This window comes from Dipodomys merriami, unplaced genomic scaffold, assembly GCF_024711535.1.
Source record: "Dipodomys merriami isolate MVZ:Mamm:240054 unplaced genomic scaffold, mDipMer1.0.p SCAF_491, whole genome shotgun sequence".
In the NCBI taxonomy this organism is placed as follows: Eukaryota; Metazoa; Chordata; class Mammalia; order Rodentia; family Heteromyidae; genus Dipodomys; species Dipodomys merriami.
Window position 1 is genome coordinate 227,009 of NW_027206059.1, and position 125,492 is coordinate 352,500.

Here is a 125,492-nt window from a genome sequence, read left to right on the forward strand (position 1 = left end):
CACTTTGGAAAGCAGTATGGAGGTTCCTCAAAAGACTTCACATAGATCTCCCCTATGATCCAGCAATCCCACTTTTGGGCATTTACCCAAATGTTTACAAACAAGACCACACTAAAGCTACCAGCACAACTATGTTTATTGCAGCATTATTTACCATAGCTAAGATATGGAACCAACCCAGATGCCCCTCAGTAGATGAATGGATCAAGAAAATGTGGTATATATACACAATGGAATTCTATGCCTCCATCAGAAAGAATGACATTTCCCCATTTGTTAGGAAATGGAAAGGTTTGGAAAAAATTATATTAAGTGAAGTAAGCCAGGCCCAAAGAAGCATAGGTCCCATGGTTTCCCTTATTTGCAATATCTAGTATAGGTATGAGTCAAGCGGAAAAGGCCAGATAATGTGATGTTAGGAAAATGAAACCTTAAATATGTATTTTAATGTTTTCGTTTCTTTCATGCATGTGTTTCTAATGCATTTATAAGATTATTTCTTTGTTGCTTTGTATGTCCCTCCCCCACAGTGTAACCCCCGCTTTCACTATATTTGATGTTAGTATAACATGTGGAGGAGATGGGGACAAACAAGTCGTTTAAGGATTCAGGTGGACCTGTTGCAACAATGAGAAGTACAAAATGTCATGTCAAAACCAGCTTTACAATTTCGGTGTGGGGGGGGAGGGGGGTATAATTGGGTGGGGGGAGGGGGGTAAAATTGGGTGGGGGGAGGGGGGAGGCGGGGAAGGGAAGTGAAGGGTAAACAAAGGAGGAGGCTGCAATGCTTGGTAAGAAATGTATGCATTATCCTGCCCATGTAATTGTTGCCCCTCTGTACAGTATGTTCTCAAATAAAATAAAATACAATTAAAAAAAAAAAAAAAACTATAACCTTCATGTTAAAAAAAAAAAAAAAAAAAGTTCTTAGGATGTGTCAAGGGTGGAGGTGACATCAGGTCACTTTTTCTCTCGGTACCTGATGGACTAGGAAACGGTCCCCTCCCCCACAGTGAGCCACATGTGAGCGATGTGAGTGAGCCACAGGGCCACAGCTGAGAGGTGTTTAGGGTCCCACCGCCGGAATTCAATCTTCCTCCACCCTCACCGCATGACTGTGCGCTTGTGACACGAATTTTCCTATTTCTTACTTGGAAAATTGAGGCCGTATCCATCAGGATTGTTGGGGTGACTGAAATGAGAGGATTCAGCAAAGATCCTTGCATAATACCCGGCAAGTAACGGGCCCTCAGCAAACGCTCAGTGATCAGTAGCCCTGATCACAGACACAACACACTTTTCTGCTACCAAGGGTTTCCTTGAGGATGTATCTTTAGAATGTGTCAATGGGAAAGTAGACTGCTTTTAAAATAATCTTGCGTTGCGAACATTTTAGGAAGAACACTTCTATATCGCTTTCTGGCTTATATAAATTGGGACTTACTTGCTAAAAAAGAGAGATACTATTTCTGTTGCGTGCTGTCCTCAAAACATCTCAAGGAACATTCCTCCACCGCTTTTGACCAAAGGCACATTTTAGACCTAAAATCAACGGTTTCCAAAACTCTTGCCAAGGGTCCCCAAAAGGGGGTATTTCTAATTTTAAAATGAGCAGTGCAGTTGATAAGCTCTATGTTTCCCAACCTGCACACGATTGATAAACTTTTCTTGCTTGCTGATCAAGCTTGGTGTGAAGGAAGTGCAGAAACTAAAAATACTTTTTTGTTTGGACTCCAGGTACTGGGAGCAAAGAGGAACGCCAGCTTTCATATGTGATCCTGTAATTCCAGAGTAAACTGCTGGTTTGTCCTTAGTTTATCTTGAATCTAAGGATTTTGTTACTACAGCAGGACAGAATGACTCTTCAGTGGTGAAATTTTAATTCAATGCACTGGACACTGTACTGGACACTGAATTTTGTCATCTATATGCCCCCCCCCAAAATAAATTTATCTTAATTTTTGGTGTTACTGGGAACTGATCTCAGGAACTTGCTTTAAGAAGGTGCCCTAGCATTTAAGCCATACTTCCAGTCCCCCCTTTGTTTTTGGATGGTCATGGGGCCTGAACTCTGGGCTTGGGCGCTGTCCCTCAGCTCTTCATCTCAAGGCTAGCGCTCTACCACTTTAAGCCACAGTGCCACTTCCGGCCTTTTCTGATTATGTGGTGCTGAGGAATGAAACCCAGGGCCTCATGCATGCGAGGCAAGCACTCTACCACTGAGCCACCTTCCCACCTCCAGTCCTTCTTTAAATTGTTATTTTAGAAATAGGATCTTGCTTTTTTTTTGCGAGCCAGACTGGCTGCAATTCTTACTTGTGCTTTGCTCTGTCACAGGGAATGACAGGTGTTGCCTCTGAACTCGGCCATGTGCTTCTTTCCCTGAGACACAACAGGTGTGTACCATCTCACTGAACCATCAGTCAAGATGGAGGTTTCATGAACTTTTACACCTGGTCTGACATCAATCTCCACCTCTTATTACCACCTCCCAAGTAGCTAGCATTACAGACTTCATCTACTGCACCAGCAGAAATTTGTTTGAAGGTCATATCAGACTTCACTTGCCTTCAATATAAAACTAAGCTGCGGTTTTATATGTTAACTAAGTAAAGGAGACGTGATAAATGGGAGTCATTTAGCTTCCATTCCTGTCCTCCAGTGGGCTGCCCGGATGAGAGCCTCCTTAGAGCCACTCTGGCCACTTCAGTCCCTCACCTTCTCACACCACGGGTCCCCAGCCACCCATTATAGCTCTCCCAATCTGTTGCACTTGAACAGACAAACTTACAGACCCTCACCTGAAGTTGACCCTGCACACAAAGACTTAGCATCCCAGAAGCATGCATTTTAAATTTCAGGGAACAAACCCTTCTACTTTATTGCAAATTTCCCACTTGCACCTAAGAGACCAGGATCTTAGGCCCAGGAGCCCAAGCTAGATCCAGGGAGGGGCAGTGACCAAATTCAAGACCCTCTTGTGCGTTTGTGTGGGAAAGCCTAAAGGCAGTGGCGCCATCATTCGATAGAAGAGTTGGACATTGGTCTTTGTGCGCTTCTGGGACTTACAGCTCTGCCCAGGAACAGGAGCCCATCTCTGCCCCCAGAACCCTAGGTAGTGGAAAATAATAAAACTCCCCAGGCAGATTCGCGTCTGCATTATTCTCCAGGAGATGGAGATGGCTCTCTAGGCCGGCTCAAGCACAGCGGAGGGAGATACTGAGAGAGAAGCCAGCCCGGGTGGGGCAAGGGTGCCGAGATGGCAGCTACAGCAAAGAAACGGCGGAGACCCCCTCGCCGGGAACCTCCCTCCCCTCCGTGCTGCGTGGGCCGGGCAGCCTGGCTGCAGCCACAGCTCCCGTCTGCCCCTTGCTTTCCTGGCTATCCTCACCTCCTCTCACCAGCCGGGTCTGAGCCCCTTGAACCCAAGGGTCTAACACCAAATCACACTTTCTGAGGACCGGCTGGCACTCAGCGTCCCCTCAGCTGGTGGGGCTCCCCCAAAGATTCCCAGATCAGGGGCTCACTACGTGCAGCTGTGGCTAAGATTTCAGGTTGTGGTGGCCTTTTGTAGTGGTGTGACATCTGTGACAGTAACCACGGGCCGTCCACAATAACATCAGGCAGACGTTCCGGATACAGGTGACACCTACAGACGTTCCGGATACAGGTGACACCTAAGGAGTCACAAGCCTTCCAAACTTCCTCCCCACCAGGTCAGGGCTCCCAGTCAGGATCATCAGCTATGCTTCTCATCAATTACCCCTTCCCCAGCCACCCCAGCACCCCAACTCCACAGGAGCAGAGGAGAAAGGAAGCCTTCTCTCATGAGTTCACTTGGGACATTTTCATTCAGCAGCTGGGTGTGTTTCACTTGCTCCTTCTTCCAGCCTTGGAGGGAGGCTGATCCCAGAGGAAGCCAGTAACAAGTTCCCAGGAAGGAAATCCAGGGGTGCTTTTATTCTCCAGGCCACAGATTTGCAGATACACCTCCTCATTAGCTGTCTGTCATGCAAAGAACACTAATTATTCAAGCTATGTTTATAGCACTGTGTGTTTCCACGGGCATGTCTGTTTTACACGTGCACGCTCTACCCACACGTTTGTAAGAACGCCGCTCCCACATACAAGAATCAAACCGTGTGTGGTGTTAGTGTCCTGAGTAGAACATGCGCGCCCACACAGAAAGCAGGGAGAGCATGATTCTCAAGGCAAGACGGGAAACGGGAATTTGCTCGTGCGAGACATGGTTTTCGGACTCACAGGGAGGTGTATTCAGGTCCCTCCCTTGCTGTCTCTGCCGTCCATCTACTCTACTCCAGGGGCATTACCACAGCCGAAGGGAAGCAAATGCCCCAGATTGAGTGGGGAAGAGACAAATCCTAAGGAGCTGGAGTCCAGCCTTGCCAATGAGCCAGGGAGGACCAAGTCCCTGAGCGTGGATGGACTTTGCCACAGACATTTGCACCCATCAGCTGAGATGGGCCAACGAGATAGAATCTGCCTAGTCTCCCCAGGTAGAGCGTGGGCATCCCCACCTTCGCGTTCCCAGCAGTCACGTGCTGCACACGTTCTACAGTACCACGGTGTCTACAGCACTTGCTGCTGGTTATTTGTCCCGCAGAGTCGCCTGGTTTCCAAGGAGACTGCCACTGTCCTTGGTCCTAAGACCTTTCCAGGACTGACGGCAGCTGGTGCTTCCAACCCCCATTGTAGAAGGTGGCGGCGGGGACCTGTCTGGCTAGCCGTTGCAAGCGGCCTGACCTCTCTACATTCTTGTCTTCTCCCTGCCTTACTCCGAGACCTCCCTTGGTCTCCAGGTCCAGGTCCAGGAGCTTTCCTCCAGTCTAAGGAGACTCTTTTCCTTCCTAATAACTTCGTTTCTTCGAAGAACAAAACAAAGCATAAACAGAGGCGTATGTTTCTTCTCTCTCAGCAAGCCTTCTAAATTTTACCACAGGCCCAGGCTTCTGGAAACAAACCCCAGGAATTGGTGGAGGCCATACATTCTCTCTGTCCTACCTCCCTGACTCCCCTGACACAGTGAAACAGAAGACACTCATGTCTGAGTGAAAGAAACGGATAATGTGGAAAAAGAAAATAGTGACTCAGAATACTTTTCACTAAGTAATTCCCAGTCCTACTTTCCAAATTATCCTAGAAAAATATTGAGGAATGATATGAAAAAAAAATCCTTCAAAACTTCCACAATCAAGTAAGTGCCAGTGAAATTGAAAATATAAAGAATGAAGCTGGTGAACCTTGACGATTTGAAGAGCTGCAAAGAATATTGTTACTATTCAGACTAACAAAGAAAAGTAGGAAACTTTCCTGAACCTAGCAGGTCACCGACAAATAGCTAAAGCCGAGAGAAAGAAGGCCCGCAGGGAGAACCAGGATTCAAGCCTGTGCTTACCTAGGACCCATGCTGCCAGATGCCACAAAAGCTGGCAAGAAGATGAAGCTGGAAATGTTTAGAGAATCACTAAAGGCCAAGCGTGGGCCGGTGCGAGGGTGGAGCCCCAGGGGCTGTGGAGACAGGAGGGTTCCTGCCCTTTCCAGATTTTCCCTCCCAGAACCTCAGGCATACAAGGAAAGTTAGGGAAAACCCAAGACAGCTTGCTTCACAGTGTTAGCTGGGGAAAGGGAACAGCAGCAAACCTCCCCTGACTGGTCTCCGCTCCCTCCAGACTTCTCTGCAGAGGGCAGAGGATCAAGACGTACCCTGACACCGGATCACAAACAGACAGGTAGACATACCGATGGTGAAGGCCATTCCAATAATGTGTGAGACCACACTGGAAACCGGAGGGAAGACCAGCCTGTCACGATGCTGCCAGGACTTGGCTGAATGAAATCCTCTACCTAGGACTTACAGAGAGCAGAACTTTAGAGTGACGGATGAGGAACTGGAGGTGTGCCTCAAGTGGTAGAGAGCCAGCCTTGAGCAAAAAATCCAAGCAAGAATAAGTCTTGGGCAAGTCCTGAGTCTATGACCCAGTATCGGCACACATACTGGAGGAAAGGAAGGAAGGAAGGAAGGAAGGAAGGAAGGAAGGAAGGAAAGTAGGAAGGAAGGAAGGAAGGAAGGAAGGAAGGAGGGAAGGAAAGAAAGAAGGAAAGATTAAGAATGATGAATCAGATGGATACTGATGGCTCCTACCTGTAATCCTAGCTACTCAGGACACTGAGATCTGAGGATCATGGTTCAAAGCCAGCCCTGGCAGGAAAAGTCTGTGAGACTCTTATCTCCAATTAACTACCAAAAAGAAGTAGAGCTGTGACTCAGGTGGTAGTGTACCAGCCTTGAGCAGAAGAGTCAAGCAAGAATGTGAGGACCTGAGTTCATGCTCCATTACTAGAGGAAAGAAAGGAAAGAAAAGAAGGAAGGAAGAGAGAGAGAGAGAGAGAGAGAGGGGGGGGAAGGAGGGCGGGAGGGAGGGAGGGAGGGAAAGAGAGGGGGGAGGGAGAGGGAGAGGGGGAACAGGTCAATTGCTGCCAGGCTTGAGGGAAGAGGACATTCTAGAGGGGGCAGTCATCTGTCAGATGACAGGATGCTCTGAATGTCACTAGCCTAGCACTATGCATTTGCCAAACCGCATAGAACAAAGACTCGATGAACATAAGGGAAAATATCAACTGGGATACCATGGCCATTTCAATAGGAATCCAGAAAAATCTGTTTGTTTAACAACAACTTTAAGGGAGAGTATCCATGAATTAAAACAAACAAACGAGAAAGAAGGACACAGCAGCACAGGCAGTGCTATGCCTTCAAACACGCTCAGGCAAGAGCCAGTTCTTCGGTTTTTTCCACTGAGGTGAAAGCTGGGCTCTGAAACACAAGGCCCGTGTTTGTCGCCCTCTGTAGGCCCCAGGACGACAGTGCAGGGTTTCTCAAACCAGAGAAAGGTAGGACCCCCACCTCTTTTTCAACAGAAAATGCACAGATGTCACGGTTTCATTTTATAAAATATCCTTAGACACGGAAATATAGTTCATGCTTACTATTCATCGATAGCGAGCAACCATAACAAAACTAAATTAGACACAAAGTAAGCAGTAATCCCAATGAAGCTCCATGCCCGTCAATTAGCAAAACTCTGCCCTGGCTCTCAATAGTACTGCTTCTGATGCCTGTCGTCTGGTCTTTAGAGGTGAGCAGGTGTGATTAGTGCTAGCCTTAATGTTGTCATCTTTATTCTCTCTTCGGTCAACCACACAAAACTCACTTATTTTTGTACTGGTCCTGGGGTTTGAACTCAGAGCTTGAACACTGTCCCTGAGCTTGACAGTGCTCTACCACATGAGCCACAGCTCCACTTCTGGCCTTTTTGGCACTTAATTAGAGGTAAGAGTCACAAGGAGTTCCCGGCTTGGGCTGTCTTTGAACCACGATCCTTGGATTTCAGAGTAATGAGGATTACAGGCGTGAGCCACCGGCGCCTGGCACAGATCTCATTTTCGTAGTGCGCTCTGCTGTCATACATGACAGCAGGGCTTCTCTTTCACTTTGACACCTGTCCTAACTGCTACCAAACGGGGTTAGAATCCTTCTCTTTCCATCTGCACACAGCCTGTGGTAAGGAGGTAGCACCCAACACCAGCCACAGGCAGGATTTCATGCCTGGCATCGCTCTATGGACCTATTTTGAACTACTTGGAACTCTAAATCTGTCTCAACACCTAAGGGAGGAAACGTGACTTATTAGAGAGAAGTTCACCCAGCAATTCAAATGTGAATTTTTTTTTAATACATTGCTTGGCAACTAATTTTGCCAAACAATTAATAGTCAAATGCTGGAGTAATCCTACACTTTGTAACTTTACTTATGAAAATAAAACATGCCTTTGAGTTATTAGGGTGGGGTAATTGGGCTTGCTTGCGTCTTACAGATGACAAGGTGGGGTCTGGATGAGAGTGGAATGGGAGAAAGATGCTGAGAGGTGTTTATTTCCCTCGCAGGGCTGTGCTGCTGCTGGTTGGACAGACAAGATCTCCAAAGGCCTCTGCTGCTTTGGTTTCTGGGAGGGGCTTCCCTGGGGCAGTGACACAGGCTGGATTGTGGCTGGTGAACTCTCCAGCTCTGCAGACCTGGAGCCACGCCGCCGCTCTCTGCTTTCAATTCTTCAGGGGAGAATACAGGTGAAGGAATGCAGGACATGTGGTATTCTGATATGCCGACTTCTGTAACTGAGGACAACTGGGAATCAACCTGGCAGGCGTTTTCACTGCTCTCTCCTCACGTGCCTAAAGATTCATTCTCCAAAAGGAAGTCAAGACTCTTCCGTGGGAATCTTCTCAGCCAAGGCAGAACCACTAGAGTCACAAAAGGAGACAGGAATGAGGCCGACTGCCACCTATTAGTCTGAGCTCTGTTCCATGCAATTTTTGTTTCCAGAGGGACTTTTACTTCCCAGCCAGGGTAAGCTTTGTCCCCATGCATTTCCTGCCCTCATCGTCTTGACTTGTCAGCCATACTAGCCTCCTGAAATAGGGAGTTAGGGTCTGGTCCGTGCCATGTTGGCCACATGGTGGATGGTAGGGTCTGCCATCTTGTCTTCGTGGTGGGGGAAGGTGAAGCCCCCACCTCCCAGGTGATGGGCGGGCCTGGATCCCTGGAGGCAGGGGTGGGCACTTGGCTGATAGGTTACTAAAACATCAGTCAATCCAGTGCCTGTGACTGGGAGCTTCCTGTGACCCTGCCCCCTGATCTGACCCTATTCAGGCCTCGACCAGCCAGCCGCCATTACACCATCCACATGTTCCGTGTTTATGTCCTGTCTCCTGTCTCCTGTGTCCCACTTCAGCTCTCCATTGAAGCTGAATCGATTTGTTGCTATTGTTTTTGTTCCTTCTTTCCTCTCTAGCCTTCATGGCTCAGTTTCCTAACGTGTGAAGTGTATTTGCTGACTGCTGGTCTTTGAGACAGGGAGTCTCTGGCCTTATAATAAACACTCCAAGATCTCTCAAAATGTGGCTTCTCCTTACAACACTCCCACCCCAAGAGCCACAAGTTGCTTAATCCCTTTCTGTCGCCCAGGTGCTCTGCCGACTTCCCGCATCGACGAGTCTTCTGTCCAGCCTTGATTTCTGTGTGGAGCTTTGTACGTATGCATGGATCCATCTCTCAATTGAATCTGTAGCTCAACCAGAGGATGGAGAAGGGGGAAGGAAGCCACTTTTCATTTCCCAATACAGGTTACATATGCTGAAGGAAAATGTTAGCATGTAGGAGGATACGATCGACAGTGTTCATTCTTAGCACACGTTTCCCTTGGATTCAAGTCACCCATTTCCTATGTCTGCCTTCAGAGCAACTGGCATAGGTGTTCTTGGGTCTCAGAGACCTCACAGAGTCCTCTGTGCACCGACAGCTCTGAGCACACAGCTTCTAGTCCCTGTGTTTTTAACTGAAGAAAGGAAAAAGAACTGGAAAATTGTGGGATGGAGAGCCAAGTGATGAAGGCGCTGAGCAGAGGGATGAAAGTGTGTCATTTTCCCTCTGGAATGGAAGATTGGGGTGCCTCGTGTCCCTTAGATCAACCTCTGTTCCAACATGCAGTGCATTTAACAAATTATTCCTCCCAGTCCTTCTGGGCAGACTACAGGCAGCAATTCTGAAACTACAGGTTGTTTGCTGGGAAATAGACCTGAGTGCTAAAAAGTGAAGCCATTTAAAAAAAAAAAAAAAAACATCTTACGCCAAGGTGCTGGGAGTGTTTTTGATCTGGGTGCCGGTGTCTACCGTGGATCTTTAATCTCATCATTTGCACATTTTACCTTATGTGTGTTATTACTCAGTCCAAAATTTCAAAAGTCCTTCCCCCATCAGCAGGGACTTCTGATACATGTTTACAAGTTCACTTCTGTCACCTGACAGTCCCTTCCCATCAACCCCCAAACCCTGCTCCAAGGCCACCCCCAATTCACTTAGCCTCTGGCCACAGGCATTTCCCGGTACAAGCTTGTAATGGGCAAAGCCCTCCAGATTTCGAAATGGGGGAGTTTTTAAAAGAGCTCCCCAAATTAATGTTCAGATAATCTATCCACCAGAGGGAGCTAGAGAGTCAGAATAACTAGGCCAGGCTGGCCTTAGCCAGCCTCCCACCAAGATACAGGAGGACCAGGTCTGACTCACACCAACAAGAACCCGTTTCATGGCTCCAAGGGCAGACGGTGAGCTCTCCCTGCAATCAGGTGGGGTTCGGGCTTTATGGCTCTTTCTTTCTTTTAGGCGGTACCCAGGTTGAAACTCAGGATGCCTGACAGGCAGGGGCTGTACAGCAGAGCAGCCCTTTGGCAACTGATGATATTTGAGATAAGAGTTCTGCTTCTGCCTGTAGGCTGGGATGACCGGCACTCACCACCACGCCCAGTTTTTCCTGTTGACTGTGAGTCTTGGGTGTTTTTCTGTCAGGCTGGCTTGGAACCTTGATCCTCCTCATTTTAGTCTCCCATATGCCCAGGATTATAGATATGAGCCACCAGCCTTTGGACTTTGCATTTCTTAATCATAAAGCAGACATAACTTTAATGATTAGGGGCAACCAACTTTGGAAGGTGTTAGCATAAATAAAGGTCTAGGATGGAAACGGACATGGCAGATTTTCAAGAACTTAGAAATGAATAGGCAGGGCACTGCTGACATACAGAAAAGACAGAGAAAGACCCACCTGCGGGCCTGGGGTGCGGCTTGGTCAGCAGAGCACGGGGGTGGATATCAGATCCCACGTCCTCGCTCAGGCAGCTCTGCCAGGGCGACGTCTGTGCCCACAACTCACATCACTCTCCTCTCTCTCCTCTCTCATGTCCTGCCCCGCAGCAGGGTGACACCCAGACACTTCAGAGGGCTGGCAAGCCTCCCCTCTGTCCCTCAGCTGCTTGTTTCTGGGCCTCGCTGCAGCCAGGCACACTCTTCAGGCAGGCCAAACCAGCTCCCACCTCCAGGGCTGTGTGCCCGCGACCTCTCTGTGGATCCTCTTCCTTAAGATGATGCTCTCACCCTCTCCAGGGTCCGCCATCTGCCAGGCCTCCTTCCCATGATGGGTCAAATAACCTCCACACCTCACCCCTCTCTGTCTGCCAGGCCCAAGGTTGATTTTCTTCATGCGACGTCTCTCCTTGCCATGCAGGTGTGTTGAGGTACTCGGCCCGAGCTTTGTGATGGAATGCATTTTGTTTCATTCACGGAAGGTGTTTGTGAATTAGGTATGTGGTGAATCTAGGCAATTTTATATGCTCACTCTAAGTTTCATACAATGTGTAAGTCAGCATGTGCTAAACTTGGCCTTAAAGTTTTCTGTGTTGCCCAAGCAGGAAGTGTGTAGAGAAATCCAGTGTTTCCTCTTGAAGCTCGTGGAAGGATCATTGGCCTGGATGGATAGCGACGAAATGGCCCCTCTCTGCTTGCATCCACTACCTGAACAAAAAAGAAAACCACGAAGCAACATTGTCGAACCCTGGCTGTGGTGTTGAATCACAAAACATCTTATTTACTACATTTTTGCTTTACTGATTGCTATGAAGTTCTGTTAAACTAGATTTGCATTCATGCCACAAGCCCCTCTACATGAATATTCTTTTTCATATTTATTTAAGCAGGTTTTTTTTGTACCTTGCCCTCTTAGCTTTTCTTTTCTGATCAAAGCTAATGCTTTGTCACTTCCAACTTTTTGCTGATTAATTTGGAGATAAAGAATCTCACAGGGTTGAGCTACTATCTTCAGATCTCAGCCTCCTGAGGAGCTAGGATTATAGGCATGAGCTACCAGCGCCCAGCTTCAGTTATTTATGTATTATTTGTTTGTTTCTGTTGAAGAATCTAATACCTCAGGAGGAATTCACTATCAATGAAGCCAGAATTATGTTCCCACTTATCACCCTACTGCTAAAGCTAACTGTTTATGTACAGACTCCTGCCTTGATGTGGGCTATTAGCATATTAAAGTATATTTACTGAAACCAGATCCACGATTTGAAAGACATATAATTTAAATATCCATGAAAATTCAAACATGAATTCTTTGAAAACAGTGTAATTGAGGGGGGGAAAGTTAAAATGACACTCTTAGCTAAATTGTTTTTTCCCTAATTTGCACTCATTGTGAAGAGCTCTTAACATGAGATTAAGACAAATTTCTTGAACTTCTTGAAAATTTCGAAGTGTGCCCCACAGTCTTGCAAACTGAAGGCACAGTTGTGTGTGACACACTGCTAGGAGTTATTTGTCTTGCAGAATAGAGACTCAACAGCCATTTCCCCCACCGCGGTGGCCATTTTAACTCTGATTCTATGAGTTTGACTCTTTTAGGCCTTTGTATAAGTGAAGCCTTGCCGTGTTTGCTGTACAAGCGATGGAATATTATTCAGCCTTTCAAAAGAAGGTTAACTGCCTCTGTAATAGGGGCAGTTGACTCTTAACTCTAGACAGACAGCAGACTAGTCTTATGTTGAATCTGAGATTGCAGATACATTATGAGTTACCATAGTTATAAACAGTTCATTCATACCAGTGTGTGTGCGTGTGCGTGTGTGCGCACACACACGCACACGCACACGCACACGCACACATACACACACACACACACACACACACACACACACACACACACACACACACACACACAGTGGAGAGGAAAACACACCGGAGCTAAACTTTTCCTCTTTGGGTTTCTTTTTTCTTTTTTTAAAAAGTTGAAGTTTATAATATCCTTATATAATATGTGTCCTTACTACAGTTCAACTGCAGCTTCTCCCATGTTTCAGACTGTGTTCAAACCCTCAATGTCTCATCCCCTAAGGAATCGATCCTGGTTTGCCTTTCCCTTCCGATCCTGGTTTGCCTTTCCCATCCGTCAGCAACTGCCAGTTTGCTTTTTACCTCTGCAGATTCACCCGTTCTGAACACGCAGTAGAGAAGGGATTTGTTCAATTTTTATTTAGTATGTTCAACGTGTTTTGGGGGTTCATCTAAGTTGTAGTTGTGTTAATACTCTGTTCCTGTGCATTTCTGAATACTACCCCTTGAGTCTGTCACCGTTTCTGTCTCCATTCATCTACTGCTGGGCATGTAAAACTGTTTCTTATTTTTGGATACTACATGTTGTGCTCAGATAAATGCTGTGTGTATGTTTCTGCGGGGACATGATTTCGTTTTCTTGGGTGTACCCCTAAGAGTAGAATTGCTGGTTCCTACGCTAACTCTGTTTAACTTTTGCAGGAAGTGTCAAACTTTCTCCTGGTGACTACTTCATTCACACCTCTTTCACGTCCTACAATCGCCTCACATCTCCAAATCCTCACCAACACTTATTTTTACTTTTTGGGGGGAGGGGCTGTTGGGCTTGAACTCTGGGTCTGGGCGCTGTCCCTCAGCTCTTCAATTAAGGGCCTGTGCTCTACCACTTGAGCCACAGTGCCACTTCTGGTTTTCTGAGTGGTTTATTGGAGATAAGAGTCTCATAGACTTTCGTGCCTGAGCTGGCTTTGAACCGAGATCCTCAGATCTCAGCCTTCTGAGTAGCTAGGATGACAGGCGTGAGCCACCAGTACCCAGGTCTTTGGTTTTTAATTGAAACCACCCTAGTAGATATGAAGTGGCCTCTCATTATGGTTTTGCTATTTTTGTTTTCTCTTTCTTTACTGGGCAGTAGTAGCATTTGGATTCAGGGCCTATAGTCACTAGGATGCTAGCCTCATTGTACCCTGCCTAGATATTGGCCAAGAAGGCCTCTTGTGTGTTTGTCCAGATGGCCTAGGACCAACTTCGTCTCAGCCTCCTAAGTAGCTAGAATTACAGGCATCAGCCTCTAGCACCTAGCTTAGATTGACATTGTTTTCCAGCTGGTTTCCTGGGCGTTTTATCTCAGTGGTGAACACAAATACCTTCCCACCAGTCTCTAAGTCTCCAGGACCTTTGTCTTTACAGGTTTATTAATGCCAATAAACAAAATCTCTTACACTGAACTCCTTTTAAGTGCCCCGCTTCTGTAGGCCGGGTATGCAGTATTTGCAGAATGTAATTGAAAATAAGGGGAATTTTATTCTAGTGAATTTAATTTTTAACACACAGGCATTCCAACAGCTCACATCCATTTTGCTTGATAGAACAACAATGCACTGGGGTGGATAAGATAATCTCATTTATCAAAGCACTTACTGCAGAATGTAGCATGTAGTAACCCAACTTTAATATCTGTTTAAAAGGTTTCCTCTTTGCTGGAACCATCCGTCTTGTTTGCTTCTCAGGAAACAGGGTCAAGAAATGCTGCGGTTGTCCTGCTCGATCGCCCTGGTTAAATGATTAGGTGAGCTCTTGGCAGGTGCTTGGGGATCCTGCCCAGCCAGCCCCTTCCTGCTCTCCACCTGCCCAGGTCGTACCCCCTCCAGGGAGTGAGATGTGACAGTTCTGAAACTGTGTGGGGTTTGCATGTATACCACAGAGGACTAGAGGAGTCGAGGAGGAGGAAGTGAGGCCAGCGTCCTTCCCTGTGGGCCCAACTGCAGACACAGAAGGGAGATTCAGTTCTTGTACTGGATTGCTGTAGGGAGGGGGTTGGTACAGGATTGTGAGTGGGTACAGGTGAGCTGGGTGTATAGCAGCTCTAGTTTCTTCACATGTGTTTGCTCCTCTGTGATTATCATTGCAGTCAGCATTAATCAGATTCACCTTCGGTGCCAGGCATCCTGAATCGAATCCTTGAAAATGGATGTATTCTCAAATCACACAGAAGGGAGGCAACTTGTCCCCCACGTCCTGCTAGGTCCTTGATCAAATCCTTGAGCGTTTGTCCTTGGGCAGCTGATATGAGATATGCTCATCATATAAGTCAACTTCTCCTCCACCACCTCATTCTAATGCTTTTTGGGGGAGCAGTTTCCTGAAGCAATTCAGACCACAGAAACTGGCATCATCGGATTGAAGCTGAGGGTTGTGGGGGGTCCAAGGCTGAGCAGCAGGCCAGGGAAGCCTCAGGTAAAGGCCTGTAACTCTTTAACTAGGATCTCCTCACTTCCGGTTGTGACTAAGCCTCTCAGGTATGACCTGGGCAGGTAGAGAGAAGGAAGGGGCTGGCTGGGCTGGGCAGATGGAGAGCAGGAAGGGGCTGGCTGGGCAGGATCCCCGCGCACCTGCCAAGAGCTCAGTTAACCATTTAACCAGGGCGATCGGGCAGGACAACTGCAGCGTTTCTTGACCCTGTTTCCTGAGAAGCGAACAAGATGGACGGTTCCAGCAAAGAGGAGGAAGAGGAGGAGGAGGAGAGCACATTCACCACCATTTCCCTAGCAGATGATACAGGTAAAGAAGAAAAGGATATGTTCTCAATGTTTGTTTGTTTTTTAATTGAGCATTGGTATCTTTATTACAATAGTAGACATAGTCATCATAGAAAGTTTGAAAAATAGAGATACAGAAGCAGTTTTTAATTAAGAGCTGTTTTTCTTCCTCTTTTTACATTAAGTGATAATTTTTAAGATTCCCATGGGGTTTGTTACATAGGCTTTTTAAATTTGATCAACAAACAAAAAGTTTAAATGTTCGTTTCCTGTAAGTTCAGGAAATACAGCCTCAAAGTTATTGCTAATCCTATGATTTTATTGCCTTACTTTATTCAATTATAGTCCAATTATTTTCTACTTTATCAAAACATACTGTCATTTGTGAAAAATGATGTAGTATATTCTACAAGGAACTTGAAGAATTCTTTCTGACAATAAGGACAAAGTTTACCAAATTTAACAAAGGAAGAGTGAAACTGGTTTTTCTTTTCTAAGATTCAAATGGGAGGAATAAGTGTACTTCATTCAATATTTCAGAGCAAATAGTGCTGAATTGTGTGATATTAAAAAGAAGTACTTCAAATCTAAAGCCCCCAAATCTTGGTGTGTGTGTGTGTGTGTGTGTGTGTGTGTGTGTGTGTGTGTGTGTGTGTGTGTGTGTGTGTGTGTGTGTGTGTGTGTGTGTGTGGTTTTCTGCCCAATTTCCTTCAGTACAATAATAGCAAGAAGCCAGCAAGACTGCAACTAAGCCACAGGGGTTGGTGATTTTGATTAACAGCGAGCAGAGCATGAATATTTAACAACAAGCGCTCTTTCCTGCAGCCATGGTTCTCTCCTTTCTAAATGCTCGGATTCCAAAACGTGGCTTTCTAACGTGCAGCCAGACACTTCCCAGGATCCACCAGCTGGAGCTCCGAGCCTCCCGCCCTGCATCCGCATGCCGGGGTCTCTGGGAAGGAAAGAGAGGGCATTTTAGCTTTCCTAAGGGGAGGAAGGGCACAGGTCTGGGGACTGCTGAGCAGGTGGAATGTTGCTGTCTGTACGGTGCTGTTCTCACCAGGGTGTTTTAGAAAATGACAGAGCTGCTGAAGGCTGTGAAGAAAGCAAAGACAGAGGGACACGTGCTTCTTAGCTAATGGAAGTCAGCGTCGCAAACCTCCTGAGCCACAGAGCCCACACACCGTGGGTGCAGGCGGCGCCACTCCCGTGTGTTTGTTTGCTCAGGACACAGCTCAGCTCACAGTTCTTCTGCACTGTAATATGGGCAGAGGTAATGAAAAACCGTTGGAGGTGTTGAGCCTGTTTTGTTTTCTTTTGTCAGTGGTGGGGCTTGAACTCTGGGCCTGGGCGCTGTCTCAGTTCTTCAGCCCAAGGCTAGCTCTCTACCACTTGAACCACAGCACCACTTCTGTTTTTCTGAGTGGTTGATCAGAGATAACAGTCTCATGGACTTTTGTGCCCAGGCTGGCTTTGAACCGAGATCCTCAGATCTCAGCCTCCTGGGTAACTAGGATTACAGGTGTGAGCCACTGGCACTGGCCTGAGCCCTTTTAAAATCATTCTTATCTACCCTTAACCACACCCTTAGATTTAAAACTTCATACACTTGCTGTCTTTTGTGATGAGAACACTTGAGATCTACCCTGTTAGTAATTCTAAGTATACAATACACTGTAGTCACCACTACAATAGATGTCTTGCATTCATTCTTCCTCACTGAAATTCTACATCCTTTCCACAACATCTCCCCCAATCTTCCACTTTCCAACTGCTGGTCACCCCCATTTTATTCTCTGTTACAAAGAGTTTGACTTTTTTTCTAGATTCTATCCATAACTGCTGTCTAGCCTCTCTTATCCAACATGATCAACCACTGATTCTTGTGGACTTGATGCTGAAAATGTCACCCAAACCTGCTTTGCTCCCTCCCTACCATGAACCCCAGCACCAACCTCTCAGCCATCTCAATTCCTATCTTCCCACTGTCCTCACCTTGACCACAACCCTCCCCCGCTCTGCAGTGAGCAATCAGAACCCACCACATCTTGCTGGGTGAAGTCTGACCCTGAGCTGGGCTCCCTGGCCCAGGCCCTTGCCTGGACTTCAATGCCATTTCCTGACCTACAGTGTGGACCCAGTGGGAGACACTTCATGCTCCGTATACCATTTATGCCTCTGCTTTTGGCTGCTTCCCCCTTGGCCTGGAATAATATCACAGGCCTTGGTTCTTGACTGGCCAGGTCTGGCTCCCGTAACCCCCCACCTCGAGCTACCCCATAACCTTTCACTAGGGTCATCCCTTAACACCGCACTCCTCTCCTCCAGAAAACCTTTCTTTCATCTCCCAGACTATTAGGAATCAACTCAGGAAGGAAAGATGAAATCTATCCATTCTATTCCACAGCACCAGTGTGCGTGTGTGTGTGTGTGCGTGCACATGAGTGTGCAAGTGTATGAATGTATTGTGCAAGTGCATGCATGAGTGCGTGAATGTGTGAGTGTGAGTGTGTGTGAAGACAGATTCTACCCAACAGACTTAACTTCTAGAAGACGGAGGCTGGTTTAGGCACTCAGCCTGTCTCAGTGCCTGTCACTAGAACAGCATCTGAAACACTGCCATGGATTCTCAACACTTTTGTTATCGTTTTTTTTTTTTTTTAATTTTTGATGCCCGTACTGTGCCTTGAATTCAGTGCCTGATGCTTTCACTTGGCTTTTTGTGCTCAGAGCTGGTTTTCTACCAGCTGGTTAATTGGGTTGCTTTGCTCTGTCTCAGCATCCTTAGTAGCTGTGTCTGTGTGTGCCCTGCAAAAGGGCCAGCACGGCCAACCCCACTGACTCCGCTCCTGGAATCCACCTTCCTACATTGCTTCTACCTTGTGTGAGCTTCTGTGCCACCTCCACGTGAGGGTCAATTTAGTTCTGTTTCCAGAAGGCATTTATTGAGCGGCTACTTGTGTAGGTGACGTGTTGGCAGGATCTGCCCGCTGGGACACTTGGCACAGGCAGAGTGGCAAGAAGGGCTCATGGCAGGAAATGCCCGCATTCACATGTGTTACACTCACACTGTATCTCACCTCCCTGAGCCTCGGTGTGCCCCGTCGCATGATGATCACAAGAAGAGGCCTCAGAACCCCTTTGAAGTCTGCGTTGGTGAGGGAGGTGTCCTGAGCTGCACACAGGGAGCATGTGGTGTATTCATTTCCTCCGCTCCCTATTCAAGGAGCTCAGAGGAAGGGTGCGCATCCATCTGTTCCCATGGTAACGACGGGGTCCTGTGGACATTGTCCTCCAAGCCACGACCGTGTCCTGTGGACACTGTCCCCCAGGCCAGGGCGGTGGCGGTGCATGTGAGCCAGCTCTCGGCTGAAGAGCATGACTTTTTTCTGCTCTGCACAGCAGAGCCCCGCTGGCCCCTTGGCCGGCCCTCTGTGCCCTCCCATCCACAGCCTGCCTACTGCTCTCCTTTGTGACCCAGCCTGCGTCCTGACCCTGCTTTGGAAAGTCGCTCTTCACCCACAGTCAGAACCGGGCCTGGCTGCTTTCGGTGTTAGCCAATTAGCCCCCATTGTCAGGTTGTCATGTTTCCTGGACAAGTGGCACAATTGCTGTGTGCTTTTATTCCGTGCTGCGCTCCAGCGCTGTGCAGAAACTGTAATGGTGCCCTCTCACGCCTGAGGCGGCAGGCTGGGTCTGGAAGCGTCCCAAGGGCCATCTGCCACGCCGTGGCCTGGCAGGGCAGGCCCCGCCTTGGTCAGCAGGCCCAGGCTCCTTTCCATCTCATCTACCCATAGCGTCCACGCTAGATGAGGAAGGGAACGGATGTGTGCTGCGGTGAGAGGGGGCTGAGCCCTGCAGGAGTCTTGTCCTGGACAAGAGTGAACGGAATGGTTCACAGGTGGCACCTGACTTCTCCATGTCGGCCGTGGCCTGGTGGTAACCCTGCCGGGGGAGGCAGCGGGGCCGCTGGATGTGCCATGGAATTGCCTGTGTCCAGTGAAACAGACCAGGCCCGTCTCTGTTCGTGCTCCATCTCCTTGTAATGAATTTGGCCGGGAAGATTCATTTCAGAGATCATTCAGCCGGATGCCAGTGGCTCCCACTTGTTATCCCAGCTACTCAGGAGGCTGAGATTGATCTGGGGAATCGAGGTTCAAAGCCAGCCCAGGCCGAAAATGTGAGCCTTTTATCCCTAATGAAGTAGCAAAAACAAAGCCAGAAGTGGAGGTGTGGTTCAAGTAGTAGTACACCAACAGCCTTGAGCACCGCAAGTTAAAAGAGTGCCGGATCAGATCCTGAGTTCAGGCTACAGTACAGGCACCGAGGAAGCCAGCCTGGGAAGACAAAGTGGAGAGACTCTTATTTCCAATGAACCAGAAAAAAGCTGGATGTGGAGGTGTGACTAAAGGTGGTAAAGCACCAACCTTGAGTAAAAAAGGCAAGTGAGAGAGTGAAACCCTAAGTTCAAGCCCCTTGTACCAGCACATAGTATATAAACATGTATACACACACCCATGTATCCACATGCATGCGTATATATGCATACGTGTACATGCATATGCATGCGTGCACCTATGCATATATGTATGTGTACACACATATATCTGTATGTGTAAATGTGTATGTGTCATTCAAAGGCTATTCAAGATCATTCTCTAGTATGGTGGGAAATGAAGTCTTCAGTGGAATCAAACAAATATTTTATACCAGCAATGGGAGAATTTTCAACAGATCTTAAATTGGCATTTGGGATCCATGTGTGTATAGATAGCACTGGCACTGCGGAACATCTGTCCCTGGAAGCTGCGGAGAATCGGCACAGCAGTACGGGGAATACCGGCCTTGGCCCAGCAAAACGCCTTAGACTTTGGGGAGGAGGAGGTGGGTGTGTATGGGGGGGGGGGTGAGTAGCTTCGCAAAGCTCCTGAGGCTCCAGTGCTGGGTGTCGAATATATTGCTAGAAACGTCAAGTGTTCTTTCTAAAGAAACACTTAACACTTCTTTCAGGAGAAATCCAGTTAGCTGAAATCAATCATATAGGAAAGAAAAGAAACTAGTTTGAATAAACAAGCTTGGGAAATTGGAGTGCTAGGGCACTCTAAAGGTTTTCTTAATCTAGGCAAAGCTCTAATTTTCTCATCACAGGAAAAGTATTAATATTGTGACTCTTCCTGAAACAGACAAATACATCCGTCAGTTGTCAGCAATGGCTTTTATTTTTTCGATAGACTAACAACATGAAATAGAACCCGTAAACGTTAGAATTCATCTTAATTTTATACAAAATCTTTATAGTTGTGTTTAGAATTAGTTTCCCAGCTGGCACCCCCAACATTCCAGGTGAGCTGAGTGATTTACCTGCGCTCCTGAGCTCGGGAAATGCTGTGTTCTCTTGAGTCTGGTTCCCACTGAGAAGGAAGCGAAGTGGCTGGACTTTCGTTCCACAAAGGCTGGGTTGGCTCTTGGAGCCCAGTTCCTCTCCTTCCTGTCTGCCTTGCTCAGAATTTGAGTTTCAGAGAATGATCTCCATAGAGACCCTTAAGCTAGTGTGGGGGTATAGAGAGGAGTGAACCAACCCTCCAACATAGGACAGACTGAATGAAGAAGCTCCTGCTGGGAGCTCCAGCTCTAGAAATGAATTGTAAATGATGCCTGAGGCACACACGGCTATCCTAGAGTTAATATGCGTGTCATCTCAGAACCAAGGTTAGCAGAAAAGTTGTTTCAAGAAGCCAGGCTTTGCTTTCTGAGACGGATTCTGTAGTCATTTTGAATTCTCCACTCTGAGTGCATACAGGGCCCAGGGGCCTCTGTGAATGGTCGGTGGGGACAGCCCGCCTTCCTGTGGCCTTTGTCACAGGGCCTGCCTCCCTGCCACCAGTCTTCTGAGGTTGCTCTTTTCAGCTCTTGCTGACTTTTCTTCCATTTAACTGTTGTTCCCTGTTTACACACACACACACACACACACACACACACACACACACACACACACACACACACACACACCAGCTTAATGACTTTGGCTCAGAGCATTTGCCATGTGCATGTGTGCCTCTCCATTGCTGTGTGAGAAAGCTTGTATGTTAAAATCGCTTCTTTTCCCACCCCTCCTCCGAATCTGTGCTAACCTTTTCCTAGAGGACAAAGGGCTCTCCTATTATTTGTTCTTAATATTTTGCTTTCATTTTCATTCTTGCTTATTACAAGGGTAGTGGATTTTCTTAAGGTCTATTTAGCAAGCTCCATTTGTAAAAAAAAAAATATTTAGATTTAAAAAAATGTTTCTTTATAGAATTGTGAAATTCTAAATGACTTCAGTTTCCTGGTGTTGAAATCATCTGTAACTTTCACCGTGGATTTCTGTCCCTTCTGCTTGCAGCCCCTTAGTGGAGTGTAAGCATGAGATTTCCATAAAGGAAGTGATACGGATGCATATTCCGAGTGCCTCTTCAGTGCGCAGGGAAATGTTGATCCCGAAACACTATATTTCTCAGCCCATGCATCTCTATGAAATACTCTGCAATTGCCTGGCATGCATTCCCCAAAGAAAGCACATATTTCAAGGAATCTCTCAAAGAACTTTTTTTGCAGCATATTTTTGCTAGCACAAATATTAACTCCTTTATTGGTCCGTTTAGTAAAGTGAAACATCCTTTTTTATTTTTATTTATTTATTTTGGTCTGACTATGGGCCTGAACTCTGGGCCTGGGCGCTGTCCCTCAGCTCTTCAGCTCAAGGCTAGCGCTCTACCACTTGAGCCACAGCGCCACTTCCGGCTTTTTTCTTTTTGCTTATGAGGAATCGAACCATGCCTTGCATGCAAGGCAAGCGCTCTACCACTGAGCCACCTTCCCAGCCCCAACATCCTTTTTTTAATAAGGTGTAGCCATTGATTGTGAGGGTAATTACAGAAGTCCATAGCTAACTTGCCTGGCAGGCTCCAATGGTAACATGTTTCAGGGTTTTTAGATGTGGTTTTGAGAGAGGCAGAAAAAACTACAGGTGTTGCAGGCAGATGACTTGTCCCACGTCATTCTAGGTCTTCAGTGACCACTAAGAATCCATTGGTTTCTTTGGAAACACTATATAGCTGTTTGGATACTTGTTACCATGCTGTGTGTGCGTGTGTGCACACTGTGGCTGAGGCTTGAACTCAGGGCCTGGGTGCTGACCTTTAACTTTTTAGTTCAAGGCTGGCATGCTACCACTTGGTCAAACCTCTATGACCAGCTTTTTGGTAGTTAGAGATAAGAGTCTCATGAGACTTTTCCGCCCTGACTGGCTTTGAACTGTGATCCTCAGATTTCAGCTTCCTGAGTAGCTAGGATTGCAGATGCATGCCACCACTGCCCAGTTACCAGCCTTTAAAAAAAAGAAAAAGAAAAGAAAACATCATAACAAGTCCAACTAAGAGAGCTGTTTTAAGTATGGCCATACTAATTATTTAGCCTTTGATGACTGATGATCATACAGCATTTGCAAAGAACATGGAGCGTGCTAGGCTGTGGGTAAGACCCAATCTTACACCTGCTGTCCCATCAAATCCCCACCAGTAACATGGTAGAGCATGATTATTCCCATTCCTCAGATTGAAAACAGGCTCAGAATGGCTTAGTGACTTTTTCAAAGCAGATGTTGGATTTTAGCCCAGGTCTTGGTGACTTCAAAGCCTTTATCAGTGACAAAGCATCAGCTAAAAACCACTAGGTAGATAGCACCGCCACTTTATTCTGACTAGGCAGAAGCAATAAGGTGCCTGCATTGCAGGTATTGAATAATGAAGTATGGTCCTGTGGCTACATTATGGGGTCAGTGCTTCAAAAATGTAATCACAGAACCAGAGGGCGCGAAGAGCCCCAGAGATGCTAAAGCAATCTAGGACGTGCTCAGACAGGACAAGTCGAATCAAAAATGGTGTCTATGCTGAGATTGCAAGCATGTAAAAGTAATTTATGTATATGGACTGGGAGGGAAGAAAATCTGGGGAAAATGTGTATTAGTGTGAGGAGAGCCTAGGTGGTTAGATTTCCATGGTGTTGTATTTGTGCAATTTTAAAAATACAATCAGCTGTAGAAATTTTTCTAAAATAATGCATATGGAAGGAAGGTATTAAAATCCTAATGGGGATGTTGATTTTGAGAAGATTACCAGCCCTTCAGTCATGCATGTCCATCAGTACACAACATCTGCATTTTTTAGTGAAAAGTTGTTGTAAGGAATATAAAATATAGAAAGTGAGAAATTTAGCCACAGTTCATGGAAGGCAGATGGTTGAGGAAAGGTGCAGTAACTGTAAAAGCTTCTTTGTGATTTTTAAAATTTATATATAATTACTGTATAAAACAATCTCAAACTAAACAAACAGTGAAACTACCTTCAAAAGTATTCTCCTAAAAAAAAAAGTATTCTCCTTTATACTGAATAATTGAATAGCATTCTTCGGTTTTCTATGCTCAGGGACTTTCTCCTCCCTGACCACCATCTATTTAACAAATCTTACCTAATGCTCAAAGTTCTTTCCAGCTTCATCCGTTGTCTTGGAAGTATGCCTTACTGCTGAAATCCTTGGCTGAGAGTCAGACCTAGCATTTGGTGGTCATGTCATTTTAGTCTTCTGTTGGGAACAAAGCCCATAATCTTTACTTGACTTTCGTAAGTCAAGTATGTTGGTACTTTTGAAGATTATAGTTATTACTTTGTTAAGTGTTCTTGTCCTTGCATTTGTCTAGTGTCTCCTTGTGATCCAGGAGTTTGGTGAGAAACTGCCTGACACTGTGTTCTCTGTGTCCTAGCAGATGCTATACAACTTCTGTTTATCCTTAAACAACGTTGATCCCTTGATTATCAATGCATAGTTTACTCATTTAGTAGCTAGTAAGGATTTTTGTTGGGGGTGAGGGGAGAAATTTTGAGACTATAATATCCCATTTCATGTCAAACAGTTGGCCTACTTATTTATATCAGCATGGACACATGCGTTTCCAAGTTATTGTGTATATTATATTACTTGGTGTATTTTTGGAGATAAGGAAGAGCTACATGGTATCTTCAGATCTTTGAGATATAATTTTAATTTCTAATATACATTTGTGATACTACAACATTTTAATCAAGTGTGCACAGATTCTATTCCTGCTGCCTTGAATTATTCAAATTCTCACTTAATTCATATGTTTTCTCCAGCTAAATCAGCCTCCAAAGTTGATCTCCATCAGAGATAAGGCACAGTGATGGGTCAAGGAAGGTTGAATACTCCTTTATTTAATCATCTATGTAACAGTGAGTTAATTTGTGCCTGCTTTGTACCAGGCTCGGAGGCCAGGCTGTAAATTCAGGGCGACTGGGGTCACATTGTAAATCCAGGGTGTCTGAGTCTCAGGCTGGCTACTCCTTTGATGAGTGATTGGAAAGTGGCTGAGGGCTGTCCATGTTTCTCTTCTCATGTGATCAGGAGATAGGATGTTCATCATCCAACACAATTTCATGGGAGTGTTGGTGATTTTGTTGTTGTTCTCATAAATACCTGACAAAAACAATGTGAGGAGTAAGGTTGGATCTGGAATGGTTTCAAACTCTCTCCATGGGTCTTAGGGTGGTGGCCTATTAGAAATGTCACAGCAGGTAGGGTGCAGCAGAGCAAAGATGCTCACCCTTGCCTGTTGGCTGGAAGCTGAGCTGCAGCTATCAAAGCGCCCACACGAGGCCTCTTTAGGACGCGACCTCTTCACGGGGGCTAGGTACCTCAGAACAGGTGTTCTAGACCACTGGGTGCACATTGTGCAGCCTTTTACAATCAGCTTGGAGGTCCTGTGATTCTTGGAAAATGCGAATCTCCTAAACAGACATGCACGAAGATCATCTGCTAAGTAGAAAACATTACTAAGTAAAGGATAAAGTAAATCCGGAATCAATTTATGTACATGAAGTAAAAGTTAATTTTTTTTGGTTTATGCAACTTTATTAAAGAAAAATAAATCAATTGCTACCAGAGCCAGTCGTTGATCAAGCTCTTATTCATCAATAGCCTGCATTATTATTATTTTATTATTATTATTCCGACTTTTGAAAGATTAAAAGTTGATTTCGAAGCAATTTGGCCACTAGAGGTCACCACTATACCATGTCAAAGAGGACAAATCTGATCATGGCTCTCACAAGTCCTTATCTACTGCCCCCTGTGGCATTCGCAGTGTCTTTTCCTTTACAAGTATCTCAGAGGCTTCAGAGACAGAGATGACACTGAGGTGCCACCAGCTGTCACTCCAGAGTTGTTGCACGTGTGCCTGGTATGCTATGCACACGTGCACACCTGGAAAAGCACTTCCTTTTGGCCTCTCACTGGCGGCACCGGGAACAGTGATAATTTGAGGAAGATCATAGGAGCTAGAGACGAGACAATGGTGAAAATCTAGTGTCACACCACAAGCACTCATGTTGGGCTTTTATGACATAAAGCTGAGAAACTGCACGGAATCTTAACCAGTCTTCTGGATTTCTTGCACTGGCCTTAATAACGGGCCTTCAAGACAGACTTTCTGCCCGCAAGGATTTTAAGACAGCAAGATAGGATTTTTCTGTTCAGTTCTAACTGTTGCTTATACCAAACCAGGCAAATCTCCCTATTTTCTTAGCTGGCCTCCCCTCCAGATGGTCAGATGCCACCACCATCCCACTGGTGTGGAGCATCAGCTGTGTTCTTCATAATATATTTTCTATTAGAATAGAATATGCAACTGCTTTTTTGTTTGTTTATTTGGGTACAGGCACGAAGGCTTGAACTCAGGGCACTGTCCTTTCATTTTTTTGCTCAAGGCTGGTGCTCTACCACTTGTGTCACTTCTGGCTTTTGGGTCTCATGGACTTTTCTGCTCTGACTGTCTTCCTTTCTGACTCCCATTCAGCCTCCTAACTAGAGAGGCTGACAGGTGTGAGCGGCCAGGGCCTGACTTTGCAACGGCTTTAAATTTTTTTAAAAAATTCTTATTATAAAGGCGATGTACAGATGCAACTACATTTGCAATCTCATCTGGAGCTGTTCAAGGGAAGCTTAAATAAACACAAAGGCAGCACTTTTAGTAATGAGATGAATCACTGCGAATTGCAGATTAATGAGCTCCAAGTATGAGAACACACCTGGTTACACTTGAAAGTTGTCAAAACATCTTCCTTTAACATATTTCACCTTAAAACATTCACAGTGTGTTTCGAACCCTCTTGATTACTTAAGACAAGAGAGAGAGACCTTGTCAGACAGCACAGAGCGCTTCCTTACAGAAGCCATGGTCACACAAAGACTTCAATCCAGAAGTCTCCCATGTCTAGAAAGAAAAAAAATTATTTTGATATTCTGATTTAAATGAATTCTAGCACCAATGTTTGTGGATTCCTGTTGACTGGGGCAGAGGTTCCGTTTGGGAAGAAGAGACAATGTTTCCGGAGGTTGACTGTGCCACCATGTGACTCCACTGAATATGACTGAGCTTCAATTTTATGTCAGGTGTATTTTACAACTAAAATGTACAAAATTATTTTAGCAGCACAAGGTCTCCGGTGCTCTGCGGTGCCGCCATCAAACGTTATTCTTTTCAGATCAGTCCTGTGCCAGGGAAGAACTCGTGGACGTTGAGACTCAAGTATGTCACAATCGTGAGGCACTTTTAATCCTTCCTGTCTCAAGGCTAGTCTCATCATTCTTGCTACTTTTTTGTGTGCATTCCGATGACAGTGATGTTGGAGTTCTAGTAAATTCCCTCAAACCGTAGATTGCAGCCCCAGCCAAATGTGCAGTGCGCACACACCAGGTGGAGATTTACATTTTAGTGTGCGGGCTTTTAAGGGAATTCAGGCCAAGAGCAGGAGGCAGACCGAGCTGGCCCCAGGTATGAGAGGCCAGCGGGCGGGCCGGGCCGGGCCGGGCGGGGGGGGGGGGGGGGGGGGAAGGCCGGGCCTGGCCGGGCGGGGGGGGGGGGAGGGGGGAGGGGCGGGCCGGGCCGGGCGGGGGGGGGGGGGAGGCCGGGCCTGGCCGGGCGGGGGGGGGGGGGAGGCCGGGCCTGGCCGGGCGGGGGGGGGGGGGGGGAAGGCCGGGCCGGGCCTGGCCGGGCGGGGGGGGGGGGTGTGTGCGGATCCCCGCGGACCCCCGCGGGCCCCGGGCAGGAAGCACGCTTCCTCTCCGGCTTCACCGTGGGCTGTGTGTGGAACCAGCACCGTTAGGGTTTCCCTCCGTTCTGAAGAGTCGGGGAGCGGCGCCATCACGGTGACAGCCGGGGGCTGCGGGTCCCGAGGTCTGCTCTGAGCACTGAGGACCCACGGGAGCGTAGCTTTGGCCTTCTCTGTCCCGAGAGGCCCACCCCCGAGCTGACCACCCGCAGTCCGGACCGCGACCGGCCTCCAGGGGAGGAGACAGCCACTGGCAGGGGAGGGACCAGCTCTCCCTCGGGCAGCCCGCTTCCGTGCTGTTATTGGCTGCTTTTGCAGGACCCGCCCATAAAACTCTCAATCCTGATTGGGCGCCAGTGTCCTTTTGTTAAGGCAAAGGTGAATCCCAGCGCCCCGGAGGAGGGGCTGGCGGGGAAATGGGTCGCCTGAGGCGGGCGGTAGCTAATCAGTGCGCAGGCGTGAATCCTAGACTCTGGATGGGTGGCTCCTGGGGCGGGGCGGGCCGGGCGGATGGGGCGGGGCTCCTCCCTGCGCATGCCTGGTAGGTGAGGAGGGCGGAGCTGCCGGTGTCAGTCGGTGCTGGAGTCCCCGGCCGGAGGCGTGATCTCGGGATCCCGCCCCTCCGGCGCCTCTGAGGTAGGGGAGGGTGTTGGGGAGGGTGGTCGGGGGCTGGGAGGCCTGGCTGGGGTGACAGGGTAGGTGGCCTGGGTCCCGCCGAGAGCCTGGGGGGGACGCGGGTGTTGGGGCCCGGAGGGGCGGCCTGAGGCCTGGCGGTGGGTGGTCGGCCGCGGCCCGGTCCCCGCGGTTCTCCTTCCCTCCTCGGCCTCCGGGGAGGCGGCATCCCGGGACCTCCCGGCGTCGCCCCGCCGCCGGACCCTGGGGGCCGTCCGGGCGGGAGGGGGCCTGGAGCCTGGATGGCCATGGCTGCCCCTCCGGAACCCGGATGCAGGGAGGGGCGCGCAGGTGGGGCGGGGGCCGCCGCGGAGGGTGGGGGGCCGGGACGGCTGACTGGAGGGGGGGTCAGCTCCCCTCGGGGGTCCTGGGGACCAGTTGTGGGGTGCAGGGGTTGGGGTCCGGAGCCCGGCGGGCGGGCGGCCGGGCGCCGGGACTGTGATGTAACAGTGTGGCGGGCTCGGCCTCCCTCCGGCCGGAGCCGCCTCCCGCGCGCAAGCCGGCCTCCCCGCCTGCCCGCCGGCCTCCCCGCCTGCCCGCCGGCCTCCCCGCCTGCCCGGCCTCCCCGCCTGCCCGCCGGCCTCCCCACCTGCCCGGCCTCCCCGCCTGCCCGCCTGCCCGGCCTCCCCGCCTGCCCGCCGGCCTCCCCGCCTGCCCGGCCTCCCCGCCTGCCCGCCGGCCTCCCCACCTGCCCCGCCTGCCCGCCTGCCCGGCCTCCCCGCCTGCCCGCCGGCCTCCCCGCCTGCCCGCCGGCCTCCCCGCCTGCCCGCCGGCCTCCCCGCCTGCCCGGCCTCCCCGCCTGCCCGCCTGCCCGGCCTCCCCGCCTGCCCGCCGGCCTCCCCGCCTGCCCGCCGGCCTCCCCGCCTGCCCGCCGGCCTCCCCGCCTGCCCGCCTGCCCGCCGGCCTCCCCGCCTGCCCGCCGGCCTCCCCGCCTGCCCGCCGGCCTCCCCGCCTGCCCGCCTGCCCGCCGGCCTCCCCGCCTGCCCGCCGGCCTCCCCGCCTGCCCGCCGGCCTCGCGGGGTCTGCCGCACTCCACGCGGGCCTGGGGCGGGTCGATGCAGCCCGCCTCCTGGTAGAACTACAGAGAGCCCGGGGAGGGGGGGGCGAGGGGGGGGCAAATGTAGGCCAGACCCTGGAGGGAAGCGGGGCCGGAGCGGCCGACCCGGCCCGGAGTGAGCTTGGCGGGGTGCGGGAGAGGGATGCCCAGAGGTGCGTGGGGAGGGAGGGGGTGGCGGGAGACGGGGGGGGGGGGGGGTCTCCTGTGACTTGAGTCAGCCCTTCTCCTCTTGGGCCCTGGTTCTTATCTGTAAAAATGAGGCCTCTGCACCCAGGTGGCGTTTCTAACATTCTTTTTGTGGTTCAAATTGAAACCAAAATATACGGAGCACTAAGCCTATACACAGGTACCCCGCATGGCTAATCCGTTCAGTTCTCCACCAGGCGCACGGCCCTCCGAGCCCCGAGCCCCGTTAGACAGCCGAGAATCCTCATCTTGTATGTAAGCAGCAGAGCTGGGATTTGAACCCAGGTCACCCGTGTCGCTTTGAACCCAGCCACTGAGCTAAGAGAAGCGTCAGTACAAAACAAAGTAGAGGTGTAGTTGATAGTGCAGATATGGAAAAGGTAATTTAAATGGGTCTTGTCCTAGCGTTTGTCACATTTCCGGGTCCTTTTTTCTCTTCATACGGTGTAAAATGATCAAAAATAATTACAGATTTTCTTCCATTATTCAAGGCTAGGTACATATTACTGTGAGCTTGGGGGGAAAAAAGGAAGTTCTGATCTAAAGGATCCTTGGGTCATGTCCATTTCAGAGGTAGGACTGGATAAACAGAGCAACCTTCGCACCTCAAAGTTAATTGGACTGTTCCCACACTTGAGATGCTTTGGTCTGGATTCTCTTGTCAGATTTCATGTAGGCATGGGAGCAGAGGGAATTTACATGAACATGTAAGGGCACATTTGACTTGGAACTGATGTCATAGTGGCTAGAGGCAAAAAGATCCCTTGTTACAGACTCAACCTTGTACCAAGTGCACATACAGCACAGTGCAAATGGAGGCATTGCTCAGTTTAACAGTTGTCCTATTTGGAAAGAAAGTCAATTCATGTTGAACATACTTTCACTCCATACTCCACCTCTGACTCGATACTCCACCTTTGTTCTGTTACCATAAGTTCATTTCTCTGAAACTATGAAAGACTCTGAATATATACAGGAGTAGCATCTTAAGTTTGTTTAATCAGATAACAATCGAAGAAAATTGCTGCTTGTGGAGAGGCAGCAGCAATGCTTTGGGCCAGCCACAGCTCTGCATAGGACCACCTTGTACAGGTGGGCAGGGCTGCCCTGGTGGCCCCTTGGAAGCAGGCATTAGCGGGTTGCAGTCTGTTCTGCACTGCTCCATGATCGTGCAGGTTGATAGACTTGTTTTCTTTGCTGGACTTGCTTGAGCCAGGTCAGTCCTTGAACTGGTGTGAGTGGTATGAGGATTGGGGACAGCCGTTCTCTTCCTCAGTGTACAGTAAAGTGTCGCCCTCACCAGGAACAAAATAGCGGTAAGGTAATGCGTATGGTAACTAGGTAAATGTATTTGACATTGTATTCAACAAGAATATATCTTTTTGTATCAGTTTTTTAAAAAACTGAATGGAAAGGAGTGATTTTTGAAGCTTGACCTTCAAACAGTGCAATAAGTTTACAGATCTTTTTTTGGTGTGTACTGATACATACTTTTGTGCATGTGTGTATGTATGTGTAGGTCCTGGGGCTTGAATTTAGGGCCTGGGCACTGTCCCTGAGCTCATTAATTTTTGCTCAAGACTAGCACTCTACCACTTGAGCCACACCTCCACTTCTGGCTTTGTTGGCGCTTAATTGGAAATAAGGGTTTCACAGACTTCCTGCCTGGGCTGGCTTTGAACTGCAGTCCTCAGATCTCAGTCTCCTGAGTACTTTTGCTGAGATGCAGAGAACCTGAGACTTGAAACCATGGAAACCAGGTGGAGGGGGTGGCTTGTGGTGCTTTGTGGAAAAGGGGAGCTGCCAGAGGACTGTGTAGATTCGTTATGTGAGATAACGTTATGTTGGGAGACTTGGATTCCATTCATATTTGCTTCTTTGATAATGCTTTGTAAAGATGAGGGAGGGCCTACCCAGGGGCAGTTCTTAGGCTTGGACACTGGGCGTCGTGTCTGCTATATGGCCCAAATGACATCACTGGAAGGAAGCAGGAGCCGAGCCATGAGGGGCTGATTCCTCTCTGGATTCTCGATCTAGTATGGTCATCAGGTCTGGCTTCCAGTGCTTTGTGTTGTGTGCTCACTGAATACTTTTTGGAAGAAAGTTGATGAAATGGATCTTGATTGCTTTAGTTCCAAGTACACTGGTTGGCAAACCTGTTTTCAGTAACAGTCCAGCACACTTGGTACATTCTCCACACATTTGGAAATGGCTGTTAATGGCAGAACAAAACACGTGTCATAGAAATGTTCTAGTCAACTACATTGCTCGGTTACTTTCATGGAAATAATGAAATATTTAGGTACATTGCAACTTGTCTTGATTTAATCACAACCAGATGAGAAATAGACTTTTTTTTTTTGGTTATTTCATCATAGTGTTTCACATATCTACTATTTTAAAGTTTTATTTATAAAAATGTAAACAGTAATGTGAAATAATAATGAATATTTTGAAAACATTTGTCTTCCTATAATCATCTGTAGTTAAAGAACTTTTTTTTATTTTCTTTTTCTCTCTTTCTCTGTTGTTCGTTTGTTGGCTTGTTTATTGAGATAGGGTCTTGCTATATAGTCCAGGCTAGCCTCAGCCTCTCAAATGCTGGGATTACAGGCATGCGTGACCAGGCCTGACTGCTGTGTTCCCCTTTAATATTTGTGTATGTTTTACGTAACTTAGTTTAGTCAATATGAAATTCTATAAGGATTCTTTGGTATTATAACAATAGTAATTATTATTGAGTAGTCACTGCATTTTAAGTTGGAACTGTATTGTTCCATGACTGAATGGTCATTTGTTTCTGATAGAGTTCTGAATAAGATTGAAGTAGTGACTTTTATGTGTTATATAACATTTGGCTTTATAATTGTCCTTAGTCCAAATTCCTAATAGTAAAATTCTGTAAAATTTTTTAATGTTTTTATGAATTTTGTCACATTTTAACGTTTGTGTGCAATATTTATGTTTTTGTTTTTCCATAATTTTTTGCTAGCATTTTATCCTTTTTTCTTTGTGCTGGGAATTGGGCACAGGGACTCATTCACGCTAGATATGAACTGTAGACCCTCTGAGCTGCAGACCCAGCTTCCAATAGCATTTAATCTTTTGCATCCTTTTTTTTTTTGTAGGTTGAGGGGCTTGAACTCTGGGCCTGGTCGCTGTCCCTGCGCTCTTCAGCTCAAAGGGAGCACTGCTTGAGCCACAGCCCACTTCTGGTTTTCTAGTGGTTTATTGGAGATAAGAGGCACATTGACTTTCCTGCCTGGTCTGGCTTTGAACTGCGATCCTCAGATCTCGGCCTCCTGAGTAGCTAGGATTATAGGTGTGAGCCACCAGTGCCTGGCTGCATACCTTTTAAAATAATTAAATAAGCCAGGCCCTGGTGGCACATGCTTATAATCCTAGTTACTCAAGAGGCTGAGACTAAGGATTACAGTTTGAAGCCAGCTCAGGCAGGAAAGCCTGTGAAACTCTTATCTCCAGGTAACAAACAAAAAGCTGGAAGTGGAGTTGTGCCTCAAGTGGTAGTGTACTAGCCTTAAGCATGAAGGCTCAGGGACTGCACCCTGGCCCTGAGTTCAAGCCCCAGGACTGGTACCAAAAAAGAAAAGAAAAAAAATACTTAATTTTAGATACTTAACAAAAAGCTCAATGTTTTCTTTCCTTAGCACTTCTTTTGTAAACTGTACCATTTATAATCTTTTGCCCATATTTTCCCCCCCAGAAGCAGTAAAGCAGGTGGAAAGGGTTCTTGGCCCCATGGTTTGGTAGATGATCTTCTTTTTTTTTTTTTTTTTTTTGCCTGTCATGGGGCCTGTACTTTGGGCCTGAGCACTGTTCCTCAGCTCTTCAACTCAAGGCTAGCGCTCTACCACTTGAGCCACAGTACCACCTCCAGCTTTTTCTGCTTATGTGGTGCTGAGGAATTGAACCCAGGGCCTCAGGCATGCAGGCAAGCGCTCTACCACTGAGCCACCTTCCCAGCCCTGGTTAGATCATCTTTTGAAGGAAGCTTATTTTGTTATAATTCGTCTGTGCTACTTTTTCTTGTTACAGACCATTCATCAGGATTTTTCTGTCCGAGGCGCAGTTCAGTGCCCAGGATGATGAATGCTGACATGGATGGTGAGTTCTCTCCTCCCTGGGTTCTGGGCTGTGGATGCCTCTGCCTCCATATACAATGCCACAGGCACAGAAACAGTCTTCAGAGGTGAGGTGTTGGCTGATGTATGTACTAACGTGCCGTCTGGTCTTAGAAAGGAGCCAATGCTACTTCAGGCCTTCACTGCTGTTTTGGGAGTTCAAACTCAGGGCCTTGGGCTTTGTGACATGTTTCCAGCCCTGTTTTTCACTAGTTATTTCTAGGCTGGGGCCTTGCTTCCTGCCTGAGCATATGCCTGAGCCTCCATCCACCTTTCCGTAGGCTTCCTGCCTGTGCTGTGGTCACAGGCGCACACAACCTCATCCCGCTTCCTTTTCTATGGACACTTTTCTGTTGTGGTAGCCTAGAACCTGGTTCCCCCATCTCATCTAATCTCCCTTGTAGCTTGGGATGACAGGCATGCACCACTGCCTCCAGCTGTGGGTTGGGGGTGAGGCTGGCCTTGAACTGTGATCCTTCTGTTCTCAGCCTCTCAAGTGGCTAGAAGTACAATAGGCATGAGCCACTGGCACTCAGCTTTGGCAAATCATATTTTACTTTTTACATGGTGTGTCCTCATTTTTAATGTCTCAATATAACTTCACAGACATCTGTACAAGTCAACAAAGATAATGACTATAAAATGGTTGGACAGACATTTACATGCTACTCTCCACAAGTGATGCCTAATGATAATTAACAGTGAATCTGAACCTTTTCATTCCAGCAGTTGATGCTGAAAATCAGGTGGAACTGGAGGAAAAAACACGACTTATTAATCAAGTGTTGGAACTCCAACACACACTTGAAGGTTAGTGTGCATTTTGTAGTTTTCATGAATGATGTCCAGCTAACTGAAACTGTAAGCATTTATGTTGCCTAATTTTGTTAGTCTGTGTATTTTTTTAAACCCTCACTTCAGTAGTTTCCCCCTCCTTGCCTTTTCCTCCCACATGTAGCTCTGGCTGGCGCTTTCAAAGGACAGCGAGGCCTCAAGAAGGTCAGACACTATTCCCCTGCCTCTCACATGATGCTATCTTCCATAGGAACTGGCCCTCAGGTAGCTGTGTCTACCATGATCAAGCTTGTATGAGAGTGCAAGGAACATACTAACCTCAGAGATGAAAGGGGCTTGATCTGAGTGCTCTGGTCTTTTCTTCACTTTCTACATGCCCTGCATTTCATATTACAACCTACCTGTTGTGGATGCTTAATGAAATTGAGGTTGCATTTTTTGGTGAGAAGTTCCGTTACTATACCTTTCCATTGCTTCCCGTTGGAGAGGCAGCGTGTGTGACTTCCCAGACCATTGGTCAGCCTCGTGCCTCCCCCCTCAGACTGTTGCCCACTTGCCCTGCCGGCTGTCCGTGCTCAGGAGCAGCTCTCGTCCCCCTGCATTGATTTTCTTCCCTGGTTGCATTTCCTGTCATCTCATCAGATTCCCCTTAGCAGAGCGGTTGCCTGACTAGAGCGGCTTCTCTTGTGCTGCTTAGGACTCTTGACCTTTGTCTACCGTTTACTTCCTGAGGCCACTGTCCACTGTCAGTACACTGTGGATTTATGCTTGCTCCTGACCATGCTGGGCCCCCTGGCTGTGCACTCATGCCCACACCCACCGTGTTTCTTTTATTTATCCTCTAGAGCACTGCTTGGCCCTTATTGCCAGTATATATTGCTGGAGGTCATTTTTTACAATTTGAGCATTAGGACCTGTGTCTTTGATACAAAATGACTGCATTGCTTGGAAACTTTTTTGCTTATATCCAGTACATGAGTTCACTTGTGCTAGCCAACTACTTATTTAGATACACACTTTATAATAAAGACTTCACAGCTCATGTTGCTTAGGCATTTGTACCTTTTAAGAAATCTACTTTCTCATTTTTAAGAGGTAGCTACATAGCATGAATGGTAACTCTCTTTTTTAAGTGATCAGTGTCTACTGGTTTACAGTGTTCCCTCCGCTTGCTGCAACCTTTCTGATCTGAAACTAAAGACAGAAAAACAGAATTGTGATCTCCCTCTGAATGAGTTATAAGCACTTTGTAATATAGAGTCATTGCCATCATTTTATTGATGTTGGCATTCTTCTTTTTTATATAGATCTCTCAGCAAGAGTAGATGCAGTTAAGGAAGAAAACCTGAAGCTAAAATCAGAAAACCAAGTTCTTGGACAATATATAGAAAACCTCATGTCTGCTTCTAGTGTTTTCCAAACAACTGACACGAAAAGCAAAAGAAAGTAAGGGATTGAGTTCCCTTCTCATTGACGGAATTGCTGCTTCTCCCTCCCTCTCTTTCTCCCTTTCCTTCTCTCCATCCCTTCCCCCTCCCTTCCTCTCTCCCCCCTTTAAAACTTGGGTAGATTCCAAAAGTTACAGTACCTTTGTTTGTGGCTTCATTGAATATTTATGAAAGTGTCAAATCTAGGCAAAATTAACTACTTAACAGGAGACTTCCATGAGTCTGTGTATTATGTTAGTCTAAGAAAATGTGCAGATGTATTGTAGAGACTTTATAATTAGAATTGCATATATTTATGAAACTTGAAGATGAATGTTTTATTGAATTTGCTTTGATATATAGGCTTAGCAATGTCTTTTACTACACGCTTACTTAGTAAGATATACAAGAAAATAACCATGTTGTGAAAATGTGACCAAAATCATACTGAATGCACAGCTTTATGTATGTACCTGTCCGCCATTGTGTGCCTCTCCTCCATCTGCCTCATCCTCCCCATTTCCCTTCTCCTAAGTCAAGATAGTTTCACATTTGTAAAAGTACTTTGAGTAGTAATCGCCTGACAGTAACTTGATCTGTAAGTCCTGAAGTTAACCAAAACCTTGCCTAAAGTTTGTCAGTTGTACTTTCTAGTAATAAGATAGGACTGATGATGGTTTCTCTTTAACCATTGAAAACAGATTTGGGCTATAAAGAGGATTTTAATTAGAAACCAAATTTATCAAATTGAGATTTGTTTAAAAACAAAAAACCAACTTGCTTTTGCACCAATAACCCACTTGCTATCTGAAAAGATAAGAATTTTGGTTATATATCGATTAGAAGTAGAAAATCTGGGAGGAATAAATAGAAATAGGTAAAAAATAATGTGATAAAAGTAGCAACCTACTCCAAATGTTTTCACTCCAGATTTGTATTGTCTCTGGCACAGATCTTCCAGGGAATATATATATATAAATATATGAAAATGGGTTAAGTTTGACTGATCTTACATATGCCACATGCTATGCTATTCCAGCTCTAGGACTTGGTTGCAAGGTTTATTTGTTGTACCTAGTCAATTAACTGTTACCAAATTCCTTGAAGAGTGTACTAGTATTAGAATCATGAATGAGAGAATTTTATATGTATAATAATTGGTAAGCTCAGTATTTTTATCTCTGTAAATTCAACTAATTGGTTTGTAGAATTTTACTCATTCTTTTAACAATTTCTAAAAATTTAGTTCATAGATTCCATTTGGTAAAGGAATCAATATCAGAGGTAATATTAAGATATTATACTAGGAAAAGAGATCCACTAATATAGCTTATGGTTATTAGATTTGAACTACTTTAATCATGGGATAATCTTATGTGTTAGTATTAAGATTTGATGAATGACTTTAACTATATGAAGATGTAATAGTCATACTGCAAACATTTTGCATCCCTTTTGTGACCTAATTTTACAAATATTTAAAATTGTGTTGCATTTCTGCTTTGCTGTTTAATAAAAAGATGTTTCAGAGATTGTGTGTGTATGTGATATAGTTGCCTAAGTAAATGGGATGTGCAAGAGTAGGGGTGTATCAGGGTGGTTCAGTGTTACCAATCTTATTCCGGTAGTTCCTGTTAGAGAAGTAGCATACCTATAGACAATTATCAGGGGATCTTACCCATCAGAGCCACTCAGCTCCGGGCTGTGATTTCGGGGGCGTCAGGTGATGGGCAGGGATGGTGTCCTTGTTTTGCTTAATACCATTTTGAACCTTCACTGCTATTCCAGGTTGATATGCCATTGGCTGTTTTAATCCTGTAGCGCTTCTCATAACTGAACTGCTTCACTTCCATCTCTGCTTAGACATGGGTAAGTTCTTTTCGTGACTCTTCACAGCCCATTTCTGCCTTCTTTGGCTGCTGTTTGCTGCTGCCGTCAGTCCAGTAGGTGATGAAAGGCTGAAATCCACGTGTTACGCACTTGTTCTGCCAAAGCCAGCTGCATGTTTTTAGATTTTGATATGGCAGTACTTCAGGATATCAATGTCTGTGTTGGAAATATAGGTGGCAAATAGTATGTCTAGCTTCTCTTTTGGTGGCTCTGAGCTTTTTTTTGTTTTTTTCATGTAGGCCTCGTCTTTGGTCAAGTTTTAGCTAGAACCCTTCGGAATCAGTGACTATCTGTTTGTGGAGTACACAATTCTGAGTGTTTTGGGTGCACTAGGAATCATGCCTGATTTCTTTCCTCAGTTGTGACACTCTTGACACAGATCACAGAAACAATGAGAAGTGTCCATGTTTAATAAGGCCTATCTACTGGTGTATGGTGAAGGTTACTTGTTGGCAGAGGTGTCCTTCCAGCGGGAATCCTAACACATGAGCTGTGGGAGTTGAGTTCGGAGGCAGATCTCATGAGTGTACCCTGCATGCGGCATGCACTTGTAATTCCAGCTACTTGGGCAGTATAGGTAGGGCTGTGGTCCAAGGGCCCGTCCAGGCCAGAGCAAGAAACCCTATCTGAAATATAACTCATGGGAGGCGTGTGAGTTCAAACCCAGTACTGGAAAAAAGGACAAAACTCTTGAGAGCTCTCTTGCTTTAAAATAGCAGTTGACATCCATGCAAGTCTTCACCATAGCCCAACTTCATTGACACAGATCTCACTTTCAACACCAGAACTGAGAGAAAAAGGAGAGATGACTCAAAATCTAAATGAAAAATTGGTCTTAATTCTTTGAGGCGTAAAAGACGTAAAGTTTTTGTGTGTGTGTGTTTTTTTTTTTTGCCAGTCACTAGTGGTGATCGCCAGATAATAACTACTGGAGTAGTTATCATGACTTGTAAATCATGCAAGAACAGAAGTCATTATGTGGGAGACTGCAAGAATTGGAAGAGAGAAAGACTTAATGACTCTGAGCTGCAGAAAATGATTTCCCTGGAATCAGGGAAATGTTCATCCCTTCTTTTACATTTTATATTTGTAGTTTATTATATTCACTTAACACAAAACATGTGATACTATGTTCAGTATTAAAAGTCCATTTTCCCTCGAACTACTCTTATTCTTCGTGCATTTGCATCGAAGAACCAACATTTCAAATGTTCCCAAATATGTCTGCCTCCTGTTAGTGTGCTAGAGTTGGCTCATTTCACTTCCTCAATGTTTCATACCTTCCTGAAGATGGAAATGCAGGGGAACTATATATACGTTGGGAAGAAATTGAAATTGAGCTATGCCATTATGTTCTAAATATATAACATTAGGTTTTCTTTACTGATAGCTAAAATGAAAAAGAAAAAAAAAAAAAACCCAACCCCATAGATTCTAGAATGTAATAGATTGATGTTTTCACTATGGTGGTCCATGAGTTTTCAGCCGCTCTGAATTCATTGGTAGTGGCTGATCTGCAGGTGAGCCCTTCTGTGTCTGCTCAGCGAGGAGGGCAGGTGAGGGGAAGAAGGGACCCTGAGCAGGGCTGGCAAAAGCGTTACTGCCCCACAGCCATGATGGCTAGTGGAAGGCATCTCCAGGGGAAGGGTAGTTTAGACTGCTGAAGTTAAGACACTTCTGAAAGTGTAGCTTAAAATGCATGTAATTTTCTCTTTTGTAGAGAAAAGGAAAAAAATTCCAATGTTGATTGAAGGCCCTTTAAACAATGAATTCAGATGAGGGCAAGAAAGGATGACGCCACTTGGGGAGCTGGCCCAGCCCCACCAGCCGGAGGGGAAGCGCAGGAATTAGCGGTGTCTGCTTCTAGAGTTGAACCAAATGTTCAAGGCAAACTAAGACAATGAAAATAGCTTTTATTAATCCTTAGGAAAAACGTGTACACAGAATGCACTTGTCAGGCAAGGTTTTCATAAAGCTAAGGATGTTCCTCCTGAAGTCAGTGCTGAATAGAGAAAGTCTCAGGAGGTATTCAGTGTGCCTAGTTCAAAGCAAGAGCCTAGAGGTAGTGCTGGCAACATGTGCTCAGTTAGTATTAAGTCAGTGCAAGTCCTGGTTCTCTGTGTTATTAAAACATGTGGAAGGTGCGGGAGCAGTGGAGTCTGGATTCGCTGTGGCATGCAGCAGCAGTGTGACTGCTGCTGTCAGAGGGCAGAGCTTGTGCTGCCTGTAGGCCAGTGAATGTCCCTGGGAGGGAGCCTGCAGGGGGTGTGGCCAAGGCTGGGGTCTGAGAGGGAAGTCAACATCGTATAGACTGTATTAAAGCAGTTCCGTGGGCTCAGAGTTAAATCATCTCAGTAGTAAGCATGCAAAGTTCTTGAACGGATTTCAAGTGGGAAAACAGCTCCACTGTAAGTTGGTTCAGGGACTCTTGATAGCCGCTATAAGGAGGAACAAGCAGCATCTGCCCCCTCCCTCTCCCCTGAGGTGGCTGGGGGTGGCCACAGACTGGAGATCTGCTTGTAAGGAAAAGTCATGAGAAATGTGAAGTGCATGGTATTGGTGTTAGCCATTAGAATCTCACAGTGATCCTTTAAGCCGTCTCAATAACCTGTATGCAAAGAAGGCATTCTTTAGGAAAAAAACACTATTTGAGATTTGTCTTCCAGAGCAGTGTAAGCACAAGCAGTTCTGGGAATGGGATAACCACTCTGGAAAAACTATACGAAACTTGAAGAAAATCACACATCATTTGGTCTTGAGAAACTATCAATGTATTCAAATGTCAGATATGCTGCAGTATTGCCCAGTGACTCTTCCACATTTGCTTTTACAGCTGCCCAACAGAACACCTCTGAAAGTGAATCAGTCATTTTTGTGAACTGAATATAAAACTGCCAACTAGGTGGATGTGGGTCTCAGATACTCAAGTAGCTGATGGATGCAAACACCATGCAGAGGCTTTACTGAACTTGCTCTGTACAGCAGCACACACATTTTATTATAAAATCACCACCTATCTTATTGGATTGACATAGAAGTAGAAAGCCAGTAACTGAAGCCAGCAACTGATTTTTTTCCAAATCAGTGAGGTTGCTTCACAGTACTTTGTTCTGTAAAAGAAACCCAAACTACCTTCAACTATTAAAACTAACTTGTAATGACATCCATCTCAAATCTGATGTGTAACTTGCCACTCTTTTATTCTAAATACAAAGACTGTTTTCCCCCCTCATAAGAAAGACTAAAATAAATCTCCAAGAACAGGGTTGCAGGTCTGTTGGAAGCTGGGGCAGGTGGACAGGGTGTGGCACACTCCCTCTAGAGTCCGGACCTCTCCCCGGGATGACTCGAGCTCAAGAGCAGCGCTCAGTCCTTGCGCACCCTCCGCTTGCGCAGCGACTTCACCGGTCCGTCCCCAGAGCCCGTGCTCTCGTCCGCTTCTTTCATCTGCAGAAAGCAATTTTGGAAACATTTAACAGTAAACAACATCCTTGGTGCTGTGTGGGCCTGATGAAGTGTCTGCAAGCACCGTGTACACCACGTCTCTAAAGGTGGCACTTAGTGTCACGTCGGAGTTAGTGAGGAGGCGCTAAGCAGCGGTGGGTGGTCTGTGCAGTATTTATCTAAGGAACGAACTGCTGACTTGCTTTGTCCAGAGCATTTTTCAGAAATTTTTGTACACAGTTCTGCCAGACAAATTAGAAGAGAGGAAAAGAAATGAAAATACCCAATTTAATGCTTTCTAGGTTTTCCTTTTTCTTTTCTCAGAATGTGATTGTACCCCACACAGACATCTTATAATTTTATGAGTTATTTTCAGCTCAGGAAAGGCTAGAAGGTGGAAGTAAGTTACATGAAGTGTTTTGAGATGTGCAGGTAAGCCGGGACGCATGGGAGCATGTCTAAAGCAATGCTAGCGTCTGCTCCGGATGAAATTGTCTTACCCTACTCCTCTGTACTTGGACATTTCTACTGGACGGTAGGTCCCAAAGTCTCTCAAAACTCTAAGATAGTTGAGACTAGTCACCAGGGATGTGTACTGAGCAAGCTTCAGAACACAAGCCAATAGCACCAAGCACACTTGACACACCAGCAGGGCAGCACTGGCCCTACTGGGCCACAGCCACTCTGCAGGGCTGGAGACGCAGACCACACCGGCTCCTGGCTTCTGTGGGTGAGAGAAGGCTGCTCAGCCATACCCTGCCTGACTGGAGATGAAAAGGTCCTGTGGACACTTCCATCTTCTGTCAGGTCACAAAAGGAGTACGCTCATTGAAAGATTTGAAAGCACACTGGCAGGTGTTGCTCATCTACTCAGCGGATGGTATATTTCAAAAATGTTTCAAGACATGTATTTATTTACAAAAGCCACAGAATTATCTTGTATCCATAAGGATTCTGTTTCGGATACCCAAATGGTCTGTGTACTGAACTCAGGGCCTTGCCTGGCTTTTTCACTCAAGGCTGGTGCTTTACCATGGATGCCACACCTCTACTTTTGGCTTTTTGTTGGTTTGTTGTAGATGCAACTCTTACGGACTTTTCTGCCCTGGCTGGCTTCGAACAGCAACAATCAGATCTTAGCCTCCCAAGTAGTTAGGGTTACAGGTGTGGGCCACCGGCGTCCGGCTCTGTTTTTCAATGAAATGTGCTAATGACAGAGTCATAGTTTTGTACTGACTTGGCACTATCCTTTACGATTCATAAATCATAGGTGTTAACACAACACAATGCATTGTGTTTCTGCTCTCCTGCTTTTATCAGTTTCAAAACTATGAAAGCTCACGAAATTTGGAAGAAATATAGCAAAAATTTCTTCTCAAACTGGATGCTGTTTTGGTTGAGACAGCGTGTGTGCATGCACGCGCGCATGTGTGTGTGTTGTGTGTGTGTGTGTGTGTGTGACAACTAAATCTAGAACTGAGTTTCTTTTCTGATAGAAGGGTGCTTACCTCATCCTCTGATCCGGACTTATTGGACTTATTCCCTTCTTCTTGCCCTTCTATGATTTCAATTTCTTCCTGACTCCTTTCCTCAGGTTCACCTTCCTCCTCTAGAATGTACATTTTATTAAAGGCAAAGACTTAGTGAATTAGAGTTTTGCTATTGAAAAGTAGATACGATAAAGAAAATGTATTTGAATTCCAAAATTTAAAACCAGTTTCTTCCTTTCAAAGTTAAAAAAAAAATAAATTTCAAGTACTTCATTTTTTTTTATAAATAACAAAGATCCTTTGTGTGGCAAGGAACAGCTTTCTAGAATTGTATATGAAAACCCAAGAAACAGTTGTCTTTCCTGTGCTTAGTAACTGTAATATAATTAATAGTAACTCTCCCTTCATGGTCAGTGATCGTTCATTTTTACCATGCCAATGGCCTGTGTTCACATGCTCACACCACACACCATGTGCACACTGTCTGGTGTTTTCTATGTGTGTACCGGGTACACGCTGTCTGGTGTTTTCTATGTGTGTACCGGGTGCGTGCTGTCTGGTGTTTTCTATGCATGTACCGCATGCACGCTGTTTGGTGTTTTCTATGCATGTACCACATGCACGCTGTCTGGTGTTTTCTACACGTGTACCAGGTGCGCGCTGTCTGGTGTTTTCTATGCATGTACCGCATGCACGCTATCTGGTGTTTTCTACCCGTGTTCCACGTGCACGCTGTCTGGTGTTTTCTACCCATGTTCCGTGTGCACACTGTCTGGTGTTTTCTACCCATGTACCGTGTGCACGCTGTCTGGTGTTTTCTACCCGTGTACCGTGTGCACGCTGTCTGGTGTTTTTTACCCGTGTACCAGGTACACGCTGTCTGGTGTTTTCTACCTGTGTTCCGTGTGCACGCTGTCTGGTGTTTTCTACCCATGTACCGTGTGCACGCTGTCTGGTGTTTTCTACCTGTGTACCGCATGCACGCTGTCTGGTGTTTTCTATGTGTGTACCGTGTGCACGCTGTCTGGTGTTTTCTACCTGTGTACCGCGTGCACGCTGTCTGGTGTTTTCTACCCGTGTACCGCATGCACGCTGTCTGGTGTTTTCTACCCATGTACCGCATGCACGCTGTCTGGTGTTTTCTACCCGTGTACCGTGTGCACGCTGTCTGGTGTTTTCTACCCGTGTACTGCATGCACACTGTCTGGTGTCCTCTGCTCACTGACTTATTTGGTTTCCACTCTGCACTTCAGCTCAGTCACCTCACCACAGAGCACAGGGCGCCTGCCCCAGGAGCTGTGGAACTCGAAGGAGGGAGGAAGAGGGAAAGTCGGGGGGGGGGGAGGAACATGCTCATGTATTCCACATACACACATGCAGGACATGGTGGACACAGACCTTCTAGAACAATTCTCTCGTCATACTCCAGTATTTCCTAGAGAGCACCTCATAAATCCCTCTTAAGTTCATGGAAACAACATACTAATAAGCATTACAAGTTACAAAGAAAAAGTGCTGAGAACAAACTAAAAAAACTTACATATATACATGTGTATGTGCAGGTACATGTATGTAAACGTGTAGTTTTCTTTTTAGATAGTCTTTTTTTGCTGGCTGCAAGTGATTTATGCCTGTAATCCTAGTTTCTCAGAAGGCTGATGTCTGGAGGATTGAGTTTGAGGCCAGCCAAATCTGTGAGACTCTACCTTTTGTTAACAAGTAAAAAACCAAGCTGGAGGTGTGGGTCAAGTGGTATAATACCAACTCATGAGCAAGAAAGCCAAATGAGTGAGGTCCTGAGTTCAAGCCCAGGTACCGGAATAAGAAGAGAAAGATGGTTTTTAAGTCACGCTGATATTGGCTGGTTTTATTTCTACCTAGATGTGCAAAAGGAGGTCTTGACAACTCAGTTCTAACACTATCAAGTAGTTCAGTGTAAGGGAGAAGGAATGTATATATACATATATGTATGTATACGTATAATATATATGTATATGTATATATTCATATATATTCCAACAGCATTTTCGGGAAACTATTCTACAAAAAAGACTACCATATCCACAACAACCATTTGAAGAAGATCTGATGTTGATTTCATTGCTGTGATCATCTGCCATCTACCTGTTTTTCATATACACACCATCTACTTTTGTACCTCCTCTACGTTCTCAAAGGCACGCAAAGTCCCCTCACGAGGCCGTGGCCTGTGGGGTCTGTAACTGCTGGCCAGCGATGAGGCGTGGGGGCAGGGCTAAAGCTTCCTCCCGAATGAGCGCCCTGTCCCTGGAGCTCAGCTGCACAAGCTGCAGACCGGCAAGCACACCGGCTGGTTATTTCAGGACGATACCCCACTTTCATGAGTGGGGTCGGAACCCCGAAGGTAAGTCGCCATCACAGACTGACCTTTTTCAGGAACTTCACCATCACTTTGCTTTTTTTCCTCCTCCAAGTCTGCGGGTTGCTCTGGGGCGGCCTTCTCTTCTTGTACTTCCTGCTCAAGAGCTCCCTTTGTCTGTGGCTTACAGAGATCCGTTTTCATAGACGCTGCAACTTCGTATTTTTTCTGTTGTAGTTAAACATAGGCTATTTTTATTCAAAGCAAAGCACCACTTAAAAACCTTTTTTTGCAATAAATAGCATACACAGTAAATCATTATTAAGATTTAGGAAATTTAGTTCATTGCATTTAAGAGTGAATTGCTCAATGCATAGAATGCCTAAACACAGGCAAACTGGAAAGCAAAGGAAAAGTTGAGGGGCATTTGTGTTCTTTACCTTTACTTTCCTTGGCCAACAGAACAAAGTAATCAGTGCGATTGGCAGCCCTGCTGTTACGAAGTAAATGAGCCAAAGCCACGGGCGCTCTTTAGCAGCCACCATCAGCTGTGTAAACACGCCAGGCTAGAGGGGGAGAAGCCAGCAAAGGTGTTACAAACCTGCATTGGGAAAGTCAACCACCAAAACATTCATTCTAGCTAGCCATTTTCGTTAGGAACTGAAAAACCTGTCAGTCAAAAACAAGTCCTTCATTTTCACACTTTGTTAGGTTACATATTACAATAAGCATATAACTTAGTGAGATTTGAAGTAGGAACTGCGATACAACATGGACGGAAACTTCTACCACAAGAGGAGTGACTTCATTCCTTACTTAAATCTCAGGGTAGATCTATTTACATGAGTATATTATCTAGCTCATTTAGAAGTACACAACTCTAATTCTATACTTTGAAAAAACTTATCACTAAAAACAGGACTCAGAATTACTGTGTCCTTTTTTCATATAAAGAAATTTCACTATAACCTTCAATAAGAAAACTGTCTATATTACTGAAATAAAAGCCAGGGCCATTGGCCATCAAAAAGTGTCCTTTGACCTGTTCTTTTGATGGCTGGTAGAGTGTCTGAAGAACCACATTTCTTCATGGATAATTGGTTCTTAAAGACATCTCCAAGATGCATTATGTTGAAATATTTAGCTTAACCTTTTCTGTACAGTCTGTAAGATTTGGGGCTAAAATGAAATAGTATTTAATCAAGTTAGATTTAAAAACTTATTCGCATTTCTGTGAAAAGTGGTTAACGTGGTGTAGATATTACTGCATCCTAGTTGCCATTAAAGGGGTCATTTGTGTAACATAGCCAGGAGGGTGGCTGGCCTGTTACTACCCCACGCAGTTATCATGCCCATACCTCATTAGCGTTTGCTACTATTAGTTTTACTCCCCAGCCCTCTGTGGCCCAGTGATCTGCTGTTTCCTTTTCTGAACAGATGATAAAATTATCAAAGTAGATGTCAGGGGTCATCGACCAAAGCTCTAAGCCAAGAGCACGAAAAGAAGTCAGAAGAAATGGATGATTGTCTTCAAAATAATCGGGATTGGGAACTTTTTGAGGACTCCAGATTCCCTGAAAGAAACAATAATTGGAGACATTTATAATAAAACAATTATAAATGCTTCTTGAGAAACAGCTGCTGATGAATGACTTTAAATTCTGCAAAGGAAAAAACAAAGTAAAATCCAGCATATATAAACATTTAAGTTGCACAAGTCACACTATGTTAGACTTTTTTTTTTTTTTGAGATTTAATGAAGTTGTTCAACGCTAGATGCTGTTCAAGTTGCCCAAGTCGGAAAGCTCCGCAGGCAGACATCCACCTGTGTCCAGACAGACTTGGCTTGAAGTCCGGTGCACCTCAGAATCACTGCTCAACACACACAGAGCTCCATCAGCTCCAAAGCCACTGCACTGCCAGTCAAGTCAGATCCCTTCAGCAAGCTCACGCTGCCACCAGACACTTCTGTGCCAGGTCCTGGACCCATTGGTGGTCCAGACACACCTGGCTTCTGCCCTGTGGCATTTAAAGTCATGACATGAATATGGGACCCAAGAGATGAATACTCTGGAGACAGCAAGAACTGGGAGAAGCAGATGCACGTGTGATGTCAGAAAATGCCATTGGATAATCAGGAAGATGAAACTATAGGTCCAATGAACAGTATCAACAGTTTTAATATGGAAAAACCCGGATGTAATCAAAAGATGTCTGGCTAATATTTTTAAAATTCTGAATTGCAACAGCACAAAAAAAAAAAAAAAAAAAAAAAAAAAAAAAAACCTACGGGCACTACTGATGACCAGGCACTGAGACTCTTCTTGGTTAGCAGTCATTTCTTTACTTCTAAGTCAGAACTTTATTCCAAGGGTGAGCTTGCTTGAGTACTGGGGAAGAATATAATACAGAGTGTTCTTAATTAGCCTACAAAATTATATGAAGAATGCTTTACTGTGTAAACACAGATTACTTGAGGTCAATTTCTTTCAATTTCATGAAGTTGCGTGTCAGACTTCTAACACAGTGTGAGGGATCGCTGGGTGTCTAGGAGCAGATAACCACAGGCAGGCGGGGTACCTGGTAGTCGGGGTTGCTGACCATCGGCGGCCTCCACACACCCTTGTACTTCGGGTTGTCAATCATGGGCGGCTTCCATTCACCGCATCCGATGTGACAGGCTGGGTTTGGCATCCGAGGCGCCTCCCACTCCCCGTCCAGGTCTTCATTCCTGAGCAAAGGACAACAACAAAGCAGGCGTCACCATCCAGGCTAGTGGGAAGAAGTGGGGAGAAACACCAGAGCCATGAGCCCGGGGAGGGAGCGCGCACCAGTCATCTGGTTTCACAGCATTCGGATTCGGGATGAATTTTGGTTCATCATCAAGCCAGCCTTCAGGCTTAACAGCACTTAAGTCTTCTATCTGCACGGGTTCATTTTCATCCCTGTAAAATAATATGTTCATTAATAGTCACCCCACAACCTGGTAGAATGTGCATGATCAAGTTCAGAAGGCAGAAGGAAGGAAGGACGCAAACAAGGAAGGAAGGAAGGAAGGACAGGACAAGACAAGAGATAAGGGACAAGGCTCTGGTTAAGCACACTGATCTGAGTGAATCCAGATTGCTTCTTAATACATTGAGGAAAAAAATAACAGCCACATATAATATTCATACATACACAATAAAGAGCAAACTAAAAATTTAAGTATATTAGTATTTTAGATATGTGAATTTTCTCCACAGCACTGAAATTATAAAATATAAGCAACAGAAAGATTCAACAAAATTAAAAACAACAAAAAAAACCCCACTAAAATAAAAAAGCAAAAGGAGCCAGGTGCTGGTGGCTCAGGAGGCTGAGATCTGAGAATCAACGTTCAAAGCCAGCAGGAAAGTGCATGAGACTATTACTTCTAATTAACCAGTAGAAAACTGGAAGTGGTGGTGTTGTGGCTCAAAGTGGTTGAGCACTAGTCTTGAGCAAAAGGAGCTCAGGGACAGAGTCCAGGCTTGGAGTTCAAGCTCCACACTAGCACCAGCAGCAGGAGCAAGGACAAAGTAAAAGGAAGGGAAGTGCAAAATCCGTTTTAGGAAAGCCTTTCACATAACAGTGAAAAGTGAGAGGCTTGTCTGTGAAGAAGAGGCCTGCTAACCACGCCCAGTCACGCCCTGCCACGGAGCCTCTGAGCTCTGCTCACCAGTCGTCCGGCTTGACCGCCGAGGGATCGGGGATTTTCGCCCTGTCGTCCCACTCGCTGGGCTTTTTGTCGTTGGGGTCATCGATCTCTCTGGGAGGGTTAACTGGAGGAACCACATCTGCTAGTAGGCTTCCTTTGTTTACTACCTTTTGGTCAATTAATATTTCAAATGTGTCGTCTGGGCTCAACACTAAAGAACAATTTAAATGTTTTATAGTTATTATGGTAAGACATTTTAAAGAGAATATTCTAATGAATAAAATGACTTAATGTTTAAATATCTCTATCCCAAATAAAACTAGACCCACCAATGCACTGCATCAAAATGTGCTGAAATAACTAGAAATAATACTTTCTAAAATGAAGAAAAATGGTTTTAAACTGTATTTTTTCTAACCTAATGCTAACTCAGTTTGATACTCAGGATCTCTGTTTTGTTCCTTTATAGTTACAGAAGGAACCTAACAATTGTCTTTGAAAAAGGTTTTTACCCAATCTCAAACTTAAAAAATTTCAAGTACAACAGGAAGAGCTCACTTCCCACCCCCCACCCCCGCCCGCCACCGCCACTTGAGGGCAAGCACTTGACCTTTTACACATCACCCCTAACCATGTTCGTGAACCTTTCCTCCAAACAAGGGCATTTCCTCTAGAAAGCCATTTCCTGCACTGGAATGGAATGGCCACACTGTTATCACTCACATACTCTTAACATGATATGTCTTCTGGATCATTTGACACAGTCAGCTTCACACCTGCTAGCATGCTTGTTTCCAAGGAAATCCCAAAATTCCTCAAAATTTTCGTAAGTAATGATGAAAGAACTTTTCCTTCTTGTGGATAAAATTTAGGTCTTTGGCAAGAATGATGGTAGAAATATCTGTGTAACATTTACATGCACATGTTACATGCACATTTGTAATCGCAGCACTTGGGAAGATGAGGTAGGAAGACCTCAAGTTCAAGGCCAGCCTAGAACACACATGTAGGCCCTCAGACTGGATTACATAGAAAGCCAAAAAGAACAAGGAAAAAAGAAGAAGTGAATGCAGCCAGCAGACATCAAGAGGGTCCGGACAACCAGAGATGCAGCTGAGTACTTTCAGAAGAACCAGTTCTAATGGAGTTCCAATCCACAGAGGTTTTTAGTCACATAAGACCAAACTCTGCTACCCAACTCTAATTTCTACACAAACACAACACAGACCCACACCCACTTTTTCTTCCTCCACCATTTCCTCATCTTTTTAGCTAAGATTATAAAAGCTACTTGGCAGCAACAAAAGCAAGATTGAAGTATAGCTAAGCATAAGATACAAACAAAACAACCAAAAACTGGGTCTTCCCAATTCAAAGAAAGCAATTTCTGAAGCAAGTCTCGAACAGAAGTTGCAACTGAAATTTTGTGTTCAAATTACAGTTAAAACCAAAAAAGCACATTACAGATATGCACATGTTAAAAATGGACTCCTGGGCAAATCCCAGCCGTAGCCAGAGGGTGAGCTGGAGACCCCCCCGGGCCACACACTGGTGCCTGTCTCAAAAGCAACTCCCCCAAGAACCCTACAGGATAGTGTCTTTTAAGACAGCACCACAGATTTAAAAATGGCATTCAATGACTCAAACACAAAGATCAATGTTTTGGAGTGTATTAAAAGAAGAAAATGTTTAAGAGTCAGACGTGCAATTCAATTCCAGCCTACTAGTCCTTCTCGCTCTAGGGCTACTTCATGCCTCCCATATGGTGGGGCATATCAAATGATCATGAACACTATTTTCTTGCTTTCTAGTCCCTTCCTAACTGCTTGCATATTTTTGCCCAGAGGCAAAAATGAATACAGTTATTCTTCCCCACTGGAACACAGCAAGTTGAAAATCTCTTAGGCTAAATACTGAGGCCAGACGTGTTGCACGTTTCACTGTGCTTGGTTTTGGGCTTTCAGAATATTTTCGTGGACTTCATTGGTTGAACACTTTTAATCTGGAAATGTGAAACGCTCCAAAATCCAAACAGGACATGCATTTGAGATTCTGCACATTCAGGTAAAGGTTACTCACTGGTCTAAGCCTGCCTCCTGTTGCTAAACATATTCACATTTATCATCTCTGCCTTGTACAGAAACTCCCCCTATATAACACTGAGATTGCCTCAAGTCAGTTTATCTTCATCCATCGTTGTCTTCTTTTTTCTGAGTTTATTTTCTTTGGATAAATTGCTGAAAATGGAATTTTGGTTTCAAAGGAATAAAATTCTTATGGCTAGTATACTACCAGTTTATCATCGAACTGGGCACTGACTTGACATAAAATAATAATAACACAAGATTTCTGCAATCGCAGAATTTGAAAGAAAACTCAAATATCTAGTCTGTGATGGAGTTGAAACTTAAGAAAGGAAACTGCGTAGAGCCACTGCTAATGTCCTGCTCAAGTTCTGAAATGCTATGGTTTTAAGTAATTCGCTGTAACGTGCATACTTAGGAACTGAAAAACACTTCTCAGGTGGTACTCTTCTCTCCTCAACAGCTATGTTAGGCTCCCATTACTTAAGTCAAGCTATGCATGTTAACATGCGGTTGGCTCAATGGTTCTCTTCAGTGTCAGTTAAGTGGCACCAGCACCACAAGGCAGGGCCTCACAGCCATCACTACTGCAGACAGTGGAGCTCGACCTTATCCTGGCACTGGGGACCTCCTCTCCTGAGCCGCTTCCCTTTCTGCTTCCCTGCCTTTCTGGCATCAGCGTCACGGGGCTAACATGTCCTGTCCCCTCCTTCCTTCTCCATTCCAGCTCTGCTCAGGGACAAGTGCAGCATAGCCTTCACTAGTCTCCCCACAGTCTGCAAGCTGGACACCACGTTGCCTTTGACCTCTGACCTGCCTCACCCAGCACGGCACCCTCTGTGGTGCTGCCCTGTGTGCAGCCGTTTACCCACAAGACAAGCCTGGCACGAGTGCAGGCTTCTGTCCCCACAGCACTCGCCACGAGTGTATCTGTAGTCAGCACGTTTTCGCATCACCAGTGAATTAAAAGGATATACCAAGGGTATAAAGATGAGTCTTCCTGTCTGTAAAGAACTCTTTAAGATCTACATCTGGAGGTTTGGCATGTTTTTCTTCAAAAACTCCAGTTTTGGGGTGTTTATGTCTGAAGATAAAATGAAGTTTATAATCTTCTCCACATTTATCTGGTCCAAACATAATGGTATAGGATGTTTTATCATAAAAATTTTCCTTCAAAAAGAGATGAACGTTGGAATTAGTCTAGAATTAGAGAACTTAATGATTTCTTTATTCTGTCCCCTGGGTAAAGCTTACTATTGTACATATGCTAACAACACAAACACATAGGATATGAGTAAATGACAAATGGCAAAAGGATATAGATATGTGACAAATTTTGCTTGAAAATCGTTATTTTTGAAGCAATATACCAACCACTTCCTGAGAATATGATGTTAAACAACATCATGAAGTAGCTTTAATTACTTGATGTAAATCTGCGTTAGTATTTCATGGAGAATCAATCATTAGAAGATAGTATATTTATAACCTTAAAGCTAAAAGGATTACCCTCTACTGTTGTTCAGGAAGGCATTAAAAAATGACCAATCTAAGCAGAAAATGGAAGATCCACCCCAAATGTATCCAGCCTGACATGCTGGTGAAGAGGTCTGGGATATAGACACTGGGTCTCTGTGTTAGGCTGCTGCATAAACTTGCTGTGTGAGGCCCGGAGTACATGCTTCTTTACCTTCTCTGAGTCTCCATGTTATTACCTTTGAAGGGTAGAGACAACAGTGCCTAATTTACAAGCTTTCTCTGAGGATTAGTTGGATAAGTCAGCCTTGCCAAATCAGTCACTGAACTTTTGCCACCAGCTCTGTCATTTTTACCTTCAATCACCAAAAACAAGGGCTTCAACATATCCTACAAGTGAGCCAACCAAAAGAGCCTTTAATCCACAGCAACTGCACAGGCATCTCAAGGATGACCTTTTTAGTTCATTCCTGTTATGTGCACAGTTCCTATTATACCCCTTTTCTACTGTGGGAGAATGTGGTAAGAAATTCCCCACACTTTAGGCGTTCTTTTTTTTCCTTGCCCATCCTGGGGTTTGGACTTTGGGTCTGGGTGCTGTCCTGGGGCTTCTTTGTCTCAAGGCCAGCACTATACCACAGCCCAACTTCTGGCTTTTTCTGAGCAGTTTATTGGAGATAAGACTCTCAAAGACTTCCCTGCATGGGCTGACTTCCAACCTCAATCCTCAGATTCAGATCACAGCCTCCTGAGTAAGTAGGATTACAGGTGTGAGCCACTGGTGCCCAGCCCAGGTGGTCTTAATATAAGTGCTTAGATTCTTAAGCTACTTCAACATGGAAAAGTTTCAATTAGCTATTTTCTGCACATTATTGGTCTTGAGTTGGTCTACCTTTTAACTTAGTTTTCTGCCTACTTAAGTTCTACTGCTTTGCTGTGTTACCTTGCTTTCCTAAACAAACATAATTCTTACTTTACAAAGTGCTGTAAATTGACCTTTCCACAGCATTAATATGTACCACGTTAGCATGTGTTTATAGTTGTGGCCAAGTTTTATCTTCTAAAATGAATGCATTCATGTAGCAGCTTCATATGGAACTCAAAGACAAACTGTAAAAACTACATAAACTAACAGAAAAAAACATTCAAGGTTCCTAAAGTTGAAAGTGAAGTTTTCAATTGTAACAATTATTCCTTAAAAATACTTACTAACTTTATTAAGGTTTTCTGAAGTATTAAAAGATCATACCAGAATCAAATCGTCAGTGTCTGCTAGTAGTTTAATGTATGCACCTCCACAATCAATACCTTCTTGAAAATTCACTTCATATCTACATGAAGGAAAAAGAACCATACTGCTGATAAATAAAAATTACTAATTGCTCTTTAAAATCTAATGTAGCACTCACAACTCATTTAGACAGAAATGTTTTATATCACTCTATAGTAGTTCATATGTACAAAGCACACCTATAGGAAATTAACAAAAATGCTTTTCTACTATGTCATCTCAAGGCATACATATAAAGTATTATAAATAAGATGATTAATTCAATTATATAATTCATTTAGTGATTCATTTAAGTAATAATTTTTTTCTAACTGTTGAGGATAACATAACTTTAGATAAAACAAGAGTAAATTTCAAATTCTCAGCAGGCATATATTACCCATATTCCTTATAAATTCAAAACCACAAACCAAAAAACCTACAACAGGGTTCAAAGAAATTGCTCATGATTTTTTATATTCTGAGCTTACTACTGAGTTATGTTCAATACAGCTAAGTTATGTTCAATAAGTTATATACTTCATTAAATACCTCTAGCAAAGAGATTTCATATTGTCTGCCAAGAATATGGGAGTATTTGGTATCTAACAAGCTCAGATATATGTGAAATTATAGTTCTTTAACAGTAAAAAACCACTGAGTGTCTTCTCATGGATTTATAGCACTACAATTCTCAGCAAAATTTTTCTATTTTCTTGAAATAGTTTTGTTAAGACAACAAGCAAGAAATATAGTCTTGCTAAGATGACTTATAAATTTATAACAAACAATTCAGTGCAGAAAAAAACCAGAATTGATGATTTTGTTTAATGAAATAAAACAAAAAGATGAAAATTGAAGAAATAATAAAAAATGATCATTTTAATAAATGATTAGTTTTAAGTCTTGCATATATGCTATTGGTTGTGTAGATAATGTCACCAATGGTAATTTGCTACTTGTAAATATCTGGTTGGGAATTGAATTGGTGAATTTGTTAGTGGCAAGATGTAATTTAATACCAGCAATGACAAATGGAACATAAAGCCAGCTAATCTTGTGAGAATGTAGAGACTAACTGCAGATGACAAACTCAAAACTACAAGTTGTATTTTAGTGAATAAATCCCAATATATAAATTTAGGAAATATGAGACAGTAAAGAAATATAAGGTTTAAACAATAATTACACAACAAAAGATCAGAATAACAGTGAGATCAAAGGAATTATGATAAGAATGTTAAAAATGAAATAGGATATTTATAAACAACAAAATCAAAGAGAACACAACCAAAGTAGTAAATGAAGTCAAAGAGAAGTCAAATGAATACCAAGTAAATGCAAACAGCTAAATGAGATCAAAAGGAATACACCTAAACAAAGGCTAACTTTTAGGTGTTGAAGACGTAGTAGACATGGAAAAAATCTGACAAAAATACAGAGGTGAAAGAAATACACAAGGATTTGCAAGAAATTACGAGTTTGGGCTCTAGCAAAAGAGCAAACATACAAATGATGGGCATAGAGGGAGGTGAGGAGGTGATGGCTTAGGGCATAGGTAACATACTCAACAAAGTAATAGAAAGCCAGGAACATTTAGAAAACCCTATAAAACAAGAACGGAACTTTCCAAAATCATATTGTAGTTCAAACACCAAAAAAAGAGAACAAAGAAGGAATACTAAAAGTTGTAAGAGAAAAGCTTGTCATTTAACGGGAAAGACCATCAGAGTAACTAATGATTTCTCAACAGAAACATCATAAGCCAGGAGGTTATTGAAGCATTGCAAGTAAAAACTGCCAACTTAGAATACTCTACCCAGTGCAACTATCACACAAATTAAAGGACAATAAAAAAATTCTATCATAAAAACTATAGCAATTTTTTCTTTTTCTTTTTTGTTGGTGAGGAGCTTGAACTCTGGGCCTGGACACTGTCCCTGAGCTCTTCAGCTCAAGGTGAGCACTCTACCATGTGAGCCACAGTGCCACTTCCAGTTTTCTGGTGGGTAACTGGAGATAAGGTTCTCATGGACTTTTCTATCCTGGCTGGCTTTGAATCATGATCCTCATATCTCAGCCTCCTGAATAGCTAGGATTACAGGCGTGAGCCACCGGTGTCCGGTGCCCAGCTTAAAGCAATTTAGTATGACTAAACCAGCACAACAGAAGGTACTCAAAGAAATCCTGCACACAGAAGAGGAAGATGAATGTAAACCTGAAGTTAAGGAGAAGAAAATCACATTGGATAAAGACAAGCACAGGAAGAGCAGGAAAGAACCTAACACTATTTTTTTTAGTGGCTGGAACTACTATACATCATGTCAATGAAGTAAGTACTCAATATCAATGGACTCAATCCTCCAATCAAAAAAGAATTGTAAATTGGTAATTGTAACCCCTCTGTACAGTATGTTCACAATAAAAAAAAAAAAGAATTGTAAATTGGATAAAAAGGAAAAACTTGACCCTCTGCTGTCTACCAGAAACACGCCTGACTGACAAAAACAAACATTGGATTAGGAGAAAAGGCTGAAGAGTCCACATAAACATGGACCCTTGAAAGCAGCTAGGAGAGCTACAATCATATCTGTTAAGGAAGGCTTCAAGTCAAAACCTGTGAAGAAAAGACAAAAAAGTCACTTCACATTAATAAAGGTAACTTACCACCTAGAAGATATAACAGCCGGGCACCTGTGGCTTGTGCCTGTTAATCCTAGCTACTCAGAGGACTGAGATTTCAGGATCACAGTTTGAAGCCAGCCCAGGCAAATGTCTGTGAGACTCTTATCTCCAATTACCTACCATAAAACTGCAGGTGGCATTCTGGCTCCAAATGGTAGAGCGCTAGCCTTGAGTGAAAAGGCTCAGGAACAGGGCCCAGGCTCTGAGTTCAAGCCCCACAACCAACAACAAAAACAAAAGACAGCAATTTTTAGCATCTATGCACTAAATGTTGGTATACTCACCTTTGTTAAACAAATGCTAGTGGATTTAAAAACACACATTGACCCTAAACACTGACAGTAGGAAGCTTCAATACTACACTTTTACCAGTAGATAGGTCATCTAGACCTACCTCAAAATCAACAGATTGAGATTTGATAATATCATATAACAAATGGACCTGACAGACACCTATAGAATGTTTTGCCACCAGTTGAACAATCACATTCTCCTTAGAAGCCCGTGGAACTTTCTCAAAAATCAGTCATATTCTAGGACATAAAGTAAGGTCTTGGAAAATGTAAGAAAGTCAAAAACGGATTTTGTTTCATACCAAAATACTGTATTCTTTCATACCATAGTGGAATTAAACTAGTGTAACAGTAGAATAACCTGCAGAAAATATTCAGCCACAACAACACACTTACTAGAGGGAAAAATTTAAAAATTTTTTGAAATCCAATGAAAATGAAAACACAACCCACCAGAACATTTGGAATAGAGGAAAGGCAGTTCTCAGAGATAGGTTTATATCTATAAGCACCTATAGAAACAGAAAGAGAGATGAGAGCGATGTCTAAAATAAACACTTGAAAGATATACCTCAAATTTGTAGAAAAAAATGAACTAGCCAAACCTTAAACTAGCAGACAGAAAAAATAAACACTATAGAAATCATGTGCAGTATACACTCATAATTCTGTATATGTTTAAACAATTAGCAGTGCTCAATTCTGTACACTAGAAATTTGGATGCCTTTTTTTTTTTTTTTTTTTTTTTGGTGCTGGTCCAAGGGCTTGAACTCAGGGCCTGCGCACTGTCCCTGAGCTTCTTTTGTTCAAGACTAGCCCTCTACTACTTGAGCCTCACCTCCACTTCCTTTTTTTGTTTGTTTTTGTAGTTTTTTTGGAGATAAGAGTTTCATGAACTTTCCTGACCAGGCTGGCTTCAAATTGCAATCCTCAGATCTCAGCCTCCTAAGAAGCTAGGATTACAAGCAAGAGCTAACAATACTCACCTCGGAGTACTCACTTTGATAAAGATAACATGAAAATAGTCCCAATAAAGTTCTTACTAACTGAATTCAACAACACATCAAAAATCTTGTACACTGTGAGAACATCGGGTTCATTCATGTATGCAAAATTGGCTTAACATAAACCAATAAAAATGATGCACTACATAAACAAGATAAAGGACAAAGATCATATAATCATCTCAACAATGCATAAAAGGCCTTTGACAAAATGCAACCTCCTTTTATGATAAAAAAATAGGAATAAAAGGAAAATACCTCAATAAATGCTATTTATAACAAACCTATCACCAACAGCTCACTAAATGTTGGAAAACAACCATTTCCTCTAAAATCAGAAATAAGACAAAGATGTCTACTTTCTACTCTTATTCAATATAGTGCTGGAATTCCTAGCCAAAGTAATAAGGCAAGAGAAAGAAATAAAGGGTTCCAAATATGGAAAGAAGTTAAATTATCCCTATTTGCAGATGTTAAGATCCTATACCTAAAAGACCCAATGATTCTACCACCAAACTCCTGCACCTTCACAGCAATGTGGCAGGATACAAAATCAACACACAAAAATGAGTGCCTTTTGTGTACTCCAACGATGAACAGAATGAGAGGAAAATTAGAAAAAAATTCACAATAGCATCAAAAATAAAAATAAACAATTAAGGAGATGAAATATCTCTACTATGAAAACTATAAAACTTTGAAGAAAAAAGACGACAGTAGAATATGGAAATATCTGCCATTTGCACTGATTGGCAAAATTAATATTACAATAATGGTCATATGGCCAAAGATGATCTATTGATTCAATGTAATACTGATCAAAGTTCCAATGTCATTCTTTATAGAAATGGAAAAATCAATCCTGAAATTTATACAGAAATGCAAAAGATCCCGGATAACTAAAGCAATCTTGAGCACAAAGCCAATGTTGGAGGCATCACAAAACTAGACTTCTAATCATATTACAGAGTCAAATAACATCACAGTTGCACAGAAATATCAAACAGCCCAGAAATGAATCTGCAGTACCACAACTATATGACTTTTGACAAAGGAACCCAAAATAGATGCTGGAGAAATAATGGTCTCATCAACAAATAATGCTGGAATGACTGGATATCCACATGAACAAGACTGACATCTACTTCTTACTCTGTATGAATATGAACTCCAAGAAGAACAAAAACCTTAATGCAAGATCTAAATGTTGAAACTACTACTGAAAAGAATAAGGAAAATACTAAGACTTATTGGCATAGGAAGTTAACTTCCTGAATAGCTACTCTAGTAGCTTAGTTAACAAAACTGTTAGAACTAATAAAGAAACTCAATAAAGGTGGAGGCTATGCAATAATCATATAAAAATCAAGTCACATTTTAATATATGAATAATGAGCATGCTGTAAAGGAAATAAGTCTCATTTAAGACCATCACACACACACACACACACACACACACACACACACACACACACACACACACACGCATGCAAATACCTCAGAATAAATTTAGCCTAAGAAGTAAATGATCTCTATAACAAAAATAAAACACTGATGAAACAAACTAAAAAGTACTGAAAAACAAATCACCCTATGTTCTTAGATTAGAAGGCTTAGCATTGCTAACATGTCCATTCTACCTGGAGTGACACACAGATTAAAGCAATCCCAATCAAAATACCAATAAAATACTTCATAAAAACCCACCCTACATGGAAGCTCCTGCCTGTTCAAGAAGCAGAGATCAGAAGGCCTGCTGTTTGAGACCTGTCTGGGGAAAAGTTAGACAGGCTCATCTTAACCAAAATACTTGTGTAGTGCTATGTGCATTTCATCCTTTTTATGTGGGAAACATAAATAGGATTCATAGGCAAAATATGAAAGACTATTTAAAAAATAAGTAAAGCAAGGGATGGGAAGGGGAAACAAAGGAGGAGGCAACAATGCTTGATAAGAAATCTACTCATTACCTTGCCCATGTAATTGTAACCCCTCTGTACAGAAGTTTGACAATAAAAAAAAAAAAAGTAAAGTGAAAAGGGCTGGGTGAGTGGCTGCTTAACAAGCACTGAGTTCAAATCCCAGTACCACAAAATACAACAGTCTTAAATTTCATATGGAACTATAAAGACCCCAAGAAATCTTGAACAAACAGAATAAAACGGATACATTGCAATAGCAGATCTTGTCAAAGCATTCTACAATTATGTTTTTAAAAAGTAGCATGGAACTGGCATAAACAAAATGACACATATCCCAATGGAACAGAAGAGAGACCCCACAAATAAATCCGTGTATCTATAGCCAATTTATCCTCAACAAAGTTACCGAAGAAATTCATTGTCAAAAGGCCAGGCTCTTAAATAAATGGTACTATGAAAAACAGAATACCCATATACTCAAGAATGACGTTACATCACATATTTTTCTATTTTAATAATTTCTGCATTTTCATACAAAATATATTTTCATGTTTTAAAGTATTTTACATAACTGGGTGCTGGTGGCTCATGCCTATAATCCTAACTACTCAGGAAGCTGAGATCTGAGGATCATGGTTCAAAGCCAGCCTGCGCAGGAAAGTCTGTGAGGCTCTTATCTCCAATTAAACACCAGAAAACTGCAAGTGGCACTGTGGCTCAGTGGTAGAGCACTAGCCTTAAGCTGAAGAGCTGAGGGACAGCGCCCAGGCCCAGAGTTCAAGCCCCACAGCCAACCAAAAAAAAAGAAAGAAAAGAAAAGAAAAAAGAAATAGACCTAAATAGACGTTTCTCAAAAGAAGATAAACACATGACCAAAATGTAGCAAGTCATTATTCCTGAGGAAAATTCAAACCAAAACCACAAAGAACACCCTCCCAGTCTGTCTGAAATTGCTGTAACACAAAAGACAAAAAATAACAAATGCTAATGAAAGTCATCAAGAAATACTACTAAGGTCAAATATGAGTCTACTAAGTACCTGTAACTATTTTAAATTTGTTCAAATAGTGGGCATATGCTCTATTACATGAGTCAGTATTCAAAACTCATTGAGATGACTTACTGTAGACCAGATATTTTGAAGCATCACACTGATATATTTAACTAAGTACAATTGCTAGACTCTGGGAGGTCTCTTAAAACAAGATGGCACTCTGCAGGGCGCAGGAAGAACCAGCCATCAATCTAACAGAAAAGGTTCTGACGTGGAGGGGCTCTGGGGGGACATTTCAGGGAATGATGCTCCTGAGTGCCATCACTGTCTGGCAGGAGGAGGGAGGTTTTGTTATGACGGGTGTGGGCTACCTGTGGAGTCCAGCAGGACACTGGGCAAGCCCGGCCTCTGGCGTATGCCCACTAGGGGAGGAGCAAAGGTCTCCTGACCCCATCCACACTTCCTTTGAGAATGAATCTACTGCTGCTGAATCCCACTGCCAGCTTATCAGCAGTACTTGTGTTCCCTCTTGATTATATTTGAGTTAATATCCTAGTAGCAAGTAACTCTCAGAAAAAAAGTTGAAATTTAAAAAGTGACTACACTGTGCTGTATTATTTGGTGGCAGAAATGAATCTAATTTCATCATTAACTGGTTTTCACTGAATAATTGGGGTTGTGCATATATACATTCCAAGGTTTAACGAAATAAAATTGAAAAAAATAGAATCTTATGCCCAGCACTAAAGTCGAAGCTATCTTCAGATGCCAGTCAAATCACATGAACCCAAATCCCGAAAAAGAGTGGTCACAAGTGTACTATGACTTACTGAACGATCAAAGGTTTGTCTGCAAAGACAAAAGGCCTCTCCAAGGCGGCCGCCACCGCGTGGTGCTTCGCCCTGGACTTCAGCACGAGCCCCCGGTCTCCAGGAACCTGGTTTTCTTTCAACTCTTCTATTTCCCATCTTCCTAAAAAACAAAGAAAAGCAAGGTAAATTAAAACAGAAAATACTGATAATACGGATTTCCCAATAAGCTGTAAACTATGTATTTTTCATCAATACTGATATAGAAAAAATAAAACCATATTGTAAGTCAGGAAATGTCTGATATGTTGTGTATGCATCTCTCTTCTCCTCCTCTTTTCTCTTCTCCCCACTTCCTTTGCTCTCCTGTTCTCTTTTCCCATATCAGAAGCTGGTTTCAGGGCTGAGTGCAGTGGTACACTTCTGTAATCCCAACAAACATAGGAGGAAATGCAGCATTATGGTCCCAGGCTGGCCCCAGGCAAAAATGAAATATCTCATCTGAAAAGTCCAAGCTAAAAGCGCTGGAGACCTAGCTCAAGTGAAGAGTGCCTATCTAGCAAGCCAACGGCTCTGGGTTCAAACCCCAGTACCATAAAAGGGGGGTCCATTTCCTTAGATAAAATTATGAAAAGGCACAACCACCAAATACTGAAGTATCTGAATAAGGCACGCATGTGGTAACTGTGGTTGGTCTCAGAGGGTGGCAACACTGGATTTTCAGGGTGACATGTTACAGTGGCCAGCAACCCACTGTGAGGTTCCACCTCAGTCCATGTTGATTGAGCTGTCCGCTCCTTGCTGTCAGCTTCATCAGCGGTATGCTTCATCCATACAAGCGTTCCCAGGCTAGCTGGCCAGGCAAGCAGCTCCCTCCCACTTGGGGGCTTAAACACTAAATTCCCAGGCACAGAAGGTGATGTGGACTGGATGCTCCTGAGGTGAGGACGCCCCTGGTCCAATCATGGTTGCACAGATCCTAAAGTCAGGTGGCTCAAGTGGTCAGTTCACAAAAGTAGAAACAAATACACTGAATCTAAATGTTAGGGGACCTGTGTCAATGGGTTCTTACGACGTACAAATGAAAAGCAAAAATCCCCCGTGTTCCTGGAAAAACAAAAGCCTGCAAAGCACCGGGACACAGATGCTGGGAGCTGGGCACTGTGTCTGGGAGGCCCCACGTTCACCGGCTGGTGGGGGGTGGTTTCAGGCAGCACGAGATGAGCTGAGTGCAGACCCTGCTTCCCCAGGGAAATGCCCCTCTTTGCAAGTGGATTCAGGCTAGATGTGGCCTTGCTTGCTGTGTGCACATGGAGGGTTCCCCCCAGAGGCCAATGTCCCTAGGCGGAGGATGCACAGCAAGCAGGCTTGGCATTGGGCTGGCATGCAGAAGATGGCTGAAATCTGCACATGCCACACTGCCACTGGTTTTGCTCCTGTTCTGATGTAACCCATGCTGGGGTCTGAACGGAAAGCCACACACTTATGGCGATGAGGCCCTGGACGGACAATCCCACCCCCCAATCACCTTGAGAACAGGCCTGCTTTCCCTCAGCACAGTGAGAGGCTGGCTTTAGGCTGGAAGGAAGGTGATTCTGATTATAGGGCATTTCTTTCTACAGCTAAGCCTGAAGACAGGCTCCCGGTGACCCGGCAGACAGCTGTCAGCCTGCAGCTATGGCTCCGGGGTGACCATGTGTCTCATGCTGTCCTTAATTAGGTTCTGTTTGGTACTCTCTAGGAGAATGGTCATTTGGTGTGGGTGTGCCCAGTGGGGGTGCCCCAGCCGAGCAGAGCCTGGGCACACTGCTCTGGGAGGTGCAGAGACTAGCTGTTATGGAGGGAAATTCGGTGCTGTGTTAGACACCCGGGTGTCAGGCTAAAAGGTGATTTCCACCCATGTGGAAGAGCAGCAGACTAAGAGACTGGACACTGGAGCACAAAGCCTGACAGGGAGCTGGTACACTCTGCATCAGACAGGTGACAGCTGATGGGCAAATAAATACTTTACCATCATATATAGAAATCTCTGAATCCATATCGTCTTTCTTTGCTTTTGATAAGACCCATCTGTAAATAAAGTTGAAAAAAAAAGTTGGCTTTGAAAAATAAGATTAGATGCTTTGCATATTAGAAATACAGGAAAATAGTGTCCAAGACAGTCATTGTTCACATAAAAATAAGTCTGTGGGAGGAGGGTAGATAAGGATGCCTGTGCACCGCCTGCAAGGCTGGATCTAAACCAGATTTGGAATGTGCAGTCTGCCTGCAGCACGCAGCAGGAAGCCGCTCACAGCGCAGCCTTGGCTTCTTGCTCGGGAGATGGGTGTGGAAGGAGTTTGCTGTCTCCCAGGACAGGGTCTGGGACATCGTAAGCACTAAGTATTAATCACTCTCTTACCATTTCTTAGGCTGGAAGAATAACCCAAATTTGTCATCTGAATTTAAGTTGTATTTGTCCTACGGGATACAAAATGTATCTGTATCTTCCTTTGTACGTAGCCAATCAAATTAAGCCTTGTTTTATCTATTACATAAATATGGAACAAAAAGCTGTCAAAAGCAAGGAAAACGTTCTCCAAATGAATACTCACCCGGCCAACTTTCCACTATCAAATGTTTCTGTAAAGTATACTTCTCCTATAGGTTGAGGTGTCTTATATTTAAAAACCTAGAAAATAAGATTTTGAGAATTCAGAGTTACCCCTCTCACACGCATGTTAATGAAGCAATCTTGCAAGCACACACCACACATACCACACATGCACATCATACCAGCATGAGGCGGCCGGACTGTCCTAGCTATGGTAACAGCACAGAGCAATGCATGGTGACAGAAACGTGCGTGCAGCCAGAGAACACACTTCACATAGCCTTAGAACCCCAATAAGTTAACAGTATGTGGGGATTAAAAGCATGCCAGGCAAGGTGGCTCATGACTGTAATCTCAGCCACTCAAGAAATACAGACTGGGAGGTTCAAGGTAAGCCAAGGCAAAAGGTTCACCATGTGGTAAATGCCTGTCAACCCCAATTACATTGGAAGTATAAATAGGAGGATCATGGTCCAGGCTGACCTAGGCAAAACTTTGAGACCCTATCAGAAAAATAAAGAAAGCAAAAGGGCACAGAGACACGGGCAGAGGGCCTTTCTACCAGGCATGAGACCCAGAGTTCACGTCCCAGTACTTCCCCAAAACTTATAATAGTAAAGGGTCCTCACAGTACCCCTGGGGGGAGTACTATCTTGGATGCTCACAGTACCCCTGGGGGGTGCTATCCAGGATGCTCGCAGTACTCCTGTGTGTCTTGTGAGGAATAGCACGCTGCCACCCACCTCTGGGCTAGGTGTGGCCTCCTCAGCACCTATCTCCTCTGAGTTTTCACCGAAGTCTTCCACCTCCACACTGTCGTCAGCAAAGTCCGCATTGGCTGAGATGAAGAGAAGACCCAGGCACAACCCAAGGCCTCGGAAACGCATACTGTCTTTGGAATGAAGAATAAGAGGCGGTGTGATGCAAAGCTGTGAATGATTCACACTGAGCAATAGAGAGAACAAGAATTTCTCTCAATGCTTGCTTTATTCTAGGCATATTTTAAAGCTAATTAGCAGGATGATTTGAATTATACCTTGAACAAGTAGAACACAAACTTCAAATCTCTCAGTAAACAGATTTTACAAACACAAGTCTTTGTCCAAAACCCAAACAGCCAATGGAACAAAATCTAAAGATGCTGGGCACTAGTGGCTCACGCCTGTAATCCTAGCTACTCAAGAGGCTGAGATCTGAGAATCAAGGTTCAAAGCCAGCCTGGGCAGGAAAAGTCCATGAGATTCTTATCTCCAATAAACCAGTCAGAAAACTGGAAGTGGTGCTGTGGCTCAAGTGGTAGAGTGCTCGCCTTGAGCTGAAGAGCTGAGGGACAGCGCCCAGACCCAGAATTCAAGCCCCACAACCAAAAAACAAAAAAAACAAAAAAACCCTAAAGATATAGAAATGATGATTATCAAACTCACATAATATGTAGACCCCTTTCAAAGATAAAAGCATCATCATGATTCTTAAATGTTTTTGTAGTGTTTCTTAAGTATATATGTACAGTTAGAAAATTTATAATTATAAAAGCAAAATATATTTATTTACATTTTCTTATACTCCCAAATATAAAGGAAAAGAATTTTATCACATGTTTAATGGAATTATCTTTTGCCAAAACCAAGCCGCATTTCAAAGATGAATCAAATGTGGGGGCTTACTACACTCCAGTCAACTTGTGGAGAAATTGCTGTTGCATTTATCACTCCCCAAATCCTGCGTCTACACAATCATCTGCCATTCCTTCAACTATTTTGTTCAAATCATGCAAAATTTCCGTTCCCGTGACACTGAGGTAAGTACAAGCCAGATGTAATCTGCTGCCTCTTAGCAGAAGCTCATCATCTACATAATCACATAATCATAATTATATAATCATAATTACATCCTCTTCTACTCTCATTATATGCACAAAATTCAACTTTTGTTTCTTGGTGTCAGTAGAGTTTCAAACAAGTTCCTGTGGACACTGAAACAGTGAAGGGTTCTTGATTATAAGGTGTCAATCATCCAAGTAACCCAGATCTAAGGTGTCAACCATCCAGATAGAACAGAGTATAACTATATTACTTATCTCCAGAGTTAATGTCAACACGGGATATTTTTGAGAAGCAAATTCCTAGAAATCTAAGACTCTTCAAAATGTAGGGAACTACGAGCTTAGTGGATCTCTCTAAGGCAGACAGGAATCACAATGAGCTCAGACTCTCCACTCTCCAGAGCGAGTACTACTGAAAAGAGACAATGGCTAGCAACGAAAGCCTATGGAGAATCTGGCACCGTCACACACTTGGAATAGACCGGGGCTCTCCCATTATGGAAGGATGTAAGACCTTACAACATGCCTTTTCTGTACCAATAGAGATGACCGTGTGGCTGCTTCTCCTGTACTGTTAATGTGGTGTGAAGAAGTCTTCAAATGAGGAATGCCGAGATGTGAAGCAGGAAAGTAGGAGACTCTGGAGAGCTGAAGGTGCAAGTCCCTGTGGGAAATCCCACAGGCTGGAAAGTTGATGAGAGTTGCTCTTCCCAGAATGATTCTTTTCAGGTTGCGTTCAAGGGCAAGAAAAGGACTGGTATCTTCATCACTCAGCCAGACAGCACTGATTTTGAGGGGAGACTGACTTTCTGTTCAATTTAGACCTTCAACCATTCACTCTAGTCAGAGCAATCTGCTTTCTTCAGTCTACCAATTCAGACACTTAAATCTCATCCTAAAACATCCTCAACAAAGCCGGTGTGGTGGCTCATGCCTGTAATCCTAGCTACTCAGGAGGCTGAGATCTCAGGATCGCGGTTCAAAGCTAGCCTGGGCAGGAAAGTCCGTGAGACTCTTATCTTCAATAAAAAACACTAGAAAACCAGAAGTGGCGTTGTGGCTCAAGTGGTAGTGCGCTTGCCTTGAGCTGAAGAGCACAGGGACAGTGCCCAAGCCCAGAGTTCAAGCCCCACGACTAAACACCACTCCCCCCCCCCAAAAAAAAATCCTCACAAGACACAGTCTAAACAATATCTGACCAAATGCCTGGGTATGCATGACCCATCCATCTAGTTGATAAACTGGCCATCCTGGCCATCTGATCTTTATAAAACCCAAGAACCAGGGACTGTGTTGGCTTTTCAGTTTTCTTCCATTTGAGCTTGACCTTGATTAATATATACTATTAAGTAACACTACTTACTGTTTTCAAAAGCAAAGGATTCCCATTCCCTCTCCCCTAAATGTAAAATCCTTGGTAAGCACAGCCGAAAGTGCATAAGGAAGCCTAAGAACAGAAATAGTAATTGAAACACAGCCTACAGTAGCACCACAAAGAACTATAGCAGCCACCAAGGGAGAGAGTACTGAGATTGGAGCAGTGGTCAGACCTCCAGCTACAACCTGAAGAGGAGGACTGAGGCACGCTGATTACTTAGAGAACTATCTCAGCACTGGGCTTGAAAACCATAGCCACACAGTGAAATGAAAATCAAACACTAAGCACCACCATTTTCAAAAGGATCTGTTTACATAAACACTATAATGTATTCATTTGTTTATTTAGGATTGATGCTACTGTACATAGTTCCCAAAAGTAACATTGAGACAGCTTGCAAAAAAGGCAAAAACATGCAAGCTCACCAGACCTGGAGCACACTCCTCTTATTCCCCAGCTGCAAAGCATGCGGGTACATGAGATTTAAGAGCAGGTAAATGTTTAGAGAATGCAGGGCCAGGGGGGGAAGGAGAAAGGTTGAAGGGAGGGAAGCTGGTGTGGTCAAGCCATCAGGTAGGATGGACAAGTCTTTGAACCAGCAAATTGAGGGCAAGAGTTTCCAGGTGATTAGGGGAAGCCAGAATACAGAGAGTTGATAAAAGGCTTTAAGATCCTTGGGGTGGGGCTGCTTTTCTAAAATTAATTTCTACAAAAATTCACAGAAAGAGTCCTTGTATAGTGATGTCTCTTGCTTTTGCCAGAGAGCTCTACTTATGCCAGTGTTTCTCACACTGGCCCACTAACGTTTAATATTAAATGACTAAAACAGAGGGAACAAGTTTCTGCAGAGAAGATACATTATGGCCCAGACAGCCTGCGGTTTTGTGATCTAATTTAAGGCTGAAGAGTTAATCGCATGTTAAACAGAACTTCACACCTATGAAGGAACGATGTCAAAGTTTTGCTTTGAACATGCTTCACTTTCACAACTATAATTGTAATTTTCTTGAGAACAAAAGATGTGATATAGGAACATCAGATTTAAAAGGTTTTGTTATCATGTCATGCAAAGAACAGTGAACCTTCTCACTAAAATCAGAAGATTAGGTGGCTATGTAGCTCACAGAAAGTTCACTCGGAGCCTCACAGTAGGGATGGGAAGGGAGCTAACGCTGACACCTTTTCCAAAGCAGGTGGGACACCTGGCTTGAAATGTAGCCATTTCCACATAAACAACTAACACTTTTCAGAGTAAATGGTACTAGGATTTGTTTCCCAATGGCAAATGTTTCACCTGGGAAATTCAGAGGTGATTGGCCAGTGGGACACAAAACCCATCTCACCTTCAACCAACAGTTGGGACTGGCAATGCTGTGTCAGGTTCTTGCATTAGATGCTGCAATTACAATAATTAGCAATAATTGCAGACATGGTCCCCAGTCTCGGAGTGTATGGTCTAGGCTGGAAAGCACCTAATGAACAAATAACCCAGGCGTAATAGGTAAACTCAGTTGTGATGGTTGGCAATGGGGAATTGAGCTTACAGGATAGGGGCGGGGCCAGCATCTTTGAGAAGGCGATATTTAAAGTGAGATGCGGAGGACAAATAGCATTGATTCCCCAAGGCCAAGGCAGCACCATGGCATCAAGGAGCTGAAAGAGGAGGGGCAGAGAAAGAAGACTAAGAATTGCTGGTTTTGCATGTCTGCTGCTTCAGTAGTGTGAATCCCAATCTTGAGAGTATCTTAGGGTGAAACCATTGAACTTCCACCTGATATTCAGGAAAAGTGAGGCTCAGGGGAGGTAAGAAATATTGCCAAGGCTCCAAGTGGAAGACAAGACTCCAGGTTAGGCACAGTCATTCCATTAAGGCACTAAGGCGAGAAAATGATTTAATCCTCATTAAATGGCACTCAAGTTCTAGGACCAGAAAACATGAGACAAGGTTAAATAATGCCTATGTTCCTTCAGACACATCTTCCCAAGAGTGTGGCTTCAGAACTCATCCACAAAACTACACAGTAGAAAGCACCCCGAACCTGGGCACATCTCACCAAGTGGTTAGCTCTACAGCTTAGAACCTGGGTGGTTCTAAGGCCCCCGGCCTGGGCTCTCACGTGTGAAGGGACAGGGTTGAACGCGCAGATCTACAACATTGACAGTTCTCACTTTCTGGTGGGGCACACTCCCCGGCATCAGGTACTGAAAACAAGCAGTAAAGGGCTCACGTCTGACACCATATCTGTGGACATATCAGTGCCCCCCACTTGTATTCCATAATCTTATTAGGCAGCTCCCTGGGACACAGAAGGTAAAATATCTTGTCCTAAGAATTTGGGGGTGGGGGGGAATAGGGTAAGGTTTAAATGTGACTGGATGAAAAGAGGGCTATCTGAAGTAATGCAAACATTTCAAAGGAAGCAAAATCCTAGTCGTCAACTGCAGTTGGACCGATATATGTTTATATATATGTATATATGTTTATAAATGTTTATATATATGTTTCAGTAGAAATGAGCCCTCTTCTAATTTTGAAGCTTCTTCACAGCTCTATCTATCTATCTATCTATCTATCTATCTATCTATCTATCTATCTATCTGCCAGTCTATCTATCTGGCTATCTATCGGTCTGTCTGTCTGTCTGTCTGTCGGTCTACCACTCTGGGGACGCTCGCTTTGAACTCCCACACCAATCTTTGCGTGTCTGGGGCAGAGGCTGCCACGCGGCCGGGTGGAGGAGGTGGCTGACATAAACAGGCTTTGCACGATCGGGGCCCTGCTGGCCTCGGTCCCCGGGCGCGGGGAGGGGTCCCGGGCACCCCGCAGTCAGGGCCGGTGCCCGGCCTTGCTCTGAGTTCCGCGGCGGGAGGGGGCGGCGCCTGGCTCCCGACGGCCTCCCCCGCGCCCCCCCCGCGCCTCCTCCGCGCCCCCCGCGCCCCTCCGCGCCCCCCGCGCCCCTCCGCGCCCCCCCGCGCCCCCTCCACGCCCCCCGCGCCCCTCCACGCCCCCCCGCGCCCCCTCCACGCCCCCCGCGCCCCTCCACGCCCCCTCCACGCCCCCTCCACGCCCCCCGCGCCCCCTCCACGCCCCCCGCGCCCCTCCACGCCCCCTCCACGCCCCCCGCGCCCCCTCCATGCCCCCTCCACGCCCCCTCCACGCCCTCCACGCCCCCCGCGCCCCCTCCACGCCCCCCGCGCCCCTCCGCGCCCCGGGCTCGAGCGCGGAACGGCGCGGAAACGGCAACCGCTGGGTAACGGACGCGGCCCCGCGGCCCCGCGCCCCCCACCCCGGAGGCCGGGGCGCCCCGACTACCCGCGCCCGCCCGGGGGTGGACGGCGCCCGGGACCGGCCCGGCTCCGCACCCCGCCCGGCTCCGCACCCCGCCCGGCCCGGCCCCTGCCCGCGCCCGGCCCCGCCGGCTCAGCCTTTCGGGCGGCAGAAGAAAAAGAGGTGCGGCCCAGGCGCCCCCATCCCGCCCAGGGGCAGCGGGGCCTGGATGCCTCACCCCACGCCCGAGCGCAGAGGCTGCGGGAAGGTGTCGTGCGTGTCTGTGCTCGGCGGTGGCAGCTCAGGCGCTGGGACTGGCGGCCACCTGGTCCCGCGTCGCCCGGGCCCGACCCCGCCCGCCGCCGCCGCCCAGCAGCGGCTGCTAACTGCGCCTGCGCGAGCGCCCGCGGGCCGGGCGTGGCGGGGGCGTGGCGGGGGGCGTGGCGCTCTCCGGAGGGCGGGGCACTTCTCGGGGGCGTGCCAGTGCATTTATCGGGGGCGGGGCACTACCTGTGGGCGGGGCGCTGCCGGGCGGTGGGGCGTGGTGGGTGGGGCTGGGGAGGGAGGGGCAGAGCCCGGTGCACCTGCTGCAGTTTCCATAGCAGCAGAGGGGGTGGGGCTGGCAGCGCCCCGCCCCGCTCCGCCCCGCCCCGCCGCGCCCCGCCCCGCCCCTCAGGCATCTGCTGAGGTGCACCAGCCCTCCCTCCTCATTCCCCAGGTCCCACACCCCCCTCCCGGTGCCCACCCTCCCGGCAAACTGCGGGCTCCACCTATTGCTCCCGGGCCAGCTCCTGGCCGATCTCGGTGAGGCTGCGGTTCCCTGGCCTCGCTTTGTCCTAAGGCCCAGGCTATGGGTTTCCTCTGCACAGGTGGCTCAGTGGTGGAGTGCTCGCCTTGCATGCATGGGGCCCTGGGTTCGATTCCTCAGCTCCACATAAGCAGAAGAGCTGAGGGACAGCGCCCAGGCCCAGAGCTCAGGCCCCACAACAGAAGCGAGACCAGGGCGTCTGACCGCAGGCCTTCGTGTTGCTAACGTAACAGAACACCTTTATGAAGCACGACCCTCCCTCCCGGGTTGCCTGCCTTCCTTTCCCTAGGTTGGAATTCGATTTGAAATTTGTAAGGAATCTGGGTGAGCAAACCTTTGTGTGTGTGTGTGGAGGGGGACTGGGGCTTGAACTCGGTCGGGGCCTGGGCGCTGTCCCTCGGCTTTTTCCGCTCAGCCCTGGCACTTCACCACTTCCAGCTCTGGGGTGGTTACTTGGAGATGGAGTCTCTTGGATTTTCCAAAGCCCGGCCATCAACCTTTACTCACCGTCTCCCTCCACTCTGCCTTTAGGAACCATCCATCACTTTTGCCTGAATCAAGATTATAGCAGTGAGTTTCTAACTTCATCTTCTATGTTAATTAGACACAGGCAGTGTTGTATTAACATATATATGGTTGTGCATCCATCCATCCAATCTTTAAGCATAGAATCATAGCTTGTTTTATTACCACTCATAACTGTGCTTAGGTATTAAGATGCCCAGACGTTCAAATCTGGAAAAGCTAGCCCTCCTGTCCTTTAACAGGATTTTTTTTTTTTTTACAGAAAGCTTATTGAAATATATTTGGAATGCAGTTTCACCCAGGTATAACATGACCCCCAAACGTTCCCATGTCACCCATTTCCAGGCAACCATGGTTCTGTTCTTGCACATCAATGTGGAATTTTATAAACATGGAACTAGACAGCAGCATGTGCTATTTTTTGGTCTGGCTTTCTTTAGAAGTATTTGAAATATATTCATGTGCTTGTGTGTATCCATAGTTCCTTTTTTATTCTCAAGCAGTATTCCACTGTAAAGACATAACATTGTTTCTATCTTTGTTGTTGTTGTAATTTATTTCTTAATATTTCTTCTGTGAAAGTTGGTTAGATTGAGCTTTCTGCCCCTACTGACATCAATTGTTATATATTCTATCTGGGATTATAGAATGAAGTCTAATGGCAAAACAAAACTCTAACGGCTCATGTATAAGCCACTATGCAATTCACTGCTAATGTCAAGTTTCTTGTTAGAAACCATCATCCTGCCACCACAGGGTAGACGGCCCAGCTGGGACTCCAACATCTGCACACACCTTATTCCCCAAACTCTCACCTGTAAAAGACGGTGCTCAGCTCAGTGCTTGTGGGAGGTGTTGGGAAGGAGAGTAGGTGGGGCCTAGAGAAGGTCTTGAGCTCATTGGGGTCACGCTCTTGCTCTGGGGGTGGGATTACGGTAGGATCCCACCCTTTCCTTTTTGTCTTTAAATTTAAAAAATATAAGGACTTAAAAGGTTTAAACAAAATTAGAATCTAATTTTAACTTACAAATTAATGACTCAGGGAAACTACTCAGTAAAGAGTCTAATATTTTAATGCACAAAACCAACATCTGTTAAAAAAAAGCACCAATGAGTACCACCTACTTCTAAAGAAGTATACACACTTTACATCCTTTTGAAATCCTATGAGCACAAATATAAGTGCTCTCAAATTTTATCACAGATGAAGTGCTCTTAATATATAACTTACTTGGAAATTAACTGTAAGAAGATGAAAAAAATTTAAATCAATTAAGAGACAATCCCAAGTAATTAATGGATTAAACTCTGAAACTATTAGAGAAAAGAATAAATATTATGTTACACATCTAGATGGTAATAATCAGCTCAAACGTCACATAGGTAAATTAAGAGTTTCAAATGCATTTATTAAAAGACAAGAAGTCATGATGCTCTGCTAGACCCAGGCTGGCTCTCATTTCTATTTCTTTAGATGTCTTTGAGGAATGGATAGAAGTATCTGTGAGTTCACACAGAACCTGTACACAACATACTTCTAGGCTTGGAGCTACTTATTGAGATTATGTGTTAGCCTTGTTAGCTAGATAAGAAAATACAGCTCCTATTAAGAACTAACGTTACTATCTTTAAATTATAATAATGGATTAAAAAAAAAACACCAATAGAGGTTCCATTTTCTTTTCTTGACCTAATAAGTCATTTAATGCTAGCTCATTGCCATTTTTCTTCTTCTGGATAATTATGTTTTTCCTCTATTATAATATCCAAAAGATTTCACTACAAATCAAGGTTATGAGAGGATTTAGAGACCATGGGGTTTCCTCTTATGTTTATTATCTTCAAATTTTTGGAAATAAATTTGTAAAATCTGTAATATATTAGCTCATAAAGATGCAATTATTTCTTAATTTCTTGGTATTTTTGCATTACTGTGTCCTTCACTCTACCACCCACCCATTTTAAACAGAAAAGACAATTTTATACTTAGCATGGATTACAGATATGTAATATGCTGTTATCAAATGACAATAACATCACTCCGTGTGATGTTAGCATTATGGAAGTTGGATTAGAGTTATAGAAGTTGAATTTCACCTGCACCTCTCATGGAGAATCTGTATATTCAGATTAACATTGCCATCAACGAACTATTATAGATGAATGGATATTTTAAAACACATTGTATTTTACTTTTATAATTGAAAATGCAGGTGGGCATGGGAGGGAAAAACAGTGCAAGGGATAACACTGTCCAAAAAGAAATGTACTCTTTCTTTACCTGACTTATGTAACTGTAACTCCTCTGTTCATCACCTTTCTAATAACTATTTAATTTTTTAAAATGCAAATATGTGAAAGGTAAGGTAACTAACTGTAAGTTAACTTACTGTAAAAAAATACAAAATAATAAACATTTAATAATAACGTGACCATCAGACACAGTATAAAGTTGAATAGGCTGAAAGAACTTTGCTCTTGGTCTGGAAGAACATGGGCCTTTTATTCCACATGATGATAATGTCACATTTGTTGTGGACCAAAGGGAACAACTCTCAATGGATGAAAGGAATCATGATGGTCTTTAGAAAAAAACATTTTTTCTTTACATTCGGCCCCAAATTCTAAGGTGAACTCATCACATGTATCTACACAAAAGAGAATGGTCTTTAGGGAAAGGCAGACGTGTTGCACATGTGGGTGCAGCAAAGGCATCGTGGGAAGGATGGAAGTGTCCTCCACGCTTCTACCCCCTCCACACAGGCATGGCCCCACTGACTACGGTCATGACAAACACACAGACAGGCGGGGCTTTGCTGAAATGTAAAGCTCACTGGGAGAGGTCTCTACAAACCGGCCTCCAACACACGCCAGCCTCTGGCCTATGCATGCTGTAACGTCTGAGGGACTGACTGCATGTGGGGCAGAGACAAGCAATGCAGAAGAGGGAGTGCACGGACTGTCCACCAGCCAAGACCCAGCCCTTCCCTCCACCTCTAATATGGGATTTGACATCTCCAAAAGTACCAATGTATTGATTTGAAAAAAAAGTTTTCAGTCATCACCAAAGGAGAAAGGTTGTTTATTGCAATATAGAACATGAGTTGGTAACGATCTGTTGAAATTGAACATTGGGGCAAATTTCAAGAAAGTTCAAAACTAAGACGGTGCATCACTAAAAAGACAGTATTTGTTTTATTGTTATAAAGTGATATAATAACAAAATTATAAAATAATCTATGTGCTAGATGACTAGAGAAGAGTTTTTTCCTAATAAAATTACAGTACAGAAAATATACATTTATATGGTTTTATAATAAGTGTAATATATAATTGGTTAGGGAACAACTTGCATTTTAAAAGAAACAAATATTAAAGAAATGCTTTTCTTAGAAATAAATATTAAGGAAAACATACCAATAAAAGTTGAACATATATAAAACACAATGATTTAAAGCACTGAGTAGTGAAGATCATTGTGCAGATTCATTGATTTTAATACTTACCACTAAGATTTAGTCTTTAAAAATATAATTCAGTCTCTTGTCCACTCTTTAAAATGTGAAGAAGTCTTGTTCTTGCCATGACATTTTTTCCCCCAAAGAATGAGAATAATGATTTTTAAAGAAGCTGGAAGAATGAAATTCTAAGCTGGAATGAAATTCCTAATAAAAGTTATCCTGTTAGAAAATTAAAAAATAATGTCAATATATTCACACTTATGACTAAGATATTGTTGATTCTACTTTATATGGTATGAGGTATAAGTTGAGTATTATGATTCACAAAACTCTTATTGAGTCTTATTATTTAAATTGCACAGGTGAAAATGGTAAGGCAAAAAAATTTCTATAAGGCAGATTTTTTTTTGACCATGAGAGTCGACACAAACTTTGCAAACCCTCTGCCATGCATTTCTGTTACAGTTGAGTGGTTGGGTGTGTTAAAGTGTCATGTCCTCACTCTTTTTCTAACCAAGAGCTTATACGTTATTGAGACATGACTGGCCACTGAAGTTCTATTTCCAAGTCTTACTTTGAGAAGTTGTCTTCTCCCAGGGAATGAAGACTGTATCCCCACATGCTGGAAGAGAGAAGGCTTGTACCGAATACGAACTTTGTGCTGCCGTTGCTTACAGTCTTCCTGGGAAAGAGGACAAACAAGAATCTCCTGTAAAATCTCAGAAGGCTCCTTTCTGTTGCATTTGATGATGGCAGACTTTTTACTATATCAGTTTTTTTCTGGGCTACTACATTAATACAAAAATGTAATTGTTAGCTCTTTCTTCCCAGGAGAGAAACAGTCAGGGTAAGAGAAGGCTTTGGTCAAAGCCTGTATTTCTTATGATTCTTGTCTTGGAAAAACAAACTACTTTTCTACTAGCTAAATTTTTCTTTCTTCTGTTCTGATAACTTACATAAAATGTGTAGTTTTTTCCCCCTGCCTATCCATTTCAGCCAGGTGTCATTGTGCATATCCTTCTCTTCCTGTATTCATTATGACTGAAATTTCTTCTTCAACAATAATATGATTATCAACAATAAACATGTAAGATTAAAGTACAGAAGCTATGTGATATTTAATGGGGAAGAACTGTGATATCAATAAAAATATAAATATTTTTAAAATGGCTAACACCAATCTTATTAAAAGCAAACATGTGTAGCTGACATGTAGTCCAGTGGTAGCACAGTCTCTAGGCTCTGGGTTCAGTCACCAGCAGCATAAAACCAAACTAAAACAAAAATATATCTGAAATGCTGAAAGTCTTTTCTAGACTTTGTACAATGCAGAGTTATGTAGTTCACCTATTTCAACCTGAATGGGTGTGGACAGTTTGGGAGTTGTGAGGTCAATTTCATTTTCATGGTGAAGAATTTATGCACTATAATTGTTTGCAGTGTTACCTGGTGAACCACTAAAGCCTATGTAAGTATCGTATAAAGTTCCTTGATTATTGTTTTCAGTCTTTACTTTTCCCATCTATTTATTTTAATCCATACTTCATGTTTGAACCAAGAATAGCAAGAAATACTTTTAGTAAATCTGTTCTTAGCATCTCTCAATTGAGTATATTTGGCCATTTATATTTAATGTAAGTATGGAGGGTTTAGAATTCTATTTTTTGTTACTCCCTATTTTTTATTCTTGTGTTTATAAGTTTCTCTACAATTTTGTCCTCCTATCACCTCATGTAATATAGGGACATCTTAGTTAAAAATTTTGATGGTATCATCAGATTCAGTTTGGTAAGAAAATATAGGTAACTACAGTAGAAAGAATGTTCTCTAAATATTTCATATGTATTAAGTAATACTCACATAAGGTTCCTTTGTTTCACACACTTTTACATAAAACATGTCCTCCAGGAGCAAATCTATGGGCTTATCTTGGTAGAACATTAAGAAAAAACGCACAAAGCTAGGCAGGTCCTCGGATCGAAACAGTTTTCCTGTGAAGAAAAGTAAATGGGATGCAAGAAGCTTATAAATAGCAGTCCCTTCCATCAGCACAAAGATATCCAGAAATGACTTAAAACTATATCCCATCCTTCAGAAACACATTTTACAGAATCATTGATGGTCCAAGATGATAAAGTGAAGCCTTATTATCTGCTTAACCAGTTATGAAAGAGAAAGGGTATAAGCAAGCTGAGCTTAACATCCAAGAAGCCACTTCTGACTTCACATGCCGTCTGTTGGTGAGGTAAAGCCACAGTGTTGCATTACCTGCAAACTGTGGTGGTCTTATCTAACTACCTACGACCTCATCACTTCTGGCACTTAATTCTTATTCAAAATGTTCTAGAGCATAGGGAGGAATGGGTAGGGGAGGGAAGGATGAGAATGTTGAAAGGGGTGATATTGTTCAACGTGTATTTATAAACTTTTGTTATATGGCACCTCCTTGGTACAACTACTTAAAAAATTAAAAGCGTTCTATTTCAATATATGAGCATTCCTTTGTCAGAATTTGAGTATAATTAATGATCCTTTAAAATAATTCCCTCATTTTTATCTGTAAGTAGCTAGGTATACAAAGGGGTTTCATTCAACACACTGATTTACGAGTACAAAGCATCTTCATCAGTGTCACCCATCACTGGCCTCCTTACCTAGCCTGACTGCACCCATCCATTCTTATTACCTCATTCTATTCCTAATAATGACTAATGATGCCCTACATTAAAAAAACATGATTCAATAGGTGTGACTACTGTTTTTAATATGCTGTTTTTAAAATGAAATAAGAGGGAGACTACTCAGTCAAAAGTTCACGCTCCATAAGCGATGCAGAATGCTTATGACGTAGAGCTGTCCGCCGCACGCCCTGCTCCTAGATCAGAACTGGTGCTCCTACATCAGAAGCTGGATTCTCCCTATCCCTGCTCCGTCAGCCAGCATCAAGCCAGGGGCTTTAGTCATGGAAATGTAAGCTTTTGTTCATTTCCTCACTTGCTGTGAGTTCAATTTTTTTGTTTTGTTTTGTTTTGTTTTGTTTTTGCCAGTCCTGGGGCTTTAATTCTGGGCCTGAGAGCTGTCACTGAGCTTCTTTTGCTCAAGGGTAGCACTCTACCACTTGAACCACAGCACCATTTCTGGATTTTTTTTTTGAGTAGTTTATTGGAGATAAGAGTTTCACAGGCTTTCCTGCAGCCTGGCTTCGAACCGTGATCCTCAGATCTCAGTTTCCTGAGTAAGATTACAGATGTAAGCCACTGGTACCTAGCTCTGTCATTTCTCTTTCTTCCTTCCCTTCCCTTCCCTTCCCTCCATCCTTCCCTACCTTCCTTCCTTCCTTCTTTATTTTTGTTTCTTTTGGATAACTAATAAGCAACTGTTATTATAAACTGGCATTAGTTGTTAAAAAGCTTGATCCCAACAAGATAGATCTATTGCTTACCTATAAATCCAATCACTGTAAACTCAATGAAAAACCAATTATTTGGAGCAATATTATGCACATAATTTGCCATTTCTTTAAAGAACATCCTTTTAGCTATGATGTCATCTTCTAGCTGAAAAATATTCAAACCAACAACAAAAAAGGAATTAGTCCTTCGATACTTCTGCTGAGTCAATTATTAGCATGTAGGTAGATAATACTTAAAATAGGATACACTGAAAGAAGGTTCTAGTGAGGAAATTATTGTTAGTGTAATTCCCTGAGGACATTTGAGTCAGACAAATTTCTTTTTCTGGCTCTGAGACTAGCCAGATCACAGTATCTGTTTCCTAAATGCTAACCTGCAATATTCAATTTAAGTCCTTGCATTGTTTGACTGCATTTTCATCTTCACAGATACCCTGGTTCTAGTGCATCTGGGCTATTACAACAAAACACTACAGATTAGTTTATACACAATGGCCATTCATTTCTCATAGCCCTGGGAGTCACGGAAGTCCAAGATCCATGCACTGTACACATCCCATAGATCTGGAATCTGGTATCCGGTCTCTCATGGGCATTGACTTCTGCATGTCCTCAGGTGGGGAAAGGGGCCAGACAGACTTCTCAGCTTCTTTGATAAGTACACTAATCCCAATTATTAGGGTTCTGACCTCCAGCCCTTATCACTTCCCAAGGCCCTAATTCTGAGATTAGGAATTTAGGATTTCAACAGATGAATCTGGGGCAGAGACGCAACATCTAGCGCATGGCAGAAATGAACTTTGCTTCCTGCCACATGCAAGTAGCAGCTACTGTGGCTGACTGAGTGGTTTTTGGCTGGTAGATGACAGTCCACCCGCCCAGGGCCGGCTGCCACTGTGGTGTGAGGACATGGCCACTGCAGGGAGAAGCAGAGCAGGAAACAAGGGCCTTTTGTTGTTAATGTAATGTGTGTCTTGTGTGATCAACAGAAGAAAAGGACTCCTAAATAAGTGGGAGGAAAATGAAAGTTCTCAGTCAAAACAGAACTGTGGCATTTCCGACTGGAGAGTAGACCCTGGCGGGATCTTACGTTTCTATGACCTTGCATCCAATGAGGAACAGAAAAGGATTTTTAGCCCAGTAAGGACAAAGGCTTTTGCCTTTCTGTAACTTTCACCAGTAACATTCCAAAATCTCTTTTCAGAGGTGCACATGGTCTATGTAGTCACATAAATCAGATACTTTTGCGGTCGTAAACCATAACACTACTGCCAGAAAATCTGCAGTAACTGAGCGGTAAAAATTACACACGGCAGATTTATCTTTACAAATATACTAAGGCCTCATGGGACCATGTTGCTCACAATGTGTGAGACAATGTGGGGTAAATGCCAGGCACACACAATGGTGACAGGAATGACAGTGTAGGCCTGTAGTCCCAGCACCTACAAGGCTGAGACAGGAGGCTCAGTCTAGGCTCTACAGTGAGTCCTTGTCACCAACAGACTTATTTAGTCTAGTAAAATAACGGGCAGGAAAACGTATACAGTGGAATTTCTACTTCACCACACTTTAGATTTTCTTTCCGGAGTGTATAACGTTATGCATAACGTTACTGTAATTTTTCCCATTATAGTACACCCCATGGAAAATTATGGTAGAGTCAACTTGAAGCTTCTCTTTGGTACCCTCATACAATAAGCATTTTCTATTTTTGAGGTACAAAGTAAGGCAGAAGACCGACCACAAGGAGGAAGGAAGGAGTTACAGGAGAGAGAGAAAGGAATACTGAATTTCACAAAAAATAACACATATGGCAAGTTTTCACCTGCAGGTAATACATGGCTTTGGGCTGGGCATACAGCATCAAAATACAAAAATCCAAGACTTGTTTCGTGTACAACCTAAAGATAAACAACAAAATTGGTCATTATTTTCATTATTATTTAGTTGGTAAGCCACCCTCTAAAAGTCAGCTTTTTATAGTTAACTGACAAAGTTGATGCTGGGCGCTGGTGGCTCATTCCTGTCATCCTAGCTACTTAGGAGGCTGAGATTTGAGGATTGCAGGTTGAAGCCTGCCCAGGCAGGAAAGTTCCTAAGACCCTTATTTCCAATTGCTATACAACAAGCCAGTAGTAGAGTGGCTCAAGTGGCAGAGCGCCAGCCTTGAGCCAAAAAAGTTAAGGGACAGCATCTACCTCCTGAGTTCAGGCAGCCGAACTGGCACAGATCAATCCATCGATAAAGTTGAGTGTGTTTCTATTAAGCTCACATAACGAAAAGCTTACTATCTTTATTCTGTAGGTATTGTCTCCTTTTACTAAACTATGGTAAATTACAATCTACATTTTACTTCTCATGTAGTTAAATTTTGGACTAAGTGATCAAGTCCATGTTCTTTCTGGTATTAGGTCTTGTTCATATGAAAGCATAAAGCTGGATTCTAGGTCTTGTCCTGAAAATACCACTGCAGTGCAGCTCTTGCTCTTCTGAATGGCAGAATCTCACATGAAAAGATGCAAACTTAAGAAAATGAGAGCAAGTGAGAAAGTTCAACATGCAGATGTGAACACTAGGGGCCAACTCACAGCGCAGTGGGGTGGGTGGGGGAGAAAGCGCCAGGGACTGGCTGTGTAGAAACACGACTCGCTACTGCGCAGGTCCCAAGCACGGAAGAGCAGACACCGTGGTTTCAGACCGGAGGAAAAAGAGGCTGATGGGGCCAGTGAGTGCGCGGAGACTAAAACACAAGGGACCTCAGCAAGTATGAGTCTCATCTCAGGTGAAAAGCAGACAGATGTGGGGTTACCCTGGGGAGAAAGGCTGTGAGGGGGGCAGGGCAGGGCTAGGGCTGGGGAAAGGCCGCTGCCCAGGCAGAGGAGTAGAGGGGAGAGGGACCTGGTAGGAGGGGAAGGGCTGAGTGTCCCCTAGCTTTCTGAGCCAGAAAACTGGAGCATATTCATATTTAATTTTTGAAATATTTCTAGATTCTGACATACCATATATAAAATTTTAAAACAGAACCAAGTTAATAGGATCCCACGGAAAAAATCTTTTTAAGCCTGATCCTCAGCAACATGTCTTTCTCTCTTTATTAAGTTTTGAGCAACCAAATTGTTACATTTCCTATCCTATCTACCACAATAGGAAGGTAGGAGTAGGGGGCTGGGTTGAGCTCAGGGCCTCACGATCACTCAGCCTGATTGGTAAATGGGAGCTCTACCACTTAAGCCTCACCTCCAGGACCCCTTTTATGGGCTGTTTTGGAGATGGAGTCTCGTGGACTTTTCTGCCAAGGGTGGCTCTGAGCCATGATCCTCTAGCTTCAGCCTCCTAGTGAGCTTGGCTTCCGGGTGAGCCATCTGTGAGCACTAAGCCCCCAATATCGGTTTACCTCACCACAACACAGACCCTTATACACACTCCCTGTGGCTTACGCTTACCTTTACAGGCTGTTCACATTTTTGAGGCTCTTTTATAGCATTTCATCATGTACAGTGGGAAGATAAGGAAATGATCAAAGACTAACCGACCTGCCTGGGACATCCAGAATGGAGAGGAGCAGAGGCTAGAATCCTGATGCAGTGATTTATAATCCCTGCTCCCCCACCTGCTTCGTGGGTGGAATCATCAGTCTACAAATGTAAGCAAAGACAACTCGCAGATGTGCGGGCAAGTGGGGGAGTTGGAGATGGCGGGTGTGGCTTTGCCCATTTCTGTGGTGTAAGTACCGCCGCTGTGGCTGATCTCATGCCACCACCCCACCTCCCCGGCCTGGATGACACACAGTGGCAGGTTTTGCAGCCAATTCACCTGGCTCAGCTCTCTCTCTCTCTCTCTCTCTCTCTCTCTCTCTCTCTCTCTCTCTCTCTCTCTCTCTCTCTCTCTCTCTCTCTTCCCCCCTTTAATCCCCTCTCCTTTCCTCTCCCTCCCTCCCCCTTCTCCATCCTTGCTCTCCTCTCCCTCTCTGTCTTTTTTGCTCACTGGCTGGTGCTCTACCAGCTGACCACCGCTGCAAACTCTGAGCCCCTTGGTGCCTGAGGAAGTATCTGCAGTGCTCTTCCCCGCTTCAGGGAGGACGCCGTGCACTCAGCAGCCGTCTTTAAGGCTCCCTGGCTTACCCTACCTTTTCATTTGTGCGTGCCCAGTCACCGTCTCGTTGCTGAGGACCAGGTTTGGATAGAAGAAAGTGGGTATTGTAATGACTTCTATGCTCCCCATCTGCACATACCAACTGAATCTAAACACACACACAAATGGAGGCTGATGATTCAATATTCAATTCACCAAAATGACAAGTACTTACATAACTTTATGCCTGTCTATATGATATTTTGCTTTGAATTATTTCATGTGTTAATACATGATATTAAAGTGCTGAATTTTATAAAGACAGGAATATCACAAATTTAAACTAGCTTAAAATTAATAAAGAAGATAGGAATATGGCTTCTGAACTAGGAGACTGGGGTTGGCCCATGGGGGGAGCACGTACTTTGAGCATCTTTATTTTTTAAAAGTTGATAGCAGTATATCAATTAAGGACACCACAAAAATACATTAAATACTTCTCGCAAAAGTTGTAATTGTTTTTTTTGCAGGGCCAGAAACTGAACCCAGGGCCTTGCACATGCGAGGCAAGAAATCTAACATAACCACATCCCCAGGCCTTTCATAGAAATATCGTACCATCAAGGCCAACCATGGAAGGCCAGGTAGAAAATTACACATGATCTTTCTTTAGAGATAAATGATATGACTTCTAAATGGTATTTAAATGTAGGCATTATGATATTAATATATTGAATCCTCAAGGAAATGTTTATTTTTTACTGTACAAGGAAGTCAGGACAAAGGTTTATATGAATGACACAATTTGTGTACATTGTGCAGCATAATAAATGAGCTTTATGGTATTTTTCCACACATTTGTAGTTCACAGAAAAAGAGTGATATTCTGATAAATGTTCAAAGGTGTAAACAATTATGGTATTTCTCTCATTGATTGCTAATATTACTTCCTATCTTTCCTTCCCTACCTCCATTTCATTTCTTAGTTTTCTCTTTTCTTTCTCTTCCTCCAACCCCTTTTCTTATTGTATTATTCTAATTAACTTTACAACTACTGATACACTCCAAAGATGCAGGGTCAGCTAAGGATGGAGACCCATGTATACCTGTGTTTCTTGTGGCACCATTCACAATAGCCAAATTACAGCATCAGTGTAGGTGTCCTTGAAGAGATGACTAGATAAAGAAAATCTCTCTCTCTCTCTCTCTCTCTCTCTCTCTCTCTCTCTCTCTCTCTCTCTCTCTCTCTCTCTCTCTCTCACACACACACACACACACACACACACACATACACGGGGGTTTTCAGCCATTTAAAATTTTGCCATTTTCTGTAAAATGGTTGGAATGAGAAATAATCTTTTTTAAAATACGCCAGTCCCACAGAGACAAATACCATGTTTCTTCTCACTTGTGGAAGCTGGGGGGAGGGGCAATAAAACATGGTAAGGTCACAGACAGACAAGGGTGACAACAGGGAGAGGAAGGGGAGGGGAAGGAGGAGGACAGACAGGGATAAGAAAGAGCAACTGAGGAGTGACTATGATCAAAAGATGTTAGTATGCATTGTAGAAATGTCATGATGAAACCTCTTACTCTGTATGAATTAATACATGCCAATGAAAAGGACTGAAATGTTTTTTTTAAAGTCCAAGTAGTTATGTACCCTTCAGAGTAAGAAATGTTCTGGAAATCTAAACCATAAGAATTGTACAGCAATTGAAAACAGTGGAGGCAAATGAAACTATCATCAATGATAGCCATGCAATCATCCAACATGGTCCTAGAAATACAAATGTTAAGTGACAAGTAATTTCTTCTTCCCATAATTGTTGAAAAGAAAGATTCTAGCCTGGTGTAGTGATACCTATCTTTTCTAGCATGCACCACAGGTTAGAAAGATATATAGGTTCATTCTCCACTTCTGTATTCATTACAAGATCATTCATAAACTATAGCATAATTAGACAGAGAGTAAAGCAGGAGAAAAATGAAAGAATGGCTAGTTTTTAATTTACCAGGTGGTACTTACTTTTTCTTAATCATTTTCACAACAGAATTTAAATAATCTTCATTATTCTAAAAAAGGAAAAAATATTGAAACTGAGTAAATCTCCTAGTTTTATTGATACAACATTTTTGCAACCTGTCATATTGAAACTGAGTAAATCTCCTAGTTTTATTGATACAACATTTTTGCAACCTGTCATTTAGGTATAGAATGTTATATCCTAACCATTTCTAGTGTTTACTCACTTTTTATGAGAGCAGTTAAAATATAGACATTGAATACAGAACATGTCACCTTACTATAGTAGGAAATACCGCTTTGCAGTACATTTAAAAATTACTATACAAAAATCTTACTGTCTGAAAGTGTTCTGCTCCAAAAAGTGTTACCTGAGAATGAATTGCTTCAAAGAACTATTCTTTTAGAAAACATCTTCAGTTGGTGGACATGATATGACAGTAAGCCTAATTCAGAATGATTGGATGTTTTCCCACATGGTATAATTCAGAGCCATTCCCCAGGTTTTCAGCCTGTTAAGATGCTTTCTAAATCTGATCCTTGAACATAGAACAGTGTGCTAGACTGGATGACAGACTCTTCTGTAACGTGCTTTCTGTAGTTTACCCTCTCAGGATGATATTTATAAAATAAAATGGATGGCAATATACACAAAATATAGCACTACAGCCCGTTAGCATTTCTAGCAAAAAAAAAAAAAAATTCTGGGAATACTTTGTAGGCCAACAGTCCTCTGATCAAACCTAACCACGTTGAAAGACAGCACTGAATGCCTGAAACCAGGATGCATGCTCTAATGTGTAGGAGAGTTTCGTAAGCAACAGTCCACTGACAATTCTTAAAACAAGTATTTACTCTGTGCGGTGCGTGGGACTAAGTAGAAGTACTCTAGATTTATTAGCCCATCTCATTCCCAAACACCCCTGTGGAAGAGTAACATTATCATCACTGTTGTGCAGGTGAGGGAAGGGAAGTGCCGAGCAGTTGGGTGCATTGTCTGTGGTTACCAGCCAGGAAGCAAAGGGGCTCGCGTCTATGCCTTGGAAATCTGGGTCCAGAACCCATGTTCTCAGGGGTCCTACTCTTCGGCCATATTTTTATTGGGTTTAAACCCTTGATGGGTTATTTCCAAAGGAATTTGAATTTTCGAGGCAAAAGTCCCATACGTTGTAAATGGGATACACGTTGCCAAATTCCCCTTCGGAAAATTTATGCCATTAATACTTACAGTGGTACTCAAAATTTCAACAGATACATGGATTAGGGCTTAAAAGTTTTTTGAAGCCATTAGACCTAGATGTGAATCTATTAATCCCTGGGCAGGTTCCTCTTTGAAGCTGGATCTGCTCCTCTCTCTGATACTCTCGGTGAGACCCTGGGGCGGGGGGCAGAGGCCTTCAAGTGTTGGCGGTTAGTCCTGCGTTCACCTCTGGACTTGGACGCCCATCTTTGATTGAGGAAGCAGCTTTTGTTTTCATTACAGTAGTTGTCCATTTTAGAGTTCTGTTTATAACATAATTTCTATATTTTACAGCGTCCAGGGATCCTACACTAAATGCAATTCAAATTTAGCCAACTTGTATTTCCCACGTTGTGTTTTCTTTAGAGATTTGAATGTTTTTTTTCTCTTCTCATCAAAGCATGTATGTTTTTTTAAAATTATTATTCTTTAAAAGTTGCTACTGGCCTGGTGATTCTGCGGAGGGAGGAAGGGCGGGGGGCATCGGGAGAGGAGGACCAGGCCTCCGTACATACGTCTGCGATGGAGACAATGACCACAGCGTCCTCTGCCTCAAGGGTCGTCATCCTGGAGACCAGGGAGGTGAGTGTGTAGGCCAGGTAGCTGTGGTTTCCTCGGCTGACCGTGGGGATGCCCAGAGCGAAGGACACTGAGCACAGGAGACAGGGGCGGGGGGAGGGGGGCGTGGCTGCGGTCACTGAGCAGAACCGAGCCCCGGGTGGGGGTTGGTCTCAGCATTACAGAAATAATGCAAATCACGGACCCTACTTCTGGCACCTCTCCCAATTCTGTGCAAGGAAACTCCCATTTGCAGCAGACTGCAAATAATATTAAAGGTATTAAGCGGGCGCCATGTTTTCTGATGGGGAGATTTTGACATGACAATCAAACACTTCCTATTTATTATAGCTTTCATCTGTCTAACTCGGTACATGCCATTTTACAGTGGCCAATACTTTCTTTTTCATAAAGAGATGCTGGAACCCCCATTCAGGGTTTCGTCCTTTCTTTCTTTCTTTCTTTCTTTCTTTCTTTCTTTCTTTCTTTCTTTCTTTCTTTCTTTCTTTCTTTTTCTTTCTTTCTTTCCTTTCTCTCTTTGTGGCAGTACTGGGGTTTGAACTAAGGGCCTTGTGTTTGCTAAGCACTTGATTCTATCACTTGATAGAATCCCATTTTTTGCTTTAGTTATTTTTCAAATAGAGACCCACATGCTTGTGCATGATTGGTCTTGGGCCGAGATCTTTCTACCTATGGCTCCTGTGTTGCCGAGATTACAGGCATGCACCACCTCACCTGCTCTCAACTTTCACATTAAAGACTATAATTTACCAAACATTATTTTTTATGAACAGCATAAATTAGAAATCAAACTTGGAAACTGAGAGATCCTCTATGAATATAATTCCTGACCTGGCTCCCCTTGAGTTTGGATCTTAAAAAAAAACTATATTTCCAAGTGTGTTTGAGGCCCTTATGACCTAGTTGTGACTTATCTCTTTTGCATGAACTTTCTCCTCCTCCCAAACTGTCTGCACACCACCTCTGGGCCTTTGAACATGCCCTTTCTTGTTGGGTAGAACATTCTTGTTCCTCCAGGCTAGTTCCACACGTTATTCTGGGTTTGGCTAAGCAGCCATTTTGATGACAGATTCACACTAACTCTGTCTGCCGAGGAACATGTTCCCCTGTCCCTCCTGGCACGCAGCCCTCTTGTCGTCATTACCTTGTCTACTCGGTGAGTGCAGTTCTGCCTGTCTGGCTTGCTCCCCATAATGCATCAACACTTAGAGAATTCCTGACACCAGCAGGGTCGCTAAACTTGGGGTAAATAAGCTAATGGCCCGCCCCTTCACCATTCTCCATTTGGCTTCTTCTTATGTTGCTACTGACAACCCCAGCCCAACTGTACAGCAGTTGTACAGCAGTGCAAACCTGTATATACATTTCTTTTCTAGACCTTCCTGCTGTGGCAGCTTTACGTATTTCTTCTCCTCCACGTGATGACCAACTTCCACTTTCCCGCCATCTGCCTCCTGCCTTTTCACTATTTTGCTTACTCCTAATTCTTTTTACCCTCGTGTTAGTTTGATGCCATTTCCTTCAAATACTCCCCTTCATTTTCTTGGTGTGGGTTGCCTGCCCCCACCAAAAGATTCCCACCAAGCGCATGGATCGTTTTCCCCACACGTGACCCGCTCATTTAGCGCTATCAGAGGGGGCCCCTTGTTTCGGTTGCAATTCTGTCGCTATGGGCTAATGAACTCTCAGAACAAAGCAGCAGCTGGCCAAGCAAGGGCAAGGAAAGCCTTCCCACAGAAGCTGTGATGCGTGTTGGGAAGTCATGGAGTCACATGACCTGAGGATGGGCTGGCAGGTAAGGGAGTCACATGACTGAGGATGGGCTGGCAGGTAAAGGAGTCACATGACTGAGGATGGGCCACCAAAGGCAGTGCTCAGCACTGCAGAAACCCACCTTCTACAGATGGTCCTCAGAGCAGCTGAGTTTACCCGGGGCCCACTCCAGGGCTCCTGGGGAATTTGAAGCAAAAGCTGCGCATGATCAGTTAGGAATTTTAGTGGCACGCCTCAGGGAAGTGAAGGAAAAATAGATTGACTCTGGCAATGCTGAATCCATAAGAAAACATTTAGATGTGCTTTGATGCCAGGCAAGAAATCACAAGGGCACTCACTCAAAAATCGCAAGGGGAGGGCTTACAGAGAACCTGAGAAGACAGCAAAGAGATTCTCCAGGAGGACATGTTTCACCAGAGCCAAATCGCCTTTCAATTGTCTTTGCTAGTTGAGAAACATCACCAAAAGGGCCTCAAAGGGAAGCTGTGGATGTCCTCATCCTGTGTGCGGACCAGAACACACGCAGAGAGCTGGGAAATCACTCTCCCTGACGCCATCACCTCTCACCGGCCTTCCCCTCCCTCCGCTCAGGGCCCCTGCTGCCGTCAGCTTACTCACGGCTACTCTTCTCCTTGCTGTCTAGAATCTTACGGTTTCGACAGGCTTTTTCTGCTGTGTTCCAGCGTCTCCTCCAGAAAACTTAGCTTTTGTCTAGCATACAGTGTTATACTCATACATCAAAGCAGGTATTCTACATTTAAATGTGACATTCCAGAGTCTCTAAAGAACTAATCTGGTGCAGTTCAAGACACCTCAAGTGCAAGATCAAAAAGTTCCTTGGTCTCCCTAAGGCTCAGCTTTCTCAGGTATATAGACATGGAACTATGCCTTATTGTACTGGGATTACTTGAAATAAAGAATATACTGTCTCTCTCAGTCTGAGGAATACAGTAAGATAACATTAGTAAATGCTAACCCGTGTCATCTGGCACCAACATCCCAATATAGTAGACATGGTTAATCCCTATAGGCATGTGGTATGGAATGTTACTAATGCCCAAGACCTGCTTATGGTGTCTGTCAGTAAATTTTTCCAGTGAAAGGGTAGATAGTGATATCTTTTTGCTTTTTGTGTGTTTGTTGTTATTGTTTTGTGCCAGTCCTAGGGCACTGGGCACTGTCCCCAAGCTTTTGTCCTCAAGGCTAGTGCTCTACCACTTGAGCCACAGCTTTGCTTCCAGCTGTTTTGTAATTTGGCACAGATGAGCCTCATGGACTTTCCTTTCTGGTCTGGCTTTAAACCGCAATCCTCAGATCTCAGCCTCCTGAGTAGCTAGGATGATAGGCGAGCGCCACTGGAACCTAGCCAGATAGTAAGGTTTGTGACTCTCAGGCCACTGTCTCTGTGACAACCACTTGGTCTGCCATGACAGCACAAAAGCAGACAGTCACCAAGGAAACCAGTGGGCCTGGCCATGTTCTCCCATTGTGGGCTCACCCACTGGAACCAGTGGGGTTTATTCTGAGCCTTGGCCCAATGTCACGGGGCTTTCTGAAACCCTCCTGCCTTTCCCTGTCATGTTTGTCTGCTGAGTTTAAACTCATGCTTCAAGGCTGAGGCCAAACAGCCCTTCCACAAACCTTCTGCTGACCTTGGGCTCAAGAAAGATGGGGAGCAGGAAAACTACCAGGTAAGGACAATTCCTACCAAACCCAAGGCGAAGAGATCTGTCATGCACTTTGAAAATGCCCTATGTACACATGCCTTATTTTCAGAGTATCTGGAATGACACTGAATTTGAGTTCCTCACAGAACATTCTGACTTCTGGTAATCCAATGGCACTGTGGCTGGTGGTCCACATATCTGAGTATGGTAGAGATAGTGTATACTGCTGGACACACAAGTATATCCCCAAAGATGTACTTAACTTCCAGATTTGAAATATTCTTACCTCCTTTTTTCCCTTTGCCAATGACAACATTAGGGTACAGTCTACCGAATTTCCGGAGGTGAGGGAGGAAGAACTTCATGTCTTCGAATCTGTCAGCTGTGGTGGTGACATTCTCATTCAATCTGTCCCCTTCTTCCTTGGCTGAAAGACTGCGATAGTTTCTCTCTGATACAATTTTTAAAATGAAGTTTAACGTATTAATATACAGATTAATAGGCTAGTCAAGGAAATTATACTCTTTTATTAGCAAATATTGACCATACAAAGGAAGGGTTTTCAGTGTGCTATTTCCACACTTGCATATAATGGGAAATGTGAATTGTCATGATTCTAGGCCTATAAAATATAGCTCAAAGATGATTAACAATAATATCTGCCCCATCAATTAGAGCCATGTTCAATTTAAGCCTTGCTCTATGACCTGTGCCAGCGGCCCAAAGGACGGCCCGTTCCAGGAGAAGGAAGTCCAGCAGGGACAGGCCACCACTGGTTCCTCTGCTGCTCTGAGCAATAGCATGACATTTTCAGTCTTCAGAATGTTGCTTTGCAGCACCTGAAAGTGTAATGTGTCTATCTGTGCCATTCATTACTTTAAACAAAAACAAAACAACTTGGAGGGGTCACACCACCCAGTTTAAATTTACAACACGTAATACAGAACAGTGTGGCGCTACAGAAAAATCTTCCCACGACTAATGGACCAGATCACAGGAAGTAAAAGTAGATTTTCACCTCTCTGGAGGAATCTGGTTTTTGATAAAGGAACAAAAATAATCAGTGTCCCCCAAACAAAAATACACTGTAAAAATATTTGTTCTCTGAAGAATGCCAGCAAGAAAATGAAATGATGAATCAAAAGTATTTTGAAATAGTTTGAAATTGTAGATCCATCTGACATATATACAAGATAATATACCAAACACTTGAAACTCAGTAAGAAAACCAACTGTCTGAATAAAAAATTCTCGATACCACAGAAACATTAAAGATGCCCAGTATTATTAGTCACTAGGGAACTACGGCTTACCACTGAGGTACCCTGACACCAGAGTAGCTGTAAAAATCCAGAGTGAATAGAACTGCTTATGCGGCTATAGATAATGCAACCTGGTACATTCACTCTGAAAATGGCATGCAGTGTCTACAAAGTCAAATGTACCCTTTTCCTGTGCCACATCAACTCCACTACTTACATAATATTATCCTTAAAAAATGAAACTGTCTCTTCCTACTAAAATCATACACATGGACGCTATAGTAGACCCTCAATGGCTGAAACAATAAACTTGTGTTACTTGTACCTCCACACAATGGAATGCTATTTAACAGTAAAAAAGGAACCAGTCTCCAAGGATTGTGTGCTGCATCACTAGATGACTGTGTTTGTTTGGAATCTGGGGAGTGGGGGAGGGCATATTACAGGGAGAGAGAGCTAATTGGTCAGTGGCTGCCAGGAGTTAAAAGTTGGGGGGAAGATTTTTTTTAATTTAATTTAATTTTATTTGTGAACATACTGTACAGAGGGATTACAATTACATGGGCAGGATAATGGGTACATTTCTTACCAAGCATTGCAGCCTCCTCCTTTGTTTACCCTTCACATCCCTTCCCAGCCTCCCCCCTCCCCCCCATCCCAATCTTTCTCCCCCCCCCAACCCCACCCCCCGCATGGGCCTTGTAAAGCTCGTTTTGGACATGACAACTTGTACTTCTCATTGTTGCAACAGGTCCACCTGTATCCTTAAACGACTTGTTTTTCCCCATCTCCTCCACAAGTTATATTGACATCAAATATAGTGAAAGCAGGGATTATACTGTGGGGGAGGGACATACAAAGCAACAAAGAAATAATCTTATAAATGCATTAGAAACACATGCATGAAAGAAAAAAACATTAAAATACATATCTAAGGGTTCATTTTCCTAACATCACATTATCTGACCTTTTCCGCTTGACTCATACATATACTAGATATTGCAAATAAGGGAAACCATGGGACCTGTTTCTTTGGGCCTGGCTTACTTCACTTAATATAATTTTTTCCAAGTTTTTCCATTTCCTAACAAATGGGGCAATGTCATTCTTTCGGATGGAGGCATAGAATTCCATTGTGTATATATACCACATTTTCTTGATCCATTCATCTACTGAGGGGCATCTGGGTTGGTTCCATATCTTAGCTATGGCAAATAATGCTGCAATAAACATAGTTGTGCTGGTAGCTTTAGTGTGGTCTTGTTTGTAAACATTTGGGTAAATGCCCAAAAGTGGGATTGCTGGGTCATAGGGGAGCTCTATGTGAAGTCTTTTTAGGAACCTCCATACTGCTTTCCAAAGTGGTTGAACAAGTTTACATTCCCACCAACAATGAAGTAAGGTTCCCTTCTGTCCACATCCCCTCCAGCATCTGTTGTTAGAGTTCTTGATTTTTGCCATTCTAACTGGAGTGAGGTGGTATCTCAATGTTGTTTTGATTTGCATTTCTTTTATGGCTAGGGATGTTGAGCATTTCTTCATGTGTCTATTGGCCATCCTTCTTTCTTCTTCAGAGAAGCTTCTCTTTAAGTCTTTCGCCCACTTATTTATTGGGCAGTTGTTTCTTTGAGGATTTGCTGTTGGGGGATTTAATTTTTTGAGTGCCAAGTATATTTTAGATATGAGACCCTTGTCCGTTGTATGGCTAGTAAAGATCTTCTCCCAATCCGTGGGCTTTCTATTGATCTTGCTAGCTATGTCCTTTGCCATGCAGAAGCTCTGCAACTTTATGCAATCCCATTTGTGGGGGGAAGATTTGATTACAAGTCAGGCATTTTTATCCTGAAATTTGGAGCCACTGAATGCTTATATTTAGGATGGGCTAAAGTGAATTCATGAGAATGGAACTACAGAACACAGAGGAAAGCCAGCGGTGTGTTAGGCATCATCCTGGTGAGACCTGAAGATGGCCAACCAGTGTAGAGATGAGAATGCTGCATAGGTTTACAGATGGGGAATGTAAGGAAGGGATCGCCTATTGGAGTGGAGGTGTGCTGGTAGGAGAAGAGAGGTCAGAGGTGACCTGACCTCTCTGGGAGCATCTTTTCGGTGGGTCATAGGGAGAGAATGCAGTTCAGAAATACTCAGATGCCTGTCAAGGCAGAAATGGGATCGTGTCTGTGCTCTTGTTACCTGAGTTTTGCATGTTTCATAATGAAAGAGCCAACACTGGTCGACTTACATTCATTGAAAGGGAATGCCTTAAAAACAGAAGTCATTAAATCCCGATGATCAGAAATAAAGCATATTTAGAGGAAATGAATTACTGTACATAAACATAAAGGTAGCACAAACCTGCGGTTCCTGATGAATCTTCTCTCCGAGTAATACCATGCTTCATCTGAATCAGGGCTTTCATTAGATCTTTGCGATTATTTTCACTGGTGTTTTTTAAACGTATTAGGCTCTCCTTAATCTCCGAAACATGGTTCCTACAATTAATCAACTGATTGCCTGTGGGGGGGAGGCAGATATACATGCCTGCATCACATACTTTTCTATAACAAAATATCTTCAATATATAGTATATAAAAGTACTATATATGAGGATTGCATATATGAATCTATGTGGTATATGGTATGTATATGTACATATATATGGAATATAGTATATATGTACATGTACAGGAGATTAGAAAGAACTAAATTTTATAAATAGTAATACAGAGGAAGCTGGGTTATTAGTGGTTTTTAATTTTTTTTTTGCCTTAGCACATTGGCTCTTCCATCCTTTCTAATTTTTCCACCCCTTCTCAGATAATCTTTTCTCAGAAGTGCACCTGACTTGGGCTCAAGGCCCTGAGTTTGGAACAAAGGGTACTCCAGCTTCTAACAACAGTTTATCTCAAACCTTAGCAAATGGTTTGAAAAGAAGTTGTCCTTTCTCAGTCCTGAGTGGGTGCTGGTGACCCATGCTGGCAGTCCCATCTATTCAGAAGGCTGAGGTCTGAGGATTATGGTGTGAAGCCATGCAGGGAGTAAAGTCTATGAGACTCTTATTTCCAATTAATGAGGTAAAAGCCAGAGGTAGAAGTGGGGCTTAAACAGAGGACTGGCCTTGAGTAAAAAAGCCAAGCAAGAGTGGAAGGTCCTGAGTTCAAGACCCCATACCAGCACAGGTAATCTGCCAACCATCCTGTTCTTAATATCCATCTTTATCTTCTTCTTTTTTCTTTTTTAGTATCACTGATTACCACCTGACCTCTTCTGTGGCAAACATTGGATAATGTTGCTCCTCATCTTAAAATCCTCCAAGGATTCCCCTTTTGTTAAGGTCTGTCTCAGGAGTGCTCTAGGATGCATACTGAAGGAAAGCAAGGACTTTACTTTATAAACTGTGAAATCCCCAAGCCGCCTGCACCCGGCCAGCTCCAGCTCTTCCACAAGCAGGTGCTGAATACATGAAGGGTTTGGACTTGTCAAACACCAGACCCAATTTAGAAACTGAAGCGTGCTTTCCCCGGAAGAACTGTAATAGCCGCAGCATCCCGGCCTGTTCACACAGTGCACTCAGGATGCTGACAAACCTGAGAGTGGGTGTAGCACAGCCTGGAAAGCCCTCTGTGACCAGGGTTTCCCAGGCAATATTCTCTCTGCTCGTGTGTTTGGAGTTGGTATGTCACGGGTGATGCAACCCAACTGCATTTCCACTGTGCAGGACAATCCCTGAAGGATCAATTTAGGTAAAGCGTGCCAAGCAAGCGTTGTCTCTAGAGGAAGCAGTATTTACAGAGACAGACCCACAGACGCGTTAAAAGACACCATTTCTAATCTTAGATCTTTCTTTTTTAAAACTGTATTTTTATCTTGAAGTAGTCGTACAAATGGGTAGTTATTCAATAAACCAGTCTGGCACAACATCCTCCCCAGCCCTCCTAACCTCAGCCTGCATCTCAGCGTCCCTGGTTTCAATGGATATGCATTGAATATTATGACTGCTTTCTTCCCCACGTCCTCTCATTTGTCAGCCCCGCTGCTGCGTATGCACTGCTCTGTGGTCAGTTAAATCTACATGTTTAAGATAGTTACATGGTGTGCATGGCCACTCAGGATTGAGTAGGACAACTTTTTTCAAAACATTTGGCTAAGGTTTGAGACAAATCACCATCAGAAGCCTTGAGTCCCCTGAGCACCTTTCGCAGTACTGGTCAGAACTCAGGGGCTTGTGCCTACATCCAACGCACTTCCAAGAGAAGATGATCTTAGAAGGGGTAGGAGTAGGAGGCACAGCTAAGAACAAGTGCAAGGGTCACCTGGTAAACAACCAGGGAACAAGCATGCTGAAGGCGTGGCTCAAGGGGTAGAGATCCCACCTTGCAAGCCGGGGGCACAAGACAGAATGACAGGAAAATTTCCGTTTGCTAGTGACAGTTCTACATTCATTGAATGTGTGTGCTAGCTTTCGCTTTGGCTTGTTCTTTACCTATGCCAACCAACTTTCTTTGGGCTCAGGTTGGCGGGTGTGTGGTTTTTGTGGTGGTGTTTGGCTCTAGTCCTGGGGCTCAAACTCAGGGCCCAGGTGCTGTCCCTTGAGCTTCATTTGCTAAAGGTTGGCACTCTACCACTTGAGCCACAGCTCCACTTCTGGCTTTCTGGTGGTTTATTGGAGATGAGTCTCACAGCCTTTCCTGCCCAGGCTGGCTTTGAACTCTGATCCTCAGATCTCAGCCTCCAGAGCAGCTAGGATTTCAGGCGTGGGCCACCACACAGGTCTTAGACACCTCAGCTGAAAACACATTGGGTGTCGTGTCCAGTCCGACACTGTGAACCTCACTTTGGAGCACTGACCGGTGGTTTTTCGGCTGTCGTGTTTATTGACTTCAGCGTTGAGTGGGTGACTCACGACCGCCCAACGGAAAGCTGGGGGTCCTGGTGCAATTCACAGCACGGGGAGGGGGCTGCGGGACGGACCCTGACCCGGAGGGCAGGGCGGGAGGAGGAAGGATGGGACGGGGGGGGGGGGGGGAAGGGGGCAGGCGGCCAGGGCGGTTGGCGCCCGTTACCCCCAACCGCCGGGGCTGGGGGGCCTGGGGCGGCGGGAGCCCCGCGGCTGGGCCAACCCCACGGCGGGCAGGCGGCGCCCCAGGCCCCCCTGGCCCCGCACCCCGCGCCCCGTGGGGGGCTGTGGGGTCGGGGTGGGGTGGGGGAGCTGCTTACTGGTCTGCGTCATCCTGGAGATGCAGAAGCAGGAGAAGCTGAAGAGCATGAAGGCCGCCAGGGCGATCAGCAGGTTCACGTGCTTGGTCCTCATGTCGCCCTTCCCGCGGCGGGGGGCGGCCAGCTTGGCGGTGGGGACGCGGCCCGGTCCTGAGTTCGAGGGGGCGGCGCGCGCCCTCCGCGCGGGGCCGCCCGTCCGCCGGGCACGGGCAGAGCCCCGGACAGGCCTCGGGCACATTCCCCGGGACACGTCCAGGGCAGGCCTCAGACACGCCCCGGACTGGCCCTGGACACAGTCCCCACGAACTGGCCCTGGACACGCCCCGGACACGTCCAGGGTAGGCCTCAGACACGCCCCGGACTGGCCCTGGACACACTCCCCCCCAACTGGCCCTGGACACGGCCCGGACAGGCCCTGGACACACCCAGAACACGCCCCGGACACATCCAGGGCAGGCCTCAGACATGCCCCGGACTGGCCCTCCCCCCCATCCCTGCTGGTCCTGGACACATCCCCGGACATGGTCCCCCGACTGGCCCTGGACACGCCCCCCGTCAGGCTCTGGACACTCCCGGGACACGCCCCGGACACGCCCCTGACACGGGGAAGGGAATCCCTCCACATGCGGGGCTTTGAGCGCGCCGTGGCTTTCGCTCCACGCGAGGACCGCGGTTTATCCTCCGGAATCCGGGCATGATTCCGACGTGTGCCCCGAGCCCCGGTCAGGAACGGCTCGGGGAGAAGGCATCGCGGCTCCTCACTGCCTCGAGGGCACGGCAGGCCCTCGGCTTCTGGAAACCAGCGGGTCCTCTCGTTTGGCTGGAGGCACAGCAGGCGGAGCTGGCCACAGATGGCGGGCATCGCGGTCCCCCGTCACATCCCTGCCACCCCCTGGGGATGCTTCATGCACTCCTCGGGATGCTCCTCTTCCTGCCACTTGCTGTCTACGACTGTTTCCAGTGTTATCCAGAGTGAACATTTTAAAAATGAGTCCTTCTCCATTGTCAATCAGGTGCATTATTCTCATTATTCTCAGCCGGTTACACGGACTTCCCCTGGATTGTGGGAGTCACTAGCAGACTTTTTTTTTTTTTTTTTTTACTAACTTCCTACCGTACTGGGTAGCTTCCTGATAAACTGAGACGCTGTTGTACTTTGGTAGAAAGCATCTTGAGATGTAGAGCGTTCCGCAACAGCAGTGGGCTGGTAGTTGCTGAAGCAGAGATGCTACTTGCTTAGGTGTCCTAATGCTCCAGAGACACGTGGGTTGGCATGAATTCTTGGGAGAATTTTGCTCAGCTTCCTCTTTATTGTAACAGCTTCCTGATATTACCAAGAACATAATAGGTAGTTTGTACCTTAAAGTAACTTAACACCCTTAAGTGTCAAGGGAAGGGTCCTGATTTTAATGTCAGACCCATAGCACGCTGGGACGGGAACGTTAACAAGAATCCTGGTGGTTGCCACAAGGTGGCAGTAGTATGTTTCACTCAAAACCTATAATTTGCATGATTCTACCAGAACAGCTTCCAAAAACCTTTGAATTGTGCTGGAATCCTGGGTTCCCCTGTCACATATTTGGGTCACAGCCTGACAAACAAAAGCCTTCAGTGTGTTCCTCCTTTTTATTGCCAGTGTGACACTGACATTTTTAATTGTCAATATCATAGAGGAAGTATAACTAATTACTTACACTGTAGAAAAACTAAAGTTATTTTCAGAAAATTTTCTGATAAGGGTAGTTTATTTTTAAATCTTAGCTGGAGTGATAAACTATCTAGTTGGATTTGCCTCTACCACCCTTATATCTGAGTTTCTCCTTGTCACAATGCCATCATCATTATAATGAATTGCTTGATATTTACAGTGATTATATCTAATTCCAGTCTCATCAAATTGTGGCAGGAAGCTGCAGAAGTCAGATGTCTGTGATGAAAGACTACTAGAGCATGCATTATTATTTCTTTTCCATCCAAGAAAAGTGTGCTGAGTGAGATCGAGGTAATTTTATCCCAATCTATCACAAAAATGGAGTCACAATTAGTTTTCTCAACTTCTCATACAATGCCAAGCATGACAGAAACTTTAGATCAAGGGAAGCCATGATACTAACAGCCTTCTCTCCTTTTCACCCGTGCCTGGTGCTGCTGTAGTTATTTTTAAGGATCTTGCTTTTTATCTAGTTAGTTTGGACACTGAGCCTCATATTCATGCTTCCTACTATATCTGAGAAAACAGGTGTATACCATAACACCCAGCTAGGATTCTACTTTTAATGTAAGTTGTCTCTTGTCCGTACTGTCTGCTCTCCACCTTGCTCTTCCTTTTCTAGCTGCATTGGTTTCCTTCCTGTTCCTCCCAACTGAAGTGTCTACAATCCTCCTCTTCCAGATGCCCTCGTGATAACCTTCATTACTCAGTAACGCCCATCACGTCACATTACTGAGCTGATTACACCGTACGTCCTCCTCCCTAATACCCCTTTTACCTATTTCCCTTAACGGTAACACAAATAACTCGCCCCACCTGACATTCTAAATACCTGGCTGTTGGTGTGATATCTGACTCCTTTGTGGGGCGCTCCCCGATGCGCAACAGGCCGTCAAGTACATGTCTGTGTTTGAGGTTTCTCTATTTTTCTGTGATGAACAGTGAAAGAATGTTTGATAAGTTATTATTATGTCCTTATACATTATTATTCTGGGGGAGGGGAAGCCACACTTCGTTTATCAGCATGCGGGGCTCCCGTGCTGGCCTTGGACACGTGCACGGACCGCACTTCTTTTTCGTGGCCGGTCACCACCCCGGTGAGAGCGGGGAGAGCGCTCGGGAACCTCAGGTGGACGCGTGTCCACCGGCACGGCGTGGCTCCGGGGCTTGGGGCTGGGCGCCAGCAGGGGTCACGGGGGGGGGGGGGTCGAGAATCCAGAGACCGAGCCACGCCTCGCCCGACCGGCGGCACCCGGGCCCCGGCGGGCCCCGGGAAAGGCTCGCCCCGCCGCACGGCGCAGGCCACCCCGACACCGCCGGCCCCGATGGGGCGCGGGGTGCGGGAGCGAGGGGGTCACCCGACGTGACGCCGGCGGCCCCGACCCCGACCCGCGCGCGCCGTCCCCCGTGGTGTCGCTTTACTACTAAACGTGGGTCCCACGCGTCCTCAACTCCTTCGCTGCGGCTCCGTCACGAGCTCGGCGCCCAGGGCCCGGGCCCAGGCCTCCCCTCCACCCGCAGCACCCCCGGGTCACCAGCGGCAACAGCCCCGGCTCTCCAGCCGCGGCAGCGCCTGGCCTCCGGAGCCGCGTCCCGAGTCCACGCTGGCGCTGGGCGTGGCGCCCCGCCCCCGTTGCCAGGGAAACCGTGGAGGCGTCCGGGCATCGGAGCACTGCGCACGCCCTCTGCTTCACCGCTGGCGATAGGCAGCGCGCGGGCCAATCAGGAGAGGCCGAGGGGGCGGGGCCCCGAACCCGGGGAAGGCGGTCTCAGGGCCTCCACGCCCTCACTTCCGGGTCGCGGTGCGCGCCGAGAGCGGTCGGCGAGCGGCGTCCTTTCTGTTGCCGGCTCTTTGCAGTTGGGGAAACTGAGGCAGCTGCGGCTTTCCCTCTGGTCCTCCGGCGTGCCTGTGAGGTGGCTGCTGTTTCTGTCCTCTCCCCCTCGGCTGCTTGCGCGGGGCCTGGCGGCGGGGCTTTGTGCCAGCCGTTCCCGCCCACCGCGCGCACGCGCACGCGCACGCGCGAGGGGCTCGCGCGGCGACTCCCCGCGGTCGAGGCCCGGGCCGGCCGCCGCCGGGTCCGCGGTGCGGGGCGCGGGCGGGGGGGCTGGGCCTCGTAGACGCCGGCGCCCGCGGTGACCGGGCCGGGCCGCGGGGGGCGGGGGCCCGAGGCGCGTCCCGGGCGCCCCCGCCGGCGGCCGCGTCCCCCGGCCGGAGTTACCCGGGAGGGAGAGCGGAGGTCGGGGAGCCGGGGGCTTTGACTTCCTCCGGGAGTAGCCGCTGGGTGTTTCTGCCGTTCGCCCACCGAGAGGGAAACGGTCCGTTCTGCCAGGTGCGGTGTCCGTCCGGCCCGCACGCTCCCGGTTCCTCCGGCGCCCGCGCCCGCCGGGGTTACCCAGCGCGTCGCCCTCCCTCCCCGGCCGCGCTCCCGTCCCGAGTGCCACCCGCACCCCCGCACCCCCAGAACGGGACGCCAGAGCAAGCCGGCCCCGCGCGGCCCCGTGCCCGCGGAGCCGCCGCCGGGGAACCCGCCCGGCTCCTCCGCCTTTTGTTAGGGTTTCTTTCTGAAAGCGACCCCCGGACCCGCTTGGCCGGCCGTCACCGCGCCCAGGCTGCGGTCACCGCGCCCAGGCTGCGGAGCACCCTGGCACCGTTTGCTTGGGGGTCCGAGCAGACGCAGGAATCCATAGTATCCACAGAATTTCAGATTCGGTGTGTGGAACAGAGTAAAAAAAATTTTTAATTTAATCTTACTTGACATATTTCCTTTTCCAGGAAAGAATGTTAATTTCTTTATGGGAGTTCTTCTATGGGCACTTTTTTCGATTTTGGATGAAATGGCTCTTACGACAGATGACTGGAAAGTGTGAATTACAGCGCATTTTTGACACCTGTGTGGGTGCACAGAGGACACACAGGATAGGTAATGTTACAACAGAAATACCTAAAACTGCTAAAAATTTAACTCAGAACGAATATCTTTTCTCGGTTCCTACAGGCAGAGTGGATTCCTTATATATTCTGGACAAGTCACTTAAACTGAGTTTCATAAACTTGGTAATCTTTGAGTCTCTGTATTTCTAAGGCTACATTATAGATAAAGAAAAGAACAAAAACCTGACTACAAAGTCCATATCTGTGCAAAGAAGAATCTAGTCTGGGTTCTTCCATGTATCAGTAGTTCTTCAGATTATTGATTAAATTGTTCTAGAGAAAAAAAATTGAGACCACCATATCCCATTGAAAACTACAAATTAATATAGACTAGTGCTGGAAGGAGTGTCATGGTCTAGATTCAGTTTTATACTTCATTCATCTCTTAATTTCATACCCATTAATCCCATATGGGATTAATGCCCCACGTGAAGATTAAGACTCCAAATTTGCAGTCCAGTCCTATTACCTGTAGCCAGCTGGTTACTGCTCTCTTGAAATGTGACGTGTCTGAGATGCACTGTGCTATAAGGTACACACTGGGGTTCAAAGCCTTTATATAAGAAAAGAAGGTCAAAAGCTTGGTTACTCAGGAAACTGATCATCCAAGTCACCCTAGGCAAAAGTCCCAGAGAGTCTTTTCTCCAATTAACTAGCAAAATGCTAGACTGGAGATAGGGCCCAAGTTGAAGAGCTCCAGCCATGAATGGGGAGGAAAAAAACCTAGTGAAAATTCAGGACCCTGAGTTCAACTCCTGGTACACCAAAAAATTGTAAAAATGTCTTATTAATAGCTACTTATATGCAGTGCATGTTCTTACTAATCATAAATGATGGTATTTTGGGCCTGTTGAGTTAAGTTTATTAAAATTAATGTGTGTGTTTCTTTTTAATGCAGCAGTAGAGAGTTTATAATCCAGATGTGGCTTATATTTTTGCCTTCATTCTAGTTTTAACAATCCTACTCTCTTGCCTTCTAAAATATGCCAATTTTTCAATACTTATTCCCTAAATTAGACCATAGATGGGTGAGAAATGTGTTGGGCATCTCTCTCTCTTTTTTTTTTTTTTTTTTTGGCCAGGATAAGGAGGACCTGGAAACCACCCCTGCAGCTCATGATATTATGTTAAGTAGAAAATCATGACTTGTGTTATCCAGATGAGAAAAGAGAGGACCGTATTCTGCATGACTGGTGTGTAACTGGTCGAATGACAGGCTGCCTCGGGCAATGGATGATTGAGGTTTACTTACTTCCCTAGTTCTTACAGCCTAGAGCTGACTTAAATTATACCCTGCTTTTTTGACTTGCCCTTTTGACTGCTCAGAACAAAGTACTTTTTGATAAGAAATCTCTGCAGGCTGCTTGGTATGTGTATTGTAATGTGGGGAAAGAACTTATGACAAAGCTTTACTTTGGGACAAAAACATTCTTCTTGGATTGTTCAAATTGCCTACAAAAAGAAACTTATTATTGTGTGTGCCAGACAAAATTTTTACTAGATTAGTGAAAATGTGCTTGTCATTCTTGAAGCCAAAAGTGGAGAAGTTATCCTGTTCTTTAGGTTTAGGATAGTCAGATAATCTAGTCTTTGTCCCTTTGTTCTTTTTTTGTTGTTGTTGTTGGTCGTGGGGCTTGAACTCTGGGCCTGGGCGATGTCCCTCAGCTCTTCAGCTCAAGGCTAGCACTCTACCACTTGAGCTACAGCACCGCCACCTCCTGTTCTTTTGTTCTTGTACTATTGCCAGTGCCTTAAATCTCAACACTACTGACAGCTTTCAGTGGAAGGGAACATAGTAGACAGCACTCACTGTAGTCTTCAGATGAATATCTGGGACCTGAGCTATTCTTACACTTTGGGGACTTCACTGAAACACAGGATTCTGAGGAAACTAGGTTTGTGTCCCTGTTTGGCTTATGTTATGGTTAAGATCTTTTGAATTAAACATTCTTTTGTATACTGTATACTATAATATAGAATTTTAAAGTGTTTGCCATGTGATTCATATAGAAATTGTATCTTCTCCAACTTTGAAAGTGACTTAATAGTATATTATTATTTTATAGTGTATTTATGGAATAATTTGAAAAGTGCATGTAAATGGTAATGTTCTTTCTTTCTTTTTTTATTATTTCAGAAAATTCCTTGACATACTCCAAGAATAAGGTAAGAAAGACCCTACTAATTCTCAGAAACTTAGTTTTAGTTGTTGTTAAAAAAAAAAGGCTTTAAGTTTAAAATTATTTTTAGTGTCCTGCCTAGTGACTTTGCTATAAAGAAAACTTAAGTGAGATTTTCTCTCTCTAGAAATAATTCTCAAAACACATGTGTGTTTATGTGTGTGTATGTATATATGTGTGTGTCTGTATGTATGTGCTTGTGTGTATATGTGTGTGTATGTGTGTGTGTTTCATACACAGAAGTTTTTGAAGAACTGGAGGTGTGGCTCAAGTGATAGACTATCAGCTGTGAGCCAAAAGCCAAGCAAGAGGGAGAAGCCCTGAGTTCAAGCCCCAGTACCAGCACCGAAGATAAAATAGGATAAAATAAGAAGTAAAATGCACTTCTTTTTTCACCTATAAGGGCTTCTTCTCATTCAGCTTTCTTCCATACAAACAGATTTTACAGAAAGCAACTCGGGTTGCTGAGAGTGAAGTGGACAGATGTGTTAAGGATATAATGAAGGTGAAGAATATTAACCCTGAGAAGGACACGAGGTGTGTTGCTCTCTCATTTTCCTTCTTGGTTGAGCATTTATAACCTGTGGGGTCTGGGCTCACATGCAGCTGTGAGCTCCAGAGCTGATCAGCTTCACCCTTACCCAGCGGATGAGCAGCCAAGGTCTGGGCAGTGAGGGAGGTCCCGAGCAGTGAGTGACAGATGCAGAGCTGAAGCCTGGCTCCAGGTTCCCAGGCCCTCACTGTTCCTAATCTGCCTTCTGCCTTGGTCAAGGTAGCAGGCCATCCCTCTCCCAAGGTTAAATAACTTTGGCCTTCAGAGTTGAGTTTTCATGTCTTCCTCCTGTGAAGTCTTCCTCCAGTGTGGGCCTTGCTCAGTCCTCCCACCGAGCTCTCTGTCCAGCCTTAGCCCTCGGTGTCCGTGCAGGTATCTGTGTGCAGTGGGCTCAGGAGCCCACTACAGGAGGTGGCAGATCATTGTAGGTTGGTTTACTGTCCAGCATCAAGGCTGTTCTGACAGATTTAGAGTTGTCTTCTGTCTTTTTACAAGCTCCACTATCAGATAAGTGTTTAAGATTAGAGCAAAGCTGGTAGAGGAAAGAAGTTAGGAAAGTGAATCATTCAAGCAAGAAATGGCAAAACCATGAATAAAGAAGGTGATTAGTGACTTGAGAATTGCTTTCAGGGACATTTCAGAGGTTAGAGATTGGCTTAGGGACCTTTTGATGTATGGTGTTGACAGGGAAGGTAGATCAGAACTTGGCGTGCTCTGGCTTGGGGAACTAATGGCTCGTGAAGTCATTAATAGATTTAGAGGCTCACTTTAGAAAGAGGTGTTTTCTTCAGGAGAGATAGGGTGTTGGGCAAAGAGACGACCTGTTGTGGACTACATGGAAGTGAGGTGTGTCAGTGTCACCTGGCATGAAGATCTGGGAATGCTTGGACTGCCCAGAGGAAAGGCAAGAGAGGACAGAGCCTTGCCATCACCAGGTTGGCCGTTCCTGCCACAGCTTGGTGTCTTTGTAGGCCTGTCTTATGTCCTAGGCAATGCTATGCAGTGTTTGCTATTTAAGGAGGCTCTTGATGCCTCCTGAGAGCCAGGATGTGCTTTCTAAGTAGACATAGGAGCCACAAACTGTGCCAGACATTACAATGATAAGAAGGTCTGATTAAAAAATAATAATAATCATTTCATCATTTCAGCTTTAAAATCTGCATGAGAGCATGCTTACTGCAGATAACAGGGTATAAACAGCTCTATTTGGATGTAGAAAATGTGAGGAAAAGGCCATATGATTCTGATAATGCCCAACATGAGAAGCTACTCCTCAAGGTAAATTATTATTTTCTGTATTTAAGTGATTGAACACTGGAGAAATTAGTCTTGACCTGAGTACAGTCTAGGAACATTCCAGAAGCTTAGTTAAACTTTCTGGTTTCTTTGCTTCTTGGAAAATTTTCTCGTACTTGATTTCATGAATGTAAACAATTTTTAGCCAGTTTTTATGACTTATTGATAAATATATAAACATATTCAAATTTCATTTTAATGCTTATAATCCTAAAGTTGGTTATAAATCCATAAAGAACATTCTTTTCAACCAAAAAATGTGAGTCCACAGCCTCAGATTTCCCTCCAGTTTTTATATAAATTATACTGTGAGCTTGGTGTATCTCGATGCTCAGAAATCTTTTGGGATTCACAGAATGTTAATTGCCAAATAATGCCATGATACATTAAACATTAAGATAAATAGAAGATTATTCAGAACTTTCACTTTTTCTTCATGCTTAGTACTGTGTTCTTAAGCAAGCAGTTTAGCAATTCTAGCATAAGGGTTTTAATTATGAATAAAGACATTATTTTAGATTTCTAGGTATTATTTGCTACCTTTTCAAAACCTAAAAGTCATTTTCATTGGAATAAATCTGCTACAGTACTTAAGATGATTAAAAAGTTCTTAAACTATTTTTTTTGTTGAATTTATAATTTGTCTACAAAACTTCAGTTGAAAGTAACATATATGTATATATATGTGATTAAGTTATGAGAAAAAAATTATCTTGGCAAATTAATACCACCAGTATTATTTGTAATGTGCAAGCATATTCTTACAGCTCTGGAATCTTCTGATGCCCACGAGTAAGTTGAAGTCAAGAATCTCCAAGCAGTGGGCTGACATTGGTTTCCAGGGTGACGATCCCAAAACTGACTTCAGAGGCATGGGCATCCTGGGCTTGATCAACCTGGTGTAAGTGGAATAGACGCTCTCTTCTCCCAGTGATTCCACACCATCTCCCATCCAGCGAAATTCTTGAAAGCGTTGTTTCAGACTATCTTGGGTTTAATAACTGCAGGGCCAGTGTTTACTGACATGCTGACCATAATGTGAAAACCTCAGAACTGCATATGTGTGTGTGTGTGTGAGAGAGAGAGAGAGACACACACACAGAGAAAGAGAGATTTTCTTCTTCCTTCTGGCCTCCTTTTAAAAGAATTTTGTGTCCTCTTCTCTCTGGTTTCTGATTCCATTTGGAGAAATCAGAACAGATACAAGGAGGAAGTCTCTTTCTGTTCTCCACCTGTGCTAACAAGTGATATAAATCCCTGACCTAGAGCCTGTGTGGACTCCAGCTCTTTTTATTTGATACTCTTAGCTCAGGCTGGCCTTAAACTCATGATCCTTCTGCCTCAGTCTTCTGAGTGCTGGGATTACAGGCATGAACCACCATACCCAAGACAGATTGACTGCTTTGAGTAGTTTTACTGCTGATAAGGGGTTGTGTGTAGAAAGGAGTGAAATTCATAGACTGCTTTGTTAAATCACAACTGAAAGATAACAATTTTTTTTTTAAAGTGTAACAGCCTACTAAGAGCATTTTAGAGTCAACTCAGGGTTAAAGTAGAAAACTTAAGAGTATGTAGGAGAGCCTTCAACTAAGCAGGACTCTGTTGATTGTGGATTTACAGATTAATTTGAGGATCAAAGAAACTAGGTATTTTGTTAAAATTTTATTGTACCTGTGTACATACTACCACTGTGAGGTGAGCCCAAAGTTTGCCCGGTTTTTACAAACTCAAAAAGTTTACACTGATGTACACCAAAAGGATATATGTGAGCCTACAGACAGGTGGCTTTTTGGTTTTCTCTTGTACCTGCTAATACTTTGGCTTTACTACCGGTATATTAACTGGACTGTTGGCCAAGTAGTAAGGTTTGGGGGGCTTGGGGTGCAAAAGAAGGATCCTGACTTTATTTTGAGTGCACTGAAAATGGTATGAGCCGAAGCAGACTTGCTGGCGGTACTAGGCACAGGCTTGAGGTGAGAGGCAGGGCACCCTAATACATGTGTTTTGACTGTCTTATACAGCTAGAATAAACAGTGCAAAGCATGAACTCTGTAGAGGTGGTGTTTTTTTGTTTTTTGTTTTGTTTTTAAACAGATTGGAAGTCTCTTTAGGCAGTTTTGTAGTTAAGGCAAGTCTTGCCTAGAGCCTATGGTTGTGCTGAACAGGCTAGATCCGCCAGGTTAAATACTGACCCAGGACATCTTATGAGTCACACAAGTGCTTGAGGTGGAGGTGGGTGGAGCCCGAGAGCCAGGGCTATCCTCCTCACAATGCCCCTGCTCTGGTGTCTGAAGCTGGGGCCTGCTGCCTTTTCATGATTGTCTCTAAACACTTGTAGGTATTTCAGTGAGAAGTACACCAAGGAGGCTCATCAGATTCTTTCCCGTGCAAACCATCCAAAATTAGGGTAAGCTGCATACAGGTTAAAGAAACTTGTCTCTGGCATTTAAGATAACCATGGTTTAAAGGTCTTTCACGGTATTTCTATTGCTATGCTTTTATTAATTTCTAATTGATATGCTTTACTGTGTAAGGTAGTTATATGACACATTATTTTTAAAGTAGATCATGATCACAAGTGAATTTTACATTTATTTCTATAAATCTTTGTCATAAGAGATAGTTTATAAAATGGAGATTTTTTTTTCTCCAGGAATACACTTGAAATTTTGAATAGAAAATAGTTTTGAAACAGCAAAATGACAAATAGCTTTCAGAATTATAAAGTGAAATGCAAATTGAAGTCAAATTACTAGCTCTATCATTATGTTTATGTTCTGATGATATATAATCCTGAAAAATCATAATAATGTTAGATGTTAGCAATTAATACGTTGGGAAGGGAGAAGAAAATGCCAGTATATCAATGAGATTTGGTGAATGTAGTTTTCTTTTTATGTGTCATATAAACAGAAATTATTTTTTTGTTTCTTAGCTTCAGTCTAGAAGCTTTAGGGAAAAAAATGTTTTGGATCCATCCTTTTTTTTTTAATGTAGAGGTTATTGTAAAATCCATGTTAAACTTTCTTCACTTTTTCCCAATTCCTTGTCTAACTTTAACTTTATTTTGTGAGCTTTTTGGCTAGCTGGTATAACTGGTAATGTTTCTGACATAGGTATTCTTATGCAATAGTTGGAATCAATCTTACAGAGATGGCTTATAGCTTACTGAAGAGCGAAGCATTGAAGTTTCATCTCTACAACTTTGTTCCTGGTATGCCAACAATGGAACACTTCCATCAGTTTTACTGTGAGTATTACAACAAGCTAATACTAGATTTCACTAGAGAATTGTCAAACTGTAAGGAAGGTATAATGGATTTCCTCTACTATCTCTACCAACAGAGAAAGCTTCATACTTATATGTACTAGGTAAGATCTTTGAAGGCTAAGAAAATAATAGTACATGGGTCTCTAAGAGTATTTTTTACTTCACTCTATATTTACTCATAAAAAGGAATTTGATAAGGCAAGTACTACGTGTACAGATTTAGCAGTCATACAGATTTTCTGTAGACATTCACTTCCTAGCCTGCTACAAAATGAATTTTCTCTTTTTAAATCTATAATGAGTGCTCTGGAATCAAAGGCGTAGACCTTTGAAGATTATTTTTGTTACTTGATTTTTTGTTTTGTTTTGGTTGGTCGTGGAGCCTGAACTCTGGGCCTGGGCGCTGTCCCTCAGCTCTTCAGCTCAAGGCTAGCGCTCTACCACTTGAGCCACAGAGCCACTTCCAGCTTTTTCTGCTTATGTGGTGCTGAGGAATCGAACCCAGGGCCTCATGCATGCAAGGCAAGCGCTCTACCACTGAGGCACCTTCCCAGCCCCTGCGACTTGACTTTTTAATATTTTTTAATTAAACAGTTGCACAGAGTTTTCATTGTAGACCCAAATGCCAGGTGTCTTGGTGGCCACCCCTCGCGTCGTCCTCCCCGCCCGTCCATGCCTCAGCGGACATAGTGCAGTTTTTATATAATGTACATTGAATAGAATGTCTGTATTTTTGTTACTTTGTAAGAAAAATCATTTTAAACTTCACCTCCTGTTTTTCAAGGCCAGGTTTTCTGTAGCAGGCTGGGCCCCATTCAGTGTGCCCACACAGTTGTTACTGTCACTAACACGTATGGGAGCAGCGGTGGGATAGTGAAGGTTTATTGAATCAGTTCACTCTCTGAAGCTGTCGTGAGCAGTGAGTTTACATGTCACTGAGCCTCATGCTCTACTTTCCTTGATCTTTTTGTGTTTTTGGAACATTATTGCGTGTTGTGGGGATATGGCAAACCTTCACTAATGCATGGTTGGATTGTAACTTCAGCCTGTGTCAAAGGTGTCCATGTCACAGTCCCGCCTTTACCCCTTCATTCCCATCTACATCCTGAGTCTCTCTTCATCTATCTGCGCCTCTTCATCTGTCTGCTCCTCTCCCTCCCACATGGAACTGCATGGTAGCTTCCATCTTTGTTATTTGATTACTGTAGTAACCTTTTAACTCATCCTCTGTGTGTCGAAACTCTTCAATTGTCCACACAGGATGTCGGGTTATTTAAAATGAAAATCTAGCCATTTCCCTCACAGAGTTCTTCAGAGGATCCTCATTCATAAACCCTGTGTGATCTGAGCCGTGGTATCCTTCCAGACTTAGCTTTGGCCACACACACATATGCACCACACATACCACATGCGTGCGTGCACTTACGTACACTCAGAGTCTACAGTCATGGCAGTCTTCTTGACTGGGCTGTTGCAGGTCTCGCACACCCGTTACCCAGCACTCCAGAGGCTGAGGCAAGAGGGCTCCAGTAAAAGCCCAGCCTGGGATCACAGGGATACATAGTAGTCTCAAAAAGCAGAACTAAAAGAACCCACGGATGAATGCAGTGAATGTAAACACAGATAAATCGGAACTGGCTAGGAATGTGCCAGTGTCCCCCTGCAAGTGCATACGAGGCAGCTCCAACAGCTCTCGCACCCCCTCTGTCCACAGTGTGTATTAATTGCCAGAGTTTTCGCTGTAATTGTATTGGAGCTGAGCTGAGGGAGAGCCCCTGCTCAGTTGTACGTTTGTGAGTCATTTCTGTCCATACACGGTTGTCTGAATCTAGGCCCCAAATGCATTTTCAATCAAAGATAGAAAATAGTATTTAAAAATAATAAGACTGCTATCTTTAGTCCATGTTTTAGAGCTGAGAAGCAAAAGGAATTTTTCCATAGGCTTCATTGATTTTCTTACATTTCCTACTTGTCAAAAATCTGGTTTAGCCATGTAATTGTAACTCCTCTGTACAGTATGTTCACAAATAAAATTAAATTAAAAAAAAATCTGGTTTAGCATATACCAAAAGATCAATCTGAAATCTTTCTCAAATTGAATTTTTGAAGCTGTATGTAGTCTTGGAATGGGCTAGTTTCTAACTATAGTGTGACCAATCTTACTGAAATAGAATTTTCTTTTTTTAAGTTTTTCTCTGAAACTGGGCAGGTGCAGTTTTGTAAAGTCACTGGTGCTGAGAAAAGTCATTGAAAACAGCAAGTTCCTAATACTTTTAATGCTATTTTGATGATTGCATCCTAATATGGAATGTAAGGGGGTAGTTACTTTTAAAACTGAGTGGTTTATAATTTTATTAATGACAGTGACATGTTTTTTCTTTTATTGCAGGTTATCTTGTCTATGAATTTGACAAGTTTTGGTTTGAAGAAGAACCAGAAAGCATTATGTATTTCAACCTATATAGAGAGAAGTTTCACGAAAAGATTAAAAGACTGTTAATGGATTGCAATGTAGCACTTACTTTAAAAATATAAACCACCCATAGAAGCTTCTATTTCTACCACATTTTTGCACACACAACAGAATTTATACGTTGTAATAGAAATTATCTGATCAATTACACTCTTATATATAATTTCCTACAAAAATTCTTCAGAAATTCTATTTAAGAAAGCTAGTGGACAATCAGTGTATGTTTACAGTTTATGTTGATACACTGCTCTCCAAAGGTACCTTATCCTTCCAAAGACCCCTCTGTAGGGTCTTACCACTACAGTCGGGAACTTAGGACTTAGCCCATTCATGTCAAAGTATAAATCAGGTATTTGTCACTTGGTTGATGAAATTGTGTACAAATCTGTTTTCATCTTTTTGATGTGCGATAGCTATCAAGTTGAGATGTTTTTCAGTGCTCTTCAAGGATTTTAGGTTTGGGTCCAGAAATACATGTTTTTTTCATTGGCTTTGCATTCTTTTTGCTTCTGGGCCAGTTAGCACCAGGTCCTCCTCTGTGGCATCCTTTGTTTCCATCCCAGCCCCTCATCACTGGTAGCAACCAGAGTCTGGAGATGGCCAGGAGCGGGGAGGGGAGACCGTGGGAATAATGGCCTCTCTTTTGGTTTCTCTGATTACTTATGAGAAATGAGTGAATGGCAGGATTGGTGACCATCTTATTTGTATTAGAATAACATGCTTTAACGTATGGCAGTGTTTCCTTAAGACTTAGAAGCATTTGTTAATAAGCTTCTGTGTTTGCATTTTTTCAGTTAAGAACCTTAGTGCTTTGCTGTGATAACCTATCTGTGTGTTTATGAAAAGCAAATGATATTGCCAAGAAAAATCTCATTTTTTTTTTTTTCAAAAGAAAGTTTGTTTCGAGAAGCAAAAGGAAAGCTTCAATAAGCCTTGGTTAAGCATCCTAGGTGTATTGACTGCCGGTAACTTGGCTTTTGACTTCCTGGTGTTTCTGGAAATGACTTTGGACCTGAACTGAATGGGCTTGTTAACAGCTTGAGGATGCTGACTGTGCATTTTGTAGAGCGTTGTTCTCCTCAGGGCTCAGGAGGTAGCACGTGCTGTGATGAGAACCTCATAGGAATGAGTTCTTGGTGTGCTGTGGACATTTCTCCTCATCGCCAGTCGGCCTCGAAGAACTTAAAGATAAGAAAGCTCATCCAGTGGCTGAGGTCTCCTTACATCTTAGGGAAAGAAACCTGGTTCACATGGTAACTTAAACGATGCTTGCACATTGTTTCATGGGGTGTTTGTCCATCAGGCGTGACAGGCAGGATTTATACTTTGTTTCTGTTGCTCATAGCTGTTGAAGAGCTTCAGTCTCCAGACTTGTCAGAGACAAGAGAGAGCAAACGTCCAGTGGGAAACCCACAGATGCAGTGTTACATAGCACATACCTTGAAGTGCATGGATTAAAATTATTTTTTCCTCTGTAAGATGAAAGTATTTTTAAAACTTGGTTCATTTTATTATAATGGTAGTGATTTAGCTTTCCACTGTTATAGGAATGTAATACTTGATGTCCCATGGGGAACTTCTCAACCTTGGTAACATATTTACTTACAAAAAATATTCTGGTGCTTTCTCTCTCATCTAGCTAGAGTTTCAGGATGTGTAGCAAAATCCAAGCGAGATCAGGCATTAACTATGGAAGTTCATTGTATAAGGTGTTAGTAGTCCATGGAAAGCAATGTTGTTTGTCTTTAATTTAGTGCGAAAAATACTTATGTTTAGTTTTTGATCTTTGAATAGCTGAGATCTTGAAGTAATTTAAATCTTTATTAGTCTGCATAATAAAAGTGCTTGAAGTACAGAAGGGTTCTACTCAAATAAGTTTTTCCCCTTTCAGAGAATGGAGGGGAAAAAACCAATTCTAATGATGATCAGAAAATATCATAAGGTTTTCTCAGTAATATGCTTCATTAAATCCACCTATTTGTACATTACAGATATTGTTTGGTTTTGCTCAGAGTAATCATTAACCATTTATAGAGAAATTGATCTGAAATCCACCAACAGATTTAGAAATTCGGACATCCACAAGGCAAGCCGTCACTAGCTGTGCACAGAGTGTGACAGAATTCTGACTCAGGTGATGCTGATAGGCAGAAAAGGAATAATGGTGTAACTGTTGTTCATGCCATCCTTATTCTGCCTTGTATGTCAGATTCTTATGTCATTTTAAAATCCATATTTAGGATCTTTCTGTAATTAGTAAAATGTCGGGGTAGTAAGAGAGTATGATGGGATTAAAGTAGCAGGATAATTACATTTGCATTAGCATCCAGGAAGTAGAGTCAGTATGGAAGGGAGACACCATATGTGCAGCTTGCAGAAATGGCACCAGACAGGAAAGCTGTAAAAGTCTGACCATGTTTCCTAAGACAATCATTAAAGATTTGGGAGAAATCGGGTTGTATCTGTGACCCCCTTGTGAATAAATGTGGAACTATAGCTACACATTTAAATCTGTGTCCTCAACTGGCACTATTTATACTTCCAAAATCAGAAGCTTTCTTAAAAATAACCCATCCTGATCTTTTTCTACTTTTAAGAGCTACTTGGATTTATATGTATTTTTCTATGTGAAAATGGAGGAACTCCTTATTGTTATTCCAGTGCTCACAAAATTGTTCATCTACTGTCTGACTTCTCTGAGAACATTCAGTGGAATAGAATTGGTCAGAGACTCGCTCAGAGGCTGAGCCTCATCTGAGTGGTGGAGGGAAGATGGCGGTGCCGGGCCCAGGAGAGGAAGGCTGGCGGGGATGACGACAGTGTTATCCTTGGAACAGTAGAAGCCAGCAGGTAACTCCTCACAGTAAATACTCACCTTCTCTGTGAACAAGACCAGGGAAGCTTTAATTTCCCCTTTTTTTTTTTTTTAAAATCTGTGAACCTCTCCACACAATTTTTAGATGAAAGTTAATGGAATTGTTAGTACACCAAGGGAAGCCATGAGTTGTTTTCGTCTTTTTTCAGTCTTTGGCTTCTGATGAGGAAAGTTAAAAATGTATAGGTAAGACCCAGCTGCCACATTCCTGCTAGAGGGCAGTGCTGTGTTTTTCTTACAAGTATTTCAGTATTTAAGCAGTAGTGTTCCCTGGAGGAAAATTTCTTGCCCAGTTGGCAACTTAAATTAACTTTTTGTCTACTTTGGATAAATCAGTTGAGTTTTAAGTAACTGTTGTAGTGTGAAGTGTGATATCATTTTGTTTGTGATGTTAAGTGAGCAAATAAAAAGGTTAAACTTGTAAGCCTTTCTGTCTTTCTGTCTTCCCCACACCTTCTTAAGTCACTTAGTTTCATTTTCTGTCGTGCTGCTGCAGAGGAATTAGAATATACAGAAATCATTTGGCTTCAGTGGAAGGATGCGAAGATTTACTTCATCCCTGACAGATCACGTGACTAAACTAGCCACAGCCACAAGTCTCATGCTACAAGAGGACAACCGTGCCGCGCAGCTTTACACCCCCCCCCTCCCCCCCCCCCCCCCCCGACATAACAGCCCGGGCTTGCTGTTGGGCAGTTTCATGTTCTCACTTTATTCCTCACCGTCAAATCCAGGCGTGCACCCTAAAAGATGACCTTAAAAGGTATTAGCAATACTTTATTGAATATATGAACTGAAAACTGGTTAATAAATAAAAGGAAATGGTCATATTTACTTCCGTTTTCCAACAGTTGGAGTGATAAGGAAGGTTCCTCCTGTTCAGTCACACAATTTTATCCCCATATAGTCAATCGAACGCAGTGACTAATCTGGGCGTGGCAGGGTGAGCTCCAGTGGGGTTTGTCGACAGGGTGGTTTTCCCTGAGGAGGCAGCGCAGGGCTTCCTGGGTGCTGCAGGCCCCGGGCTGCCTAGGTGGTACAGTCCACAGTCTGCCTGGACTTGGTCAGCTCTCGTTTGAGCTGCTCGAAGCACACAAACATAATGACGTTCCAGGATGCCAGTCGCAGGAAGGAAGGCATGAATCTAGAAAAGCACATGGTGCCATCATGAGTGTCTTTGGAATGCACTGTAAGTGTGTGCGTGCGTGCACATGCTCTGGTTCTGGGGCTTGATTAATCTCAGGTCCTGGGTTCTATGCCTGAGCTTTTGCTCAAGGCTAGTGTTCTACCACTTGAGCCAGAGCATCCTTAGATCTCAGTATCCTAGGATTACAGGTGTGAACATGGTGCCTAGCCAGCCATCTGGCCATTTGGAATTCTTGAAGCTCTTCCAGGCATTTTATGTTTCTCATCTTGCCATTTAAATGAAATATTTTTCATTTATCCTCTGCCCCAAATAGTGTCCAGTCGGTGTCCTAGACTCCTTCAAAATAACAAACCCTGGCAATCCTGTTTACCACATTTGCCTCAATTGAGATGATCATAGTTCCCGGCCAGCCTGAGCAAAAAAGGAGTTAATGAGAACCCACCAAGACGGGCATGGTGGTGACTATCTATAGTCTCAGACACCTAGGAGGTAGAGGTGAGAGGATCTGAGGTCAGCCGGAGCAAAAACAGGAAACCCTATCTAAAGCCAAAAAAAGGGTGGGGCATGCTCTACCCAAGAGGTAGAGCACCTAGCAAAGAAGGCCCAGAGTTCAAACCCTAGTATCAAAAAAAAAAAAATCCTCAAAGGTTTTCCCCATCCCGTAAGTCTTGATCTATTTCTCTTGACTCGCAGATACCTGATAATTTATTGTGGAAAAATATATAAAGCGACATTTTAGCCCTTTCTACATGTGCAGCTCAGCACACTGCGAAATGGATGCCGTCAATGGGTGCCTCCCTCCTCCAACACCTCTCATCCCCCTGTGAGCCTCTGTCCCTGCTCAGCGACCCCTTCTCCCTGCCCCCACCCGGTGGCTGCCAGCTATTTCCTGTCTTCGTGCATTTGGCCAAGTGGAGCCCCATCACACTTGTCTTTTTGTGTAAGAGTTATTTTGTTTGGCATGTTTTCAAGATTAATCCATAGTGTTGTAGGTCCCCTAATTTGAAAAAAATACTATTCAGTGATTAAGAACAAATGTGTTGGAATGGTAACCCCTTTGTACAACTACAATAAAAAAAGAACTGATACATCCATTTCCTGTTAACTTTATAATGTATATCATTTGCATTCATATAAGTAAGTGCTAGAGGCATGGCTCAAGATGTAATGCATCTGCCCTAGCCAAGTGCCAGACCCAGTTCAAACCCCAGTACTGCTGACACACATACCTACTTACATGATATATATCTGATATGTATATATATAGTAAGTGCTTGGAGCTTTTTGTATGATGCATATGGTGCATTTGCGCCTATTTTATAAGGTCTGAAGCACTGCCTTACAATTTTAAAGGGGCTCGGAATTTTGCTATTTTGCTACTAGTATAATCCTTGCTCATACTGTATTTTCTCAGGAAGGTAGTTTCAGTACAATAGAATATTTCATTATGGAAAAATGCCATCCATGGCCCAATACTAGTCTATCAGTCTGCTAGACCCGTAGCAACTTCTGTATCATTTTTCTAGGTCAGCAACAATGACTTTTTCTAGTTTTGCTTTAATAGAATTTTTGAAAAGGAGGCATCCCGGTAGTAGAGAGCCGTCCTGGGTTCAACCCTGGCGCTCCCCACACAAAAACTAACTGCAATTTTTAAAAGGCTGTCAAAATAGGAAAATCAGATCTTTTTTCCTCACACCTCCCTCTGGTCTAGAGTTGTACCTCACGACAGAGTGTGCTTGAATTCCAGTCTTGGGGAAGGGCCCTGATGTTTAAGAAGCTCTGGACAAGGCTAGCTAGTGTCTCTCTCCCAGCTTTTTACTTCTTGACACAGGACTTGGTGGACTGGAGCCACCTGTGTTGAGTTGTGTCACGGGTTAAGTGAGGTTGGTAAGCGACATGGCAATTGTTACTGAGTAACACTGTCCCCAAACACAACACAACAGACAACGGAGATCCTGTCCCTACCCTTTGAAGAAAGCTGTCGGCCCTTCCTTGGTAAGCATGCTCATGGCACAGCTGGGCACGCTCAGGTACTGTCCTGGCGGGGAATTAATGAATCTGGTTTTCACCACATCCGCCGGAGATGACAGAAGCGTTGCGGAGAATCCAGCGATAAGAGCCGACAGTAAGTGGCAGGGGACATCGTCTAGGAGATGAATGAAAGAAGTCAACATCGGACTGGGGGTGGGGGAGGGCGTCCTCATCTGTCATGTGTCACGTCCTTATAAACGTGCTGACAACAGGAGGTCATCTGCATACATGAAGTGGAATAAGTAAGGTTACACCTGTGCTAGGAAAAGATGGTCACTAGAACATGGATAACGGATGGCAAACACTCCCGGAAACCAACTCAGGCTTCTTTGTGTCCTGGCCTCATGGCTGCTATGTGGGCATCCTGGGAAAATGTGACCCATGACCCAGTGTGAGGTGCAAAGGGCTCTACCACTTCCCCACCTCACAGCATTCTCTTTGCATTTCTAGATCAGCAGCAACGACGGAGGAATTGGTGGCTTGCTTTCAAGCAATACCTGAAAGCCTGGATGCTGTAGGCTGTAGAGAGGGGAGCTCAGAGTACTCTCAGCACTGCCTGGACCGAACACCTGCCATTATTGAACTTGAGCTGCAGTAAGGTCGTCATCAAAGCAGAACTTCACTGTCTGTCTGTGCTGTAGATTCACCCATACTTTTGTTTTTGCTTTTTGTTTTGGTAGGGAAAGCAGTGATGAACTTGCTACAAAATCAGCCATTCTGGAGAGAGGGTGTGGTAGATAGATTTCCTGAATGCTGCTGTGTGAAGCACAAGAGTCTAACCAAAGTACATACACTAACATTAAATGAGAATTATGCTGATATAAAAATACAGTTGCATTTCATTTTTTTTGGTAGCAGCCAAAAAAGTAGTGCAGGCAAAAATGAATAGGGCTCAGCTTTTAAAGCTTGTTTTTTTTTTTTTTTTTTTTTTTTTGCATTTCTCAAAAAGTGACATTTCATGTACAAAAATTGCTTTAAAAAAATAACCGATGTGGCCACAGATTCCCCGAGATGAAGTTATAAACGCACAGACACGTTAGGGATGCGTCCACACGAGGAAGTTACCTGCTAGGATTTTGTTTCCCACGAAGAAATCCTTCACCAGGTCGTAGGTCACGAGCTCCGTGCAGTTGATGATGACGCTTCTCAGCAGGTTAGGCGAGGTCCCTGGAGAGAAAACACCACGGGCTCAGGCTGGTGTGTGACGCGGGAGTTGTGATGATTGTGCCCCCCGCCTCACTGTGACTTACCTTTCCAAAGCGTCGACAGGCTCTCTTTGGTGGCGATAATTCTGTACGCGTTGTAGGTGCCCGTGTAGCGAGGCTTGAGGCCGTGGAGGTGGCTCTGTGCTTGCATTCGGACCTTCACCACCTCCGTGGGTTGCCCGACAAACACAGCCACGCTTCCGGTCATCAAGCCGGCTAAGATCTTGTTTCCCAAACTTGGTGGTTCTATCCAGAGAAAGAAAACAGCCTTGTCAAGACAAAAACGGTCAAGACCCCTAATGCTCCCATATTTTAACTTTGAGTGGTTCAGAGTTTTCTATTCTTCTATCTTTCTACTTCCCTCATGTCAGTTGGAGATAGACTAGATCATAGCTGGGCTGCACAACGTTGATTGAAGCGCTTTGAAAATCAGGGTTTTCAAGGCACGATAAGCCATGCCTCTGTGAACAGTGGCCTAGTCCTTCCCAGAATTCATCTGAGCCCTCCTCTGTGGTTAGCGGTTGGAGTCAACCTTCCCCAGCAATGTCACCATGTTGCCTCTTCTTCCTGCTACCAATGATAGCACGGTTTACTGGATTCATTGTTAAGGACAGCCCAGTGGACAAATTGCCTTAATAGGGGTTTCACAAATCAATTTGCAAGGCTGGGAATGTGGCTTAGTGATAGAGTGCTTGCCAAGCACACATGACGCCCTGGATTTAATTCCTCAGTACCACATACACAGAAAAAGCCACAAGTGCCACAGTGGCTCAAATGGTAGAGTGTTAGCCTTGAGCAAAAGAAGCTCAGAGAAGCTAGATGCCGGTGGCTCACATCTGTAATCCTAGCTACTCAGGAGGCTGAGATCTGAGGATTGCAGTTCAAAGCCAGCCTGGTCAGGAAGGTCTGTGAGACTCTTATCTCCAATAAACCCCTCAGAAAACTGGAAGTGGTGCTGTGGCTCAAGTGGTAGAGTGCTAGCCTTGAGCTGAAGAACTGAGAGACAGCACCCAGGCCCAGAGTTCAAGCCTGAGACCAACCAAAAAAAGCAGCAGCAGCTCAGGGACAATGCCCAGGCCCTGAGTTCAAGCCCCACAACTGACCAAAAAAAAAAAAAATCAATTGCATACTTCTTTTTCTTTCTAGACAGAAAAGCTCCAATTTGAGGAAGAGAACATGTGCAAGTGCTGCTGTTTTTCTTTCCAATTTGTATGACAACTACTACCTTGTATGGTGCTTCTTTTTTTTGGGGGGGGGGAGATCTGGTGCTGGGGATGGAACCCAGGGCCTTGTCCACTAGGTAAGAGCACTACCACTGAGCTACAGGGCCAGCCTTGCTTGCTATTTTCCCCCCAGTACTGGGGTTTGAACTCAAGGTCTTATATCTGCTAAGCAGGGGCTCTATCCCTTGAGCCAGCCTCTAGCTCTTTTTGCTTTACTAAAAATGGTCCTGTATCCCTCCCCCCGCCCATCACCATCACCATCCTGGGATTCCCTGCCTTCCACCCAGCTGGGGTGACAGACACAGGCCCCGCCCTGGCTCATTGATTGAGATGAAGTCTCAGGAACTCTTTGTCCAGGATAGCTTTCCACCGGGACCCTTCTATCTCCCAACCGCCATGAACTGTCACCGGGATTACAGGTGTGAGCCACACGGCCCCCCCTGGATTACAGTTAGTGAGCAGAGCTAAACTCGGGGCCGGGGGTGAGGCGGGTGCGGGGTGGTGCTCACTGTCGGTCTCGGCCGCGAAGTACTCCTGGGCGGTTTCGTAGAGGCCGATGCGCAGCGAGGCCGAGCTGATCTGCCTCTGGATGCCGGCGGGCAGCCCGCTGTACAGTTTCGCGGGGCCTTCGGTTTTGGCCAGCGTGGTGATTGTTCCCAGGACCCCCTTGTACTTGATGCCGCTGGACGTGGGGCTCTCCCCTTGAATCTGGAGATGAAGAGGGAATGGCGGTCATGGGTTCGTGGAGAGGGGGTGAACTTGGTGAGGACCAACTATACACCAGGGCGTGCCCTAAGCTGCCTCGTTGTGTGTGTGTGTGTGTGTGTGTGTGTGTGTGTGTGCGCGCGCGCGCGCGCGCGCGCGCGCGCACGAGCGCACATGCGCACGCAGCCTCCGTCTCCCTACACTAGCAGGCTGGGAAGGTTCCTGAAGAGCCCAGGGGATGAGAAACTCCTGGCTGAAGGATGCTGATGGCCCCTGTGCCCCCATCTTCCCAAGAGTCCCCCTCCCGCCTGGTCCTCCTGATTCTGCAGCTTATCCGGAAAAACAAACAAACAAACAACCCCACCGTGCTACTCTAAAGGGTCCCAGCCTGGACAATCTAGCTTTTTATATGTTTGGCCAGTCCTGGGCTTGAACTCTGGGCCTGGGCGCTGTCCCTGAGCTTCCTTTACTCAAGGGTAGCGCTCTACCACGTGAGCCACAGCGCCACTTTTGGCTATTTCTGTGTATGTGGTACTGAGGAATTGAATCCAAGGCCTTCATGCATGTGAGACACTGCGCCCTGTGCCCCCTGCGCCCCGGTGCCCCCTGCGCCCCCTGCACCCTTGCGCCGCTGGGCCCTGTGTCCCCTGCGCCCCGTGCCCCCTGCGCCCCTGTGCCCCCTGCGCTGCTAAGCCCTATGCCCCCTGCACCCCTCCACTCCTGTGCTCCCTGCACCCCTGCGCCCCCTGCAGCCCTGCGCCCTGCGTTCCAAAGCCCCGCAGCCCCTGTGCCCCTGCGCCTCTGCGGCCCCGGCGTCCTGTACCCCACGCCCCTGCGCCCTGCGCCCCGTGGCCCTGCACCCTGCGCCCCGCCTCGGACCCAGCCCCCACGCACCTGCAGGCGCACTTTGGCGGTGTCCAGCGGGAAGGTGATGATGTCGGCCAGGCAGGCGGACACCCCTGCCGAGAACATCTGGACGCCCATGGTCGGGTGCCCCTCCGGGGCGGCGGCCGGCGCCATCCCCGCTCCGCGCCTGCGGCCGGCGACCCTCGACGTGGAGTCCGCTTCGCTGCGCTCCTTCCCCGGCCCGGGGCGGCGCTCGCTCCGCTGGCTCTCCGGATGGGGTCCGGAGGCGGCGGCGGCTGGGCCGAGCTGCGCGCTGGGGACCGAGAGAGAGTTGGGGTCCCGGTCCTCTCCCCACGCTGCGCCCCGGCTGCCGGGCACCGCTGCGCCCGGCCCGGCACCGAGAGCGATATATCCCGGCGGTGGGAGCCGGGCGTGGGGAGGGCGGGGCGTGGGGAGGCCGGGGGCGTGTCCCGGGCCCCCACCCCGTCCTGCTGCCCCAGGACGCACGGCGGGGGACATCCCACAGCCCGGACGGGCACCTCGGGGCACAGGATGAAGAGGCGTGGCCCTCAGCCTTCCATGAACCCGCTCCTCACCGCTCCTCACCGCTCCTCACCGCTCCCTTCTCCCTTGGGTCCCAGCCCCCGCGGTCCGTCGGTCCGGGAGGGACAGACGCAGGGCCCTGCGCCAGGACCGCCGCCCCAGCGACTCCGTGACTCCTGGAAAGTCATCTTTCCTCCAGATTTTGTTTCCAACTGTGTAAAATGTGGCCCCTTAGCCGCGCCCAGGCCTTACCTATGGCAGTGTGGGTGAGGGTTGGGGCCCGTGGGGGAGATGTCCCTATTCTCTGCGCCAAGGCTTCCTTGGAGCAGTTATCGATCCACTGGAAAATTGTTTTAATATGTCCTTTTAGAAAACAAAAGCAGGAAGTAATAAGAATCAGAGGAAGAAAGAAGGGAAAGGACTGGATCTTTCCTTCCAGAACGTTCCCCCTGCCAACCCACAGGACCTGTGAATAGGGTGCGCATCTTCATTGAAAACTTCCAGACCCTGCCGGGCAGTGGCCGGCAGACGGGGTCCCTTCCTCCGGGAGCAGAGCCTTTGAGACACCAAGCTTGGGGGATAACTCTGAAACCAGCTCTAAGAAAACGTGCCTGCTCTGTCTCAGAGTCCAGCCCCACGGAACGCCCAAGACTTGAGGAAGGAGGGCAGTGTGGACCACGCGGGGAGCTCTCAGCAATCAGAGGAGCAAACGCGCACAGGCAGCTTCTCCTGGAGAAGCTGAAGAGCGATGGCGGTGGGCAGAGATGGGAAAGGGGATCGCAGGCAGCAGTGCGCTCTGCCGGCCTGGTGCGCTGGGAAGCTGGGTGATGGGAAGGAGAGAGGGAGACAGGAGGACGTTGCTAGGCCTGAAGCCCTAGAAACCCACTGGAGCTGCTCTGAGTGCGAGTTTGTGTTCTCCCCTCCTCACCCCACACCCGGCTCAGGGCTCCCATGGGCGTGGCACATTTACCTTGACAGGGCAGTGTGGGAAAGGACCGGATGTGGAGTGCAAGAGTTTCCTTGGGTAAACGCTGTAAAGCAAGTGTTTTTGACAGACAAGAAGATGGCAACAGTTGGTCAGCTGAGAATTCGTTGCAAACATGAAGTCGATACTTCTGTCCCGAGCTACCCAGACAAAGGAAAGCCTGGTTAGTTAGGTTTGGTTCTGATGCTTAGGGTGGCTTTAGGGAATGCAGCTATGCACTGCCTTGTAGCTACAGTGTGTTACAATATGACGGCCGTTATGGCTAAGCAGAGGCTGAGAATGTCTATTATGACATGAATAAAATATACAGGCAGCATTAATCCTTGCTGGCTCCTGACTCGATGGAACATCGACTCCTTATTGCTACCTGAGCCTTCCTTCCGGAATCCCCCACAGTGCTTCTGTATGAAGTGGTTTTATTTTCACATTTTCTTTCCCCATTCCAAATTCAGACAGGACACATCCCATGCAAAAGCCAAGAATGATCTGAACTTTCCAATGCAACAGCATATTCTAGAATTACTTTTATTTTTGATAGGAAAATGCCAGATGTGATTAGTATTGACAGAAAGGGAATAGTAAATTGCTATAGTGCTCTACAAAAATAAGCTATCCCTTGTGGCTTTTCTTTTTTTAAAAAAAGTTTTTATTGTACAGAGGAGGTATAATTTCACAAAACAGTTTGTGAATATAATATAATGCATCTTTTTTTTTTTTCCATTTGTGGGCTTGAACTCTGGGCCTGGGCACTGTCCCTCAGCTCTTCAGCTCAAGGCTAGCACTCTACCACTTGAGTCACAGTGCCACTTCTGGGTTTTTCTGCTTATGTGGTGCTGGGGAATTGAACCCAAGGCCTCGTGCATGCAAGGCAAGCACTCTACCACTGAGCCACCTTCCCAGCCCAATATAATGCATCAGTGTCACCCCTTCAACACGCTCACCTGCTTCGGCCTCCTGTTCCCTTGATTTCTTTTTCTGTACAGTGAACTCGTGACTGCATTCTCTCCCTGCCCTTCCTTCCTCTGCCCTTCTCACCCGGCTCCACTGCCCTCCTGCAGGCCCCACATCCCAGTGCTTATTTTGCTGCGTTTGACTTTGTCTTTTTAAATGATGGCACTCTGTGAGCTCATCGTTACAGAATCACTACACATTCGTCCATTCATCCTATCCAAGAATCGAGGCTCCCTTTCCTCCCATGCCCCAGGTCAGCGCCAGCCTCCTGCGGCCAGCGGAGCGGAGCTGACCGGACTGGACCGGATGCCGCCGACCTTCAAGGCTGCCTCATCGCAGTTCTTGCAGCTGTGTCTCTGGCCAGTGGAGCACTCGGGTTTGGAGCCCTGGGTCGCCCTGTAAGAAACCGAGCTTCCCTGAGACTGCTGCTGGAGTCCCGTCCGTCCTCCACCACGGCGCCAGCCACGCCGTGAGAGCACCTGTAAGTGCAAATTTCTCTCTATAGGCCCACCTGCCAGCTGACCAGCTTTAGCACCAAGTCATCTCTGTCGATGCCAGTAGAACAGAACTAAGTCTTGACCGAGTTACTGGGTCTTAAAAGTGTGAGATTGGAGGCACACATGTTGTATAGGATTTGGGAGGTACAGAGTTTTTACATTTGTAGTGTAAGAGGAACTCACAACACACTTGTGAAGAAGAAGCAGGGTGCACGGAAAGCTGTTTTTGTTTCATGATTTAAAGGCAGAGTATGACAGGCTAGAGGGAAGGCGGGAAGGAGAACTATGAAAAAAGGGAGGAAATTAAGGAAATAAAGGACATAGCTCAATTAGAAAACAGGAGGTGCTGCAGGTGTGCTCAAGTGGTAGAGCGTTGCTTTGTGTGTGCAAGAAAGAGAAAGACTGAGAGAGTGAGTGAGAGAATGAGGAAGGGAGAGAATGAGGGAGAGAGAGAAAGGAGAGAAAAAGAGAAGGAGGGAGGAAAGGGAGGGGAATGGGTGGGAGGGAGGGGAAGGGAAAGGAAATCGTCCTAGTCTAGAGCAGGTGAGGACAGACAGGGAGTGAGGACTTGGGAAAGGGAGACATTTAGCACGGCTTGCTGGGATATCAGTGTCTGCCTAGACACAGTCAGATGCCAGACTTGCTCAACACACCGTCAGCCTGGACCAGTGGCAGCTGACAGGGTGATGTGCAAGATATGAAGCTGTCCTTGAAAGGTCAAGGGAGAAGAGGAAGGCGCAGGTCAGACAGGACACAGAAGCTGAAGACAGAAAAGGCTGAGCTTGCAGGCTGGGAGAGGCTCTGTGGAGTAGGAGAAAGTTTGTCTGGGGTTAGAGAGAGCAGTAGGGGAGAGGGTGAGGGTGGTAACCCCAAAGGGTCAGGCTTCCTGTGCTCGGGCGCCAAGAAGCAGAAAGGTGAGGCTGAGTGCAGTGTGAGCAAGGGTGAGGAGCTCGTGTGACTGGCAGGGGCCGGTGCACACGGTCCCATTTTCTCCTGTGAGCATTTACAATGGCATGTGCAGAGCTCTGCCCCAACTGTGCTCATTCAGGAATCGCGGTGCAAACGGGGCTCATGTAAGGACAATAGCATAAGAATGCTTTGGATTCAACTGCTACTGCCCACACTCTATCATCATTTTTCCTTAGGCACTGGCAGGAAATGCTACAGCATGGTTATGAAGACAAACACTCAAATGACAGCAGAAATGATTTATAGGAAAAGAAATATGAACTTTAAACATGTGAGGGGGGAGCATATTTACATCACTTTCAAAGAAGGACGCATTTATAGCTGGTCCCTACCCTTGTGGTAGTTATAATAGCTATCCATTGAACTGAAATATACATATATAGTGAAATAGACTATAAATAGTATAATTTAAGCTTTTGGATGTTAGAAATGAAATAGTGCTATATTGATGATGGTATTATAAATTGACACAATTCTTTTGAAAACAATTGAAAGTATGCATCAAGCCAGGGAAACGTCTACATCATTTGGTCCAAAATTTGACTTCCAGATGTCTCCACTAAAGTTAATTAGTCCTGATACAAAAGAGGTCTGTGTGGTGGGATGTTTACTCCAGCTTAATATGTCTCACAGCCCTTGGTGGGGCTGGCAGTGTCAGCTCAGGTGTGCAGGTGTGCAGGTGTGCGCATCTGGGGTTGTCGGACGAGCTCTATGTACATTTTAGTGGCCCATAGGTGTCTATTGTTAGGAGCTGAAACACAGCGGAGAAAGGAGTCAAGGAAAGGGGAGGGGGCTGGGCAGCGTTTCTGTGATCCAGCCCTTCCCCAGAGGGGGAGGGACTCTTAAACCCCCTGGTAAGGAGAAAATCCTCCATTTTTGGCTCTGGTGTGTGTGT

General features: G+C 44.9%; 5 protein-coding genes and 1 long non-coding RNA gene across 17 annotated transcripts; 3 read left to right on the forward strand and 3 right to left on the reverse strand.

The window, feature by feature from the left end:
* The first annotated feature begins 15,147 nt into the window (after nucleotides 1–15,147).
* Nucleotides 15,148–35,875, forward strand: LOC138809328 (short coiled-coil protein-like). 4 transcript variants are annotated; one of them, XM_069995861.1, is made up of 4 exons: nucleotides 15,148–15,302; nucleotides 33,413–33,481; nucleotides 34,225–34,308; nucleotides 35,601–35,875. In XM_069995861.1, the coding sequence occupies exons 1-4, from the start codon at nucleotides 15,224–15,226 to the stop codon at nucleotides 35,741–35,743; spliced, it is 375 nt and encodes a 124-aa protein (XP_069851962.1). In that variant the 5' UTR covers nucleotides 15,148–15,223; the 3' UTR covers nucleotides 35,744–35,875. The 4 variants fall into 4 exon arrangements, with proteins under 4 accessions (XP_069851962.1, XP_069851961.1, XP_069851964.1 ...); XM_069995860.1 differs by lacking the exon at nucleotides 15,148–15,302 and adding an exon at nucleotides 27,050–27,164 and having other exon boundaries at nucleotides 34,228–34,308; XM_069995863.1 differs by lacking the exon at nucleotides 15,148–15,302 and adding an exon at nucleotides 27,972–28,077 and having other exon boundaries at nucleotides 34,228–34,308.
* A 4,916-nt stretch (nucleotides 35,876–40,791) lies between these two features.
* LOC138809329 (calmegin-like) lies at nucleotides 40,792–71,075 on the reverse strand. 6 transcript variants are annotated; one of them, XM_069995865.1, is made up of 15 exons: nucleotides 70,931–71,075; nucleotides 64,436–64,584; nucleotides 63,694–63,770; nucleotides 63,111–63,169; nucleotides 61,121–61,262; nucleotides 53,371–53,452; nucleotides 51,623–51,815; nucleotides 48,583–48,772; nucleotides 47,714–47,827; nucleotides 47,463–47,613; nucleotides 46,241–46,456; nucleotides 45,323–45,448; nucleotides 44,951–45,110; nucleotides 42,563–42,663; nucleotides 40,792–41,057 (listed from the first exon to the last, which is right to left on the reverse strand). In XM_069995865.1, the coding sequence occupies exons 1-15, from the start codon at nucleotides 71,058–71,060 to the stop codon at nucleotides 40,977–40,979; spliced, it is 1,971 nt and encodes a 656-aa protein (XP_069851966.1). In that variant the 5' UTR covers nucleotides 71,061–71,075; the 3' UTR covers nucleotides 40,792–40,976. The 6 variants fall into 6 exon arrangements, with proteins under 6 accessions (XP_069851966.1, XP_069851965.1, XP_069851971.1 ...); XM_069995864.1 differs by lacking the exon at nucleotides 42,563–42,663; XM_069995870.1 differs by lacking the exons at nucleotides 42,563–42,663; nucleotides 70,931–71,075 and adding an exon at nucleotides 70,399–70,541 and having other exon boundaries at nucleotides 64,436–64,580.
* On the forward strand, nucleotides 71,000–71,918 carry LOC138809332 (uncharacterized). Its single transcript, XR_011366810.1, has 3 exons — nucleotides 71,000–71,292; nucleotides 71,407–71,538; nucleotides 71,756–71,918. It is a non-coding gene; the product is annotated as an uncharacterized lncRNA (long non-coding RNA).
* Nucleotides 71,919–74,821: 2,903 nt separating this feature from the next.
* LOC138809326 (alpha-1,3-mannosyl-glycoprotein 4-beta-N-acetylglucosaminyltransferase-like protein MGAT4D) lies at nucleotides 74,822–97,066 on the reverse strand. The gene is made up of 11 exons (XM_069995857.1): nucleotides 96,205–97,066; nucleotides 93,343–93,501; nucleotides 90,012–90,176; nucleotides 86,222–86,355; nucleotides 84,470–84,516; nucleotides 82,496–82,609; nucleotides 80,195–80,270; nucleotides 78,397–78,511; nucleotides 76,815–76,945; nucleotides 75,529–75,636; nucleotides 74,822–75,173 (listed from the first exon to the last, which is right to left on the reverse strand). The coding sequence occupies exons 1-11, from the start codon at nucleotides 97,064–97,066 to the stop codon at nucleotides 75,159–75,161; spliced, it is 1,926 nt and encodes a 641-aa protein (XP_069851958.1). The 3' UTR covers nucleotides 74,822–75,158.
* On the forward strand, nucleotides 89,580–114,109 carry LOC138809331 (ELMO domain-containing protein 2). Of its 4 annotated transcripts, XR_011366809.1 has the most exons (10): nucleotides 100,046–100,245; nucleotides 100,689–100,836; nucleotides 102,985–103,013; nucleotides 103,467–103,564; nucleotides 104,729–104,858; nucleotides 105,644–105,777; nucleotides 107,215–107,283; nucleotides 107,993–108,126; nucleotides 110,537–113,470; nucleotides 113,992–114,109. XR_011366809.1 is itself a non-coding variant. In XM_069995874.1 (9 exons), exons 2-9 carry the CDS (start codon nucleotides 100,695–100,697, stop codon nucleotides 110,680–110,682), a joined length of 882 nt encoding a protein of 293 aa, XP_069851975.1. In that variant the 5' UTR covers nucleotides 89,580–89,749; nucleotides 100,689–100,694; the 3' UTR covers nucleotides 110,683–113,890. The 4 variants fall into 4 exon arrangements, 3 of the variants coding, with proteins under 3 accessions (XP_069851975.1, XP_069851974.1, XP_069851973.1); XM_069995874.1 differs by lacking the exons at nucleotides 100,046–100,245; nucleotides 113,992–114,109 and adding an exon at nucleotides 89,580–89,749 and having other exon boundaries at nucleotides 110,537–113,890; XM_069995873.1 differs by lacking the exons at nucleotides 100,046–100,245; nucleotides 113,992–114,109 and adding an exon at nucleotides 99,724–99,829 and having other exon boundaries at nucleotides 110,537–113,890.
* Nucleotides 114,110–114,183: 74 nt separating this feature from the next.
* On the reverse strand, nucleotides 114,184–121,014 carry LOC138809330 (mitochondrial brown fat uncoupling protein 1-like). Its single transcript, XM_069995871.1, has 6 exons — nucleotides 120,701–121,014; nucleotides 119,611–119,809; nucleotides 117,924–118,124; nucleotides 117,739–117,840; nucleotides 116,608–116,788; nucleotides 114,184–114,639 (listed from the first exon to the last, which is right to left on the reverse strand). Exons 1-6 carry the CDS (start codon nucleotides 120,824–120,826, stop codon nucleotides 114,525–114,527), a joined length of 924 nt encoding a protein of 307 aa, XP_069851972.1. The 5' UTR covers nucleotides 120,827–121,014; the 3' UTR covers nucleotides 114,184–114,524.
* Between the last annotated feature and the right edge of the window lie 4,478 nt (nucleotides 121,015–125,492).

Excerpts from the sequence above, each read along its gene's own strand:
- LOC138809328 (XM_069995860.1), top strand. The coding sequence starts at position 27,065 with ATGTGCAGTGCGCACACACCAGGTGGAGATTTACATTTTAGTGTGCGG. Across the intron at positions 33,482-34,227 it reads GATGAATGCTGACATGGATG|TTGATGCTGAAAATCAGGTG; the intron begins GTGAGTTCTCTC and ends TCATTCCAGCAG. Across the intron at positions 34,309-35,600 it reads ACTCCAACACACACTTGAAG|ATCTCTCAGCAAGAGTAGAT; the intron begins GTTAGTGTGCAT and ends TTTTTTATATAG.
- LOC138809329 (XM_069995864.1), bottom strand. The coding sequence starts at position 71,060 with ATGCAAGGCGAGCACTCCACCACTGAGCCACCTGTGCAGAGGAAACCC. Across the intron at positions 61,263-63,110 it reads AGAGATTTCTATATATGATG|GAAGATGGGAAATAGAAGAG; the intron begins GTAAAGTATTTA and ends TTTGTTTTTTAG. Across the intron at positions 51,816-53,370 it reads ACACTGACGATTTGATTCTG|GAAAATTTTTATGATAAAAC; the intron begins GTATGATCTTTT and ends CTCTTTTTGAAG.
- LOC138809326 (XM_069995857.1), bottom strand. The coding sequence starts at position 97,066 with ATGCCCGCCATCTGTGGCCAGCTCCGCCTGCTGTGCCTCCAGCCAAAC. Across the intron at positions 84,517-86,221 it reads TCATTGTCTCCATCGCAGAC|AATAATGAAGATTATTTAAA; the intron begins GTATGTACGGAG and ends TTCCTTTTTTAG. Across the intron at positions 82,610-84,469 it reads GTGAAAATGATTAAGAAAAA|ATTCAGTTGGTATGTGCAGA; the intron begins GTAAGTACCACC and ends GTGTGTGTTTAG.
- LOC138809331 (XM_069995874.1), top strand. The coding sequence starts at position 100,695 with ATGTTAATTTCTTTATGGGAGTTCTTCTATGGGCACTTTTTTCGATTT. Across the intron at positions 100,837-102,984 it reads ACAGAGGACACACAGGATAG|AAAATTCCTTGACATACTCC; the intron begins GTAATGTTACAA and ends TTATTATTTCAG. Across the intron at positions 108,127-110,536 it reads ACACTTCCATCAGTTTTACT|GTTATCTTGTCTATGAATTT; the intron begins GTGAGTATTACA and ends CTTTTATTGCAG.
- LOC138809330 (XM_069995871.1), bottom strand. The coding sequence starts at position 120,826 with ATGGCGCCGGCCGCCGCCCCGGAGGGGCACCCGACCATGGGCGTCCAG. Across the intron at positions 118,125-119,610 it reads CTTCGCGGCCGAGACCGACA|AACCACCAAGTTTGGGAAAC; the intron begins GTGAGCACCACC and ends TTCTCTGGATAG. Across the intron at positions 116,789-117,738 it reads GGGAAACAAAATCCTAGCAG|ACGATGTCCCCTGCCACTTA; the intron begins GTAACTTCCTCG and ends TTCATCTCCTAG.